Source organism: Phodopus roborovskii, unplaced genomic scaffold (genome assembly GCF_943737965.1).
Source record: "Phodopus roborovskii unplaced genomic scaffold, PHOROB, whole genome shotgun sequence".
In the NCBI taxonomy this organism is placed as follows: domain Eukaryota; kingdom Metazoa; phylum Chordata; class Mammalia; order Rodentia; family Cricetidae; genus Phodopus; species Phodopus roborovskii.
This window is the reverse complement of record NW_026126418.1, coordinates 6,158,764-6,302,942: the sequence shown is the minus strand read 5'-3', so window position 1 is coordinate 6,302,942 and position 144,179 is coordinate 6,158,764. Positions and strand designations below refer to the sequence as shown.

The following is a 144,179-nucleotide window of genomic DNA, read 5'->3' as shown; positions in this document are numbered from 1 at the left end:
AGCATGTACTGTATTACCTGACTGAGGTAAGGTTGAACAGGGAGGTCACTAGAGTGGCCCTAGTCCAATATGACCAGTGTTTTTATGATAAGAAGTGAGGACACTGATGTGTCCACAGGGAGGAAAAGATAGCTATCTACAAGTTGAGGTGAGACCCTTCAGAAGAAACCAACCTTGCTGACACCTCCATCACTAAGTTTTAACCTCAGAACTGTGAAGGAAGAATTGTACGTTGTTTAAGGCCCTCCATATTCATCATGGTAGCCCTGGGAAATGAATGATCTGCATCAGCAGAACATTTGGAGGCAGGAAGGGATTGGGTGGAGAAAACCCCTACCATTCTCTCCCACTTTTGTACAGCTGTGGAGACACCACTGGCTGAACCCAGCCAGAAACCCATCTAGAAGTTCACCTCCCAGGGCACAGAACAAGGCCCAAACTACAGAGAATGGCTGTAAGGGCAGAAAGAAGAGAGGCCAGGATAACACAGGAAGAGGGAGAATGACAGCTGCAATGACTCTCCATCACATGGCACCAACATCTCTCTGGGCTCTTACTCTTGTGCCCATCTGCCTCCTCCTCAATTACTTTTGGTAAAGAAAATCACAGACATAATAAAATGTCACCAAGAAATGTTCTGTAGGTATCTCTAACGGATAAAAACCTTAAAAGGAACATGACTACAATGCCTTTATCACACCCAAGGAAATAAACGAAAATGCTTAATTACACCTCATCCTATCCCTGCTCGAAGTTGTCTGTTGCCTCAAAAGGGTGTAACAGCTAGGTCTTTCTTACTGGGCCTGAAGGCCATGCATCATATTTATTCATTAAAAACCCTTTATTTGTCCTCTTTAAAATGTCTTGCTCATCACACTCCTGGGTGGGCTTGTTCCTCTATTCCCAGAATGTCCTGTAAAGGTAGATTTAAAGTCTTATTAAGTTCAAGGGTGGGGCCTTCGATTGCATCATCTTACAGGAATGGAGTTTCTACTTCTCCTACTTACTGTAATGGTGAGGATGGTGGGTTTGGTGGTGTTAGCTGATCTTTCTATTACCAAACTCTGCTAATTGTTGATCTAACAGGATGGCATGTACTGATGATCACTGCCCACTATTATTTCAAACACCCATTTTTTTTTCAATCTGCTTGCAAAATGTTGATTTTTCTTTTTGTTTTGTTTTTCTGAGGCAGGTCTGGCTTCAAACTCCCAGAGATCTTCTCGCCTCTACTTCCCGAGTGTTGGGATTAAAAGTGTGGAGACCACCATTGTCCATCGACTATTCTAATCTATTATTTCCAATATATTTATTCACAGAAGAACTATTCTATGAGGAAGAACTTTCCCTCATCAACTAGTGACCCTGAAATATAATCTTAATAAAAAGGCAAAAGTTACCATCCTTGTTGCTTTCAGAACACTGGGTTGGCAGGATAGATACCAATGGCTTTTTTCTTGGTATTATTAAGAACTCAGAATGTGGGGACTGGGGAGATGGCTTGGTTAGTAATGAACTTGCTGAGCAGATATGAGAACAAAATCAATCACTGACACTCAAGTAAGAAGGCAAGTGTGGCCACTTGTAATCCAATGGTCAAAATCCATATTCATCATCTCAGATGCCTATTTCAGTCCTGCAACATCTGGTTCAATAGAACCTGAAGCATCCGCCCTGGTGAAAACATTTCCACCTAGACTCCAAAACCTTACATTCAATAGAATCTGCTGTGACAGGAAGAGGAAGCGAACCTTCCCTGTGTCTACTGGGGATGCTAGTAAGGCCAGTTATATTTTCACCTGGTCTCTGCACCAGGAATCTTGGCAGCATGCACTGAGTTTGTTCCACATTTGCACTACATTTGGGGTGGTGATCCTGCAAAATAACCTTGGTCTGGCTTTCTAGCTGTGAGTTCCCCAAGTCATCCCACCATTTTCAATTCAGATGATGGTATCTGGGGAATGAGGTACATGGACCTCATTGTGGTTCTGAGCTCCTCTGACATGCCTCATGGGTGGTAAGTGGTGCTCTTTGGTCTGTGACAATGCAATAGAAGATGTCATGAGGACTGGTCAAGCATTCTGTCACCCCTCAGGTGGTGGTTCTGGGATAAGAGGAAACAAACCTATCTCCTGAGTAGCATCTGATGAAGAATTGCTATTTCATGCCAAATTAGAAAGCTTGACATCATCAATGTGCCTGAATGAGGATAACAGATTACCCCCAGACATGGTGCTATGGCTCACAGTCAGTTCCCGTTGCTTTTATGTAGTCATTTAACATCACAGCTAGAGCGGCTTTAATGAACATGAACCTATGTGTTGGAATCATTCCTGTCCTATGGTTACTTTGGTCGCAGACCTATTCTTTAGGTACCACAGAGGCCAAGGAAAAGGGATGGCTAATATCTAGTGGATGTTGTGTACCCAATAACTTAATTTCATTCATTCTCCAGGATTCCTGTCTCCAGGTCTTATTCAGTGTGTCTACCATTGTTTTAGTACATCCTGTGTTGCCGTAATGGAAGACCGGAGACTGAGTTATTTATAACCAACAATTTATTTGGCTAGTGGTTCTGGAAGTTGGGAAGTCCACGAGCATAGCACTGGCACTTGGTGTCAACCACTGTACTGGGTCACCCATAGCAGAGAGTGTTTGCATGCATGTGTGTGAGGAAACACCAAAGTCCCCCCTTCTTAATAACTTCCTCCCTTGATAATAGCCTTGATCCATTCATGAGGATGGTGCTCTCATGATTCAGTCACCTCTGAACGATTTGGTCTGTCAACACTAGTGCGCTGTGGATTAAATGTGTGTAGGCCTGAGGTCAGAGACTTTCCTCCTCAATTCTTCTTTACCTCCCACACATGGATTTGAGAAACACTTTCAAACCATAGCAGCCATGATCCACTAACATTTAAGGACCAAGAAAATGGCTGACAATATAGGGGAATCCTGCCTTATATCCCTCCAATGAAAGAACGTATGGAACTACCAAGCAGCCATGACAGTGAAGATGCAAAGCCACAAGGCTCTTCTGTCACCCAGAGACAAGGAGCTACATAAGAAATGGAGGGACAACTTGGTGAAGCCTCAGCTGAAAGGCCTTCTGTGGTGAATTGCAGCATCAGGACACTGGCATGTGGTTTTTTTTCTTATAGGGCCCTGGCTAATGAGCCAAAGCATTTATGCCTACTAAAGGGTCAGTGTTTCCACACATTAACCCACTGTCATTCAGTAACTCTGCTCACAGGGAAAACCCTCCCCAACCCACCCCATGCAATTCCTACCCCCAGTTCTAAAGCCAGAACCACCTTCTCCTGAGTGAATTCAGAGGCTTCAATTTCAGGTGGGATCCAGAAGGCTCCCTCATTTGTCCATGTTTTAGCTTTCATTCCTGCTACTCAGGATTGTGACCAGGCAGGCCACATGACACTAGAGATACTCATGGAAGGACATTTGAATGCACTGAAATAAGAGATGCAGCAAAAGGCTGGGAATGTAGCCCAATGGTAAAGTCTTACCCAGCATAGGTGAGGATCAATCCCCAGCACCCTTCTCCATCATGCCACCACTAAGGAAGAGGGCAGGAGGAGAAGAATGCATATATTTGTACGTACATAATATACATACACACATGCACACAAACATATACACACATATTTATATTTATATACACATATACATACACATATATACATACATTGAGAGTGAGGGAGACAAAGAGAAAGTGAGAGAGCCATAGAACTCTACAGTAAGGCCATGCTGTGATTCTGGCATGATTTTTAAAGATTTATTTATTTTGATGTGCATTAACGTTTTGCATGCATGTATGTCTATGCAAGGGTTCCAGATCCCCTGGAACTGGAGTTATACACATGTTGCCACGTGGTTTCTGGGATTTGAACATGGGACCTATGGAAGAGCAGCCGGTGCCCTTAACCCCTGTCATCTCTCCAGCCCTCTCTGGTGTGTTCTTAAACAAGAGACTACACACACTGTACCACAGATGTTCCTTGGCATCATAGTATTAGCCTTGTGGACCATAGTAGAAAAGCAGTGACGCACTGTATAATAGAGCACTAGGGATCCAGTCTGGCTAACTACAGCAGGCACTAATGAATGCTGTGAACAGGTGGCATTGGCTCTCATAGCACCCTCCTTTGCCCCACAGTCTTTCAACAAAAGAACAATAGAGGAGAAGTGCTTTTGAGTCCCTTGCTATTATGGACAAAGAAAAGAGTCACCATATCAACAGGCACATGGCCAGTATCAGAGGCACCACAACTGGACTAGCAGCTGTGCTGCAACTGGTTGCCACCTGGCTCTGTTTACAGTAATCCACTACCATCCACCAAAGGCTGAAAAGAGCCCTGGGGAAGATAGTGATGGGAGCTGCCACTCTGCATCCTTTTACATGAGTCAAAGCAGCGCTATAGCCTGGAATACTTCTCACAACAAAGCTTTGCTTCGGGCTTACCACTTCAGCCAGAACAGAGGGTGAGTTTCCCCACAGCCCCTAGCTCAGCCAGGGTACTGATAGGAGGACTCTGTTTTGTGTATTCACCCAACCCATGAATTCCGATGAGAATTTAACCGGCATTCAGAGAAATAAATGAAGGGTGGGTCCCTCAACATCTCTCCCACTGTACATTTACACTAGCAAAGGAAACAGGTTTGTTCTGGACAAAGATAACTTAGGAGTTCATATTGATGATTCCAACTGAAATTACAGTTGTACAGTTGTCCAACTGTACAATTACAGTCTCAACTTGTGTGGGTTTTGCCTCTCTTCTTGTTTCAACTAATTTAAGTTTTCTGTGTGCATATGTTCGTGTGTGTATGTGTATGCACACCGGTAAATATGCCTGTGTGTATGTGGAGGCGGGATAACGTCAGGTGTTTTTTGACACAGGCTTTCTCACTGGCTTAGAACTCACTAAATAGGTTAGATTGGCTGTCTAAAGAGCCCTGAAAAACCATCCATCTCTGTTCTCCAGTGCTGGGGTTGCAAGTGTGACTCCATGCTTGGCTTTTTCATGTGGGTTCTTGGGAACTGAACATGGGTCCCCGTGCTTGCAAAACACTTTCCTGATGGCAACTGTCTCCCTAGCCCTGACTCTTCCTTTTTGTTCTGAAACTCTAGGTTCATTGCATTAACAAAAGTAGTTCTTTGTGTATCCTGCTGTGGCCAGTTTTAAGAGGACAGTAGCAATAGTGTCCTTTCTGTACTAGGCTGTACCATTGCTTGCTCATATTTGCTGCTGATCGCTACAATTATACACCTGCCCTATTTTTTGTACTTGGACCATGTGACTTTCTTGGCCAATAAAATGGGAGAGCAGTAAGAGTGATGCTGGCCATTTCCAGGAAGAAAGCTTAATAGCCTGAGTATCTTTTCCCTTTGCCTCAGTGACTGGCTTTAAAATATCCCAGACATGCTGTTTCCAAAGCTTGGGTCACAGCGGGATGATGGTATGGGTGGGGCTGGAGCCCACATATAATAAAGAGGCAGCCTGAGGCTGTAGAAGGCACAATCATTTAGGTTTATCTGTCACTATAGCATAGCCTCTCACACAGCCTGTCCTGACCTAGATGACATTGAATACAGTTTAAGATTTCTTAATGTTCTTCTTAATCCTTAGGAGATATACATACATCTCCCCTGAAGAACTTACTGTTAAGGTGCCACTTTATGGAGTCTAACTGCTCCTCCTCTTCTTCTACCACTAGCATAGTACAGGTATTGCCATGTTCTTTTTGCTGGGTTATTGCTGAGAAAGATTCATAGATGTGGAGTTGCAGGGCTGGAAGCTAGATGAATTTTGGATTTTGTTCGATGCTCCAAATCTCTCCCTGTTAGGCTGACATCTTTCTGCATCTCTCCCAGCACCTTGTGACAGACTGAGTCTTCAGTCTTATCAACATAGCTTGCTAGCAGGTTTTGGGTATCTGCCAATCTGATAGGGAAGGAAGATTGCTCAGCTGAGCAGCCACCTATAATTCATAGTCTGAGAAACTTGAGCCTCTTACTGTATAATTTAATGGCCATTTGTGTTTCCCCTCATGAGCTATTCATACAGTCTGCCCATTTGGGATGGTTGGCAGCTTTCTTCTTAAATTTCAGAAGCTCTACATCCCCATGGAATATTCACATTTAGTCTATGATATAAACTGCATTTCGGATGGAATGCAAGGAACTATGGGACATCTAGCTTGATTACTGATGCATCCTTTGACCCAGCAACCCCCAGAGGCACTGGACTTGACCTTGCTGAGCTGGTGAACCAGCAGTTTCCTACCATTCTTCTTGTTATACAACAAATAAACAAACAACCCCTTAGCCTTAAGGTCATCAGCTTCTTGTTTTGCTTTTGTTGTTGAAGTATTCTATCTTCAAACCACTGTAAATATGTATTTAAATGCTTTCTCTTTCACAAATCAGGCCAAATATCTAATCTAATCTTTCTCTTGTCTGTCTCTGTCATTTTCTTCTCATTTATTTCTTATAGTTTCTTCCACTCCCCCCTTAACAATGTAAAATGCAGGATCTGATGTCTACTGTGTTTCCCAGTACACAGCAAGAAAGTTCCCTAGTGATATAGTTTAGTTTGAATATGCCCCTAAAGTGCTAGAAACTTAGTCCTCATGGTGGTGTCTAAGAGGCAGGACCTTGAGGAGCAGATTCCTACATGGCCCAGCCATGGATGAATGAACGAATGGATCCATGGGTTACAGGGGAAGTGGCTTTGAGATAAAATTAAGCTCTCACTGGCACACTAGCTGTCTCACCCTGTAATGTCCTGTGTCAGGTGTAGATACCAGGTGTTGGTGTCAGCCTCCAACAATAAGCCTATCCATTTGTGTTCTTCACAATCTACCTGGTCTGTGATGTGCAGCCATAGCAGCAGAAAGCAGAGGAAGACCTTGGGAAGGGGAAGGTGAGTGGTCTGAAGTTTCTGTTCTATTTCTCTGTTCTTTTTTTAGGAGCAAACAGACTGAGATGGAAGGTTAGCCATGCAGCACTGGGGACAGCCTGGCTGCTGACACTATTCCATTTGGGAACAGCCTGGCTGCTGACACTATTGTATAATCCATAGAAACCTCAGAAATGACTTGGGTGTGAACAGATCCTGGGTCCTATCTGTTTCCCTGTCTCTGACCAGAGTTTTGTTATCTTTGGCTTTTATTCACTTGGCCATCTAAACCATGTCTTCCTCCTTTTTGAGACACCTATACAATTAGTTCAGCTTAGGGTTATGCTTAGTATTACAAAGAATCCTAGATTCACCCTGGTCTGTGGACTCTACCCCACAGAAATGAAAGCACTGGTACTTAAGACTTTCTATTCTAAGACAGTTGCAATGTCATCTGCAGTGGTAAGATCTGGTCTTTCTTAGGTTTCTATCATGAAAAACTCCAAAGCAACTTGGGGAAAAAAGTGTTTATTTTGCTTACACTTACACAGCACAGTCCATCATTGAAGTAAGTAAGGGCAGGAACGCAATGCAGGAACTGATGCAGAGGCCATGGAGAAATGCTGCTTTCTGGCTTGCTTTCTTATAGCACCAGGACTACCAGCTGAGGGGCAGCACCACCCACAGTGAGCTGGGCCCTCCCATATCTATCATCAATCAAGAAAATACACCACAGGCTTGCTTGCCCACAGGCCAATAAAGTTGGGGCTTTTCTCAGTGATGTTCTGTCTTCCAAAATGTTTCTAGTTTGTATGAAATCGACATAAAACTAGCCATCACACTACCTTTCTTCTTCTCCTCCTCCTCCTTCTCCTTGTTTTCAAGATAGGATTTCTCTGTATAGCTTTGGAGCCGATCCTGGCACTCGTTCTATAGACCAGGCTGGCCTTGAACTCACAGAGATCCGCCTGCCTCTGCCTCCCAAGTGCTGGAAACAAAGGTGTGCACCACTACCACCCAGCTCAGTTTCTACTTCTAGTAACATGAGTGTGGTAAATCTATGTGAATGTGTGAGCATGTGTGCAGCAGCAGATGTGTGGAGGGCAGGGGGCAGCTTTCTTGAGTGAGTTTTGTCTGCTCTGGGTTCCAGGGATTGGACTCAGGCCATCAGGCTGGAGGTGCAAGCACTTTGGCCCGCTGAACCATCTCACTGGCTTCAGGTTCCACTTCGGAGCCTGCAACTGGAAACAGGAGTGTTTCTCAACAGGTCCAGGAAATGATGGTGCTTCTGGAAAACAGGCATTGTGTTGCTTCTTAAAGATGACCAGCAACTGGATTTATTGGCTGGAAAAGGTGGCAAGATGCACTGCATTTCAAAACTACTCCAGGGAGATGGGCCCTGTGTTCTGTGTGTGTTTGTAAAACTCACAAACAAAACAAAACAAACAAACAAAAATCCCTTTAAGTCTGCAGATTTGCATTTATTTATTTATTATTTATCTTTATGTGTAAATGTGTTTGTCTGCTGTGTGCATGCACCCTTGGAGGCCAGAAGTAGTGTCAGATCCTTGGAGCTGGAGTTACAGAGAATGTCAGCTGCCTGATGTGGGTGCTGGGAATTGAACTCCAGTCCTCTTGGAAATCCAAGCCATCTCTTCAGCTCTTATCTTACCAATACTATTATTATTATAGTAATATGTAACAGCATAATAAATACTATAACAATACTATTGTTATTTTAAGTAAGCATTGAGGAATGCATAGAGAGAGATTATCTTGGACTGTTACTATTGAAGATAGTGTGGTAGAAGAGAAAGATGAAAGAGGAGACAAAATTGCTACTTTCTGCAAAATGGAAATATTATTTATGGTAAAAATTAAAATGGAAATGTGGAAATTAGCATCCTAAGTTATAGCTGTAATATTATAATGAATATGGAAAAGTTATATAGGAGTGTGAAAATTAAAATATTGATTTAATTATGTGAGCAGAGTTTGAGCAATTTTTATCTAAGATTTTGTGGCTATTTCAATGTTGTTTTTCCTAGCAACTATTTCAAATGGGAGCCCAGTATAGCTCCTGGCGCACAGATCCTCAGTAAATGTCAGATGTTGCTGCAGACTCTTTATTTTGAGAGCAGCTTCCCAAGCAGCTTCCTGTTCTTGGACTCCTTCCAAACACCATGGCTCCTCACAGCAGCCTCCATGGCTCCTCTCTGCGCTGCAGCAAGGCTGTGCAATGGTCTTGACTATGGAGCTGTCTGGCTATGACACCAAGCTCACTGCCTGGAGCATGGTGACACTGAGATGAGGAGTGTATTCTGAATTATACAGGTGGCCCCTTGTAAGCACAGAGATCTCTGAGGGGTTAGGTAGGTGCAGATGCCATGCTTATGACTGGAGCAGCATCCATGAGCCAAGTACTGTGGGCAGTGACAGGAGCTGGAGGAAGACAGAACGGTCTTCCCTGAGCTGCAGGAAGACCCCCTCACAACACCTGTATCAGCTACTTTTCTCCTTGCTATAGCAAATTTCCTGCAAAGAAACAATTTAAGGAAGCAATCGAAGGGTTTCTTCTGGCTTATAGTTAGAGGGGATGCATTCTATAGTGGTGAAGAAGTCATAGCGGCAGGAACTAAAGTCTGGCTGGTCACATTGCATCCACAGTCAGGAAGCAGGGAGTTAACAGAAAAGCAAGGGCAACCTCAGCCATGTACTCCCTGCAACAAGGCTCTGCCTCCTAGAGTTCCATAATCTCCACAGAGAGCACTGCCATCTGTGGACCAGGCACAGACACATGCACCTATGAAGGACATTTCACATTGAGCACCTGACCTCACACTCATTTTAGACAGACCATGACAATGGTAAGAGGATCTTTTCTTCCAAACTACAAAATCTTGACCACCTTTTACACCCACAGCGAACTGATCCAGGAAGTTTGGTTAAAAGGTGTGTGTCTTAATGACCTCAGTTTCCTGTTTAATTCCATTTGGCATGACTAGAGCTAAGTACTACACTGCCTTTCTGCTTGAACTCCTGTATGACTAAATCCTAGTCTCAGGCAGATGGATGCCTGGGGGAACCTTTGGACAAGGTGTACGCTTGGGAAGACAACAGCTTACACACAGATTTACATATGTACAAATGACAGAAACAAGAAAACTGGAAGGAAATGAAGCAGAATATTAGCAGTGGTAGAAATATTAACTTGTTTCCTGCCTCCGGCTTTTGAGGATTTCCCCAGATATCTCCAACAAGCAGGCATTACTCTCAGCAGATTAAAAAAAAAAAAAAACAAAACAAAAACAAAACAACAACAAAGAAAAAACAAAACCTAGTTTTAGTTGATTAGAAATGAGACAGTGTAATATTTGCACCATTCTTTCGCACTGCAGGCGTGACCACTAGGGCTAGAGCGGTGGTGCAAAGGTTGGTGAGAGGGCAAGATTCTGAGCAGGGCCTGGAGGGATCTGATTTGTGAGCAGTAGAAGCAGAGGGCATGCCTGAGGGGCTGATGCGAGCTGAGAAAAAGATTGTGCTTTCGTAAAAATGATGGTTTGAATGAGAATAGCCCCATAGGCTCATAATTTGAATACTTGGTCTCCAGCTGGTAGGACTGCTTGGAAAGGATTAGGAGGTGTGGTTTAGCTGGAGGAGGTGGGGTCACTCAGGCAGGGCTTTTGGACAGGGCTTTGAGTTTCAAAAGCTCATGCCATTCCTAAGTAGCTCTGTCTGCCTGTTGTTATGTCCCAAGATGTGAGTTGTCAGCTACCCCAGCACCTGCTCACCTGCCTTCTGGCTGATGGTCATGGATTCCAGCCCTCTGGAACTGTAAACCCCAAATAAACTTTTTTTTTTTTTTTTTTAGAAGTTGCCTTGTCGTGGGTGTCATAACAATAGAGAAGAAAAAAAGATATTAGGTTAATAAATAAACCCAATTAGCTTAAAGGAAGAATTCTCAGAGATTATAAAAATGAGTACAAAGAAAAAGTCAAAATGTTATTACTGTGGATGCTGTATTAATATGCTCCGTACAATACCTAACACTATATTACCATAGTAATATGTTACTTGATCTTCCCAGTCTTTCACAGAAATGTTCTAGAATTATTCTAGATATATAGATACGGTCATAGAAAAATAGATGTTGCCAATAAATAATCGAATCTGGATTTGAATTTCCAAATCATTACAAAAAAGTGTGTTTCAGAAGTGGGTCAGAGATGCAGGCAATTAAAAATGCTTGCAACCTTATCATATCTGGTGTGGTCATTTTCTATTGTGGTGTAACAAATTACCATAGATTTAGCAGCTTAAAACAACACCCATTTATCTCATTGCTGTGTAGTTCTGGAATCCAGGTGGGCTCACCCAGTTTCTCTCCAGGCTCTCACAGTCTACCGTCTAGTTGGTGGACAGACTGGGCTTTTTTCCTGCAGATTGTGGGGAAATCCATTTCCAAACTCTATGGTGCCACTCAAAGCCATCCCTTGTAGGTGTAGGACTCAGAGTCTTGTTTTCTTTCTAGCTGTTGTTAAAGTCTTCCCACGCTTCTAATTGCTAAATCCTTTTGATACTCACTGACTGCATCTGTTTACATTAACCCTACCCCACTCTGAAGTTTCCTGAATGGTTGGAATTTTGATAAAAGGACATACCTTGTGGAGTAGTGGGTTTTGGAGAGATTATTGGGTATGAGTGTCTAGGGGTGACTGAGGTGAGGACAGAGTGAAAGCAAAGAGTCCAAGATGGGGTTTCTGACAGCTGGGTGGGCAGAGCTGAAAGAGGAAGCCAGGTGGGAAAGGCGTTAGTGAGTGAGGTTTGGGGATTCATTCTGCAGGGCTCTTTTGGAGCACTTTCCCTCCAGTATTTCATCAGATCCTCATTACACACCTTGAGACAGGAGGCATGGCTCCCTCCAAATGACAAATGAGGAAACTTGCAGGTCTGGGAATATCTGTGCCTCGAAGGTATACTCTGGACATGTGACCAAGGCCGCTGGATGGGCCCCCTTCTTCCTGGCTCTCAGTACAAGGACACGAAGCAGTGTGGATTGATGGCTGCATTGTCAAGGTTCTCTGGTTCCTGTTATCTATACCTTTGCCTGGCCTGTGAGCAACTAGTTCCATCGTAAGAGAAACAAGTGGGGGAGTCTGGTTGACAGGCATCTATCAGGAGCCAGAAGATGGGAGAAATTCCCCTCACAGATGGACCGTGGCTTTCTGAGAACTTTGGAGAGGAGGGTGAGAGGAGTGGCAAAGAGGGAGGGTGGAGAGATTTTCCTCACCCCTTTAAGGTATGGAGAAGAGGCAAGGGGCGATTTAACAAGGAATGGGAAGGGCAGCACAGACGGAGGGTGTGTGGCTCACAGAGGGAGTGTGGGCACTTGCTGGTTACAGTGAGTTGGAGCTATTGCAGAAGAATGAGGCCCTACAGAGACACAAGATGGAATCCCAGCTGCCCTCATCCCCATACGGCAGAAACAGCCCCTTCTACGATCTTGGGAGTCAAAGTTTCCAGGTTTTACATATGGGTTTGTTTGTCCTAGAATCAGTGCCTACTGCTCCAGGATCTGCTTTTGGTGACTGACAGTACTGATGACAGTTGTGAGGGTGGGCCTTGGGGCCTGTCAGAGCAGCAGCCTCTTCCGATGACCCATGGACAGGCAGCCCGGAAGTCCTGAAGGAGTCCTTTCTTGTCTGGTGAAGCAGCTACAGACCCAGGCGGCCTGGCTTTCAGAAATACTACAAGGGGGGAAAAGAAGCACTCCATTAGGGAATCTAGTCTGGTAATCTCAGGCCTCAAACACTTGCATCTTCTCCAGTCTGTTTGGCTGGGAGAAAGGCAGGAAGGAGAATTTAAAATGGCATGTACTGATTGGCTCAACTCACCAAAAGAAGGCCCTTTACCAGCTCTTCCAATTACAATTTATTCGGCAGTGAAAAGGAAACTAGAGAGACCCTCACTCCAGGGGAAGCCTGGAGCTGCTTCCCCATCCCCATCAATTAATGGCGTTTCATCCTTTGCTTGCATTTCTGAAAGCTGCCTGATGAAGCACCGTTCCTTCCATGTGGGAGCAGATCAGCTGATAAATACCACCGAGACCTGGGAAATTGGATGAGACAGGGAGTAAGTTGAGTTCCTAAGGCTGACTGTCTGTTACTTCAGGAAGGTCATGGCATTTGGAGGGAGCCTCGCCTGGGCTCCAGTCCTGCTACCCCCCTCTCCTTTTTATTTTATTTTATTTTTCTCTCTGAGCACTTCACATCTCCGGTCATTGGTTTCCCTGTCAGTAAAGTGACAGAACTCCTTGTATGTTTCAGATAGATGCTCTTTGGAGTGCTCTTTGGACTGAAGAGAGGGTTAGCGACATCTTTGGGGGCTGTGACCTCATATCCTGCTCTGTGGGTACTGGGATTAGAGTTCCCAATGAATAGTTCTCTAATGTAACAATTGGATTAGACAAGGTTAGTTCCTTTTGCTTTGCACTGCCTTTTCTTGCCTGCAATTTCAGCAGCTGCCACTAGGCTGGAGTCCTTGTCTGGTGAGGGTTCACTTCCTGATGATGCAGGGCCATGTTTTTCTCTCTTCACACCGGGGAAGCTGAGGGAGCTCTCCAAGGTCCCTTCTGCACAAATGCCACTCTTCTCACTTAAGTCACTCACCAAAGACCCCACATCCTCACTCCATCTTTGGGGGCTAGGACAGTGACATGAATTTGGGGGTATATAACATTCATTCCATTACAGTTGCTAATAAATCTATTTTTAGGGTTCCAGAGACTCCCTTTATCTGGCTTTCATTTCTCTCAGCATTTTCAGGAAAAAAAGTAATTTCCTCCTGTGGCAGTGAGTCACTAACAGAATCTTCTCAGGTGAGTGTGTGTGAGTATGTGTGTGTGAGAATGTGTGTATGTGTGAATGTGTTGTGTGTGTGAGTCTGTGAGCGTGTGTGAATGCAGTGTGTGAATGTGATGTGTGAATGTGTGGTGTGAATGTGTGTGTGTGTGAATTGTGGCGTGTATGAATGTGTGGTGTGTGTGTGTGCGCGCGTGTGCACGTGCATGTGCGTATGCATCAGCCCACACTAGGGAATTGGGATGGAGAAACAGGAAGGGATAGTTTGGAGTAGGGGTTGGGCTGAATCCTCTGCCTCATGACTTTGTGATCATCACAAGAACACACCTTCAGAGATGGAGTTAAAAAATAGGAGAGTCATAGAGCTGCATTTTTCTTATACATGTCTTCAAGTGCACATTTGAGACTTGTTTTTACAGGTCAGAAGGCTCCCAATACACAGTTAACCAGGACAACCACATGGGCACTCAAGCGGGATGCTTTTTAAGGTGTTCAAACATGACTCAAATGACTTCCGTATGCAAAAGACCTGCAGGTGAATAAACAGCTGAAATACATGGAGTTTGCAAATCTCTGCACAGTATCAGTTATTAAACTGCAGTACAGCTAGCCAGGAGATGGGAGACATTGACCTATGTGATGTTGGTTATAAGAGGAGAAATGTAATCAGCTTGAAAGACTCCTCCAGATATAAGTTCTGTTGAATGGGTATAATAGACCAACTACTTGGCAAGAACTTAAACAAAGAGGGACTGAGTCATACAAATATAGAGTTGCACAGACCCTAGCTGATGTGGCACTAAGTGGTATAAAACCTAGGGGGTTGGTTTTTTTGTTTTTGTTTTTGTGTGTGTTTCTCTCTCTCTCTCTCTCTCTCTCTCTCTCTCTCTCTCTCTCTCTCTCTCTCCCCCCCCCTCTGTCTCACTTAAAAGTACCCACTTGTTTTCATGATCACACAATGGTCTCCTAGCAATACCTCTTTGCTCTTTGGGCAAAAAGAGCCCAAAGATTTATTCCAGCAGAGACTGTCTCAGTACAGAAGCAAAGTGATGGCTTCCCATGAAGGCCTGAGCTGAAGGTTTAAGCTCCCAGAACTGCAAACCAGGTGGCTAGGGACTGGATTGGCCTCGGGTCTGACCCACACGGTTGACTGCAAACAAAAAAAATATATATATTAATTCCTGCAGTCCTATGTGAACACTTCCAGAGAACACTGGCCAGTCAGCTGGTCTCATGACAGCTTACAAAGATGGGGTCTGTTTAGAACATTCCTGCACATAGTCCTATGGACTATAAAGCCATGAATACACAAGCATTGCTCTCTTGACCTCAGCTGGGTCTTGAGAACCTGGTTGGGAGCCTGGCCCACCACAGGTGCATATTAACTACTTGTGACTGAACAAACACATTTCCCATCCATGTGCTCAGACCTCTGTGCCTTGGGCTCTCAAGCAATGGGGGATGTATTGGATAACTGGATTTTCTGGCAGCTGGTGGGTGAAACTGAGATGCAGATGATCTTAGATGAATTCCAATTACACTGCTCTAGTACTTTCTACACCCGAGGCTGAAGGGTGAAAACCATATGCTACACCTGTGTCAGGTCAGGGTCCCACAGGAAACATAACAATGAGAGCAACCGAGAAGCGCATAATAAAGGGTTGTTTACAAAGGTGGGCAGATGAAGGGAGAACAATATGGGGTGAGGGAGTCCTTTGGGGCTGATAATGGGGGGGGGATGTTTTCATCTCTGGCTGAAAGGATAAAGGAGAGAGTGCATCTCTTTAAAAACAGCTGTGCACACAAGATTCTGTCCCTCCCAAAGCCCAAAGAACAAAATAACCCAAGGGAAGGAAGGAAGGGAGGGAAGGAGAGAAGGAGGGAGGGAGGAGGGGGAAAGAGCCCCAGCTTTTCCTGGGTGTGGAGCTGTATCAAAGCAGAGCTCTGTCACTCTTACAGGGAGCTGAAGGACCAAACATCCCCAGCTCCTTCCTCTCACCTTTGGGTCACCGTCTGGTGTCTCCCTTGTGCTAAGCCCCACTGGAACCTAAAAGGGAGAGGGGTCTGCTGACTGATGTAGTCTGTGGAGGTCAGACTCCGGGGCATAGAGTGGGCTAAGGGGTGTGGTGTTATTTCCAGTATGGAACAGCTTTCGCCATTGTCCCTGTTCTTAGCATGGAATTCCCAAAACTTGTTGGAATTTCTGAAGTTGTCAGTGACATGAAGGTGAGAATAACAGATCCTTCCAACCACCCTTAAGTTTATGTGAATAAACTGAGTTTTAGGAAGCTCCTTGGGGAGCTGATTGCCAGGGAGGTGACCACTTGATCACCTTCCCCTTGGGAGAGGAGAGGGACAAGAGATGAATCCCATTAGCACTAGCCCAGATTTACTCAGACCCATGCAAGGAAGCCTCTAAAAATAAGCATCCATGCAGGTGACCACTGTAGCAGCCAGGAGGGGAGCATACTTGAGGAGGCATCAGAAGCTCTGTGCTACCCTGTGCCACCCCATACTCAGTCATATTGTGGTTGGATTTTTTGGAGGGGTTTCGAGACAGGGTTTCTCTTGTTTTGGAGCCTGTCCTGGAACTCGCTCTGTAGACCAGGCTGGCTTCGAACTCACAGAGATCCACCTGCCTCTGCCTCCCAAGTGCCAGGGTTAAAGGGTGTGCCATCAACACCCGGCCTCATATTGTGTTTGTTTTACTCTTTACTCTTTTGGCTTTTGCTCTTTAGGTCTTTTTGAGGGGCCCACTACCCAGCTCCCAAATAAATTACATGGAGGCTTATTTTTAGTTAGGAGTGCCCAGCCTTAGCTTGGCTTGCTTCTTGCCAGCTTTCCTTAAGTTATCCCACCTATCTTTCCCTCTTGGTTTTTATCTTTCTTCTGTATATCTTTCTTTTCTTCTTACTCTGTGGCTGGCTGAGTGTATGGGTGTCTGGGTAGCTGGGTGTCTGGGTTGCTGGGTAGCTGGGTTGCTGGGTGTCTGGGTGTCTGGGTTTCTGGGTGTCTGGGCCCTCAGTCCTTCTCTCCTTGTTCTCTTCCTTCTCCTCTTCCTCAGTTCTCCTTCTATTTATACTCTCTGCCTGCCAGCCCCACCTATCCTTGGTTTTTGTTAGAACCAAGTGTTTTAGACAGGCACAGTAACACAGAATCACAGAGTTAAACAAATGCAGCATACACAAAAGTCACACACCTTAAAATAACATTCTACCATACTGTCATGTGTTTCTTTGGAGGTTCAAAGAATGATACCCCTAAAACAAGATGACTTTTTTTTTTTTTTTTTCCTTTTTAGTATGTTGAAGAGTTTGATAGAACAGAAATTTGGAAGTCTTTTGAAGAAATGTGAATCCAGATTCCTACCCCTCTGGTGCTCCCAATCCCAGCCCTAACTCCTCTCATCCTGATTGGATTTCCCCTAGACAAGTACTCTGTGGCCTTCAGTCTTCCTACGGAAATGTCACTTGCAGTAGAAAAAGACACTAGGGTGTCAACACTCCTGGACAAATGTCTGCCAGGGTGTTGGCTTGTTTCAGTCTTGTTGTTTGTTTGATGGGATAAGGGTAGGCTGAGGTCATTATGTGTTCTCTAACCCATTGAGCTCCCCCCTCAAAATTATCTACTACTCCCTTGATGTCCCCCAACTTCTCCCTCTCCTACTGAAAAATGGCGTCTGTTGGGCAGGTAAGTTAATCACACCGTGGAATGGCCCCCAACAAAACAAAACATGTTTGCCTTTCCTTCAGTGGACTTGCTTTGTCATTTACCCCATGGACCTTCTGGGGACAGAGGACAATTTTCCTCTGGATGGACACACTTATCTCTTCTGCTTTTTTCTTCCCTTCTTCCTCCTCCTCCTCTTCCTCTTTCCTTTGTCTGTCTGTCTCTTACTTTCTGAATGGTCATGTGTGGCCAGGCCAGACTGGAACTCATGTCACTGTGTAGCCAGCAATGACCTTGAACTTCTGAATCCTCCTCCTTCTACCTCCGGGGTAGCTCCGGGGTTGCTGGGGTTACAGGTATGTGTCATCATGTGCTTTATGGGATGCTGGGAACTGAAACTGAGCCATGTCCCCAGCACTCTTCTCTCTTCCACTTGACTATGTGCTAGTTCTGTCTGCTGTTTGTTTGTGTGTTGAGGCAGGGTCTCTCCACTTAGCCCTGGCTGTCCTGGAGCTCACTTTATAGACCAGGCTGGCTTGGAACTCACAGTTATCCACTTGCCTCCGCCTCCCAACTGCTGAGATTAAAGGTGTGTACCCCTACACCCAGCCTATGTGCTAGTTTTGTATTACTGTAACAAAATCTCATAGATAACCAACCTGAGAAGGCTCATTTATCACAGTTCCAGTCCATGGTTATACAGCCCATGCTTTTTCACATGTAGCGAAGCTATGAATTATGGTGGGGGCAGGGTATAGGAAGCTGCTTCCCTGGTGGCCACTGGGTATTCAGGTCCCAGTGTTCTTTTCTAGGGCCCCCAAATGACCAGAACACTTCTAACTGGGCCCCATCTTTGAAGGGTCCTCCCTCCTGCTACTGCCAATGCTAGGGGCACCTTCAACACGTGGCCTTTCGGGAAAATTCCAGATCTGAACTGTAGCAGGCTGCCTCTGGGCTTTGTCTTTCCATGATAAACTAGTGACTTAATATCCCGTTTTTTTTTTTTTTTTTCTGGGTGTTGGGAGCTGTTCTTACACAGAGTCAAATTTGGGAGAGACTCATGGGCTCTTTCCGTTAGCACCACTCAGTTAGAAGCACAATAACCTGGACTTCTTGTTGGCCTTGGAAGTAGGGGGGTGACTGTGGGACTGAGGCCTTGGGAGTGCTGAAAGCAGGGTAGGGGAGAACTGTTTCTGGAGTGCAGGATTCAAAGTGGAGCACCAGACAGGAGAAGGTCAGGATTGGCAGTAGAGCTGAGTTCGAGGAAGGCTCAGTTTCATTCATTGAGTGACTTCGTTGTGCCAGATTCCGTGTTAAATGCTTTGCATACATCGTCATAAACCTGCCAGGAACCCATAACTTCATTTTCCTGGTCTAAGGGAGGCTCAGACTTTCAGTGACTTCTTCGTTGAGATCACCGGGCTACACAGACGGGATGCTTTCTTTCACTCCAGTGGCTGCTCTGTGGGTGCCGCAGACTGCTTTTGATCCACTAGAACCTTCAGAATTTGTAAAGGACTCTTAAGGCAGAGACTGGCCTCCCCATATGGTGTGTTTACACATAAAACCCTCAATATCTGACACTTGTGGAAAAACTGGATGCGTGGAAATCTTGGGCTCATAAGCAGCTGTTGTCTGAAACTGAGTGATTGCTGCTCCAGTTAGATGGGAGATTTGCTCTCACTTTAGCCACAGACCTCACCACCCTTTCTTGTCCCCAGAACTAAGTCTGGGGATCAGTTGTCATTTCTTATCCTGCCTGGCTGCTGGTTTGTTTGCACTTGATCCACTCTACTCGTCTCTCTCTCTCTCTCTCTCTTTCTCTGGTGTGTGTGTGTGTGTGTGTGTATGTGTACACACGTGCACACGAGCTCACTCGAGTGTGTGTGCACATGCGTGTGTTCCTCAGGAGTAGTTCACCTTAGAGTTTGAAACAGACTGAGACCCAGGGCTCACTGATTAGACTCAGGCATCTGATGCTACCTCAGGCCTCCTCCCATTCCTGCCTTCCAGTTGCTAGCATTCTAAGTAGGTGCTACCACACACAGCACTTTTTACACAGATCCCGAGGATTGATCTCAGGTCTTCAGGCTTGCAAGGAAAGCACTTTATCCACCCATAGCCCCACTTAGTTATGTCATCTTCTTGGTTCCAGCAGGTACTTGGTTGGGTCTCCAGCATACCCACTTCCCCACAGGTACAAGATGATCTATTGGAGTTTGAGCATACCTTGGAACTTCATTCATATGTGTGGCCTTTTTCCTTTTCAAAGTTTACTTTCATGTTTTAGTATACTTGATATTGTGATACAACAGTCATGACTATAATTACAAAGAAGTTATGCAAGTGCCTTGGTCATACATACTCAGAATCATTTCTCCCATAGGAATCCAATATAGGCTTTGAAGGTAGGGGTTTTAGTCTCTATCTTTACTACATCTGCGGATGCTATGACTAGGCCTAGACTACTGGAGATTGATCACCTCATGTACACTAAGCAAGCACTTTACTACTGAGCTGAATCCCAGACCCCTTTGATTCATATTTTTTTTTTTTTTATTTTGAGATGAAGTCTCGCTGAATTGCCTGGGTTGGCCTTGAACTTGAAGTCCTCCTATGCCATCCTTCCAAATTGCTGGGACTGCACATCGGCTCTACCAAGTCTAGATGTAGGGTTTTTCCCACCCTTAATCTTGACGATGGAGGTATTGATATGGTTTACAGAAAGATCACTTCAAAATTCCAAACCGTAGCAAACTGTCAAGTGTCTCTCTGACAGAAGCCAGGGGTATAGCATGTAGTGGCTGGTCTTGGGGGGGGGGGGGGTGACTGGAAGACTCCAGAGGGTGTCGAGTTGTAAAGTCAGGATTGCAGGGCCACAAGCTCACCCCTGCCCCAGCCAGAAACAAGGGTTGATTCTCAGGTTCATTACTGCTGTTGACATGCTCCTGAAGACAGCAGCAGCCTTGCTCTCACTGAACAAAAGCAGCTCTCGATTTCGTTGACCTTCCCTCCGCTCTGCCGCACCTGCTTTCCCCCGGAAGAACACTGACTTCCACCCTGAAGCTCTCCTTGCCCCAGGATTCCTTCCGGGCCCAGGGAGAGCCATGATTTAATGGAGGTAAGTACAGGCGAGGGTGCTATTGGGGTGCAGTTCTAGTTGTGCTCATGACAAGCTTTCCTACACCCCAAAGGGACACCTGAGACCAGGCATTTGGCATCTTCTCAAAGAAGGGCTGGTCTGCCTCATGGTGGGAAGACCCAACTGTGGGTGGGATCTCTGCGGTGGGATGCCCCATGTCTGTCCTGTTCTCATTGTAGTTGCCGAGCTTGATTGTAGAGTTTCTCAAATCCTCAAGGTACAGGGAAATCAGATCAACTAGGATTGAAGCTTGCAAGGGAATAGAATAAAGATGACCAATGCCCTCTGCTTGGAACAAAGGACCTTAGGTGCTAAAGCTGGGACTGTCAGGGCAAGTGACTAGGCAACCTGGATGGTGCTGGGATTCAAACATCAGCAGAAACTGCACTGGGAGTGAGATTTGGGGTCTGTGGAAAGGCAGGGAGCCATGGAGGAGGAATCCAGTGCAGGCAGAGTTCTGTTCTACTTCTGTCTCTTATAGGGCAGGCCCGAACGGGGAGAACACAGGGATGGCGCCAGATTCCAGCAGAAGGGACCACAGCCTGTGCACCTCAGAGGCACCATATCCAGAGTGTCTTTTCATCTGTGACTCCAGTCCATAAGCCTGAAAAGAAGGTGTATGAACAAGGGGGTGAGGGTTTTGGGAGGCTTGATGTCCTCCACATAAAAAGTAGCAGCGTCTGCACTTGGCCTCTACTGTGTTTGCTTCCAGTGCTTGTTCATTTATTTGCTGGCATCATCATTTCCTCTGGCGGACTCTCTTAACGAAGGGACCCTTCCATGTGATTTTTTTCTTCTGTAATTCAGAAGCTGAGCTTTGTTCGTTCAACCCTTTTGAAAACACGATTTTCCACTTTCAGTTGGTTGGGGGTGTGGCTGAAGGTTGGGAGAGGGGGCCAAATATCAGTGTCTTCTATTTCTAACTTATTAACACCAGATCAGGTGAGAAAGTCAGAGCTGTCAGTGTAATCGAGGTGTTTGTGAATTTCAATTATCTTATAGAACTCTCCACTCCCGATCCAGACAGCCTAAGGCTCAGTCTAGTCTAGAATCCAAGAGTGAGGAAGACAACTGAAACCTGTCTCAGCTTCTGTGTGTGGAAAGGTGGGTGATGAGGCTGTCATGGATATGCATAGTCTCACTCACTCATGAAAATTAATAAACTGGTGTGGATGACTCACTTCCCTTGCTGCCGTGACTACATGTTTCGATCAAAGCAACTTCAGGGAGATAGTTCAGGGTACTTTCTCACAGGTAAGACTCACAGTAGAGTAGAGGGTACTGTCCATGATGGAGGAGAAGTCATGATGGCAGGGGCTTGAGGTAGATTGTCACACAGCCCTCACAGGAAGGAAGCATGGAGGGATGGATGAGGCTCAGTGTTCAGCCAACCTTTCCCCCTTTATACAGTTCAGGATCCTGCAGCCCATGAAACAGTGCTACCCACACTTAGAGGGTGTCTTCCCATCTCAGTTAATCCAATCAAGATAATCCTTCACAAGCTTGCTAAGAGGCGATGCCAGACTCTGGCAGGGTGACAGTATTAACTATTGCAATGAGAAAGACTGGTAATGAGGCCAGCTTTTGCTGACTACAGTCTACTACATTGTTAAGCAATTCATTGGAGCTGAAGGAGTTCTTGCAGATAAAGTATATCCATCCATCCATTCAGCCATTCTACGGACAGGTACCAGGTGCCTCTAATGGGCCAGGCACCATGGTGTGTACTGTGACGATATGGAGATGAGAGTCACTACAACCATTCCCTCATGGGGTCCCCAGGTCAGCCAAGCATAAACTACGGATAGATATGAGGAAAGGGAGAGCATTACAAGAAGAGGTCACAACAGCCAGTATTGAATGTGAAAGTGGTGTGTTTGGGACTAAGGAGAAGCTAGTGTGGTTCATAGAGCAAAGGAGGAAACAAAGGAATATGGAAAGAATCTCCAGAAAGGAAGGAAGCATCCTCTGGGGTCCAGGAATAGATCCCTGGAAGACCTAAGAGTTAATGAAAAGTGTTAAATGTTGAGAGTTAAAACTTCCAAGAATGATATAAACTTGGGAGTTGCCGAACCTAGGGCACAGATGACAAGTTCCGCAACTGAATGAAAGGTTTGGTATGTGCTTTAGATGTAGGTGTATTTCCTGGACAGAACTGGGATTCATCTGGAGGTGGGCTTTGGAGAATGGAAGAACTTCAGCAGTTACAGAGATCAGCAGAGATGTTGTGCTAGCTTCCTATGTCTATAACAAATAACCGAGACAGTCATCTCATAAAGAAAAGGTCTATTCTGGCCTGCACTTTTGGAGGCTGTAGTCCATGGTTGGTTGCTTTGGGGCCTGGGGTGAGGCATCTGTCCATTTGTGGGAATGCTCAGCAGAGCAGAACTGCTTATCTCATGGCCAGCAGTGAGCCAGTAAGGGGCTAGGTCACTATCCCATTTCAGGATGCACCTCCAATGACCCAAGACCCTCCCACACAGCCCTGCCTCCTAAAGGTTCCACTGCTTCCTAAGAATGCTACTCTAGGGTGGGGAAGGGAAGCCTTAAACACATGGACCTCTGTAGAACACTTCAAACTGCAGCAGCATTCCAGCAGTGGAACTTGCCTGAGATTAGCAGGGCAGGCGGGAAGCAAGGTCGGCTTTGGGTGAGCGAGTCTACTGTGCTGACCCACGTAACCACAGGGATAAAGAACAGACCTCTGTCCCCAGACAAAGGGGGAGACCAGTATGATGGAGAACAGCAGACAGATGTGGCTCAGTTATGTTTGTTCTAGACATCTACTTTGGTTTCTTCTCCTGCAGCTAGGCCTCAGCCAGACTTCTCTTGCAGAACATCTGTGACTGTTGGAGTGGGCCGCTGTGCAGCCATCCTCACAGCTAACGTTTTGCAGGTAAGGCTTCCTCTTTAGGTGCAAAGCGAAGCACAGGCTGTATTTGGGGAAAGAAGAAAGCTGGGGCTCATCGCAGCTTTTTGGAGGTATGAGAAATTCTCACAGAAGCCTCACAGGTCACGTGCTTACTTCTGAACCACTCATGACACAAGGGCAAGACTTTCCTGGGACCACTCAGGTAAGACTCTACAGCTAGGAAACCTGGCTGGCCAGGCTATCAAGGTCCCTAGCAGGGGTTTGCCTCAACCTGATACATCAAGAAGAGGGCACAGGCACCTGCCAGGCATCCTGAAGTGCCTGTTTCTGAGATGGTTTATGAAATTCTGGCACACACTCCATTCTCAGCCTGCACTGGGGTATTGGCAAATCATCACAACCAGGTCTCATGTGAGTAGCCACAGCCAGCCAGGCTCAAGGTGCCTTTACTTAATCATATCTGGGGCCAATAAACCTCTAAAAAAAGCAGAGGAGTAAACAAAGTGAGATTTCTAAGGCAACAGGAGCAGCTCAGGGTGGCTGGTGTCTACACAGTTCAGTTGAATTCATGTTACATTGGACTTTTTAAAACCATTTCACTTAGTACCCATAACCACCTGGGATCCTAACAGTGAAGGTATGGAGTCCTGACAGCTCCTGCGACAGCTAGGGGTATCTACATTCAGTGACTGTGGCAAGTGGGAACCTGGAGGGCAAATGGAAGAACCTCGGGTGAGCTGGCCTCCATCCCTCCCTGTCTAGAAGCAGCGTCCAGCTCTTCAGGTTGTTGTGATGCTAAAGTTTGGTTCTCCCTGTGAGACAAATCAGAGGGAGAGCTTCTGGATGTGTTGTCACTTTTTGTTGTATCCATGAACAGCAGAATGTAGGGGAGGGTTGTGTGAGAAGGGATGAACAGTTAGCTAACATCAGGCACCCCACAACTTAAAGAGATGACAGCATTGCCATCTAGCATGGCAACAAGATATAAATAGGTGCTAATAAGTAAAATCAGGCTAATTGCTGAAAAAGTACAACTCATAATAAATCTGCCTTACATAAATGTTTGCACATGCTAAAATCATTTAATACCTACGGACTTTGTCTTATCAGCACAGAAAATTGCCACCATTAGTGGTGCGATTTCAGGCAACTCTCTTCTTTTGCCTGGGGCTCAATTTCATTGGCCATAAAATGAGACTAATAATTAACTTCTTATAAAAATGGACCAGATGAGGTAATGTGTAGGAAAAGCCTTTAAAAACTGTATTTAGTAGCACTTATTATGACTAGTAACAGTCCACAGCAAGCATATATTTCAGAGGGTAAAAATGGTTGAGAATTCAGTTTGGAAACCAACCTTAAAGATGATCAGGAAGGGCTGGGGGAATGCTCCAGTCGTTTGGTTGCAGTACAAGTGTGTAGACCTGAGTTTGATCTTCAGCACCCATGAGGAGAAGGAGGAGAAAGAGAAGGAGGCAAAGGAGAAGGAGGAGGAGGAGAAAAGCCAGCGTGGTGGTGTGCACCAGCAATTCCAGCACTGGGGAGGAGACAGGAATGCTCCTGGAACTTGCTGGCCAGCCAGTCCAATTGAACCCTTCTGCCCAAAATTCACTGGGAGACCCTGTCTCAGGAAAATAAGCTTGAGAGGACTGAGGGAAACACTGTCTTACATGTACATGCATAAGCATCCCCCTCACCAAATAATCTAGAAGCACTCTATCCCAAACTTCTGTTTTTCCTTACAGTGGAGTTTATAAATTAGAAGCATCTAATCTCTTTTTGACACACCATCTATGGTCTTTTGGATATCTTCAAAGACCAAATTGTTAACTTGTTTCTCAAAGAAACCTGGGCGGTCCAAGCTCCTAGAATAAGGTAGGTCTCCTTATGAATATATCTTCTGGGTAAATAGAAAAACTAGGTTAAACCAAGCACTTCATTATGGATGAAAAAAAATCAATGTCCTGTGGGCTAGACTGAGCTATTCATAATCGGACAGATATGGATTCATTATTTATATATAGGAGTTCTGCTCTCTCAAGCCATGCCCATTAGCTCCCCATTCAAATTCATTTTTGGCTAAAAGCAACCAATGGCAGACCCCTGCTGGCCTAGACTGGTACTGTATAGGGTAATGCACCTCAAATCCTATTAATGGAGATACTGGCTAGAGAGGAAAGAGCTAAGTTGCCAGATGTTCATCAGCGCTCTCTCTCTCTCTCTCTCTCTCTCTCTCTTTCTCTCTCTCCCTCCCTCCCTCTTCCTTTTCCTGTGGAAAATGTTGGAATCTTCCCCAGTTGTTCTCTAGAGCAAATATTTAATTATTTTATGTGTACCATATGTGGTGTGTATATCATATGTGGTGTGTGTATCACGTGTAATGAGTGTATGTGTATGCATGTGCACTGCATACACAGGAGCCTGTGTTCAGAAGAGAGAGTTGGATCTGTGAAGTTAAATGCAGTTCTGAAGTGCTGGGAACCAAACCTGGGTCCTGCAGTGAGAAAGTAAGTGCTCTTATCATCCATGCCCGAAGCCATTTCTCCAGTCTTCCATCATCTTCTGACACTGAGCTTTTTCACCAAATCTGAAGCTAGCTGCATCAGCTACACTGGCTGGCTTCTTCTGTTTCTCTCCTTCCCCGTGCTGGGGTGACAAGTGGGTGCTAGGGATGCACAGTTAGGTCTGCGGGCTTGAATGACAAGTGCTTTATCCACTGGGCCATCTCTCCACCCCTACCACCATCTAGTCCTAACAGCCAATATTTGCCAAAAGTGCACTAAAGTGGGGACAAGAAGAAAGGCTGCTTTTTTGTACAATGGGGGATGGTTTTTGAAGGGGAATTGTGGATCTCAATCTCCCTTTAGGGTAGTCTGGGCTTGAATCTCTTTCTTCAAAGTTCATGCTGTGTTGCTAACAACAGATTGTAGGGCGCTCATGTTTTCAAAGATGTTCAAATTTGTGGTTTAGTGCATATCCTAACCACATCAAGCAGTGTCAGCTCTCAAATGCAAGGAAGAGGAGTATGGAGGGTCAAGGGCAAAAGGAGTGTTCAAGGACTCATGTAGAGGGATCATAGTAGGATGTGGAGTCTGCCGAATCAGGAATGCCCTGGACTGCAATTCTTTTCCTTCTTATGATGACAATTTCCTTTCATGAAACTGGAATGAACTGAGATCCACTCCTGTGAGGTAAAGAGGAACCAGGGAATGGATGCACAGGGCAGGTGAAGGACAGGGAGACTCCAAGCCCTCTTGCAGAAGAGCACAGGTCTTGGGAGACAGTGATGCTTGAATGCCCCCTGGATGATGGTAGCTGGAGGTGACAGTCATGAGGTTAGACAGTACAAAGAACCTGCTTCTGTGTCCCACCTTGGTCTTGGCTGCATCAGACAGAAAACAAACCCGAAAAGCAGACCAAAGGATGAGGTGAGTGCCAGAAGGAATGGACAATCATTCCACATCTGTCTGAGGTCTCACAGATAACCTTCTTCCCCTCACAGTAGAACAGGCTAAGGAGGCTTGCCAATGACTGGAGGTCAGGTCTTCACCCACTTGGCCCATTCAAACCCATCTGTGACATGAGCCAGGGTATCTTTTACCTAAGCCCCTCCCCCGTCTTCCTCAGCAGGGCTCATATCTCCTCAGTTTGGCCTGAGGGACACAAACCCATTCTTCACAGTAAAACAAAATCATCACTTCATTAGAATCCCAGAGGATGTTCTGTGATTGCAAGGAGAGCTGTGAGTGCCAATCCAGAGGAGGAGGTGATCTTCGGAAGTGTTGTTGGTCTGGTCAGTAGGCAGTGAGGAACTCACTCTTGGTTTTCTGCACTGTTCTTCCATAAGATAAACTCTAAGATTCACAGCCAGATCCCTGTTTGGGCCATTACCACTGTTGGGTTTTTTTTTTTTTTTTGTGACAGGGTTTCTCTGTAGCTTTGGGGCCTGTCCTGGAACTCACTCTGGAGATCAGGCTGGCCTATAAACTCACACATATAGTACTGCCTCTGCCTTCTGAGTGCTGAGATTAAAGGCATGTACCACCACTGCCAGGTTACTATCACATTTTTTTTTTTGTCATTAGAAACAATATTACATAAATATTCCAATACAAAATATCTTGTATGTGTCAAGGTTTTTTATCTTTTAAATACTTGGTTTTTTTAAAATTACTTTTATTATGCTTGTTTCTCTGTGGGGTTACGTATATGGGTCTCCCTCAGAGACCCTCAGTATTGGCCTGGACCTGTCATTACACACTGCTCACAGCTGTCTGCCAGTACAGGGAATAAACTCTACAGGATCAGAAGGTGCTCTTAGTCACTGAGCCGTTACTTCAACCCAGATAAAGAGATTTCCTGAAATACAATTGACTACCTCTGGCTTTCTCTTTCAAATACCTCCTTTGATACCTCACTAATGACTTATTATAATAATGCTACTATCCATAACTATCCAATCTGTAGAGCTCTGCTTGAGTTCTTGTTTTTTCCTTTCAGAACCTTGAGAAATGTCATGAAATGAAACAGTGAGCTCATCCAATTTCAGAGCACACGTGGTGCTGTACATTCCTAAAACCAAATCCCCAAGTGCATCTGCAAATTCATTAATATAAACATAAACACACATTCATACATGGGCACATGTACACACAAATGAAAACCCCAAGTCCTTTGAGAGGTGTGACCCAGCACAGCTGAACATCACACCATCAACAGCTCTCTGCCCACATATGCCTGTCATCCAGAAACTACAATGGGTAAAGTTCCCTTGTCCCTGGAGACAAAGAGGAGGAGGAAGTCGAGGGTAGGGATGAGAGGGAGACAGCAGAATAAAAGACAGCTGTCCCTGAAAGTGGGGCTATTTTTTCCTTACCACTGCTAAATCCTCTGTGACATTCCAGAGGGTTTAACAATCTCCTAAGAAAATACCAACCTTCTGTCTCTTTTTACATGGAAGGACATGACCTCTGTACCAGACAGCCTATGGCTACATGTGGGAGTTGTGATGGGGGGGAGGGGAGGGAGAAGGGGTCACACACACTTCTGTAAGAGGAATGGTGTCTTGACTAAATTATCACACACACACACACACCACACACAGAGACACACATAGGCATGTGATTATTTTCTTGGGATAAGGGAATGGTGGTGTAAAAACTACACTCAAATCAAAACGAGGTTGCAAAAATGACTTCCACGAATGCCTCTCAGGAAAACAATTGTATGAGGTTGCAGGATATACTCTGAAAGCCATTTGGAGGTGGGTGGGGTGGAGACCCCAGGAGGGATAAGCGGGACTAACAACAGATGGTTGCTAAATGGCCTTCTAAAATGTGGTCAGAGCTGTTTCTGAGTGTGGTATGCAGGTGCAGCATAGTGCCAGTGACAAACACCCCCGACTCTTCATGCTGCCTCCATCCCTTCCTCTAAATAAACGTTGATCTAATATTGAAACAACAGAAGTTTGGAGGGGTGCAGAGTAATTTTTCTTCCTGATGTACACATATTTTCCTCTGGCCCTGAGCACCAACTCTCTAGGTCCTCCCCCACACACGCTGCTGCTGCTGCCTGTCACACTGAAGCTGCATCTGAAGGATCTCCCATGGATGGCTTCAAGGATAACTCACTTGGGAAGACATGGGAAGAGCTGATGCCCAACACCGTTAGAAGCCAAACAAGAACAATCTCTCCCCCATCCCTCCTCATGTCTTTTCTTCTTTGTGGTGTTAAGGGAATTTCACAATCTGGGCAAATACTCTATCCCTGAGGTTCGTGCTCAGCCCCAAACTCTCATCTTTGATAACACTTTAGGCTCCTAGTTCAGAAAATGGATGTACACTCAGATTGGGGTAAAGCAGGCCTGCGACCACCCTCGACTTGCTTGGTATATTGGTAAGAACCATTAAACAGGCCAGTGTGGTACTTAGCTGACATAGAACAAGAATCCTAGACTGATGCCCAGGAAAAATTTACTCTGAATTTACAGGTGTGGAGCTGGAAGAGAATGGAAAATGCTCATCCTAGAAGACTCCACTCTTATTTTAGGACTATGGAGAAAGGCACAGCTGCTGGAGACTGTGCAGTCCCTTAGAGTGAGAGTAGGAATGGAGCTAGGTTTCTCAACTCCCTTCCTCGGTCTGCTAGGAAAAACAGGTGTCTGTTGGTGGGACCACCTGATTTAGATGTTCAGCTAAAGGTGTCTTCCAGTTACAGGCATCAGGAGACAGTAGCTGGAGAAGAATGAATTTGAATGTTATCCACAAAATGTCTCCATAGCTTTGTGTGAGGCAATTTTGTTAGCACTGTTGGTGACACCACAGCCAGCAATACAACCTTCACAGAGCGACACAGAATAAACAAACACATGATAATCTGAAGTACTTTACAACGGGTTATAATAGGGACCATGAAAGGGCCTGCAGGATCTCAAGGCTAGACAGACATGCTCCATCCATGTCTATAAGAGGACTCCAGCAATGAGTGACTGTCAGCCCAGTGAGTAGTTCTCAACAGCTACCACTATAGAGGCTCACTGTACTAGGTCAGATACTGTCTACTTGTTTACTCCCTAAGCTGGGAAAAGACTAAGTCAGTACTACAACCAAGACTGTTACTTCTGCAATCCAGGCTCAGGAGCAAGTCACATAGTTCATGCTCCAAAATCAGAAGACACGTTGCTTCTTAGAGATGCCACAGTAGTGTTAAACAGTTCTTTGTGATACAGGCCTCCCCTCCGCCATCCCAAACAATCTAGGTCTTAATGTTGCTTTTCATGTCACTCCATCACTCTCTATTCCACCCTCCAGACGCTCACTGCTTCCCTATGGACACACACAAAATCAATCACGTCACATTACCCAATGCTAGCTGTGCTTATACAATAGAAGAAGTGCATGTTTTTATGAGCAGAGATTTTATTTTCCTATTCTGTTACCTCCCAGGGGAAATAGAAATACCTTCATTGGAGCTAGGCAGTGTGTGGTTTGGGAGCTGAACTGACAAAAGGGTGGGTCCATACCACACCCTATTTATTTTCTCTTCTGTGAAAGGATCTGAGCTATTTTGTTTCTTCCAAACCAAATCCTCTTACTCTTGAACAATGACCCAAGCTGTGAAATTTCCCAAACATCTGAAACCTGAGAAGTTGTGTCTGGGATCCGTGAAGCTCATGGCTTCCAGATGGAGACTGGAAGAAGGAAGGGGCAGAGTGGAAGGAGGTGGGTGCAGGAAAGACGAGGGAAGCCTGAGCTCTGGATCACTCCTGACTTCCTTGGAGTTTGCCATCTGACAGTGTGCCAGGCCTGAGGAGAGACAGCAGTTGTCCCTCTGAGACTGTGCCAGTGATGATTAGGAAGGAAGTCATTGTGAAATTGCCTTTTTACGAGAGCAGTGATGGGGTTCAGTAGCACAATATAAAAGAATGCCTAAGGTTTGACTGTCACAAGGGGCATAAACACTCTAGATGAATTTTGTCATCACTCCACAGGTGGTGTATCTGCAGCCTCAAATGGTAGACCTGAGGGCCTTCATTCTTCTCACATGTCTTGTCCTCTTACCAGAGGTGAGGGAGGGCTTAGCAGCCAACTTTGAGTAAATAACAGGCAAGTATAGTTTCAACAAATGTGGGTTAGGTTATGTTTCAACAGAAATGCTTTTCTTGGATCTATCTTCCAGGGTAAATGGGTTCGAATCTACCTGTTAACAAATAGAACTATTTAAGTCATGGTTCTCTGCTTATTAAACTATACCTTGGTTACAGTACTTAAATGTCTAAATATGATCTCTGAGCAATACAATAAAAGATAGCTTTGAGAATTAAGTAAGGCAATGTGAAAAGCAACTAGGAGAGTCCCTGGCCCAGACAAAAAGTTAACAAAATAAATGCTTTAACACTGAAAATAGCAATATTTAATAAACAGACATTCAGTGCAGCCATCGAATGACTTCTGTCGTGTTTCTCATTTATTTGCTGTAACATCATCCTCACTTATTCAAAGACTGGGGTCTGATTTTCTGTTGAGCATATGTCACTCTGGCACCTTGTGAAGACCAGGAGATATTCTAGACAAGGTACAATTTCACTTTTTTATGAGTCTAAAGGAAATGAGGCTACATGTAAGTGGAATCAAGAAATGATCAATTAAAAAAGCAGCTGTCTAAAGGAAAGATAATAAAATGAAAAGGACTGGGTAAACAGGATGCGGTATTGAGGTACTGGCACCAGGAAGCAGAGACGAAGACCTTCCAATACACTGTGGTTTGAAATGCTGGAGACTACCAAGTGTTACAGTGCCTGGCAAAGCCTCCCACCCAATGTCCAGCAGAGGAGGCGCCCTCAGCAACTGGGGAGGAAATAGGATGTAATGATTGCTTCAGGAGACAGTCAGTCTTCTGTCCTGGGCCTTTAACCCAGCTTGGCTTATTGGGTGACCTTGTGAAGACCAGGAGATATTCCAGACAAGATGCAATTTCACTTTTTTGATGAGTCTAAAGGAAATGAGGCTACATGAAAGTGGAATCAAGAAATGATCAATTAAAAAAACCTTTTCCCAAAGTTCTCATAGTATCACGTAGAGTTAATGAAGACATATTTGATAGATAGAAATTAGAACAGGGTTCACAAACATACTTGCTGGTGGTATTTAGGGTTCTGAAACATTAAGTTTTATGATTTTGGGAAGGTTTGCATTTTCAGATCCATGTAGTTCTAGCATCTCTGATCTTCACATTTGGCTACTTAAGGCCTGAGTACATGATTCCAGGTTTCAAATCAACCTTTGGCCCTATGTTAGAAATCAGACTGAAGTGAGTTTACTTAACTCTCACCAAATCTATTCAAGTAGGTACCTTTAAAGTTCCACAGAGATGGCTTTGCCAGCTTAACTATAATTTACTCAAGGGCACTGGCTAGTTTTTATTTTTAAAGAACATTTGTCAAAAACTAAATTTTGAGCTTCCCTTTAGTCCATCAACGTTGTAAAGCACTGAGTGGTGTCTGACCCTTATAACCTACCCAACCCATGTATGTAATTTAATCTAATCTAGGCATTGTTCACTTGGCTTGGTTCTCTGTCTACCCTTTGCCAGCCTCCAGAGGTCTCCTAAGGCCCTTTAGGAAGTCAGGAGTAAACTAGGTCCCCACATCTAATAACACAAACACCACCATCTCCAGCATTGTCACAGATATATATATATATATAGTCATGAATATTTACACCTAACAGGGGCTTTGTGCACAACTCTGAAAGACAAATGTTATTTCCAGTAATAGTTTATTGATTTCCAAATGCACAGGGGCGCCAAGTCCGAACATCCTGGGATAGCAGTAAATCTCTCTTACAAAATAATTTACAGTATGAAAATGATGTACTGAAACATTAACTCAGATGTGTAATTCCCTTGAAAGACCAAGTGTTCCCTTGTTTAGTGTAAAGGGTAGAAGACTAAGGAGGGAATGTGACTGTGTACACGAAAACAGGCAGAAGACAATGGAGTTGTTGGTTCTACCCACTCATGCGATGTGGCCTGTCACTGTAAAAGACTGGTCAGGTTTAACTTCCATAAAGTATACATCAGTGGTCCCCTCAAAGTCACACCAAGTCCAGCACCGACTCTGGCAGTTTCTCTATCAGCGTACTTCCAAATATCTTCATCTTTTTGACTTTCCTGCTCTGACACTTGTTCTGGTATTTCTGGTGTGTTCTCAGCCTCACATGGTCATGTAAGGCCAAGTGATCCAAATGATCTCCCTGTTTTCAGCTCCTAGGGCTCTTAGAATTCCTTAGGGTGGGGGCCTCAGAAACAATGCTGGGTAAAGGCAGGGTCAGTGAGATCTGCAGTCTCCCTGTGGGCTTGCTCCCTTAGGGCAGGGCTGGACTTGATTTAGATTGGGATTTTTGTCTTTAAAAAATAAACAAAAATTTAGATGTGCTCAACCCCCAGTAAACATGCAACCAATTTACAGAAAAGCTTGTACTGAACACTATAACATGAGAGCAGAATATAAGGAATCAGCAGGACATTTTCTCTGTGGGAGAAATGACTTCCTAGACTTTTGACTACTATAAGGTTATACATTCTGCAGCTGTACACTCAGACTCAAATGGAGTGACCAAAATGATCCAAGTCACCAAAATGACACCGCATCTAAATTCCCCATGAGATTAGACATAGTGGAAGGAGGTTAGGGTGCAATTTCCTTCCTGACTGTCACCTTGGCTTAGTGCTTTAAAAGTTGACACCTACCATTAGGAACTATTCTGGAACCCACACTCCAATTATCTGTTGACATTGTATGGAGTTAGAAGAAACCTTTGTGGTGGTATGTAAGATCACCAGGGTTGTTGTGAATCAACACTTAAATAATTAAACATTAAACACATAGTATGTGCATAAATCTCACTCTCATTCACACACACACACACACACACACACACACACACACACACACACACACACACACCCACCCACCCCAGGGAGTCTAAAGTCAGTGATTTGAATTGGCACCTTCTCACAGAGTACAGAACATGATAGCTGGGTTTACTAAAATATAAAGATTTGTTTTTTCTATAATGATGAAGCAGGAGATATTGAGGCTACTATCACCTTCACTAGGTCTGAAAACTTTACACTCTTCAAGGACAAACACACTTTTTTTTTTTTTTTGTGGGGATGGCACTGAAAAGAAAAGGTCCCCAGCTTCTGGAAGGATACTCAAGTTAACAATGAGTACTTACAATATCTACTAAAGCAGAGGAGTAAGGATATCTTGATGTTTTTGAAAAATAGTTTATAATGTGAATAGGCATACTGTACTGGGGGAACTGAAAGCCTCTTTCTCTCTCTGAATCTGTAGGTGAGTCATGGTACAGGGCAGAGGGCTAACTGTAAGGGAGAGTTATGTTCAAAACTAGTTCCAGTTTCCTGGCAACTACAAGACAAGAGATTTGTCCTTGGGCACACCTACAGAGTGCCTGGCTCCTAGACTGTCCTTTTGCTGATTGTCAGAGCTGAGAAGCCAAACGCTTTTTGGAACTGTCCTGGATATAGTGGTATCAAATCAAAGAACAAATCCCTCTAAGCACTCAGAAACTCAACATTCAGAAGGCTGCTGGGACTTGCCATGGGTACCCAACTCATTTCTGGAGACATTCTTACCTGTGTGTTCCTGATTTATCCCTAGCAATTTGGGTCAACTCTGCTGTCCACAGTCAGTCAGGACACACACAACTCTTAACTCACAATGACCTCAAAGGCAAGAAGCTTCCTGATGATGTGGCCTAAGACAAAGCAGCAGTCCCAGCTATGAGGAAGAAGTCTGCCCATTGAGAAAGCACCCTAGTTTTTACACTGATAAGCGCTGCCACAGGACCTGAGGGATCCGCAGAGCTGCTGTGCTGTGTTTAATGCTTTCCTGGTTAAAGTTTTATCAGGTGCTGGAAACTGCAGGAGCCCATAAAGCAAATCCAAATGCTTTCTAAGCAAAGGGGAAATGCTTTCCTTGAGGATCCCAGACAGATGATAATCTATAGAGACAACTTGGCAAATATTTTTATATTTCTGTTTGTAACCACTACATAAATGCTTGGATTCCCCAAATACTGATATAAAGTAATAGCATGATTAGGTGTGGAAAGCCAATGATCTGTCCATTGGTAATACAAGGTCAACATGTACAATGATTACTGGGGAAAGAACACAAGCTTCCAAATTCTGAAGTCTTTTCAATCTTCTGATTTTCTACATTCTTTCTAGAGTGGTTTTGGGCCTTCTTTTAGAATTTTTTAAAAAACAGAATATCATTGGAGGTTGTTAACTCAGGGTGTATTAAATTCTCCAATCTTTGTAGACAAATGGCAAAGTATCAAAATTGTCTAAGCCATATATCTATTAGCCACCAGTTTGGGAATATATATATCTTAAACTCCTCTCTGCCCTTATATCCTTATTTGTGTAGTGAGCTAGGATAATCCTAACCTAGAGCATCTAGGCTTGGCAGGTTCCTGGCTTCAAAAGAATTATCATTTTATAGCATGCACAGGATTGAACAATGATATAACTAAGTCTCCTACAGTAAGCACGTTGTTTCTGCCTCAGAACTATCCTGTACACACACATTAGCTACCCCTAGAGCTTTGTGCCAAGTACACAGGTTGTAGGCAAGCAGGCAGGCAGGAAAAGGGGGATATCCCCCAAGGCAGACTCCTTGATCTGCCGCAGAGACCCTGGAAATCTAGACCTTGGTCAATAACAACCCCAAGGCTGCTTGGATACAGTTCAGGCAGAATCTCAATGTGAATATGGAAATACCCCACAAGCAGGAGAAGGAATACACGGCCCACTTGCAAACAAGAGTTACCTTCCAAATCTCCTATTTTATCTAACAGTTTAAGGGCAGGAACATTCTCTTTTCTTAACTGCTTGTTCTATTAAATAATAAGATTATCCCCTGACTTCAAATCATTTGGTAAGAAAAACTCAGGTTTCAAGAAGATGTGGTGTACACATGTGAGCTTGTGGTTGGTATATCCCAGTATAGCACTGTGTCCTTGACCCTGAAAAGTGTGGGTGTAAGGAACGTGATCTAGGAATGGGAGAAGGCCAGGAAATCCAGCTCTGGGGCATGCCTGCTCATGCTACACAGGAGGGGAGAGCTGGGTGTGGGAGGGGAAGTGAAAGCCTGCTGCAGGGGCAGGGAGGGTTCCAATTATAGTAAATAGAGGGAATGTTTGCTGGCAGATAGTCCTGAATCCAGCTAGCCAGCGAGTGGCAAGGATTCTCCTCACAGTGTACTGAAGCCACAGTAGGCTAACCTGGGGGTGGAACTGGCAAATTTTACAGTGACTATTCCCACTGGTAATAAACATGCCAGCTTTCTATGTTGTGGCAGGCCTATTAATCCATATAGCTAGCCCAAGAATTTAGGTTTTTTTATCAGATGCGTTAGTGACCATTTTGGAAAATCTGGGCAATCTGAATTCTGAAACACTGATTTCAATTTTTAATCAGATTTCTTTGCTCCTTTCCCCTCACACTCCTTAAAGTCATTCCCTTCCTACCTCTTCAATCACTTTTTCCATTTCCACAGCACTGAATTATGAATCTGAAGTCCTAGATAACCTCACATACTAAAAATATCTTCTTTTCTAGCTCTGGACTCTCTCTTCAAGCCCATTTTCCACCCAGCTGCCCTAATGTCTTTCACAAAGGCAGAACTGGATTACGAGAGACTGTCTAATGAGTCAGTGTGGTCCTGCTTTCAGCTTCAGTACCAACAAAGTGGGTTTTCTGTTTGCAGATAAGGAAAAAAACTGATTTCCTTTCAAGGTATTCTAGAACCTTCCTAAGGAGTGAACTGATACTGTTTGTTGACTTGCACAATATTTCAGGGACTGGCTTTCCTGAGTAAGTCAGTTCAAAGTGGCCTTTGGGAAGTTGCCTGAAGAGCCTCCAAGCTGACCAAAGTAACTCTTCCTGTGACCTACCACACAAGAACAAGAAGCACACAGTCAGTATGCATAAAACTTGTTGTCCCTTGAAGACATGTGTGCCTGCTGTGGACCTGGGGACATATCCAGTGGAAGAAGTTTGTTGCCAGGCAGCTTTCACAGATATCAGAAGCCATTACATACACGCTGTCACATACACACAGGGAAGGGGTGTTTTCCACGAGGGATGGGAAGTCTTCATGTGTCCTCTTCTTCACTGGCACCACTACAAAAGAAAAAGAAAAACAGCTGAGTTCAGACATCAGTCACAGAAGGGAGGCAAAACAATAAATATACAGGTGAACAATCTCATGCTACTAATTGCCACAACTGAGCAGTAGTGCCTGACTTTCTTTGATTTCTGATTTCTACATTTAACTACAGTGATCATGAAAATTAAAAACTTACTATCTTAGGTTGTGAGAGGATCAAATAAGAACACATGCAAAATACACAGTACCCAATATACAGTGAGTAAAGGAGCAAGGGGCATCACCAGATTTAGAATTTTAATTAGCAAAATAAACTGCTAATAGAAATCCAAAGTTTGATTTCCTCCAGGTGTCAGGCCACCTATTATTAGGTCAACGTCAGCAAAACAAGAAGCAGCAATGAATGGTGCTCTGCACTGGGTGGAGCCAAGGTCTCACCCATGCTGCAGTCAGTTTTCAGGAAGTGCTCTGCCTTACAGGACACTGGGTCATTCTCTGTTCCTTCCTTCCTTGCCCTTACCACATTTATAGTTTGGTATTTATTCTCATTCCCCCTTCTACTGAAGCACATAGCACTAATACTATTTTACTAATGATTGCTATCTAGAAGTTGTATAATGAACACACAGAAGTGCTCAACAATGACTTCTAAGAAGAACAGAAAGGGTGGCAGGAATAGACAGGCTTGAAAAGAATAGTCACAGCCAGTACTGATGTAACCTAACCAGAGGACTCCAGTGTCAGTGTTTCAGAGACAAAACACAAATGTCCAGCCCCAAAGGCATGGCTACCACTTCAGATGCTCAGAGTTAAGTACCACTGGTCCTGGGAAAGAAAGGCAGCAGGATGAGCACACATACAGAAGGGCAAAGTCAGCAAACCTGCTTAGGCACTCCTCATTTACTTCTAGATTCAAACACGGACAAGAGCCAACTTGATTTCCTGCTTACTGAACCTGAATACAGAAATTCCATGACCTGGAACTTGGTTGTTCACCCATTCTTTCTATCACTCCTCACTCTAATCCCAGGATATTGGAATTATTATTTTCTGCACTTCCCAGATGAAGAAAGTGAAGCTCTTCAAGTAAGAACTGAGGGTCCTTTGGGATCAAGGTTTGATTAAGGCTGGAAATCTAAGGATTCAAGTTGGTAGAGACAGAAATGGTTTGTAGTGTATTCACTCCCAGCTCTGACCTGTTCATGTTCTCAGAAAGGATTATTTTTGTCTACCCAAATCTGTGCTCTTTGTTTCCATAAGAGGAAACAGTCAATAGAAAGTATTCTAGCAGCAGGGTTCTAGTACTTCCAAGGTACAAACACTTAAGATACAGGCCTATGATTAAGGGGAGTGTACTCCAGAAGCCAGAGGAGCCAATTCAGTAATATGCCACATCAGAATTCTGCCTTACTCTTTTCCTACTGGTTGTCCAGTCATGGAAGAAAGGATGCATGTAGGCAGGGCTGACCAGAGGACTGTCATTAGAGCAGTATTTGGTGGCATCGGTCCCAAAGGGGACAAAGGATCTTTTATAAAAAGATTGTGGCCATAATCAAAGCATAGATAAAATTGGCCCATATTCTCCCCCTTGGTATTATGTTCAGAGCAAGCTCTTTTTGTTTCTGTCAGTCTTACTTCAAATATGGGAGGACTGATGGTGACTATGCCCTTTCATTGAGCTGCAGTTCACTTTTTAGTATTCTTGAGATAAAGCATTCATGAACCTACTGAAATTGTATTCAGAGTTTTGTCTGTGTGTCCCTTTGTCTGAGAAAGGCCATGATTTTCATCATAGTCTTAGAGGTCAATAACCCTAACCCCAAACTGAGAATATCAAATCATGTATGATTTATTTTTTATTTATTTATTTTTTTGGGGTGGTGGGGGGAGAGTTAGTTTGAGAAAGGGTTTCTCTGTGTAGCCCTGACTGTCCTGGAACTCTGTAGACCAGGCTGGCCTTGAACTCAGAGATCTACCTGCCTCTGCCTCCCAAGCACTGGGATTAAAGGCATGTGCTACCAATGCCTGGCTTAGTGTTCAGGCTATAAAACTATATTGAACTTGGAGTCTACCAGGGAAAAGGTCAGAGGTATTGACTGACAAAAATCTATTCTCATTACCCTAAGAGAGATCTGTTCCTGGACCTGAAAGGGAATTATCTCACTGTTTAGAGCATGAGACTCCATGACTCTGACATGTCATTTACTGATTTCATCAACTGCTAAATATTTATTGATTGTCTGGATGTCAGGTCCAGAATAAATAAGAAGGGCATAGTAGTCACCCATATGGACATCACAGCTTTGGTGTGATGGATGGGGGGGTGTGTTAAAGAAAAAGAAAGCATATTTTTGCAGAGCAACCTGTTTCTCATGATAAAAAAGAGGACCTTAAATGTGTAGCCCAGATTACCCCAACTGGTATATGGTCTCTTCTAGTGGGTTACCCATAACTTCCATTTCCTCTCTGTTCTGTTATTACTTATTACATGAGCCAGCACATGTTCATATGATTTTATCTGAAATGCTGTAAAATCTCCATCTTCTCCAAGTGGAACAGCACAGCCTTCCTCTTCAGATACCCATATGCTACCCCAGAAACACCTATTGTTACACAGAAGTCTACAACTGGACTGGGGATTGTAGAAGTTACAGAGATCTTCTAGGTGTCCATTTAATATATCAATTTTTAGTGAATGAGGACATCAGGCAGACAGCCATTCTGTCCATTCTACTGAGATCCTTTAGGGAGGGGCAGCATTATATAATGACTCTGAGGTCATGAGACTGAGTTTAAATTCTTAGTGAATCCTAACTTTCTCATGGTAGTGCTATATATCTTAGTGTTATAGTCAGAGCTTTATAACATAATAAAAGGAACTGGACCCTTCCTTTAAAAAATGAAAAATCAAATTTTGTCTTCTAACCTTCCCTCAATACCTTTTATTTGGCATCTGAAACTATTATATTTTAGATTAAACATGTTACCTCTAAATTTCCTTCAGAGATATGAGATGAAACAGGTTTGTTTGTTTTTTAATGTGTATGTGGGGTGGTGTGTGTGTGTCCCTCTGTGTGTTTCTGTGATATGTGGAGGCTGGAGGTTGATGTTGGTTGTCTACCTCTATAAATCCCCACTTTAGTTTTGAGACAGTCTTACAGTGAACCCAAAGCTTACCATTTCAATTAGAATAAATGTCAGCAAGCCTGTGGCATCTGCCTGTCACCACTCTTCCCGTAGTACAGACATAAAATGCCACTCATGTGAACTCTGAGTTTCCAAATTTAGGTCCTCATGCATTTGCTGGTACCCATGCATTGAACCATCTTCCTAACCATTATCTTTTTTATTGAATAACAACTTCATAGTCAATGTAATACAGGGATTGGACAGAAAGTTTCATGGTTGTGACCATTGTAAGGAGGTTTCTGGAAAACTTTTCCCTTGTTAAGGCTGGTAAGAGAAACTCCAAAACAGATAAAGCTAAGTTCCTCTCCAAATAAAATACTTGTTGAGCTCATTAATTGGCTCTTAATTGCAGAGCTATTCTAGTCCCATGCTCCTCCCCCTTTTTACCTTTTCTATCCATCCTGAAGGCTGGTCAAGTTCTACCATCTGTTTTCCTAGCTGGGCGCAAACACTGGGTTGATCAGGACCAAGAACAGCCTGAAGACAAGCTCTGATCTGAGAAAAAAACTTCATGGTTCCTACTTCTCTTGAGGTTCTTTAAAAAGTAATGCTTTGCTTCAGCCTCACTCACCTTCCTTTTCAAGCCATGGGAAAGAAAAGGAAAAGGTCTTTACTTTCTCTACACTGGTAACTTATATTTTAATTTTCCTTTTCTTTGATAACTACCATGATTTACAAAGGCCTAACTTAATGGTCCATAAGCATAACAATAGCTTCTAGTACTGGTATCTCCATTCTGCAGGTAAAAACTTAGGGGCTGGGGCTGGTAAGATGGCTCAATAGGGAAGAACACTGGCTGCTCCTCCAGAACTCATATTCAACTCCCAACATCCACATGGTAGCTCACAACAGTCTTATAATTCCAGTTCCAAAGGGTTCAACACTCTTCAGGTCTCTGCAGTTACCAGGTAGTACACAGACATACATGCAGGCAAAACATAATACACATAAAATAAAAGCCAATAAATCTTTTAAAAAAGGATTGGTATGCTACTATAGATTCTGGTAGACATAATTTCCATTTTACAAAGGAGAAAACTGAGGTCCAAGGATGTTACACGATTTATTTGTTCAATGTTCACTGCTTGTAAATGATAGATCTAGGTGAAACAATCAACTTCCAGACACCCAAGAAAGAGGTGAATTTTCAATCTTTTAACCCCTCCTCTTTCCAGCCCTATAGCAAGTAGTGGTGATTCAAGATGGTTGAGATTTTTTTTTAACACCTGAAAAACGGGACAGTAATATTCACCATCACGTTTTGTAGTGAATTAATTAAGTGTGCAGTGATTTTTTTTTTTGTAAGATTAAAAACAAAACAGCAACAAAAAGCCAGGTAGGAAAGCCTATAGAAGAAAAAAATACAGATCTGGTTTGTCTTGCAGCCTCACAGCTGCACCTGTGTCTCTCCAATCTATTTAGAGTCTCTGAGTGTAGCTTTTGACCAAGCATCAAGTTTGATCCCTGTGAACCTAGCAGCCATTTTCACGGTGATGCTCCTCACACTCACATACAAGTGTGTGTAAAGCCGTGCTTCTCTGGAAAAGCACAAGTATTTCAGCCAGTGTCCTGCTACAGGGAAGTAAATGAGTGGAAGCAACGGTCAGGCTCCTTAGCCTGCTGATACTACAACTGCTTTAGAACAACCTTTTTGAGGAACAAATCCTTTGTTGCTGCCAGATAAGAACTGAAGTTACTTCAAGAAAGAAAAAAAATCAAAATATAACTTTTTGGATGTCTTATTTATACTAAATGGGTACTACTTCTATGAAAAAAGAAAAAATACTTTCCATAGCACCAGTTTCCTATTCAAGCATCAGTTATGAACATTTTCCTTATCAAGAAATATATTTCTTTAAGATTATGATTCATGATTGAAATGCATATATTTAGAATAGCAAATATTGGATATTTAAAGGATTTCTATCTTTTCACTATTTCCCATATCTTTGTGACATATATCGATGCAGATGAATTATCCTTAATAATTTCCAAAAGAAAATATCAGAAGAGAAACTCCTGGGTCAAAAGATACTATTTGTGTTTTTAAAATAGACTTTAAATTTTAGAAAGACTTTTGATTAATAAAAGAAATTATGCTTCACTTTCCCTATTATCAACATGAAATGTTCAAATCTTGCCATTTTCTGTTGCAGGAAACCACATTTAATGATCTTGATTCCTCGGGCTCCTGGTGACTGTCATAGCTGGTATAGTATGGCTTAGATATTTTGTAAGTCTCCTTCAGTTGGGATCTGCTGAATGTCTTGCTTATGATTACAGGGGTTTGAAAGGAAAATTAAAGTGCAATCAGCATCATGTACTAGCAAAGGTTCAAGTTCAATATAACTTCCCACTGTAAAAGCTGATCATAACCACTGGCTCCAATAGTGATTGTCAAATTTTTCAGGAGGAAATGCCAGGAAAACCTGCTGAGTTATGACACCAATGTTATCATAAAGTGTGAGGGGAACCAACACAAAGAGACAAACATGCCAGGCAGAAAGAGCTTAAGTGAGAAGTTTTAGTAGAAGGGGGAGGGGGAAAAGAAGAGAAAAGAGGTAAAAAGACACAGAGACAGACAGAGAAAACAGAAGAGAAGAGGGAAACAGGAAAAGTCCTGTCTGCCCTACAAGAAAAGCAAGAAAGAGAGTAAGTGGGCTGAGGTCTTTCTTTTAAAGGGGTCCTTTGACCAGAGTACTGCCTGAGTACATTCTGCCCAGTGACAGGGGCAGGCCAGCATAATGCCTGAATCCTTACATTACTTACTATGTAAGAAAGTTACTATGAGTAGCCCAAACTTGTTCCTTCTCTCCTTAAAGAGTATTTACATAAATCATCTGAAATCTTTTTTGAACATAAGATTTGTCTCTTCTTCTTCTACTCACCTATTCAGTCACTTATATCAGTGTAGACTCCTGGGCATTAATTTTATACTTGGGGTTATAATCTAAACCTATTTTGTTATTCAGCTTTGGCCTGTGGAGAGCTTTTAGTTAGTTCTTAGCTTCCCTTGATATTTCTTCTCCAATGTGAACTTTTTTGGCTTGCTTTTCAGCTCCTCCAGGTTTTGTCTATGTTCGTCCCACTTCTTAGAACCAGCTATTTCTCCAACATGTCAAAGACATATGTTTCTAAAGGCTCTTGATACATTACTGTTAAAATGTGTGGCAGAAATCATTGTGTTCTAATTTATAATCATTATTTACACAGAGATGAGAATGACCATTTTCCCAACACCCCTGCCACAAATAGGATGTTTTCAAAGTACATGCAGGAAACTGAAGTAGTGTGGAAATAAGTCTCTGTGTGCAAGTATCTGTGAGAGAAAAACACCAGGAGGGCTGTTAATTTTTCCTTTTTCTGCCACTATATTGGCTGTCTGCAACCTTCCTTCCTTCCCTCAACACTTCCCGACCTCATCCCTACTGATTTCCTGTGGTGAGGATTGAAAAGAACCTTCCATACCCTCTACCAGAGCCCATGTAACTCTATGGGAGAAGAAGAAAATAGCCCAAATGTTTGCCTTTCCTGCTTCCTCTATCTTCAGGAAATCACCTGATCCACTTTCCTCATCTTCTCTTGGCATATGAATGGTATGATGAAAACCAAACCTCTTAAAACACACACACACACACACACACACACACACACACACACACACACACACAGACCTAAAATTTAATAAAATCTGCAGCTTCAAATTTTCTGTTGCCCCAAGCTGCTAGATCTTGTAAGTAACCAAGGGAATGGAGAAAGGATCAATAAATAAATGTGCTTGACACTAAATCTCATCTCTATATGGAAAGTTCTCTCGTTCTCTCTCTCTCTCTCTCTCTCTCTCTCTCTCTCTCTCTCTCTCTCTCTCTCTCTCTCTGTGTGTGTGTACACACGCACACACACACGCATGCTCACATTATTTCAATAGTTTTGAGTCTCATGATGATTGTGGGATAAGGTGTGAAAATCTGTAGACCATTGTAAGTTGGAAGAACTCTTTAAAAAACTAATACTACTTCTCCTATGGCTAAGAATTATGAATGCTGATCTAGCAGTCGCTCCCCATCTTAGACTTAAAAGCCATATTAAAAACAAACTAGGTTTCATTACTATGATTAAATATCTGTTGAAATTTCAAGGATTGGGCTTTAACTACAAATGGTTCTGTATTGCATGTTCCAAGAATGACAATCATGTCTTGGTTAAAAAAAAAAAAAAAAGGTTGTTTATAACCATCTTTCAAACCTACCTTTAGTTCAAAAGGTTATATGACCACCTATGACTACCTTGTTATGCCCACGTTGCAATCATGTCTTTGTTTCAGGAGGTCATTAGGACCAATTGTTAATGCTTATGCTCCTGTAACCCTGCCTATTTTGCCCACTAAATTCTCCATTTGGAACCCCCCTAAGCCTTGTCTTCCTCACATCCAATGCTGAACTCTTAAACTCTGCCTTAGGGAGAGGCAGCCCATGCATATAAATAAAAAGCTTACTTTAATTAATTTGGCTATGATGATTTGGGAAAGCGATCTGTCTCCTCCCATCTTTGTTTGGGGTTAACAAAACATATCTTCTGGTTTTGAGTCATAGCTCTACCATTTAGTAGTAAGGGCTTTTGAATTCTAAGCTTTTACTTGAAAACGTAGGACAAATTAGTAAGTAGCTACTTTAAAGAGTTGCTAAAAGGATTAAACCACACACACACACACACACACACACACACACACATACACACACACACACACACCGAGTTCTATAATATCTGGCACATTTTAGGTACCTGATATTCTTTGAAGTTATAAATGGATATGTAATGGTCAAAATGACTCCATAAAGTATGAATGTTCTGAGACATCTCCTTAGCAGACCATGGGTCACTTGTGATGCTAGAGACACTGCCCAGAAATCTCACATGTTGTTAACAGCTTGTTTCTACAGGTAAACAAAAAGCCCATTTTCTTAATTGTCACTGAAATAATGATGTGTATATAATCATTCCAACACCAAGTGTGAATCAAAATGCTGTATCATAAACATGATTGCTCTTATTAAAAAAAAAAAAATAGCCATGTTGGTAAAGGGCAGGCCTGGTTAATGAATGGACTAGCAAAACTGTTATCACTGAGGACTGTCTTAGATACTTTGCTATTGCTGTGATAAAACAGCATGACCAAAGCAACTTATTGAAGAAAGTTTTGGGGGCTTACAATTTTGGAAGATTAAAGTCTATGACCACAAAGGCAAGGAACATGGCCAGCAGGAGACAGGCAAGCACGGCACTGAAGCAGTATCTGAGGACTTATATTTTGATCTATAAGTACTAGAGCTAACTGGGAATGGCATGTACTTTTGAAACTTCAGAGTTCACCTCCAGTGGCATACCTTCTTCAACAAAGTCATACCCATTAATCCTTCCCAAACAGTTCCATCAACTGGGGACCAAGTATTCAAACATGTGAGCCTATGGGGGCCTCTCTCATTCAAACCCTTACACGGACACAGCAGAGGCAAGCTTATGTCTAACATTCCCAACAAAGAAATCTCAAAAACCAATTTATCTCCATAAAGAAAAGATTTATGCTCATGAAGAAAAGTTCTCATCTTGCTTCCCTATTAACCAGCTACATGTTTGGAATCTTCCAGTGTTCTGTAACTTAGCTGCAAGTTGTTCTCAACACAGACTCAAATTTCAAGACCGACTCATTTACCCCTCAACCTTAATGACCTTTGATGGGAGAGAGGTAGGATGTCCTTAACTCTTCCAGGCCATCATGATGTTTAAAGAGTCTTTAAGCCACTGCTAACTGATGGGAGATGTCATTCTGTAAATATGTTTCTCATACTGGTTAATGAATAAAGCACTGTTGGCCAATAGGAAAGCAAGACAGGCAGAACTAGGGGACAAGGAGGAAAGAGGAAGTAGTAAGGGGGAGTCAGCATGGGGAGACCGGAGAGAACAGAGGTCCTGCCCCACTCTCTGGTAAGATGAGACCATGTGGAAATACTTAGATTAATAGAAATGGGTTAATACTTAAGACAGAGCTAGCTGATAAGAAAGTAGTACCTAGCCAACAGCATTATATCTAATACGGGGTCTCTGTGTGTTATTTGGGGCAGGCATGGCGGTGGGCCCAGGCCTGGGGGACCAGACTGGCTGCAGGAAAAAACTACTCATAACAGCTAACCCTCTCTCATTCTGATGAAATGTCAGCTGAAGCTTGACAGTAGGGGGAGAGCTGCACTGGAACGGTGGTTGTGCTAGTAGTGGAAAAAATGCACGCTAATCTTCAAGACCCCATTCTGGCACACATAAAAGGCCTCTTTTAACAAAGGTTTCCACAGTGGTTAAGAGGATACATGATAAAATTCACTCTAGGAATGGTATGATTATTTGTTAGATACTGAGCCAACATTTTTACACTTGGTTTTACAATGAAGAAAATGAAGAACAGAGTAAGAAAAGTATCATCTCAAGGTCCTAGAGCAAGCACAACTGCAACTACAATCAAGGCCCATCCCTTGTTTTTAACTCTATGGGGGGGGGGCGCGGCGGGGACGGGACGACGACACTGGGGGGGGTGAGGACGGGGACGGACGGATGTACTCAATGATGGCTAGGCAATCTATTATAAATATCTCAGCATCTACCCCACTAGTTTCCACCTGATGCCTCAATGCTAAAGATTTTCCAAAGCCCTGGCTGACTTAAAACTCCACTGTGTTTACAACTGCTAGAAAACTTCCTCATGTCATGGAGAATTCCCAATAGCCTTGTCAAAAGGGGGTGGAAGGGCAGCTAGGTTTTTTCCCTTTTCAGTTTTTACAATTACAGTTTGTCTCAACTTTCCTGTTATAACCATGCTTCCAGCAAACAGCCAAGCAAAAGACCTGCCACCAAGGCACAAGAGCAGAATTACTCAGGACACTTAGAACAGAGTCCCTTTAGGTCAATTTCAGTTCTGTCCATCCAGGTCAGAAGCACTAGACTGCTTTTTATTCACTTCCACAGTAGTGCTTTTAAGCGTTTGGCTCTTTTTCTTTCTTCCCTTCTGGAAAATGGAATCTAAATTAAGCTCAGATGGTGTGCCTTGGTCTATCTCGAGGAACTAGTGAAGGCAGTCTAAAAAGCCTACTTTGTCCTTGCAGCCTTCGTGGGGCTTAAGGGCTCTACATAGCTTAAGTACATTGTAAATGCCAGTCTCTCTCACTTGAGCTTCTTGGAGAATGATTGTAGTCTTCATCCACCCAGTGTTCAGTAGCACTTAGCTCACATGTTCCTGGTAGCATACCCCTCATTTAGCTGCTGAGGTGAAAGGTGGAGAAGGTGGACTTTCAAGCCAGAAACCACATCTAACAGAAAATAAGACCTTCCCCTAGTGTTATTGAGCTGTCTGTTTGGCACACCCTTACGGAAGGTGGTACAAGATGCTAGCATTACCTACATAAGAGTATGACCAAGAACCCTGACCAGGTTTATCTCCTCAATTGAGTGCCCTCAACAAAGCTATTTAATCTCACAATCCATTGTTTTAATGATCTGGGGAATAAAGAGTCATCAAATCATTCACTCTTTCAGTCAAAATATTTATTGAGCATCTGCACTATATTAAGCACTGTAACAGGTGCTTATTTATAGCACCAAGAAAGACAGACAAGGTTTGGCTCTCATAGGGTATAATTTTCATAAGCAAACTAATTGTACTGAGCAGAAAGTACTATGAAGAAAATGAAGCAAGATGATAGGTTAAAAAAAATTATGGGTGCTGTGGCAGGGCCATTCGGGAAAGTGAAAACATGAGGATACCCCTTACAACTGAGTTAAGTATTAAATGAATAACGAATAGAAAGTGCTTAACATACTTTCTAAAAATTAGTACTCAGCCACATCCAAATGTTTTTATATCACTTCTATACTTGTCTTTTTCATCTCACAGTAGCTGAACCCCTACTCAGTGCAAATAAATGACCCAGTGATGGAATACAGTAAGAACATCACAGTGTGCAAAAATGAGGGTAATCTGCACACTATGAGAAGAATAACAAAATTAGGTGACTCACTTCTAACAAACAAGAAATGGTTTTATCACTCATCACTGACAGATGGATTAGTACTTTCCAGGAAGACAACAGGATCAGGAGGAAGGCATGCCAGGTGGAGGGAACAGCTTGAATAAACTTGGGAAGATGTGAAACGGTTTAGCGTGGTCAGAGGGCTGTGACAACTCCAGAATAGCCAGAATAAAGCACGGGAGAGTAGGCTGAAAGTGACTCATCAGCAGCTCCAATGCTTCTTTGTATGGGTCATGCCTGAAGTGTCTGCTAAGAAGATGGGGGCTGTAGATGGGCAATAATAGAAGACGAGAAGGGTGTCAGAGCTCCATATGGCGTCTACCACACTGCCAGCACTTCAAAATGTGAACAAGAACAATGTTTAAAATATTCAGGCTGTGTTCTGTGCAACATTCCCTCAAGACAACACAAACAGATGTTTCAGGTTGGGGGGGGGGAGAAAAATACCCAGTGATAACTCAATATAAAGTCTGTGTGGGGAAGGTAGGCGGGCATCAGGCTGCAGAAATATGACTACACTATCACTACAGGTCTGAGACTCAGCATGGAAGAGTGTCAAGAGCTAATGTACTAATGCTGGGGTCTGAAGTGACACTTGCTTCTAAGCAGAACCTGGGGTTTCCTTTTTGCCAATGCCAAACTAACTTGCCTGTTCTAAGGCCTATGCCAGGGACAGTAAGAAAATTCTCTAAACGTGGAAAGGAGAAATTGTGGAAACATAAGTGTTTTCTGCCAATAAGCCAGAGGTCCCTGTGAAACACCTTGCCCAGGATTCTGAGATGTTTTTATATCAGGGGTCCCTTTTCTACTGCCTGATCTCTACTCACATATCTCCCTTCTTGCAGCAGATATGTTTATTATATGTTTCCCAGGCAATGGAAAAGATGGAATAAAAGTTCTCCCCACCTGTATCCTACTTGAATATTCAAGAAGCAGAGTAGATGACAATGGGCATAGACTCAGCAGGATCTGTCCTACCAGGAGGCAGGTTCCTAAGACAGGTTCCTGTAGTCATCTAGAAAGATGACTATACCATTTATTTTCAGCTACTCTTACCAGAGGCTCTTTCTAGATTGTAGTTCAGTGTTATCAGATGAGAGACAACACTAGTTTGGTCATTACTACAAGACCTCAGAACTCATGACAACATCAAACAGGGGGAGAGGGAGGAGTGAGTAGAGACAATACAGGGAACTAACTGAACACGGTAGACTTCCATCTTCTGCATTTCTTCTAGTTTAAACTGAACAAAGCCTATTGCTCTGATCTCAAAGTGTGCTGTATACTGGAGGCAGTAACAAAGATACTGAACATGAGATCATGTGAGAAACATACAAAGTGTTCATTACATTTAATGAGCCCCAGAGGCCATTAAGTGAAAAATCCCTATAAAAGCTGTTCTTCATTCTGAAGTCCTATACTTAGAACTTTTCTTCTGCTTGAAACTGTAGACTTGAAAGTTGCCCATGGGACTAATAGAACCCAGCTGGGCATAGATGACTTACTGGATTAGCCAGTTATAACCACTGAGATGGTGGGATGAAGGTGGATGGTTAGGGTTTACTGGAAAGAAAATCCTCATCTTTTAAGGGGAATAGGATCAGTGTGTGAGAACAGTGTGCTAAAACATTTAAGTGAGGATCATTAAAGACATATTTGTTCTCCTCTCACTTCTTTCTGAAGCCTGTTCTGTGACATTGAAATATTATAATTCTATCACTTTAGACTCTATGGAGACAGATCTATTTACAAAGCACTTATTCTCTTTTGGCCCTACTAGACAGAAAACAGTGAAAATACCCAAAAGAACACCAGGACAATAATACCCCCAGGAAAGTCTAAGCACCCACCAAGGGTGACCAGTTGACAGTCATCTGTCAATAATCTGAATGATAGGTTTCCCTGCTGTCAAAACTTGCAATCCTGCCTTTCGAACTGAAGAGGACCAGCAACCATGCCTCAGAGAAACAAAGGTCTCAAGTCGATCCTTCCACTTAGTAACTCTCCCTGGCCTCAGTTTTCTTGCTTGTGGTTAGTGAATCCTAGGTTCTTTATGGATGTAAAGCATAAGAAACACTGGTAAATGGCCAATGTTTTCATGAAATGAAGAGGACATTGTCTGCCTACAGTATAGATTTCTACTGTATACTGCTTTGTGCCCTCCATTCTTAAAAAGGATTAGAAGCATTTTGAAGTTCTGACGTTCTGAGCCCCAATCTAACTTGTTTAATATAGAAACAACTATTAACATAGCTACCACTTTCAGATTAATTGTTTTTAAAAACTCTGAGGTTTACAACAACTTTCTCTCATTCAATAATACTATAGTTGAAAAAAAATGAGGTTTTTTTTTTCATAGCTAAAAAACAAACAAGACATAAGAACTGTAGTCAAATCACAGAGGACTGGGTTTAAGAAACGGTCACATTTTCTGTGTGACCAGCTCTCTCCCATTTGGTGCAATCTCTTTAGAGCTGAAGTATGGCTTTGCAGAATCTAGAAACTGTACTATATACATAGATGGGCAGGGGCATTAAACATTTAGAAGGCCAAAGTCCTGTAGGATAAATTGATGCAAAAAAGCTTTGCTCTAGTTTACAGTACCTGAAGGTAGATTTGTTAGGACCTCATTAAAGGTAGATTTGTTAGGACCTCATTAAATGGGCAGCTGAACAGAAGCAGGGTTCAGGCTGCTCTTCAGGCTTGCCCAACAGTTTATTTGAGCAGAAAGCAGTGAGATGAGGGAGAATCAGGCTAGTAACAAACTATCCCTGCTCTTACCTATAATGGGTGAGGTGTGAGCCTAATAGGCACACACAAAACACAAGTTCCCTTTGGAGGAGTTTCAGTGTTCCTAAAATTCTAACACACTTGGTCTGGTGGTAAACTGTCCTTGCCTCCTGAAGAACACAGAATGTTCACAGAAACTAGAAGCAAGTGCTGCAAGCAGCAGCTTCCTCTGCATCTTCATCTTCATTCCCCTTTACAAAGGCTTTGTAGGCTGAAGAAAGACTAACTCCGCCCACTGCAAAAATAAAATGGGCTTCACATCACTGTCCCTGAGGAACTGTGAGCAGTGTGGCAGACTGCCCAGACCCATGTCTCAAATGTTTCTGTCCTCTTGATGTTTCCTCCTACAGATATAACAGGCAGTGCTACTATTTGAACCCATACATGGAATCAGAGATACTATTTAGTGATTTATTTGCATTTTAGCTAGCCCCTTAAAACCAGGCATTTGATTCTACAAAATTTTGTATAAAATCTAAACTTTTAGCACAAGAAAAGTATTAGTAGTTTTCTAGCATGAAGGGGTGGAAAATCTTTAAGGTTACTGCTTGTGTTTCATCTAGGCTTGTAGTTCTGGAATGACAAGCAGGCAAACTAGTTCTTTCTGGTAGTGACAAGAGTCATGTGATACACTGTGTAAGAACAAACCTTGAGAGACCCAGAGAGGAAAAGCACTCCCCATGTAACAAAAAAAAGGATACATTGGAAGTTTCATAATGTATTTTTTGACAGATTTTCAGCTATAAAATTCTGGTGAGATATACTATTACTTAAAGATATAAAGAATATTTTTTACTTTCATTAAGCCAATTTATAGAAAAGGTCTTGGCCTTTTTCTTCTCCTCCCTACCCATTCCCCTTTTGGGGGCATGTGTTGTTGGAGGCAAAAGAACATTTTTTTCTGAACCCTTAACACATATGTCTTCAGTATATACTGATAAACATACATATATACATGAACACATTCTTAGTTTAGTTTATAATCACTATTCTGTCTTGACTTTACTTTGTAGATAGTAAGTCAGTGATCTTAAACTAAATAGCCAAGTTTTATTGGGGGCATTCCAAGATAGTTACAAGATTTAGCTGTTATAATATAAACAAGTACTATTCCCAAGGATACTGTAAGAGTCTGTGAACTAGGAGACCTCTTACACTTTAATTTCTGCAACTTAGGAATGATAACTCACAATACTGGCTTTTGCAAACTTTTTCCAGGTACTCCTTAACTCCCAAGCCTCAGAAACAGTATATATGATAAACTGTACATACATGTGCATCTCACACAATGCATCGCTGTAGACAGGCTGTCTATAGCATCATGGCTGTAGATATACTATGCAAACGAGGGAGGTCACTTCTTGGATAACAGAGGACTATATTCCCCTCTCAACAAAGGACCCAGAGCTTTTTAGTCCATACTCATTCTTTAATGTATGTTCCCATTATTACCATAAAGATCATTTCACATAACTACTCCCAATCCCCACATATTCTGCTTCTAAGTGGGTTTCTGTGTCACTAGCCACCCTCAACACTAAAGGTTATTTCAATATACAGCTGATGGACAGGGTGATGGCAGGTCCTGAACATAACAGCATCCTTTGCTGGCTAAGATCTTGGAGACTCCCTTTTCTTTTTCTGACAAAATCTGAGCAGCTCAAACATGCATTCACAAAGAAATCTGCTTGTATAGGTTTGCCAATATGCACAGCAAATAATCTTCAATGTGCCCTTCCAGGAAAGATCTAGACTTTCACTTCAGGCACACAATTCATTCTGACCAACCATTCTATCTACTGCATGAATGCAAGAACATATGCGCACATACATACAGGGAGCCTCTCATTTCCTCTGCAGTAATGGGAGCCTGGGCAATACTTTAAGCATTCATTTTCTAACGTAAATTAGAATGGAACATCAGAAACACCAGTGACATCTGCATGGAAACAAAATGTAGTCATTAGAGTTGGTGTTATTACAATGAAAGGAAATGCATTCATAATGGTAGAACATTTAAAATAATGTGTTACTAGATTCTATGTTCATAAAAACAATAATGAAGAAACAGGATAGGTCACATAAATTAAAAGGAGTAACAGGGGCACAGAGTGGCTTCAAAGGCTATGGACAATGTCAGCAACATGGCACAATAATAGATAAACAGGGATGAAATTTTGATAGTAAAAGGGCAGAAGAGGCTGGAAGAGCATCAGGCTCACACTGACAGAATCTGAATTCTGCCTCTGCTCCATCCTGTGATACTGGGCAAATTACATCAAAACTTGTCTATATCTCTATTACTCATATATATATGAGCTGAATCCTCTCCCACCAGCCCCAGCATAGTAAACACATTTATAGTTAATTGTATCTTTTGTTCTTGTTATTACTAAATAAGTGTATGACACTGATTTCAGCCAAATAAAGTGAAACTAACAAGTCTTTCCTTTCCAACACACAATTTTATAATAAGCAGCAAATGTCTGTCAGATATTAGATACTAACTGACTTGGTAGCTGTTCCCAGCCCATTCCACTCCAGAATATTTGCATCAATGTCCTATACTGCAGTTAGCATTGGCTGTATAATCTTGCTACAATGTGTACTACAAAATAAATAAAAACAAATAAATAAAAAAATCTGCTTTGATGGTAGGTTTATAAAGTATGATCTTGGTTAAGTGTTTACTTCCCTGATTAACAGAGACATGATCCTTTCATCATGTGTGGACAAGGATATATTACCTTAAACTGCAGCCTCTTTTCAGTCATAAGGAATCCTAGGATCTGCTGATGACTCTGTGAGTAAAAGTGCAAGATGCCAATCATGACCACCTAAGTTTGATCTTCAGGACCCACATGGTGTAAAGAAAGAGACAACTCTTGCAAACTGCCTCTGATAAGACCCAAAGCAGTGTTGACATCATGAGCCACTGAATCAAATTCATTTTCCTTTGTATGTATTCTGTGAAACAAAGAAAACTTTATTTCCTTAAACTACTGACACCTGAGTTTTGTGTTGCTCAAAGCTGAACACAATTGTAACTGATATAATGTGGAAGTACTCAGGGGAATCAAAAGGCATATACTTGAGGACAGCTTTTCTTTGCCAAGGTTTTCCTTCCCTTGGTTCCAAATCACTAACTTTTACACACACACACACACACACACACACACACACACACTCAAAACACATGTGCAAGTCTCAGGTTTTATTCTTCAGCTTTTTTTTTTTTTTTTTTGAGACAGGGTCTCTCACTGGTCTGGAGGTCAGCATGTATAAGATATGCTGGATGGTCCATGAGCTCAAGGGAATCTTCAGGTCTCTACTTCTCCAGAGCTGGGGTTAATAATGCACTGCTGCATCTGGCATTTCTACATGGGGCCTGGACATCAAATTTGGGTCTTCCTGAAGGCAAATATTTTATCAACTGAGTCACCTTACTACCCCTATTTATACTGTATTTAACCTAATTTTTAGAACTCCAATTTAATAATGTTGTGTTACAAAGTCGCCTGAATTTTAAAAACACTAGAAATAGTTTCTTTATCCTGCCTCTGGATTGAAAAAAACATAGGTGAAGGATGTCCTGTTGTTTTTGCGTTATTCCACTTTTCAGGCTTGACTTCATAGCATCCTTTATTCGTGTTTCCTACATTATATTATTCCATATATTTAACCTACTCTTATTTTTTTTTTCCTTTGCTTCTGTGGATTTTCTTTTCTTTTTTTTATTTAATTTTATATAACAAAGTCCAATTAAATGAAAACAAACATTTATACACAATATTTGGGAATTTGGGCGTCGTTCTTTCCAAACTACTTCCTGCTGGTAAGGGGCGCTGTCTTGGGAGATTCGAAGAAGATTCAGATATCCTAGCTGTAGTCTGTAGGGCTGTTTTGTCCAGCTGTTTTGAATGTAGGATCAGCTTGTACTCTGTTTCAGGCTAACCTACTCTTATTTACACAAAACAGTTTTATTTTCTTCTTTGCTATTTAAAGATATTTGTTTTCCTTCTTTCTTGGGAATATCGTATTTGGCACCAAAACAGATGTTCAATCATTAAGCAGTTCCCTTCTGAGATATCCAAGTTCCATATTGGTGACCACAGTTCTGGAGGCTTCCTGTTGCATAGAGTCCTGACCATTCCTGCTTCAGCGCACAGCAATTTAGGCTGTACCTAAAGTATCAAGTTCTCTGCCAGAAAACAATGCAAACTTTCATGCCCTCACTCTCTTATAAACCAGCTCATATCTAAGGACTCATACAGATTGCTTCCTTCTTAAAGAAAGATTATTAGCTTTCCTTCCACACCAAATAATGTAACACAGATTTGCATGCACAATGACACACTGGCCAATGGTGAACCATTATGTATGCAGGTGGCCCCATTATACTGCTTAATGATGACACAGCTGTTTAAAAGTACATTCTATATGTTCACACAATAACAACACATTTCTCAGAATAGCTTTCTGTTGCTGATGTATGCCTGTACTGTAATTCAGATGATAGATCACAAACATGCTCCATAGTTATTAGACATATGGCATCAAAAAAGGAAAGAAAAGAGAGGAAAACAAAGGGTTGGAAAGAAAGGAAGAGGGAGAAAGGAAGAGAAAGGAAAAAAGAAAGAAGAGAGGGAGGGACGAACAGAGGGGGGAGGAAGAAAGGAGGGAGGGAGAGGAAGATAGCTATATGCTACAGGCAGTGAGGTAGGCTTTGGGGGGGGCTTTGTGGTGTTGAGGAAAAAGCAAAAGTTCTGGTCCACAAAATCCATGGAAGCTAGACTAGATCCCTTCATCTCACAGAACTTTAGTTTCACAATTTATATGCAAAATTGATTCAGTGGATGAGTATACAATGATACAAAACAGGGATGGCAGTTAGCCAATTATATTCCCCAAGGCTGTAAAAGAAGGAAGCAGTTCAGGAATCCCAGGAAAGTGGTCTAATATTTTCCCTATTTCAACAGACCCCTGGGCAACTGTCTTGATTCTTTAGCAGTGGTTCTCAACCTTCCTAATACCGCGATACCCAACCATAATATTATTTTGTTGCTACTTCATTAGTGTAAATTTGCTACTGTTGTAAATAATAATGTAAATATATGACATGCAGGATATCTGATATATGACCTCCAAAGGGGTTGAGACCCACAGGTTGAGAACTACTGCTTTAGGGAAATAATCTCAAGTTGCTACATCATGAAGTTGAACCCACACGCCAGTTTGTTTTTTTTTTTGTTTTTTTTTTTTTTAAAGTATTGAGAACATTCTCAAAACACTGCATATGAGTCTACCCTAAAGAACAGGAGATTTATGTCTTGCTTCTCGCCTGACGTTAACTTATTTTAAATGGCTACTGCATCCCAAAGAAATAAGGGCACAATTCCATTTTACAGAACTTTGGGTGTTGATGCTTCCAGAAACACACAAACCCTTAGGTTTTATCAAACTAGTACATTCAAAGCCACAAGGGCTGCCAGAGAGAATACTTGTCACAGTTGTTTGAAAAAAACCAACACCTTATATTCACTTCATTTTGTTGATTCATTTGTTCATCAGTAAGCACTGTGTAAGTACCAAGTCTTTATTTAGTCCTATTGATAAGTGTTACCAAATACTGGGCAGTTATTAAATGATAGTCATTATTACCTAGTCCTGTATGTTATTCATTCTCACTTTATACCATAATCACTATGAATAGCTCCAGTTTACAGACAAGAGATCTGAAGCTGGGTTTACATAAACTTCTTTTTTGCAATGTACTGAATTTTTTATTGCTAGCTGCATGGTTAAAATTTGTAAATATGACAACACTATCTTCTGTCTTCTATTTAACGAGTATTGAGCTAATCTCTGAGTCTTGAAGACTGGCCTCAAATTTGCAATTTTTTGGCCTCTTCTTTCTCAAGTGCTGTACTTATAGGCATGCTCCACCACACGCAACTTAATTACCCCTTTGTAATGCCAAACTCTATACTGTTAATGACCACTTTCTAGCAAGTAGGTTCCAAACATGCACTTGGTACCTATCAGGGCACTAGATATTTTCTTAAAGTAAAAATAATCAAGGCTAGACGATAACATTTCTTAGTGTGGGAGATATATCTTACTTATTATGTTTCCAGTCTCCTACACATGCCAACAGTATTTTTTGAGTTACTTGATGAGAATATGATTCTTGTCCTAAAAGACAGCAGGATAAAAAGAAGACAAGCTTCTATGAATAACGTAACATTTAAAAAAGGACCAAGGCACAAAACTACAGAGGGTCAGTGAGTGCAGAAGGAAGGAGTACAGCCAGAGAAATGGCCATTACTCAGTAGCCAGAGGAGGTTAGAATTAGCCTCAGCATCATACACTCAAAACGATTTCCAGGCATGGCAGGTAGAACAAGTAAATGAACTAACTGGGTGTAGAAAGGCTGTGGTACACTGAAAAGCACACTGGTATATTCGTAACAGCTCAGCTCTAGCTGGCCACTCTCATAGAGAAATACTCACACCTGGATTTTAAATACTGATCCAAAATTTTAAAAGTACTCAAAGCAGACAAAACATTCCTTTATGACAGATTTGACTGATGACTTAACAGTTTGCAGTCTTAAAGTTCAATTACTAGTTCATAATCTTTAAAAGATATTTTAATGTGTATGTGTGTATACAAACAGACATGGTATGTCAGGTGTCCTGGAGCTGGAGGTATTGGTTGTCAGCTGACTAATGTTAAGTGCAGGGGACAGAACTATGATCCTCTGCAAGAGTGGCAAGTACAACTCTTAAGCCCCTACTTCATAATCCTTTCATATTCATGGGCCTTTATTTACCCTCAATGGACTTCAGATTCTGAAATTCTTAGCTTTTGTGTTTTTAGTTTTTTTGTTTGTTTTGGAAGAAGACAAGTTTATTTAGCACACTGCAAAAAAGAGCAATGGGTCCGACAGTAACAAGTTTTAATCTTCTAACAAAAGTATTTCAAGTAGGTCATTGGTTTCCCTAAAAGAATTTAACAGCTGGGTATGGTGGTGCACATCTTTAATCTCAGCACTTGGGAGGCAGAAGCAGTTGGATCTCTGAGTTTCAGGCCAGCATAGTCTACAAAGAGTTCCATAACAGCCAGAGCTACATAGAGAAACCCTGTTTCGAAAAAACCACACCTCCATCCCTACCTGCCCCCACCCCCCCAAAAAAAGAATTGAATACACTAGAAAAAATTATTTACTCTATCCTAAACAAAGTTGGCATTTATATTAACAAGTATAAACTTGTTAAAGATTAATGTTAAGAATTTTCCACTAAAGCTTCATAGATGACTGAAAATTCACAACAGATTTTATTTCTATCTTGGAATGTGAAAATCAGAATTACTGAAATAAGCAAGTGGGCTCCATGATTTGATAGAGGTATAGTAGGAAACATGGTATTTATACTCTATGAGAACAGTTTCAATCGTAGCCTTTACTAACTGGTGACTGTTCTAGTTTGATTCCTATTGCTATGAATAAAAAACATGACCAAAAGTAACATGTGTATGGTTGTGTGTGCTGGGGAGGGCCCCACCTTAGACTTCCAGGTCACAGTCCATCATTGTGGGAAGTCAGTGCAGGAACTCAGGCAGGAGCCAAAGCAGAAATCACTGGTGGTTTCTACTGGCTCACACAGCCTCTGGGTTTGGCTCAGCTAAATTTTTTTTTTTTTTTTTTTTTTTTTTTTTAATATAGTCCAGGCCACCTGCCTAGGAACGTACTACCCACAGTGAGCTAGACCCTCCTGCATTAATTAGCAATCAAGAAAATGCCACACAGATATGCCCACTGGCTAATCTGATGGAGGCAATTATTCAATGGAGGTTCCATTTTCTCAGGTGTGTCAAGTTGACATCCAAGATTAGCCATCACAGTGAATGTCAATGAATTATGCAGTTGCTGAAGTAATTTCACCTATATTACAGGACTTTCCTGCTTAGTAAATGAAATCACGGAGACATGCTACTTCGAAGGGTGCCTGTCACTGAGTCAGGATATTAACTAGTAATATTTCTTTAGTTCTGTTCTGTGCCTACACTCAAAGCTCGAATCCATGGTAATCCTCAGTGCTGCTTTTCTGTGCTGGGGGAGAATTAAGGAAGCAGGTTTGAGGTGGGACCAGTTCTGTCTTTTTTACTTCCCCGTGTTTATATTGTTTCTCAATTGCAAATGAAATCTCTGACTGGGGAGGCAGCCTCTTATGATGACAAGTCTTCTCTTTGCTCCTATCCATATTCAAGTAAATATTATCGTCAGTTAAATCACATTTGTGATCTGTGCTCTTTTCCTCTCATCATAACTGAAAGCAGCACCTTGATAAACTGTTTAATATTATTATCATTAAAATAGTTCTGGCTTGTGAATAAAATGAAGACTCCTCTATGATACAAGAACCATGATGATATGGAACACACACTGCCTTCTGTTACATCTTTAGTCAAAGTAGTCCAAGGGGTGGTGACAGCTTGAGTCAGAGCCGGAGAACTAGAAACTTGGTGTGAGCCTTTCAAAACCATGCTTTATTAGGCCAGCAAATATCAGAGTTATTTCTTAGCAGCTTCTGTTGATAGACCCAAAAAGTCAGAAAACAATGTTTCTCTCTCTAACATAGTTTACTAACAGTTAAATTCTTATACACTGCTTTAGTATTCCCCAAGTCATCTGACTTGATTTATCTTAAATCCCTCTTAAGTCTCACAATACCACTGAGGCATGAATCAGTCCTGTTTTATATATTAGGGGATTTAGAATATATTCGAATATATTAGAAACAGGGACTTTTTCCTGTCATTGAAGGAATAAAAGTATAAACTTATTCCTTTTTCCCCTCATAATTCACTTTTTCCCTCATAAACCTGACCTGTAAGAGGCAACAGTAAACAAGAAAATAAAGAAACCATATGCTACATTAATGGTCATTTCTCTGATTATCTGTGAAATGCTGGGTGTGCCCACCCCCAGGAATTTATTCTGGGATGGACACTGGATTCAGACAATTAGGGGGCTATTCTGTTATTTAGCTTTTGGAAAACAATATGAATTGGAAGAAAATCTAAACTTTCTCTAAACTGTGAACCTCTGACAGGCTCTGTATCACAGCATAGCAGAATATCATGCAATTTGCTACCCTCTCCCAATGCCCCAAACTATCTCAGGAGAGGCTCTAAATGTACACAACCCTCCTCCCCCATTTAATTACAGTGTCCTAAACTGTCTATGGCCGGTTAATACAGGAATAGTTAACTGAAACACAAATGGTTTTGCTGGGCTTCTCCTTTGAAGACAGTGGTAAGACAATGCTGAATCTAGTATCAACGAATTCCTGTGGAGCTGAGGTCAAAGAGATTCCTTGACAACTTGAAATTATAAGGGAAGAGAAGAAATGCAAGGAAACAGAAGGCTGTTCTGTTGGGAGGACAACAGAGTGGGGAGGAGAAGAAAGCAAACAAGGAAACTGAGAAAACTCTCTTGTTCTAACCAGTCTCCACTGTCCCTACCAAACACAAACACTTCTTTGTTGTGGAATATTAGTTTAAGGTGTGTTATACTCTTTTATGCTGCGATTGTTTGACTCTGTAAAACATCTGATTGTTCTAATAAAGAGCTGACTGGCCAATAGTTAAGCAAGAGAAATGATAGGCAGGGCTGGCACTGAGAGAATAAACAGGAGGACAAATATAGGGAGAAAAGTAAGGAGCAAGAAAAGGAGGACACTAGGGGCCAGCCATGGAGTAAAAATGAAAGATACATATATATGTAGTGGGATATTCACTTTGTCTCCTTCTGTGGCACTGACCACGCCCATTGGGGGGTGGAGCCATTGGCGGAAGTGACCTGTGGAAGGAGGTCGGAGGGGGGCCAGAAAAGGCTCTCTCTTTCTGGCGTGACTCGGACAGGAGAGGATCGGGTTGAATTTCCTGGTGTTCATCTGTCTAGGTTGTAAGTTATTTCTCCCTGAATAAACATCTATTCGGCCTATTTGTTTATCCTGATCCTTATTTACCGCAATATATATACATATCACAGATGCAAACTATAGTTAAAGAGAAGCAGGATAATTTAAGTTAGAAAAGCTGGCTAGAAACAAGCCAAGCTAAGGCTAGGCATTCATAAGTAAGATTTAAGTCTCTGAGTATTTACCTGGGAGCTGGGTGGCGGCCCCAAAGAGTGAAAAACAAAAGCAAACAAAAAACCAAACAAACAAACAAAAAACACAACTACACTTCTTTAATTGGACCCTGCCAATTGAGTAACACTTTCCCATATTCCCTACCTCACCCTGTGCTATCTGAACTAGCTTGGGCATGGAGTTCTGTTCCTTATTAAGTGGCTGCTAACATAACGATGAACAGGAGACATTAAAAAAAAAAAAAAAAAAAAAAAAAAAAAAAAACTGAAAGGGTAGATGATTAAAAAAAGAAACTAAGATTTTTATTTATCTCATTTGATCCTACAGGAAGTAGAGAAGAACAGATAACTTCAAGATTGAGCAGACATCTGTCTAAATTATGGCTGCTTAGAATGCACCACACTTATTTAGAGTCAGAAAGACAAACACTGGTGAACCTCTTTCCTTACATGGTAAAGCCTGATGCCAACAAAGGACTTCATATGTGCTTCTTCATTATGGACAATGGTTCCAATTTCCCTTGTAACTACCGTATAAACTATGACGCTTATACTCTACTTCCCATCAATCAATGTATGTTATTCATCAACATCAGTGAAATTTCCAAGATTCCCTTGGATGAACAGTTATTTTCACTGTTTCCTGCTTAACACAACTCTGGGTATGGGATCTGATACTGGTATATTGTACCATTTGGCTCAGTGAACTATGAGTGCCTCAAGAGTGGGGTCCATGTTTTTATTTCTATTACATCTTGCTCTGTCTCATGCTTGTGAAACAAAGAATTACTTTAGCTCTATTGCAGAAGGGAGATTCTGGAAAAGAAAAATTAAGGTTAAATTTCTTTTTCTGTAACAAAATCAACTAGGGTCAAACTACATATCTAAATGTCATTAACTATGTCAACTCTTTTAGGTTGTCATTATTAAAAAAAAAAGAAGTATCAATATGTTTCTATGGGGATTGATTTATTAAACCTTGCCTGAGGATTCAGAAAGCAAAGTCAGTTACAAGCCATAGAAGCCAGGCACATATCTCTAGCCAGAAGCTAGGAGGTGGTAGTACTAACCTTTAATCCTAGGACTCAGGATTAAGAGACAGATGGATCTCTGTGAGTCTAAGGTCACCCAGATCTATACAAGAGTGAATCAGTCTAAACGAGAATTATAGCTCACACCTTTAATCCCAGCACTAGAGGAGTATAGAAGACAGGAGCAAGTATTCAGCATGAGGTATTCGTTCTTTAGTCACACTCAGGAGAGGCATCAGTTTGAGAATTGATGAAGAGCTTGCACATGGATCATCCTTTCAGCCTGAGCTAGTGACCTGACCAGCTGCTTTGCTTTTCTGATATTCATCTTGAAGTTTGAATTCCAATATCAGTCTCTGGGTCTTTTAATTTTCGTGTTACGTTTCAGTATCGTGACAGGATTTAGGACCTGCCAGTTAAAACGTTACATTCCCAAATACTGGATAGGATGTGATTTAAAAAAAGAAAACAAAGAAAATGAACAAAGTAGTAAGATTGCTCTGTGGGTAAAGACACTGAGCTTGATCACATGATTTCATACCTGGGATCTACATAGTAGGAAGAAAGAACAGACTCCTACAAGTTGTCCTCTAACCTCCACACATGTGTGTGCCCAACCTCACCACATTAAGTAAATGTAATTAAAAAAACAAGCTAACAATACTACTACTCTCCTTCTAGGGAGCTCATAGTACATGGTAAATTTAATTTTGAAAAGTCAAAGTATTCATATGGCTGAAAAAGTACCAAACTCAGCATTTTAACTAAAATGGTCAGAATATGGTAATACAAAGATGGATTGAGTTCTTGGAAACACAATTCATAGGCCAAACAAACTCTAGGAGGTAACAACTGAGCTACGAAATTTACTTCCTATTATGTCAGGTTAAAACAAAGAAAAAAACCCAGTCTTCCTTTCTGGTAATTGCACTGTCCTACTGACTGCTGAGAAAGTTAAGAGGAAACCATTAAAAAGTGTGGTATAATGCTAAAAGACCTTACTTATTCACTATATTTTCCAATTCAAACAGGAAGGGGTGAAGCTTAAGGAGCTAAATGTAATCAAGGTACAGTCAACGGCAACCCAGTTAATAAAATACAATGACTACTCAGATAGTCTAGTATCTGAAGCTACAGTAGACACTTTTTGTCACCTCTCCCACTAGATAAAAGTCATCCCTAAATAACACGTGTGAAGTACTGATTCATTACTGAGAAGCTAAAACAAAATCTTACCTGGGTCTAACAGATACAATTTCTGCCTAATCTTTTTTACTGCAGTAGAAACAACAGCAAGGGAGGCAAACTTTGCTTGACTTATATGACTGCAAAACCAAAGATGCTATTCTATCTGTTTAATGCTGGGATTGTCAACAAACAGACCCTATACAATGAGGAAGGTCATCGCTGACCTCTCACTAATCAGAAGATGCTTCTTTTCTTGAGAAGCACCAAATAAAGGAGAAAGGAAAGACAGAAGCATGCCCTTCAGAAGGAGAAGGCTTGGCAGAAGCTTCTGACTCTGTAGAGATGTGGCAGTAGGGAAAAATAAGGTTTGTCTACAGACTTCCAGGATGACATTTGTGAAGATGTTATGATACTGTAAAGATACTGGTGGGAGCAAATAATGAGCCCAGGATAGCAAAAGACGCTGGAGAAATGTTGCATAGAAAACTACATTAATTCATATTTCCAAAGATCTGACCTTGGAAATGAACAAGTATTCTGTCTCCTTTTTAGCCCAGGAGAAAGTGAGGGAGAAAGCTGAGCAAAGTTGAAAAGGGAAGCCAAACACCAGTGTACTCAAACAAATGCAAAATGCAGCTGTCAATAACATCTTTTGTTTCCAAGCTAACCTTCCTTCCTAGTAGTACCACTCCTATTATAATGTCTATGATCTTCAGAATAAGGGAGGGGGGCAGAGGGAGGGAGGGAGGGAGGGAGGGAGGAAGGGAGGAAGCAGGGGAGAGGAAGGGAGATACAGACAGAGCAATGTTTAGGCTTACATCAAATTCGGGATTCTTATTTTCTAAATGTTTACACTTAGGCCTGAAGAATTTCAAGGACTTTCTTGAATTTACTTAACTGAATAATGCCAGCCAGGCTTATTCCTCAGGCCCATGCTCTTCAGTTAACTCCATCCTTCTTCTAACTGTTGCTGTAATGAGCAAGGTCACCATTTTCTAGGAAACAGTCATGGACTCCAGGGCCATGTGCCAAGAAGTGCTCCCTCATGGTAAACAGATCTACTACACACTGCAGAAAGAAAAGCAAAGGGCTCTAGTACTCCAGTACTCAAGAGCTTACATATTATACAGAGGGTGTGACACTTGCATAACACACATAGGGTGTGACACACCAGATAAGAAAAGAATAGAGATGAAAATGGGAAGCCAAAAAAATGAACTAAGAGGCAACAAAGTCCACCCTGAAGGAAAGATATGGAATGTGTGGGTAAAATGAATGATAGCAGAGCTCCAGAGTGAGAATCAGGCATCATGGTCATGGGCCACTGAGGAGTACTAGATCCACAATGATCTTTTTTGAGTCCGATAAGGAAACCAAGACTACTCTTTTCCCCTTTACATACAATGATTCCCCTTTATTTAAAAATAATATTATCATGCTTTTCTTTGAAACAACCACCAAAAATTAGTAAAACCCAATAAAAAGAAAAAGATTATCTCTAATACAAAGTCTTCACGGGTAAACTTCTTGGCACTCACTAGACACTCAGTAGATATCCAATGATTAAATTCTGTTGTAATTTTACTTAATACTACTATCAAAGTGATCTAATATTCTATTTCACTACTCACTACTTTGATAAAGAATTAATGCCTGTAATTAGACTCAGGTCAGGAAAAAAAGTTAAAATTCACTACATATTTATGAAATAATTTTTAACTTTCACAAACATTTATTACCATAAAATTTTGTGAGAAAATGGAACAATACAAAATTTGAATAGTTCACATGTATAAAAGGATAATGGTAGACACCAACTTATTAAAGTATTATGGTCTTACACTCCACTATATATAACTTTAACATGGCTTAAAAGCAGTATTATAGATTATCAGAATGTATGGTAGTGAAAATTTTTCAACTAAGTTAATTTTTTACTTAATTATTTACAATCTTAGAAATAAGTAAAAACATCACACATCAAGATGAAGCAAACTATACAACTCAATGAACTAATACACAATTAAAATTGGCATATGAAACAGAAGCTGTGGAAGACATTAAATTTTATACTTCAGTAATGAATTCATTGTATGTATTTATCCTACATGTCTTTCTAGTTCTAATTCTGTCATGGATCTTTACTTGTTTGGAAAAAAAGGGGGGGGGGAACCCTACAGGATGAAGATACAGACATGCAGGCATAACACTTAGGCTTCAGAGCCACCATCTCCTTACTGAACCTCTTCTGCTACAATTGCACTACTGTTTCATTATCAGGCTATCTTCAGAAGCAGGTACCAACTCTCCCCCAATGTCTGTCTATTCAGTAACCCAAGAGGAGAGGTAGCAGAGGGTAAGGCTCTTCAAACAGTCCAGTCCTTCCACTTTAGAAAGAAACCAACCCTTTGTCCTCGTTTAGTGTAAACAACAGCACATTTATGATGGGGTCTTACTTGGGGAGAGAACTTCATTGCTGCAAAATCTATTCTGTCAATATCACACCACCTACTGAAGCCAGAACTTGCACCACATTATCATCAGTTTCTACTGAGAAAGAATGTTTCTGAACAAGTACCCACATCAGTCAAAGAATAAGCAGGTGGCTTCTTAGATAAGGTATGAGGAAAGGGGAGACTGAATCCATTCATGCCACCACAGAAGATGGTAAAGGGCTTCAGTGTCTGAAGTAAGTTCTGGTAACATGGGGGCACATAGAGCTTACAACAGGAGGGGCAGTTTCTTCAAGTTAGTTTGGTAGCTACATGAGCTCATAGCTTTCTTTCCAAAGGGCAACAGGACAGTTCTGATTTGAATAATGGTAGTGTTATTTGTTTATGTAAGCACAATTTAGAATTTTCCTGAGCAAAACAAAGAACATACTTTCCTATCATCATTGGCAGTCCTGCCTAAATGAACTCTAGATGCTTTAATATACTTGGATTTTAGCAATAATTATGATGCATAAAGCATTTCTGCCAACCATTTGGATACCAACCATATGGTAGAGGCAGTTGTTCTTGAGGCCTGACTCTAAGGATGAATGTAGACGCGGAGCTTTGATTCTCACACTTGTCTGGGCAGAACCTCTTGCTGTTTCTGGGAGTACTGAGCAGAAGACACAGAAGAAATAGATTTGGGCGATTTTCCCTCACATTGCTTTCTAAAGGGAGTACAGGCTGAGTCACATCAAGTTTTTGTTGTTCCATGTCTAGAACATCTTACTATTTCCTTAAACCATTTAACTTCCTACCTCTGCTAGTACCTTGCTACCCAGTTTGTAGACAAAGAAAATCAAACTCAGTAATAACGGCTGAGGGGATATATTCTACATATGGTGACAGATTATAAACAAGTGACACATGGTAACAGAATAGAATCTTCCTATTCCAAACTTGCAAAGGTGCTTTTCATTCAAAACTTTAAAGAGTGGCTATTATGTTCTTTAGCACACTGGTGAAAAATCCAATTAAAAACAACAACAAAAACCAACCACAACTTTATGTCAAGTCCTTCCTGGCCAAGAAAGAAAACAATGAGTCAAATACAGAACACATTTGCATGTGGCAACAGGTCTTTCTATTGAAGAAGAGTAAGAAATGAATGTGAATTAAATTGTTCAGTGAGATAAGTGGCCAACATGAGGGTGAAGTGGTGGGCAGAGTGTCAGTTTGTGACTTTACAGCCCATTTCCCCTGGGTAATACCAAAGCAAAGCTGGGCATGCTATAACAATAATTAAAGAGATGCAAGCTAGTCTTAGCATCTGAAAAGTTTTCTCTACCTTGTATGTCAAGAATGGGATGAGAAATGGAGATGGAAGGGAGGGTGAGTAACAGTGACAACAGCAACAGAATTCTTAGAGAGAAACTATGTAGCCCAGACCAGGATGGAAACCTGGAGGTGGTTGAGGAGTCTTTGCATTTGATACATAATTGAATAAATCTGCCAGGGTTTGTCATTTAGGTAGATATGAGATGCAAATAAAACAGAGATGATGAGGACAACTTCTACCCTGAGTCAGGATGTTACTATTCTCTAAGAAAACAGAGTCAAGGATAAAAGCATTTGAGAAAGAGAGAAAAAAACAGAGTCACATTTTGAACAAACCCAGTTCCAAGAACAAAAGACATGCAATACAGAACAAGAAGTCTTCTCAACACTTGTAGCTCCAGCTGAGCAACCTTGGATAAGCCATTTTCATTCAATGTAACCACCTACCTAATACCCAGACAGCAAAACCACCTCTCAGGACTCACAGAACAAGAAAATGAGATGTTGTGGAGTATTAATTTAAAATGTGTTATATTTGTTTATGCTGTGGAGTACTTGTTTAATGATGCAAATGTGTGTTGCATTCTTTTATGTTGTATTTGTTTAACTCTAAAGCTGTTTTTCTTTGCCTGCCTAAAACACCTGACTGGTCTAATAAAGAGCTGAATAGCCAATAGTAAGGCAGGAGAGGGATAGATGGGGCTGCCAAGTACAGAGAATAAATAGAAGCAATATAGGCTCGGGAGAGAGGGAGGACTGACAAAAGGAGAGGGGACACTAGGGACCAGCCACACAGTCAGCCATGAGGAAGAAGGAAAGAAAGATATATAGAATAAAGAAAGGTAAAGAGAAGCCAGATAATTTAAGTTAGAAAAGGTGGCTAGAAATAAGTCAAGCTAAGGCTGGGCGCTCACCGGTAACAATAAGTCTCTGTGTATTTATTTGGGTGGTGGGTCCTCAAAGTGTAAAAATAAAACCAACTAAAAGATATAAATTGTATAGGTGATGTATCAAGGTTAGTTCCCTTGCTAATTCTAGTGCTTGTTTAAATGACTTATCTTTAAATCTGAGGTTGTCAATATAATTACGTCTTCACAAATACCATGTCAAAAAGACTTAACCTGTCATCTATCTTATTTCACTTGTTTAGCACTTTACATTTTTAAATTTATTTTTAAATTATTATTATTTTTTATTTTACATATTGATCCTGGTTCCCTCCCCTTTCCTCCCTCCCATCCCATCTCCCCCCACACACACACACACTTCAGAGGGAGGGTGATGCCCTCCAGGAGGGATCAACAAAATCTGTCAAGTCATTTGGAGTACCGACTAGGCCCACCCTCCTGCCTCTAGGTTAAGGGAGTATCCCTCCATGGGGAAATGTGTTCCCAAAGTCCTTTCCTGCACTAGAGATACATCCTGGTTCCAACGTCAGAGGTCCCTTAGACTGTTCAGGCCTTCTAACTGAGACCCACGTTCAGGAGGTCAGAGTCAGTCCAATGCTAGTTCCCTAGCTATCAGTCTGGGAGTCCATTAGCTCCCCTTGTTCAGGTCAGCTGTCTCTGTGGGCTTTTATAGCCTAGTCTTGCCCCCATTTTCTTATCATTCCACCCTCTCAGCAACTGGATTCCAGAGTACTTTACATTTTTAAATAGTATAGTATATTGTTTCTGATGGTTTTTTTTTTTTTTTTTATACACAAACTTTCACATGTATTCTCTTAATCCTTGAAGAGTGACTACTAATGAGTCTATATATGGCAAATGAAAAACTGAAAGGTAGACAAATTCTACTGCAGGCCTTTCTGGTCTCACTGTTCTATCTGTTGGTCTTTAAGTCAGAAAACTGAGATCTTGGTGTAAAATATATTTGTCATTAAGGCCTAGTCATTTTAGAGAGATACACTGAATGGTGAGCATTTCCATGATGTTTAGTGAAAAACAAAGCAACCCTATGATTATTCATCAGACGCAGTATTTGATAGTTTGCAAAACATTTTTCTCGACTCCTGTCAATGTGAGATACCCTTGATATCTTCTAGATGTACAAGGGCACTATCATGAGACCAAATATGCCTATTTTAAAAACTGACTTTAAACTGAAGAAAATACCATAGCTGAACATTTCTTTATATTTAGTAATTTGTTTTGCCACTCTCATGCATTTATTCATTTAACCACAATCTGAACTCCTTTGTGTAGCCAACATGCTACAAGTTTGGGACTGAGTAGCACCACAGCACTGCTCCTGTCAAAAACAGAGAGGAGACAAAGCAGGTTGGATATTCCTAGCACTTGGGAGGCTATGGGAGAAGGATCCTGAGTTTGAGGCCAACTTGGGCTATTACACTGCAATCCTAACTCATAACATTAATAATCAAAACAAATAAACAAATAGAAGAAAAGGGATTAGAGTACTAATTAAAATGAAGACAACACAAATCCTATTATGACATTTTTTGATGAAATTATAGAACTGTTGTCGTCTTTAAAACTTTTTTAAAATGATTTTTAAAAAACTCTCAGTAGTCATTTCTAGGTCTCCTTCCTCCAGGAATGTACAGTATTTCATTATCTATATACTTGATATTTACATTTTCAATTGTGGTGGAAATTATCTTAACAGCAGTGAGATGGTGTAGCAGACCCAGTATTTTGAAGCAAAATGCAGTAAGATTTCAAGGTATGAAGATAAGGGCCATTATGTTTTCTCCCCCTAAGATAGCATCTCTTTGTGAAGCCTTTTTGGCTGTCCTCAAACTAGCTCCTTAAACCAGGCTGGCCTTGAACTCACAGAGATCCATCTGTCTCTGCCTCCCAAGTGCTGGGATTAAAGCTGTGTGCCACCACCACCCAGCTGGGTCATTAAATCTCTTCCTGGATGGCAAATAGCATTAGCAACATGCAGTGGAGAATGAGCAGCATGCCCATAGCTCATCTAGAAGAATACTGCTTACAAAGGGTAGCTTGTGGGAAAGGTACCTTCTGACCAGCAAGTACAGAAATGCTAGGTTAAACCAAGGAAACATGTCTTATTATCACAGGACTATTACAAGAGTTAGGAAAATAGGCATCATTTGCCAAACTTAACACTGGGCCATACAATCAAGTTTAGAAGGTCAAGTTAACCAGTCTCATATGACTGGAAGCCCTGTGTTGGGGGATTTCTACTTATACAAGCTTGTGACATAGGTCTTTTCAGTAGTCTAATGATTTTTTCAGGCTTGCAGAGTTTTGAGCCCACAGAAGGAATGATATACAGAGAAGACCACAGGCTAATTAAAAAACAAAACAAAACAAAACAAAACAAAACAAAACACACACACACAAGGATTGTATGTGGTTTTATTTTCTACCAAGATCCAATACCTCAGTAGCACTATGTGACACTGAGCAGACATTTGATGAAATTTGTTAAACAGCCTTATAAAAATGTGGTAGAAGGCTCATTGAGATGTCACAACTTTCTTCTGGCTTTGATCATTTCAGTTTCCATAACTATACTTTCAGGCAGCACTTAAGTTATTTTTTTGAACAAAGGACTGAGAACTATTCCAATGGCCTTTCAGACCATGGCCCTTACCACATTCAAAAGCAAGGTTTCATTGTTTTTGTTGATGATCAGCATATTCCCTCTCTATTATACAGAAAAAATACATTTTTCAGGATAATTATTGAGTCATCCGAACTCCTGAATTCTGATATTTTTTCACATGCTCAACAATTTACTAGTTTTTGAAAGTTCTGGAAAATTGTGGGTAAGTTCAGAGTTTTCAGTAATGGTTATCACTCCATGCTCCATATTGTCCAGCTAACCAGAAGAATGAGAAAGCATTGTCTTCTATAATAGATATTAAAAGAAGAACAGGCCTCCTAAAAATGCCCTTTAAAAATTACACACCATCTACATTTGTAAGTATTTACAATTCCAGAATATAAGGACTTAAATGCTACCATTCTTTTCTCTATTTCTGTCTCCCTTCCCATACATCTCTTTTCCTTTGTTCCTTCCTCCCTTGCCTCCTCTTATTCTTTCTAACACTAGGTCCCATGTAGTCCATGCTGCCCTGTAAGTATCTGTGGAGTAGAGGCTGAGCTGAACTTGGATTCCTGTTCTTGCTGTCTCTACTTCCCCAGTGCTGGATCTTGCCCTGTTTCTGTGGTGCTGGAGATAAAACCCAGGGCTTCATATACCTGAAGTTAAGACTGTACTAACTGAGCTGTATCCCTAGCCAGACTTACATATTTGGTTCACAATATATGCCTAGCAATAAAGACAATGTTAGAACAAAATAAACATTCCATAAATATTAATGCTTTTTCTCCTCTTAATACTTTGCTGTTTAAATTAAAATCTGTCACCCCCAATACACAACACTCACACAATACAACACACACACACAGAGGAATATAAAGAAACTTAGCAACTTTCTTATGAAAAATACCTTTACCATGGATGTTTTAAATAAACAGACTGTCAAGAATAGCTTTGGATGAGCATGAGCTACAGAATCGAATTAGATAAAAAAAAAAAAAAAAAAAAAAAAAAAAAAAAAACCTCAACACTTACGTGATCAGGAATAACTGGACTAATCTTGAGTTACAAAGGAGCCACGCTTCAACACAGAATGTTCACCAATATTGTTTAAGTAGTAAATTTTATTTTACAAGTTAAGACATACTATTTCCTAGGCTGGGTAAATGGTTAAGTGGGTAAAATGCTTGTCACGTAAGCATGAAGACCTGAGTTTAGATTCCCGTACTGTTTCAAAAGAGGGACATAGTGTGCATCCATAACTCCAACACACAAAGTTAGTATGACATGGGTAGGTACTACAGGCTTGCTTGCTATCAAGTTTAACTCAAATGGGGAGCTCCAGGTCAGGGAGAGATCAGTTGGGAGAGGAAACTGGGATCGACATGTAAATTAAAAAAAAAAAAAAAAAAAAAAGTTAGAGGGGCCAGAGAGATGGCTCAGTAGGTACCCGAGTTTGAGCTGGAACCCACATAGTAAAAGAAGAGAATCATGTCGTGCAAATTATCTGATTTCTACTTGTACACCAAAGTGCATGTAGACACACAAACTAAGTTAATTAAATTAATATGCTTTTTACCTAAGGACCAGCTCTTACAGTATAGAGAAGGTTCTATGCAAGAAAAAAAAGCAAACAACTGTCCCACTCAGCTGTAAAGCCTGAACCATGACAATCACCAGCCCACAAGATATTCCAAACGGTACAGTAGTGGCACTTTTATTTTGGGGGTAATCAAAAGCTGTCTAATTGGATTTAAAGCTCGGTAGGAAGGCATCCATGTCCGGTGCTCTTCACCTGGCCAACTATCTGTGCCTGAAGAACCTCCAAGAGAACCTACTATTGCCACTTTCCTAAACCAGTACAATTTAATTGTATTGTAAATGCTTATACCCATAAATAAATGTAGCAATGAGCTCTCATCAAAGAAACTTCTTTCTGCACCAGGTACAGACTCTTAACAGATCTACAACTGGTCAAAATGTAGAGAACACATGGCTGTGGCATGCCCAATCACAATTGGTACATTTACAATGCAATCTCTACAGCTAAGTCTCAGGGAGTATTGTGGAAGGGGGAACAGAAAGATTCTATGAACCAGAGGGCCACAATGCTTGTTGTGAACTAGTACCTTTAGATTTGACAGGGAAGTTGCAGCCATGAAATCTCAAAAAACCTGATTGTCTAAACATGACTTTCATAATGACAACGTGGGTGGAAGAAATCCCCAAGGCTCACTCCTTGATAAAGAGCTAAAGGCAATGGTTGCTGATAGAGAATTGGCTTTCTCCAGAGATGAGGCCCCATGACATCCCATCCTAAGCTGTCCTCCCTAAACACATGTACATACATGTATGAGCAAACATTGTGTGTGTGTGTGTGTGTGTGTGTGTGTGTGTGTGAATAATAGCGATTAAGGAAGAGGTCATGAATTTAAGATGAAGCAGATGGAAGGAATTGAATAGTAGGAAGGGTAGAAATGATGTACTCTAATGAAAAGGAACTTACAATTTCTTAAGGAAAGAGTTTCAATGTCAGAATGCCTGAGTCTGAGTGTCTGAATTTTCATGGGGCTAATGTATATTAACTGCAGCACACAATAAACATTATTGCTCTTTTAAAAAATAAGGCAATAAAAAATAGAATTTTGAAAAAAAAAAGGTAGAATGATAGAGGAAGACGCTTGATGCCAACTGCTGGAATCCACACATGTACACACACATGTAAACACACATGTGCGTATACATACACACACACACAGACGAAAATAGTTTTCTTTATTTCTCCCTTGTTTATTGTTTAAGATTAGGACAATGATCTTCCAACAGAATGGTATAATTAAACTTAAGAGTATAAGGACTTACAAGTTCTGTGACTTGCTTTAAGTCCTCAACATTTCTGGATCTCTATAAGGACAATACTACTGTCCTCTTCCTAGGTTGCATGGTTAAACAAGACATATTGGTTCATGTGTGTGATGGGGTGCTTTCATTAATACAGCCTCTAAATTAGAGAATTAATAAATCCACCATCAAGTACCTAAGTTGATCCCTTATACAAGTCTTTTACTTTCTAGGAAACCATTTCTCCTTCCCAACCAGAGGTTGAGACTCCTAGCATGTTTTGTGGGTCCCATCCTTCAGAGTTTAACAGTACTTCTGAATTGCTTTTGGCTGGGTCAGGTCACTGAGGTACTCATTCATATGCTCCTCTGAGTTTCTTTTCATAGCCAATGTAACAATCTTCTTTCCTCATGTCCCTTAAAAAGACCCAGTTGGCTGGGGAACTCGGCCCTTCATTTTAGTATATCAAAATTCCCAAGCAGAGGGGATGAACGCTGAATGTTAGGGGCATGCTGGGTTGGAGCATCTGTGCCTGGCCTTTGCATATATTCAGCTTGCCAATAACTGCTAAGTTTTCTCTCTGACAACAATTATCAACCCAATTTGTTCCCCACCCCCACTCCAACCCCCTAGTTAATTATCAGTTCTGGAATTAATCTGCTTGCTTCTCCTGCAGTTGTCATGGCAACAGTTGGCCTGCACCTGCCACTGGGTGAACACAGGCTCTTTCAGAAGAGGCAATGGCAGTTGCGGGCTCCACAAAAGCCAGGGGGTAAACTAATGTTTACCTGTCTGGGAACCAAAGTTCCTGTTTATTCTCCTTCAACTCCCCTTCTCCCCCCAAACTGCCTGTTTATATTTGACAAAGAAATGGAAAATTCTGATAAGGTGCTGAATCCCTGTTTACTTTTATAATCCTACCCATCAGCTTTACTTATTCCCAGCTAACAAGTCATAAGATCTAGATCTTCTGCCTCCTGACAAAGGCACTGCAGTATACACGTTGAACATAGAAAATTTTAAGCTTGTAGATCTGGATTCTAATCCCAGCAATATTAAAACATTACTAATCCCAGCTAACTGTATTCCTCATAGAATCGATTCCATCCTGTACTTAAGGGGGCTGAGTATAACTGTAAGAGCTGCTTTAAAAGTTCTGAGATTACACAGATCTAGCTTCCACTACAGTTTTCTGTTCACTGTATCAGGAAGTCGCACTGTTGTTGCTGATTAACTACCAATCCTGAACACTACTTAAAGACAGGACAAAGCTGCCAGCTTGGTCACTTTATACTTGTCTGAGTGACACTACCTCACATCAGATAAAATGCCACATTGCCCCACAGCACCTAGATCAAGATGCATGTAACAGCCAGAGCAGAGAAATACTGAGAAGTGCTGCTTTCCCTGCCTAGCTTCCTTGAAATTTTGTCAGCTCCTCCCTCTCTGTACTGTTTTTCTCACTTTCCTTTAAATAGATCTGATGGAACCAGAGTGTAAAGAGACATGAAGTCACCAAGGAAACAAAATGCTTTCCATTTTACAACCACATTCAACCTACAACGAACTGGTAGCAGTATTGAGGACTTGGGGGAGTGGGATGTTTATGTAAGAAAGTGGTTTTTCTTCTTTGAAACCCCTGCTTATGGATTGGAAAGCATTTCTTTCTAAACCTGTAACCACTCATGCTTAGGGTATCTAAAGAAGTACATTTTGGTCCATGGTAACACCTCACCATTTGCTACCACACTATTATATCAGTTTTGTCTTTCTTAAAACTTTGAAATCACTTCCTTATAGTTCTAATGTTAAGGAAACTTTTACTTAGTGACTCTATATATAGCTCATACCAACTCAAAAAAGAATAGAATAATGAAAAGACAACCTGGGCTATGGTGTCACACACCTTTAATCTCAGCACTCAGAAGTCAGAGGCAGGTAGATCTTTGAGTTCAAGGCCAGCCTGGTCTAAAAGTGAGTTCCAGGACAGCCACAGCTGTCTTGATTTAAAAAAAAAAAAAAAAAAGGAAGAAAACAAACAACCCCATTAGTATGTGTTCCCAGCATGTGATATAGATGTCTATTGAAAGTTTCCATTGCCCCCACCTCCAAAATAGAAAGAACCCTTAGATGGTGTGAAAATATGTTATCTCTTGCCCACCTCTCACTGGGAGGAAGTAAGAAGGCACTTGGAACTAGCTAGTAGGTTACCTGCAAAATAAAAAAGATACAATGAACAATTTTGCAATGTCTGTCCACACAAGAGGGGGACATAACAAGGCTATAAAATATAGTTATTCTTAAAAAAAAAAAAAATGCTAGATTTCTTACTTCCTAAAACTTACTCTGCCAAAGACCAAGCCAAATGGCTAGGAAGACAAACAAGGAAGAAAGTGAGGCCACAGACAAACTCCTTAGCATCAATTCCAACTGAGTATCAACACGGCATCCTTTCAGACCAATTTCTTTCACTAGTTTTTAAGTAAAAGATATATGCCCTCCACTTAGAAAATGTAGGTTCATTAACATTGCCTTTCTCCATTTATTTGAAAAGAATTAGATAACTATTTCCCAAACTTGGTTTTAAATTAGAGTAAGGTCTCTTGTAATTTCCCTTCCCAAGGTGATCCATGTATACCTCTTAGGGTCCTCCTTGTTATTTGGCTTCTCTGGAGAAAAATAAAGATAATATTAAAAACCAGTTATTAGGGATATTATGAGCAAAAATGATTTAATATATCTAAATATTTAAAATGTATCCTCACATAATTCATTCAATAATGCTCCTTTAAATATCTTAATGATTATTATACTGTAGTTAAATATGATAATGAATTGTTTATTTAGCTCTCTCAAACTAGACTTTAAGACCTTTATAAATACAAGAACAAAAGTCTTGGTCTTTATATGCTCAAGAACTATCACAGGCCTGAGTACAATTTAGGCAATCTAAGATGTTTGCTGGATAAATTAATGAAAGAATTCCTCTGCAAGCTCTTTTGTTTGAGACATTATGGAACAGAACTTACAATGGAGAGCCTCGTTTTGATAAGCCTTGAAGTCTAGTATATAAACACACTCAGCACCATAACTACCATGTTGGATAGCAGGTAGAAGCTGATCAGGGAAGAGCTGTGGCAGGAAAGTGACAACCCAAATCTGTTCTTACCCATCCTTTTCTTTAGCATTATGAAATCCTGAAAAGTAGGCAGACGTATAAGAGAACATATGCTATAACTACACAGCATTTCCATTTGGAGACAGATTCATGTCAGGCATTTTAACTGAAATTTCCAGCTGCAAATGGATTCTCTGGTTAATACACATGCACAAAATAAAGTTGTGACTCTCAGGCAAGTTTCTGAAAACCAATTACTTTAGCAAGGAAGCTAAATGCAGCACAATGCACAGCTCAGCTTCACTGTTCACCTGGCTAGAGGTGGAGATAAACAACCCAACTCAGCATGGGAAACCAAAATTAAGTTCATACTCTCTATAACATGGAAATGCCAGGTAAGAGACTCCCAGGCTGCCACCAACTTAAATGTTGGAACCTTACTTTGCATAATAAGCAGCCCAGAAATTTCTAAACTATGCACAAATATCAGAGCCCCTTTCTTCAGCTTTAAGACAAGCCTCCTAGGATAAAGAGAATGCAGCAACCATACCATTAATTTGCAATCTCACAACAAAAGAAATATGTGTATCAGTGGCTTAGTTCATTTATTTCAATAAGCTCTGAGAAGTCAGAAAAATATATGATTATTCATTTTGGGGAGGTGAAATATGTAGCATGCACCTTCAGGGTAATTTTTATATTTAATTAAAATATAACTACGTTATGTTCTGTCTCCTACCACTATCATAACTGCCCCATACCCCAACAAATACAAGGTTTCTTCTTACTTAATCATTGTTGTTACTAAAGAAACAAAACTGTGACTTACAATTTTAAAAATTACTAATTAAAACACAAACAGCTAAAGTGAGTAAACATTCTCCAAAGACTACATGTACATAGAGGCTTGGCTGCCCTCTCTGGCACTACTGGGCAGTAGTGTACCCTTAGAAAGAGGTCTGCTGAAGAAACAGGTTATAGGAGTGTACCTCAAAGAGCTATCGAGATTCTGGCTCTCCTTTATTTTTGTCTCCCAGACACCAAGAGGAAGTTTCCTTTATTATCTACTACCTACCATGACATAGGTCGAAGGACAAAACAGAACATGACCATGGATTAAAGCCTCTGAAACTGTGTATGAGGAAAAAGTAACTTTATTCCCTCTATTTTGTTGCAGCAATGGAAAAACGACTTAACACAAACCCCAAACTTGATAAAGGTGAGACAGGGAGATGAGTATTTACACAGAAATGACAGTATACAAGGTTAAGTGACTTGACCAAGGTCATGCCATCAGTCACAGGCACAGACAAGACGACAAGGGAGATAAGTTAATGACTTTTGCTCTTACTCCTTCCAAACATACTTCCTATGTGATCACATAATCAACATGGTCACATTCACAATGATCTCAGCAGGTGCTTTCTGCCTGAATAACAGCCAGCTTTGAAGAGTAAAATTCTACACAAATTCCCTGGATAGATGATACTATTAAAAGGTCATTTTCCTCTTAGTTTAAAAAGACAAATCACAAAAAACCTCAACAGCAAACCAAAAATTTAATCCTGGATCTTGCTCCTTTTCCTCTGAATACAAGAGTTTAAGGGTCTTTCTCTCTTGCCTCTGACTGCCTCCCACAAAACAATTGCTTTCACACCAGCCAATCATACTGCCACCCCCCTCTCCTCAAATACATATTACTTCTCAGCAGGCTTCAGCAGGGGTAGAGAAGAAGCCAATCTGTGAAGCAGTGAACACAAGATCTCCCATAATAGTACAGAGAAGACAGAAAATTGCAGCCAAAAGTGTAAATTGCTTTTTTCTTGAAGAAAAAAAAAAATCATTCTGCGCTTCAAAGACATCTTCTTACAAGATGACTCCACAGTAGTTAATATCCATGTTCTACTTATTAAATTTTTTTCTCTACTATACCCTCTGAGGATCCATGCCAGCCATATGACTGTGTATCATGATCTGAGGGAAGCTAATACACAGCGAGCAATAGTCAACTATCCTGTGATGTCAATCAAAGGCTTGCTGGACTCTCTAGAGCATCCTCTTGTTGTTGGTGCTCAGGAGACATTGTGGGGATTAAATAGATATCCCTGGATAAGCACAGTAGCTAAGAGAAAAAGAAATCACTTTCAGAAAATAGGCCATAGTAATTATACGTCAGTGAGTCGTGATCCCCAGGTTAGAGGAAGTAGACTGAAGTGATCCTCTGAGGACTGTGTGTGGATTCTCTTGGCTTCCACATAGGGTCACAAAGAGCCTTGTGCTTGCCTTCTGCCAACGGTCCAAATGAGCCCCGAAAATAGATCAGACTTGCTTCCTAGTTCTGCTACTTACTCTCTCTGAGAATTTATTAATATGTCGTCATTCAACAAATAGGATAATTACATCACAAGATTTGCATCAAGTTAAGTGAAAATATATAGTAAGCTCTTTGGACATAATATAAACCATCAGTATAGGATAGCTACAGTTATTGCTTTTAATTTGCTAGAGAACTGTACAGTAAAACTTAGCAAAGAACAGGCATAAACAAAATCACAGTATTTGGCTATATCTTATCAAACAGCCTGGAAAGGCAAAACTCAAGAGAAAAGAAGGCAAGAAGACTCAAGCTGGTGGAAAGAAAGAAAATCTATTCCACAGGATATACAACATATTTGCTGTTGTTTCTTCCTCAGTAGAGGATGACTGAATATGGGACCTAGTCTCCATATTCATTCCTTATCCAGTCTTAGGCAGGGAGACCTGCATTTCCTTCCTTCTTCCTTTATGCATCAAACTCATTTAATCTCACAGCAACACAGAGAACTACGGGAAAAATTCTCTTTGGCTTGTTGAAATGGTAAAGTGTATATCATAAATGAAAGAATTTTAGATCAAAGGCAATTTGCCCTAAAATGCTAATTGGAATAGATTGAGACAAATGGTAGTTCAACACAAATAAGCTGAATGGAACCAACAAGCATGAATTTAAAGGTTAAGAAGAAAATATGTATCCTCTTTCCTTTTTGCCAATTGAGAACATGCTCTCAAGTGCACATAATACTGAAAAAGAATTTGTCAAGTCCCAGTTCAAGAGAATCCTACTTACATTCATAGCAGTCTGGCTTGCAAGGAGACAGCTTGACATCTTACTTAGTAGAAAAGAAATTCTATACCTTGTCAAAACGACACTAAGGTATCTGCAGTTAAACTTGAAAGATAGTCTCTTACACTTCTCTGCAAGTATCCTTATACTCTTATAATCAATGCAAATTTGGAATGTGGCCATGACAAAATGGAAATGTTCAGCCTAATTAAGCTCCATCAGGATAGAAAAGCTATTTGCTATCCCATGAAACCTTCCTACTACTTCTGCTAAGCTCGTCTCACAGTATGGTCTTGCTTGAACTCTTTTTTGGGGAAAGAAAGTCTAGAGCTGTGTCTGTCCTAGATTTCAAGAAGCTAGAGAATTAAGTGGTGAACCATGGAGAATTTGGTGTTCAAACTAAATGAAAATGTGGTTAATAATTAGAGAAAAGAGATTCAAGATCATATCATTACAGGTCTAATGCTAGAGCTTAGACATAATCTGTCCTTGAGAGGTTCACAAACTGCACATATTGTGACCAGTGTGGCCATATCCAGAGGTGACACCTAGTAGAATGTGACTTGTCCACTGGGACATTACCCTGGGAAGGAATTAATTTAGGCTTATGTAGTTGGATTAGTTCTAAGAAAATGAAAGCCTGAAACCTCCCACAAGCCTTTCTTCTGCACATATTTAAGATACCATAATGACATGCACAATGATGCCCTCACCACAGCCAATCAGATAGTGGTACCATGGCCCCTAGACCCTTCAGAACTACAAAGCTGATCAATGTCCTTATGTAGAATCTACCCTCATGGATTTTGTTGCAGAACACAAAACAGAAACACCTCATTTAGTCAATTTACCAAGATTTATGATTGCCTCCAATTCATTTTTCACACTGAAGACAACAGAGACATCTAAAACACAAACCTGCTCAGGCTAATTTTTGTTGAAAGTGCTGTTTTTGCTCATTTTGAGAACTCTCACATAGCTCAGCTAACAAGGCCAGTCTCAAACCCTTGGATCTTTCTGCCTCCACTTCCAGAATGCTGGAATTACAGGCCTTTAATTTAAAATTCTTTAATGGCTTTCTACTGACTCCAGGATAGTGCAAATATCCCAAGAAGACTTCTAAGGCCAGTGCATTTTATCTTCTACACTCTCTTGTCTAAGGCTTTTACATAAGACTTTTTATTTAATTTATTCATTCTCTCTCTCTTCTTTCCTTCTTTTGCCTCCCCCTTTATTTTCCTTCCTCCCTCCTTTCTTCCTTTTTTATGGTGGGGGGATAGACAATAGTTTAACCCTCTCCTCAAACAGCCCAGACTTCCCTTATCATAGCATTCCCTTCATACTGCTGCTTTACAAGCTCACCTCTTCTGTCTAAACTCTAAATGAACAAAGTAGATGCCATGTCTGCCTTAGTCACCATCATGTGTGTAACAGTGTATAGTAAAGTGTCTGTGCTATATCAGGGTCATAAACATGCATTTTTTAATGTTTATTTGTTTATGTTTATATGTAAGTGATTGCATGAATTTATGTGTATTCCATGTGAACAGGATCCTACAAAGGCTGTAAGAGGGCATTAGATCCTCTAGAATTAGAGTTACAGATGGTTGTGAGTTGCCATGCAGAAGCAATTCTCTTAACTGATGAGCCATTTCTTCAGTTCCCACAAACTCATTTTAAAGGAACAGAAAAAACAGGAAGGAGCTAGGGAGGGAAGAAACCATAATACAGAACAAGCCTGTTCCCGAAAATGTTTTAAGGTAGACTCTGAAGGGATTCTCTGAGGCTCTTTAGGTTTAAAGCATGATGCTTCTAGATTGAACCATACCAAACCAGAGCTGGTTATTTCCGTAGCTCTAAAGTGGAAACTGAGAAATAAACTTCTTAAGAGAAGGACGTACCAAAAATTCAGATACAGGACATCATTTGGAACATCTTAAGAAAGGGGTTCAACAGTGGCAGGTATAGGTTACTTCCTGTTGATCAGTGGAGTTCCACAGACTTCTCCCAAAACATTACAAGCTATTGCCATTGTTCTTGGTTACTTTCCAGAATTTGAAGGTAAGACTCTATTTTTTTGATACTATATATGTCAGTCAGTAGACAAGGAAAATTTGAGCTGGCTTCATCTAGAAGCTTCATCCCTAGGCTAGCTTTCACAGTAGTGGGAGATACCATACAGGTGATGGGGATGGGGGTGGGGATTGAGGGCAATGTACTCAATAATCTAACTCAGTTGTAAACCTTGCAAGATATGCCCATGGGGAAGAGTGGGACCAATGTTCGGGGGGGGGGGGGGTAACTGAGCACATTTCTCAGTTCTCCACAAAGTGGGACACATGCCTGCTACTGGACCAAGAATCCATAGGTGGGTAGGCCATAAGTCCCAGGAGAATCTATTATTCTGCTTAACAAAAATCATTTTAAATTGTTCCCTAAATATTTATCTTTATAGCCATAAATTAGTACATTTTCAACCCTCATCAAAGAAGTTTCTTTGTGCAGTAAATGATAATTAACACAGAAATTTACACTTGAACAATACGCAGAATAAGATACCACAGACTGCTCAACTCTAAATGGGACATCTGTATCACACACTCTCCTCTGCAAAATCCTCAGGGGATCACTAGAGAAGAGGGTGGAAAGATTGTAAGAGCCAGATTTAGTGGAAGGTTACTGCAAAACAGTGTTTCAGGACATGACGAGTCACTACACACATGAACTCACAGTGCCTCTGACTGCATGCACAAGGCCTGCAAGAAATCAAGCTAGCCAAAATCCCAGAATGGATGAGGGAGAGGCTCACAAAATCCTACCCTTAGGTGAGGACCTATTGGCAATTGATGGCTGTTGGGGGAAGAAAATCATCAATTTCCTTCAGGGTTGTGACTTTTGCCCACATTCCATTGTTTGCCCTACACCCATGCACATACTGGCAGCACTAAGTGAACTCAGTGGGTTTAAAAGGAACATATGGAAGGTAAAAGTAATTGTAGAAATATGAAAAAAGTTGGAGAGCAGGAAGTAAAGGTAGATTTATCAAGACATATTATATTCATGTATGATATTCTCAAACAATTCATTCAAAGTGGGGGAGGATTCAAAAGGTGGTAATCAGCGATAACTGTCAACTTGACAGGATCTAAATTTACTTATGAGAGAATCCTCCACATACACTTGGGAGGGATCATCTAGGTTAGACTGGCTTCTGAGCATGGCTGTAGGGGAATTATCTTGATTAGGTTAAGTACAGTGGGAAAGCATTCCCACTGAGTGGTACCATTCCCTAGGTGAGATCTTAGACAATATAAAAATGAAAGATGGGGTGAGCACAAACATTTGCTGATTTTTTCTTCTGCTGCAGATGCAATATAACCAGCTGCTGCAAGGTCCTTCTTCACTTCCCCACCATAATCAATTGTGCCTTGAACCTTGAGCCAAATAAACGCTTTCTCTCTTAAATTGCTTGTGTCAAGGTATATTTCATCACAGTGATACAAAAACAAAAAACAAACAAAAACAAAAAACAAAAACAAAAAAAATAAAAAATAAAACCTGAGACAGGAGGAAAAAGAAACTATATTTATTGGTCAGAAATAAAACCTAAGTCAAAAACTGACTCCATAGGGAATCTTGGGTAGTTTATTTTGGTTCCTTTAAGAAGGAACTGAGTCACATTACTGAATCTCACACTGAGTTCTGAGGAACTCTGGTCTCTGTGGAAGCTGCTCAGGCTCTGCTGGGATGAAGACAATGGTTCATCAGGGAACACAGCCTTAACTCCACATAATAAAAATGCTTTATACTCATTGAGGTTCTACTTACAATGCCTTAGAAAAGCAGTACTGAGGTTAAAATAAAGTTCAAATAGCAGAGAACCAGACGCCCTTACTGGTATCTCTGTATCTTAAGTCCTTTAGTCTCCATGACAGATGGGGTCTGTCTGGACATTACAGTTTGTTTGATGGCACAGCTGCAGCATTTCCTACAGTATTTTCTCACTGCTCAAGCAGATGGAGAGGAAAGAGAGTCCAAGTTTACCATCAGACTGAGAGAATAATAAATGCTCTGTTAAATTTCATCTAACTGTTGATATAGAAAAGTACAAAGGCCTCTCCCTTCACCTTAAATAATGTTTTTTTATATTTATGACCTAGTATTCAGTTTGACATTCATTGTGACAGAAACAATACAGTCTAGGGCACATTCACAAAATCTAATTTATATCAAAAAAGGACACTGAAGTTTAGTATATCCACCTGATAGTCTAATTATCATTCAAATATAGAGCCTGCTCTTCTGAACAAGGGACTCTGAATGTGCTTAAAAAAAAAAAAAAGCCAAGTCTCTGTCACGATATACTTTCAAGTCTACCTTTATCTGAAGTTTACAGGCAGAAAATGACACAGATGGGGAAGGAGATGGTTGTCCTACAGACTAAAGGCCTCACAGCCCTGGATTAAGACAGATGCACCTTTTCCCTGCTGTCCCTTGCTTATCTATATTTCAGGAAGCATTAGAAGGTCACAAATGTCTTTCCACTCTGAGAACACATAAGCAGCAAAAATATAATCTTACCTTGGTCCTTCTTCATCACCCTGGAAAACAAAGAAGAAACAGCATTAAAAATCATTGTTGGTAATTTCCCTATCCATGCTCAAACCAAAAGCAAGGCTGAGTGTTTATTTTAACAAAGACAAACCAAAAGATGTCTAAGAGCTAAGACAAGGAATAATATATCCCTATGTTCAAACTGCCCAGCAAAGATGGACTAATAATTTTCCCTTGCAAGCATGGAATATGAATGCACAGACCTAGGAGGTCTAAATAACAGCCTTCCTTTTTTATTTCCAAAGCTAGCAGTATTTAGTTCTGAGCAAACCAAGAACCCCAAAATCGCAAGTCTTGGGCAAAGCTAACCAGCATCAAAAGCATCAGGTTGTATTCTTCAAAAAAGTATTTCCGTCTTGGTCTAGCACTTTTTCTCAAAATATGAACATAGCAGTTCTAATATACAGCATATTGAGATGGGAAGATTTCTAAATTAGGAATCAGGAAGATTCTCGCCAAAGTCCTGAGACGTAGGAGAATGTGCCACCAGGACATGCTAATTGGTTAAACTGACCCTTGGATCCCCTCTGTAAATGGGTAGTCTGAGCACTGGTAATCTACCTCATTCATTACCCAAACAACACCTTTCCTCTTTTTCTCATTCATTCTGCACAAATGTGCATTATTTTTCTCAGTGTTTCATTTTCTTGGCCCAACTTTCTCAATAACCATCACAGTAGCTTATCTGGCATCTCCCTCTGTAACAAAATGAGAGCTTTCAAATGACTTTGAAGCCTTTCCCATGGCATTTCACTTATCTTTCTGGTGACAAAGTACCTTTCACACTCCCCTCTTCAGTCATTTAGGGTTGACTTCAGTAGAGAACATACCTTCTGGCTGTACTCCCCAAAGAACCAATGAATAAATGATTCCAACATGTATAAGTTGGAATCAGACACACTGGGTTCAAATCTTGGCTCTATCACTTACTTGCTGTGTTACTTTAGCCAAGTTATTCTGCCCCTTTTCAGCTTTTACTTCCTAGTTTATAAAGTGAGGTAATAACTGTCTCTGTATCAATAGGATCAATATGAGGATTAAATAATGCTCATAATTGCTTGTGCCTTAGAGGACAGTTAATAAAGGTTACTGTTTAATATCATCAGTAATAATTCAGTATGGATCATTAAAACAGTGTGTAAGTGCTAAGGATAATGATCTAAGCTTCTGAGTTCTCAACAAGGAGCTCACACACAGAAAATAAACTAAAGTGTGTTAAGGGCTCTATCAAAGGCATAAACAGAATGACCTCAGAGACAAGGAAGAGAAGGTGACAATATACATTGATACTTGGTATAAGCAGGATTCTCCCCAGACTAACAATAGTAAAAAGTGGGAAGAAGACTTGGCTAACAAGAGAAAATACATAACAGTTTAATTAATATAGACACAACAGATAGACAGACAGACAGACAGATTATCTATCTATAGACATGATAAGATAGATGTAAGGAGGGAGACAGAGAATTTGGGGTCTGTGGAACTAGAAAATGAGAATGTGCCTACGTATTTTGGGCAGTGTGGGAGTGGGGCTAAGGGCAAGTGGGTTAAGAGTGCAAGTGGGATAAAGACAGATTACCAGAGATTAGGCCTATAAAGGAAGCTGCAGCCATGAAAGTGATTTAACCATTCTATGTGCTAGAGATTGAAAAGAAGGGCATTTTAGTAGATTACAGAGGGTTTGAATAGTGTAAGGGCACTAATCATTTGTATTTCAGTAAGAGAGAAGGGGGCTATGTGGTAAAAGGATGATAGAGGGTAGTAGGGGATTTCTTTGCATTTAGATCAACTTACACATCTCAGTACAGTACAGTAATACAGCAAGAAAAATCATATAATTTAAATTTCATGAATTATATAACCATCAATGATGCAATTAAACTTCAAGACAATTTTTCAATTATCTTTGGCTATTTAAATGTAACTACCTAAGAGAACCTTGTAGGAACATCTAAACGTACATCTAAACGTTCTCCCATGACTAAAGCAAGTTTTCTTCACAGTCACACACATTTTGGTACAATGGCTATGAAACGGGATTTGTGTATGGTTTCCATGAACACCCCTCTGTTCTAGCACTTGTGAGGCTGAGGAAGAAGTGTGGTGAATTAGAATCCAGCCTACATTGGAAGGCTTGTATGAGACTGAGTAGGATTTCTGAGTCATAAATCAATCTCACATTAACACCAACATTAAGAAGTTTGGTAATTAACTTTTGCAGATTCAGTTTTATAAACAAGTTTGTGATACAAACTTGTGATATAAACTTGTGATATAAACAAGTTTGTGATACCATTACCAAGCTTCTCCTGAATTTTTAACTGATTTGTTGATCAGGGAACAGGTGAGCAAAGAAAAGGCAGTTTTATTATATTTCTATCTTTTTCAAAACAACCGGCCCTACTACAAAGTTTCACTGCTGCAGGAATATACAAATGGATGAAACAAGAAGCACATTTATAAAGTATAAGTCTATTTAGACAACTTCACCAGATGACTATAACTTGCTGGTAAAAAAATGTGCATATGCTGGTCCTGCTACCCCAAATGTTCACCTCCATCCTGAAAGCCTTCTTAATTTTAGGCACTCCTTTAAGATCAGGCCTGACTCAGAAACTCCCTCACTGAGAGCATGGGAAAATCACGCTATTTTCTAATCTCTGTGTCTGTGGAGTTCATTCTTCTCAACTAGCAGCTAAAGAAAACTGATGGTGACAGCACCACACGGTGTCTCCCTCACTAAATTTCAACTATTTGAAAAAGAAACTGTTTTGGTCATATCTAAGGTGCATAAGTATATAGTAAATAATTACTTAGAAGTTCAAGCAAAGACATAGCAGGATTTAAGATTAATTAAGTTAATTCTGGTTATAGATATTAGAAGTGCCTTGTTAGATTAAGCAATATTCCCAAATCCCTCCTTCTAACACCATGAGTGCTTTTAGATGGCACAATACACTGTAATGTGACCTTTCCTTTCTATTTCCACTAGTGGAGATGAAGTTCACCAAGATTTCAGTTGAATCCCAAATCTGCTTATTCAGGTAAATTTGCAGCTATCATGACAAGTTAAATATCAAAAATGAGTATAAGAGAGACAACCACTGTCCCCAAGAATTGTTGTTTCTTGCGAATTTAAATGCTTCACAGCATTCATTAAAGATGATAAATTATTAAAATTTTGAATATAGGTAGAACATGCAAAATACTACAAAAATTAAATTACAACAATGTCTAAGATTCTACATTTGCTTTGAATCATATCTCCTTCACTATGAATTAACACTAGACAGTTTAGACAAGTTGTTTATTGTTGATCTCTCAGGGTGCTAGGAAGAAAACCCAGAACCTTAACATGCTATGTAAACGCTTCCATTGAGCTATGTCCTAGTCTCAACTGGGCATTTAAAATGGTAGTGGATGTAGTCCATACTGAAAATATGACATTCAATTTCAATTAGCAAACTCACATTTTTCTAAAAACATCTGAACTTCAAGTAAAAACTAGTAGATTTTAAAATTAAAAATAAATGCTTAAGATATATGTGCATTATACTTTTAATATTTTCTCCACAGAAACAAACTTTACTAGGATTATTGCATTACAATTCAGAACTCTTCTTTCAAAAATTGGATAGAAAGTTTGGGGGATATATACAGTTGACAGTGCATCTAGCATGCACAGGACTGTAGATTTTAGACACTGCACTATTTAAATTGAGCAAGGTGGAACATGTCTGAAACCTTATTAGCACTTGGGAAACAGAGGCAGGGGATAAAACATATAACTCTATGCTGTGTCCTCCTGTTTGGTGAAGTTCTTACTGAAATGAAAGGACACTGAGTAGCAGAGGTAAAGGTCAGAATGCAGACTGCAAGAAGATGCAGGGAGTGCCTAGACATTCATTACTTCTTAAGCATATTATTCTGAATAAAAAAAATGGATAAAATATTTTTAATATGTAACTTTGATAAAGAGTAGAAACTCAGAAAACAGAGACAGGAATACTTCTCAGTTTGAATTATGAGGCAATGTATACCTAATGCCCAAAACTGACAAAAATATGGATATAAAAACTATAGATCAATATCCCTCATGAAAAGTCATAAAAACTTTTAAATTAGCAAACTGTACCCAGATAATAAATAATACATCATGACTGAGTGAAAGTTTATTTCAAGAATGTACAGTCAACTTAATATTGTGAAATTAGTCAATGTAATTATCCATTACAATAAAATACAGACAATACATATAACCATCTTGATAGATGAAGACAAAATTCAATATAATTTATGACTAAGAAAACTTCAATTTGATGAAGAACATTTAAAAACACCATCACACACCTGTAAGGCAGCTATCATCATGCAGACACTGCACTAATAGTCCTTACAGTTGCACTTCAGCAAAAAAGGGAAAATAACTAGCATAGAGCTTAGAGGGAGAAGCAAGACTGTCATAGACAACATGACTGCTGATGCATAAAACCAAAGAATCTATTAAGCTATAACTAATATGGGAATTTGGCAAGGTCACAAATACAAGGTGAAAGTTCATTTGTTGCTGGGGACAGTAGAACATATCTGAAGTTACAACTACTTAGAAGTCTAAGGCAGAAGGACTGCTTGAGTCAGAAATCTAAGGTCAATTTGGGTAAAACAGTGAAACCTGTCTCAAAGAAAAAGTTGTATTTTATGTATCACATAAAATACTGAAGAACAAAAATTAAAACAATTCTTTTAATAATATTGATAATATAAAGGATGCAGAAATATATTTGATGGGAGATGTCATTCTGTAAATATGTTTCTTGTACTGGTTAATGAATAAAGCACTGTTGACCAATAGAAAGCAAGATAGGCAGGACTAGGAGACAAGGAGGAGAAATAAAGTAGTAGGGAGAAGATCCAGGATGGAAGACGGAGAGAGCAGAACGCCAGCCCCTCTCTCGGGGAAGATAAGACTACGTGGAAGTACTTAGATTAATAGAAATGGGTTAACAATAATAAGAAACTAGTAACTGGCCAACAGCTTTATATCTAATACAGAGTCTCAGTGTGTTATTTGGGGCTGGCGTGGCAGTGGGACCTGACCAGGTGGCAGAGAAAAACATACTCCTAACAATATTTAACAAAAGCAATTTAAATTAACAGAAAATTTTAAACCATTTTTGAGAACATATATAAGATAAAAACTGTTAAGAGAGACGTATGTTCTATCAAAGTGTTCTCTTCTATAATTTCTCTTCAGGAGCTCTGTATTCAGAGCATCTTCCCTTCTCACTATTTTTCAGAAGTCTAATTTGGTATGTCCTAATTCTTAAGATTTCTTAAGCGTTTTTATTATTTTGGTTTGCTCTGCTCCTTAAATTTAAAGTTTTACATTTCCAACTGAATGTTGGGTACCACTATTATTTTTCAGATTTTTTTGGCTTAACATTTCTTTCTTGTCCCTTTATTATATAAGCATCAGGTCCTTTGCTATTGTCGATGGGCCCCTGAAGCTTTGTTTAATTATTTTTAAATCTTTTGATAGCAATGGATCACTATCAAATTGTCTTCAAACTTACCAATTATTTTCTGATGTCTCCAAGTTGCAAAAAAGCCCATCCAATGATTTCCTTGTCATGTCTGTGTGTGTCTGTCTGTGTGACACTGGACATGGAACCCAGGGTCTGTCTAACACATGCCAGGTAAGGGCTCTACCACTAAGCTTTGTCCATTTTCATATTTGTAAATTTTTTAATGCTCATTTGGTCTTTTTTTGCATCGCTTGTTTCCCAGGTGTTTGTAAATATCCATCTTTTATGATAGCTGTCTTTATCTGATGATTCCAATATCTGTATCATATTGGTGCTGGCATGTGCTTTTTTTCCCCTTACAGTTGGGATTTTATCAGTATAATGAGTAATTTTGGTCTCTATGCTGAAAAGATGAAGTTGTATTAGAGTTGTATTAAAACCTTCTATCTTAGCAGGTCACTAACCTATTAAATTCAGAATAAGTATGTCCTGGATTACTTTGGTGAACTCTGCTTTAAATGACCACTTAGTGTATATGCCTCTGCTTGGCACAGATCACAGGACTCCACTCTGGTTTCCACAGAGTTAGCTATGGCAAGGGAGAGGTGCCTGCTCATTACTACAGGGCAGAGTATAATATAAGTTTCCATCTACTGATCAGGGAGTGGCTTGTTAACACGGGGTAAGAGGAAATAGTTCAGAGCTCTAGAAACAGTCTCCACAGGGAAGGCTATTAGTACTTCCGTATTGATAAAGCTGTCAGGAGCACCTACAGGTGAATGTCAAATGATCCTTAATACTGAGAGGAGAAAGGACAAAAGCAGAAAGTAAGGTTTAGCCTAAAAGTTCCATGGAGAAATAAAGATAACTTATGGGGGCTAAAGAGATGGCTCTGTGGTTAAGAGGGCTGGCTGCTCTTCTGGTGGATCTGGTTTCAATTTCCAACAACCACATAGCAACTCACAACTGTATGTAACTCCAGTTCCAAGGGATCTGGAACCCTCACATAGACATACATCAGGCAAAATGCCAATACACATAAAAGTAAATAAATGGTATTAAAAAGAAAAGATGAGTTGTTACTGTAGGGGAACATAGATAACAGATATTCAGCCCACTAGCTCCACTGCAATAGTGCCAACTGGGGCTGATGAGAAGTAAGCTCTTTATGAGTTTACTCTAGAATAGGCAGGTATGGTCAAAAGATTTCTCTGTAACTGCGTAACACTTTCACAAACTCTTTGGTTACAGACATTTAGCTAGGTAATTCTCTGCATTGTAGATCTTTTAAGTCCAAAGTTCTTAGGTAGTACTGAATCTTTTCCCCCCGATAAGTGACTTTCATTCAGAGATTAGAAAACAGTAAAATGAAACATGATCATGAGTCCAATGCAAAACTAGAAATTCTGCTCTGTTTCTTTGCTTTCTTTTGTTAGACTGGTCTCAAACTCCTTATGTAGCCAAAAATGATCTCAAGCTTCTGATCCTGTCTCCACCTCCTGAATACTGTGTGTGCCCTAAAACATCAGTTTTATATGGTGCTAGGATCAAACCCAAGGGCTTCATGAATGCCAGGAAAGTGTTTTACCAAATGACATCTCTAGATCTACCATTTTGTTTTCAGCATTAAAAATAAAATGGATTGGAAAGATGACTAGAAATATAGATAAGCAACAAGAGAAATGTCAATGAATTAGAATTTAATTTTAGGTTATAAGGGTGTAATCCAGAAAATCCTTCCAATTTTGTAGTATGTTTGTTTGAACATACTCATAAAAAATGATGAAAAAGAAATCTTTGACTGAATTAAAAAATACAGGTGGCTTTTCTTCTAATTCTGTATTATACAAAAGAAACAAAAGAATTCCTCTGTGAAGTGAGAGGTATTGGACATTTGCTCTAACTAATAAATTACCCAATTAATTGGCATGAGATGTTATTAATGACAAAAGCTCTTTGAAAATGCTCTACCTAACAGAATGCTGGGACTTCTTAACAGCTTCATTATGCCTACACCTAGTTAGTCCTTACACTTTGTCAGCTCTTACACCCCAACAGTAATTCTCTAAGTCGAAGTATTTAAAGAAGACTTAATGTTAGGGAGAAACTAAATTCATAACTTAGAATAAAATTAAAACAGAGAGGAAACTAGTCACAAACAAAAGCTTTCTTTCTGAAAGTACAACTTAACACAAGGACTCAATTTGAAGGGAATATTAGATAGTTACTCCTTTTGACCCTTCCAGTCAAAACAACTAACTCACACTAAAATGTCTTAAGTGAATTCTCTTGATTTCTCCCATAGATACAAATAGGATACTTAGCATACAATACATAAAAGAGGGAAAGAAGGCAGTAGAATAAGACAAACTTAATTCTAAATTCTGGTTCCATTTTCTATTTAAGACACTAGGTTAGTGTTTCTGTAGTTCTGTGAATCTCAATATAGCATCTGTAAATGGGAGTGACAGACTTTAAATGATAATTAAAAATATTCTCTTGTATACCTAGAAATTTACTTAGACACACACTTTTCTAATTCTAGGAGGGATAAAATGAAAACTAAGCAGTAATATTGGATGGGTAGAATGATGTCTTCAATGCCTGCTGAACTGACCTGGATAAGACCTGAGTCTGGTATTACATATACCCTGACTTCTTCACTGGCCAGTATATTCTGTGGCCTGAGTAAAATTGCCAGTTAATGCTTAACTCATTAATTCAGCAGCAGTTCTGGAAAGCCCACAGGATTGTCTCACAGTTTCTTATAGAACAAACTATCTCAACCTACCTGGAATGTGTTTGACCAGAAGATTTACTCACTATTATAAAGTCCTATTGAACACTAGTCTCTCTCTGAAATAGATCGTTGCCTAGGCTGACTTACCTAAGTTTTCTTATCTATCTTCCTTCATCCCTTCCTCCCTGCCTGCCTCCCTTTCTTCCTTCCTCCTTCCCTTCCTTTCTCCCTTCCTTCCTTTTGTGTGTATATGTCTGTGCAACATGTACATGCAGGAGCTTACAGGGCAGATGAAACTTTGGATCTTCCGGAACTGGATTTATAGACAGCTGTGGGCCACTAGGTAGATGCTGGCAACCAAACTTGTGTCACCAGCAAGAACAGCAAGTGATCTTAACTGCTGAGCCATCTTCAGGTCTTCCTCCCAAACTTTTTAAACAGGGTATGTATACTTCTGGCTGGCTTAGAATTAGCTGTGTAGGCCAAGGCTGCCCTCAAGCTCGCAGAGCTCTACCTGCTTCTGCCTCCTAAATGCTGGAATTAAATCTAGTTATCACCATTCCTAGCTTCTGCCTTAAGGAAGGTAGGAAGGTAGATAGGTAGGTAGGTGTGTAGGTGTGTGTGTGTAAATACATTGTTTGAAATGTGTGTGTGTGTGTCTAAATATGTTATTTGAAATACTCCAAACACTTTATTCTGTTATGAAATGCATATAGTTGTAATACTGATTCACATTTATCTTGTGTGTTTTGTTCATGTTATTCTTTTCTTTTCACAATATGCTCTACTTTTTGTTTTGTTATTTTCCTAAGAATTTTGGTTTTCTTTTTGAAACAGTATCTCACTATACAAGCTGGAGTCATCATCTTCCCTTCTTATCTTCCCAAGTAGCTGTGCCACAATGCACAGCCTCGTGTGCGGCTTTTAATCCAGCAAATATACCTTCAATTTATATAGATGGATCCTTAAAATACCAAATGGGAAGCACCCCTTTGCTATTCACAAAATATACAGTTGTTCACTCTGAACTGTTTTGGGCTTTACCTGACTCATTCTAATTCAACCCTGTTCTCATGTCTTAAAAAAAAAAAATCATTTCTATGTTCATTTCACATCTTGAGATGGGATGTGTCTGTCATTCTGTCATTTACCCTCTTTTCTAGTTTAGATTTCTAGCTTGTCGTCTTAACTATGATTAGTAGCTGCTCCCTGACTATAGTCCTTTAAATTATGTTGGTTAATACTTTGCCGGCTGAAATGCCAAGTACAGACCCTAGTAGCCAATACTGTGCTCGTGTCCATACTAGTTGAAATCCTCCCCAAGTTTTTAATTTGTTATGTTTAGAGATCACAAGCAGGCATTTTCTTAATTAACAAACATGGTAGTTATATACTTCTCTTGCTAAAAATTACCAGCATTTTCATTTACCTCTGCCTTTGGCTCAGCTGATTCATTAGAGGTATCAAGTTGTTCCTTGGCCTGTGCCATCTGAGTCATCAACCTATCCATGTGAGATTGGATATCCGCCAGTATCTCAGTCACATGAGCTGTGGCCATTGCTTCTTGGATGTCCACTAAATGAAGGGCCTTCTGCTCCTCATCAGCAATCACTTTCTGAACTTTCTTAAATTCTTGTTGTATAAATAACTTCATCTGGTCTCGAGTTACCTGTAGAACACAGATACATAAGAAGTGTAGATTGAACATAACAAAGAATTGCAAAGGGAGAGGTTTTTTAAAATAGTGCTAGGTAGTCCTGCTCAAAAAACAAATTACAGTGGCTATTTCATTTTTAAGTCTCAAAAATATGCTCTCAACAATATTCTTCCAACACCTTTGATAAATTTTCTGGTAACCATTTTTATTGTTTAGGAACAAATTCTTTATCGTGTGTGTGTGTGTACATACATACATACATACATACATACATACATACATACATATGTTCCTTTGGATTTTATTTACATACCAGTAATACATAACTACTTTTTAAAAACTGTAATAGAAGAATACATAAAATGAAAAGTACAATTTCTAGCTAGATATGGTGGTTTATAACTATAATCTCAGCATGCCAGAGACTGAGGCAGAGGAATGTCAAGAATTCAAAGCCAGCACATTAGCAATGAGTTCCAGTACAGTTGGGCTATAAAGAACTCTGTCTCAAAAACAAACAAAAAAGAGGAGGGAAAGTTTGAACCAGGAAATGGTACATGCCTGAAACCTCAGTATCTAGAAAGCAGATGTAGGAGGATCAAGGTTTTGAGGCCATGCTGGTCAATATAGTAAGACTGTCTTGAGAAGTCAAAATACAACGACACAATAGTTCAGTAGTTGTTCTACTTATTCTATATGGTTACTCACGTATACATAAATGTTTCTATAAATGGGTTAGAGTGAACATATGGTTCTACGTCCTGTTTTTCCTCTTAAAATGTTAGTGAATACAGACAGCACCTTCATCTTTTCTATTACTTTTTACCACTTGCAGGATATAAAGAAATATATCCTATTCATTCTTCTCATAAGAGAAACATGCAATTTCTAACTTTTTCCTTTTACAGACAACACAACAATGAATGTCTGAGGAATATCTCTTAATATTTACATTTACATGAGTGTCTTCAGAGATCTCCTAAATCATTAAGCCATTTCATACATATGCTAAAGTTATTGTGAAGCTGCCAAACTACTCTCTGAAAAGGATGGAGCAATTATGCAATACTGTGTGAAAGGAAGGATTTCTCTACAACCTTATCAATACTGGGAAATATCAAACTTTTACATTTTTCAATGTAGTAGGCAAAAATGATACTATCTTATTTTCCTACAACTATAAACCAAACACACACCCCCACACCCACACACTCGAGTGTGTGCACACAAACGCAAGCAGCTGACAGTGTATTTGGCTAAGAAATGAGAAAGGCAAACAAAATAAAAACCTATAAAAATAAGTTATTTTAAGAACTCTGTATTTTCTTATTTTGCTTTACTGTTTTTGTGGTGTTAGGGATCAAACCAAGAGCTTTACACATACAGGGCAAATGCTCTACCACTGAGCTACATCTCCAATTTCATCAGTGTTTTTAAACAACTATCCATATTATGTGTACCTGAGATAAGCAGCAGGGAAAGGACCTGGGAGGTATTTCATTTGTTAAAGTACTTGCTGTGTAAGCATGACAGCCTAGATTTGTATCTCCAGCACTCCTGGAGCAGGAGCTCCTGGGGCAGGAGCAGAGGTGGCACAGGGAAGACAGACAGATCCTGGACCTCACTGGCTAGTTTAAGAGAAAAAATGAGCTCCAGGTACAATGAGAACTCTTGTCTTAAAAATAAGGTAGGGGTGGAGAGATGGCTCAGTGGTTAAAATGCTTGTCCTGCAGGTATGAGGAACAGAGTCCAGATCCCCAGAACCCATGTAAGTGTCAGATAGGCATAGCGTCTTGCCTATAATCAATCATAAAGCTTAGAAGGTAGATACAGAGATTAAATATCTGAAAGCTCTGAGTTTAACTGAGAGATCTTGCCTCAATGAATAAAGGGGTGTGAGACTAAGAAAGATTTCTCATGTCAACTTTGGAACTCCACATGCATACACATAAACATATACACACATGCAAACATGCATATACACACATATATATACAACATATACAATTCTCATGAAAAATCAAAACAGTAAGAGTAATTAAACACTGCACACCAATTTCTGCACATACACACTACACCCATGTGCACATATACATATAACACACACACAATGAAGAAGTAGAACTATAAGTGACAGGAAAAGGGTGTATCAGGAAAGTATGAGGGAAGAAGAGGTAGTTATTGCCTATGAGAACTTCTCTTATAGATAAGGAAACAGACACAGAAATAAACTTGTAGGAGAGGAAGAGACTTCAATCTTTTTGTTCTCAGTCTGGTAAAGTTTTCATACAAGTCTAGCAGGGGAAAAAGACCACACTGGAAAAATGTAAGAAAGAAAACAGAAAGACTGAAAATAGGGGAAGGAGATATTAGCTTATTAGAAACTGAATGAAGATTGATGAGGTCTTAAGCAGCTTTTTAAACAATGCCATAAAGATCCCAAGGTAAAAGAATGCCTGTATGCCAAGTTGCCAGGGACATACCAACTGGCTAAGTGATCTAGGCCCTGCAGAATTCAAATGCTTTTGTAATTATTTTATATTTTTATTTTAATGTATGCATATCAGTGCTGCTGTGATGACCATCAGTACATTTCTACTTATTAAGATACATTAACTGTTTACTGATCTTGGAGCTTCTCTTAAAAACTAAATCTAGAAAGTTTTCACAAAGAGATGAACTTTTCGGAATGCCTGATACTCTCTCTAAATATTTTTAGTGGTTTCATGTGACTGAAAACGACAATTACGATATAAAATGACTGCAATCTATTTGACTAGACCTCACATACACATGTAGCTGAAAAGTTAGGAAGCTAGCATCACAATCAGGAAAACTGGGTCATAGGGGAGGCAAATTAATCCTAACTTTTAATAATTAAATTCCTCATTTCCTGTTGCTTTACATAGTTCTTCAACAAGATACTTTGTCTTATCCAAAGGAAGTGGAAAATAAGAGTGCAGAGCAGAATAATCTATCAAGCCTTTATGCCTTCCTCCTACTTCCATCACCACTAATTAACTGATGGATATTCTTCAACCTAGTTCAAAGAAATAACTTGAGTCCTGACATTCACCTTACTCCAGGGCCTAAGGAAGAGCCAACCTGAGAGGGGGCATGTGGAAGAATGGGTGCTCTGGGCAAGTACTCCTGCCTTCTAAACTTCCTTCCAGTTATTTCACCTTCATCAAACCTCTATCCTAGGGGGGAAAAAATCTCAAAAACAATGAACACTTCATGCTGATTCCTATTATCTGGAAGTCTCCTATCTTCTTCCTGAGTGGGTTTATTGGTACTGCTTCAGCCAGTCCTAAAGTCCCCCATGAATGTCAGTGATAGTCTCACTATATGTGACGTCTATAAAAAGGGAAAACTCTACAAACTCAGTAAGGAAGGTAGATGGACAGAATGGTGAAAATGGAATCTGGAGGCTGCTTTCTATATAGCATCTACTAAACTATCAAGGCTTACTCCAACCAAAATCTTAGTGTGAAATCTTAGAGGATAATAATACAAGGTGGAACTTGTATTATTAAGAGAAAACTATGCCTCTTCCTCTTTGAAGTGCATACTTAATAAGGCACTGAGTATCTTCAGGAAAATGTTACCCAAGGGACTTGGTCCTTAACACAAAAGTTATAAAAGGAGCATTCTCTCTTTGGTCAACTGGTTCCCAATATGCTAAAACCATTAGCACTTCCCTTATGAGCACAATCCTCTATCTGCTTATGGCTGCATTAGTGTGCACTGTCTATAATTTGTAAACAGTGGTTGTTAATTTATGTATGGTCTGAACATGATAGAGAATACCTATAGGTGACCTGATTTTATAGTGACAAAAGGGAGCTCTTGGGAAGAACAGTCATGATGTCAAGTTTTGAAATTCTGCTTTGTTCCAATACCATAAGTTTTCTGCTAAACATATTGCCTTTATGATTGCTCAGGTCCCTCCGAAATTTTTTGGAGAGCTCACAACCCGGCTCCGATAGTATGTACCAGGTGGCCTCAAACTCAAGATATGCCTGCCTTCCAGTACTGGGATTAAGGCATAGACCCCTCCCGGTGGTGCGGAGTTCATTCCGGTCCCCACCAGGATAAATAATTTACATCTTAAAGAGTTAAATCTTATCCCAGAATCTTCCTGTATAAGGGGGGGGACCAGCATTCTCACAACATTCCTACACATAAAACCTTGAATTAAGAAACTTGTACTTAAAACAATATCCACTCAAAGTATCTGACATGGACTAGGAGCTATTAACTCCTTGCTAGCTGAACTACAGGAAATCAGGTTTTATTTCTTTTTATTAATTACAGGTAGCTTTAAAAGAACAAGAAAGACAAGCACTTGGCCTTCAATATACATGATTCAATGCTTTCTCACAAAGCACTATGCCCATAGTCAAAATTCTCTGTCTCTGCCCCCCCATCTCTCACACAGTATGCAATTTAGATCCCCAGCAGCCCAAAAAACAAACAAATACCCCAATCTTCCTTAAACCAGCATTCTCACCTTCCTACATGGCTCCAGAGAAAAGCAGCCATGTGCTCTTCTTCTCTTTTCTCCTTCTTTTCCTTTTTTTCCTCCCAGAGACTATGAGTCAAATTCTCTGTCTCTGCCCCTCCATCTCTCACACAGAGAGACAGAGAGAGAGAGAGAGGGAGGGAGGGAGGGGGAGGGAGAGATGCTGCACTTCTCTAGCTCCCTCATTACCAACTTCATCTTTGCAATGCTATATGCTATTCGCAGGTGACTATGATTGAAAGTTTTCAACCCTGTACCATTGAGACTTGAAGCTAGTAATTCTTGCTGGGGGGGGGGGGGCTAAGTCATTGTTATGATCCTCTCTGCCTCAGCTGTGACAACCAAAAGTGTCTCTGGACATTGCTGCAAGCAATGAGAAACACTAGACTTTGCTTTCATAATTTCATCCCATCTTTGGAATGCAATTATTACTCCCTTGAGAGAAGGCCCTTTATGCCTGGATTTTTTCTCCATGCAACTCATCTCAGTATTCCTCTTGATTCATGAACTTCTCCATCTGGACACATTCCTATTACCTAAGCCATCATCACACTTCAAGCCAATTCACCATCCCACTCCTTACCACCTTTGTTTTTCAGTGTCTCTTGTGTTAGGGACCATCAGAAGCACTCCGTGTGAATGAATTCACTTAGCCCTCACAGAATTCACTTAGCCCTCATAGAGGTAGCTATTATTTATACTTATTTTACAGATGAAGAAACTGAGGTGAGAAAAGAAATCTAACCCTGTCCCAAGTTAAGTGGCAAACTGGAGTTTAAATTTGATGTGCCCTCTTACCTGACGTTCAAAGTAAGGGTATTTAGGCAGTATCCAGGATACCAACTCAGGTCAGTTTTTTATCTCCCTTCCCAGGTCTTGCATATAGCAGTAGGCAACTGGTTCTGAGGGAAGCCACACTACCTCTGACTTTCTATAGCACTTTCTATAGTATAGCTGAAGGTTCCACCCATCTATGAAAATCCCCTTCTTTCCTTCCTTAGCATTCCCCTGCCACTGATCTTCATTAACCACCCAGACCCATACTTTAGCTCTCCATTTCAGCTCTCCCTTGCCCATTCTATTGAGGCCCTTTAATCTAGTTGTAGTCTCCCCACCACCAACTTTCTACAACAAAATTAAAGTGACAAGGCATTTGATTTGAACCTCTGATTAGAATTCTGCTACTATTTTCAACTATTATCTTGGATAGTTTTTGTTCCCTTCTCATCTCTCTTTGACCCTGAATTCTTACTTTTTTGACCTTGATTCAAACATCACCTTTGTTGCTTTCAGTGTTAATGACTATATGTATTCCTCGTTCTCACCATATAACAAGATAGCTTTGATGGTTTTTGACCTGCTTATACCTCCAACTTTCCAAACCACATTCTTTTGAACAATAACCCAAAATTTCAAATAAAATACTCTACCCTTCCTCTCTCTTCCTCTGGTATTTCTTCGCTAAGCTATGAATTCTGGTTTTGAGCTGTAAGTTATAGAACTCGCTACATATGATTATGCTTCTTCCTCTCTTTCCCACAGTTCGCCTCCCTCAACACAAACATGCATGCCTAAGCATACATATCAGAGGATAGTGTGTCTTGGAGGTGTTTGTTGTGGAGTATTAGTTTAAAATGTGTTACATTCATTTATACTATGGAATACTTGTTTAATAATGCAAAGATGTGTTTCATTCTTTCATATTGCATTTGTTTAACTCTGTAAAGCTGTGTTACTTTGCTAGTCTAAAATACCTGATTGGTCTAATAAAGAGCTGAACAGCCAGTAGCAAGGCAGAAGGGAGAGGATAGGGAGGGCAGGCAAGCATAGAGAATAAATATGAGAAGGAAGCAGAGGATCGAGAAAAGGAGAAAGGATGTCAGGACCTAACAACATAACCAGCCACAGAGTTAGAAGAAAAGGTATATACATTAGAGAAACGTAAAAGCACAGAGACAAAAGGTAGATGGGATAATTTAACTTAAGAAAAGCTGGCTAGGAATAAGCCAAGCTAAGGCCGGCTGTTCATAAGAATAAGTCTCCATGTATTTATTTGGGAGCTTGATGGCAAGCCCCTAAAGAATTTCAAAAACAGCAACAACAACCACAAAAACCAATTACAGGTTCTGGTACTTGAAAGGGCCCGATAAGCACATGAATTGAATCTGCTCATCAAATTAAGAACTGAACAGCAACTGCACACCCCAGGCACCCAAGAGAGACACGGTCACTTTGTCAAAGGATGAGCAGCCCTTAGTGAGATACATGAGCATCTAACCACTATGGATGCAGCTCTGCTGCCAAACATCTCCTCCTGGGACTGTTTTTCCTGTTGTCAGCTGCTGTGACTTTATTTTCTTGACAATTTGATGTGTAACTCAGTGACATGCACTGAAATGGATGAGGCCCAAAGCAGGTCACTGGGGATGCTGTGTTCATATTGACTTGACATTACTGCTTGCTCTTAAGATGCTACTCTCTTTGCCTGACTGACCTCAGAGTAGTAACAAAGACCACACTTACAAACTTCTAGTATCACTTCTGAGAACAGAAAAAAAGAATTCTGGATGACCTGCACTCCAGGACTATAAAGTAGAAGGAGTCTTCAGAGACATCCTGAACCTATAAAAACTGAGACGAGTGCTTCTAGTCTGTCTTGTTTTCCCTGGACCTGGCATAATCTAGAAAGATAGCTACTGGTAATAAAGTGGGAGGTATAAAAAGACACTAAAAGGCTGTGGGGGTAACCATACACAATTTATAATATTTTTGAGCCCATCACATTTGTATATACAGAGAAGACCTATTCTATCTGTTGAAGACTAAACCAATTTTAAAAGGACTCACCTCTTAACTCAGGTCCAGAAAGAAGAACACCAAGTGTTCTCCATCATATGTGGATCCTAGCTTTGAATTTTTAGATTTGTATGTATAACTTAAAGATCTATGAGCTCAGGAAACTAAACAGATTCAATGAGATGGAGAAGGGGAGGTGAATGAGCAGAGAATAGAGCACACATATGAAAGTACATGTTGAAATACCAGAAATTAAAGGTTTAAACAGGGGGAGAGGGTGGGAAACAGGGGACAGGATGGAGTGGTGATTTGGTTAACTCAAACTAAGGATATAAGAAAAACACCTAAGGAAACCCACTACTTTGTAACCTAATTAAATATTAGAAAAAAGAAGGAAAAGAGGAGAGAGGAGGAGGAGAAGTCCATGCAAATACTGAGGAAAACCAAAAAATTATTAGGTTATACTTTAAAGACCTCTACTCCATAAAATTGGAAAATCTAAAAGAAATAATTTTCTCAACTGATACCATTTACCAAAATTAAATCGAGATCAGATAAACAATTTAAATAGACCTATAATCCCCAAGGAAATGGAAGCAGTACTTAAATGTCTCCCAACCAAACAAAGCAACAAAACAAAATCCCAGGGGCAGTCTGTTTTAAGGCAGAACTCTGCCAAACTTTCAAAGAAGAGCTAGCTAAAGCCAATGCTCCTCAAATTATTCTGCAAAATAAAAACAGAAGGGACACTGACCAAATCATTTTATGATGTCAGTCACTTTGATACCCAACAAAGAAAGAGAATTAGACCAATTTCCCTCATGAATGTTGATGCAAAAAATAATATAATGCTTGCATACCAAATCCAAGAACACATTAAAAAGATCATCCACTATGACCAAGCAGGAGGCTGTAACATGAATTAATAAAAGACTCAGAGACAGATATTGGGGTTCAAACTCAAGATCAGGGAAGCAAAGCAGTCGGCCACTAGCTCTCAACTCTAGCTCAGGCTGGAAGGGCTGATCCACAAGCTCTTCACCAAACCTCAAACTGCTGCCTCTCCTCAGAATGCCTGGAGAATGAATGATCTTATCTTCAGTGTGGCTGGAGAATAAATGTTTTCTACTGATTCCTAATACTGACTTATATACCTCATGAGTCCTGGGATTAAAGGTGTGAGCTATAATTTTCTTTTAGACTGATTCAATCTTGTGTAGATATGGGCGGCTTTGGACTCAGAGATCCTCTACCTCTTAATCCCAAATCCTAGGATTAAAGGTGTGTACCACCACCTGCTAGCTTCTGACCGCTGGGATTAAAGGTGTGTGCCTGGCTTCTATAGCTTGTGGCTGACTTTCTGAATCCTCAGGCCAGCTTTAATAAATCACAAATTATTTATCTTTACAGGAGGCTCCATCCCAGAGATGTAGGGATGGTTCAGAATATGAAAATCAGTCAATGGAATCCACCATATAAACCAACTGAAAGAAAAACAAAAACCCCTCCATGATCATCTCACTGGATGCCAAAAAAGCCTTTGACAAAATACAACACCCCTTCATGATAAAAGTCTTGAAAAAGAGAAGGGATACAAGGAATATACCTCAACTTAGTAAAGGCAATTTACAGCAAGCCAGTACCGACAATGAATTAATTAAATGGAAACTCCACCAAAAAGCAACCCCACCAAAAAGGGGGGGGGGGTTGGAGGCCGCTCACCTCTCAACCTCCGTTCTAGTTGTCTTTTACCCAATTATCTTCCATACAAGGTCAATTACTTGTATATTAGGGACACTCTATCCCCCAAAATAACTGCATACAACCAGGAACCAGAAGGACACTTGATACAGAACTGTCCTTTTCCAGGTCCTCTTTCCTGGACCGGGCTCACAATGATAGAACCCAGGGCTCCTGATGTACTAGAAAAATGTTTTTCAGGACTGGTTCTGCTAGCTACTTCTTGAAGCTTGGCAAATAAAAATTTATCTGTAAAGTAGGATAATAGCACTCTCATAAGATTTTTTTAATGACTTTAGCATAAAATAACACATTGTTTAACAGAGTTGTGTACTCTCCAGGCACACAGGCCAGTGAGAAATCTGCTGCTGAGAGATAGCAGTATCTGAACAGTCACTGTAGGTGTCTGTGTGATACTCATTGGGCTCTCATAAGGAGCTCCTTGTAATTTTCGGAAAGAGAGACTCCACACTTGGGGGCTGAGATTCTAGTTTCCTGAGAACACACAGGAAAATCTTTCTTAGAAGCAGGGACTGCAATATAGAATCTCTTTGACTTAGGAGCCGCAAGTTGTTAGGAAGGAATGCCCACCTTCTCTTTGACCTCACGGAGCATCCTCTCAGACAATCTAGACTACAATAGCAGCAAAGCAGATCATGTAGGAAGGACACCGTCACATTCTGCTCTTCAGCACCTATACAGAATCTGTGGGCACAGCAGTCTTCAATCTCGCAGATTGCCTCTTACGCTATTTCCTTTTCTGTGCAGATGGAAACCCTATTCCTTTCCTATGGGAAATTAGTAGCCTGTGTTGTTTAACACATCTTCATAGACGAACTACCACTATCTTCAAGATTCCAGCAGGACTTGTTCACCAAAGACCATCACAGCTGGGCTTGTTGTCTTTTGATATTCCCTCTTGGAAAGGGGATGGGGAGGATCATGAAAACCTTGCTTGAATAAATTCTCCCAACTAATTGTATGGGTCTGTGGGAAAGGCCTAGAGGTAGGGAATATAGGTGGTGAATGATGCAGAGAAGAGGCTCCATCTATGCAGCTATAGGGCTATTGTAAGTCACCTGCTCTGTAAGGAAGTCTAATATACTTATTGGTTCCCATACTGATTTCCTTGCGTGAAGTTTAGTAGAACTGTAACTTGGTTTGTCACTGAGACCTTAGGAGGAGGTGTAGACATTACTCATGTCTCTTTTTGAGGGAAGGAATTTTAGCAACATCTGAATATCCAAGAACCAAGAGCCACAGTGCTCATTAACTAACATGCTTTTCGGGTCCCCAAACACTATGATACCAAATGCTCACTCATTGTTCCTCATTTCCTCAAGAGTCTCCATTTTGAGGCCTAGGGTTGTAACTCAGTGATATGGTGCTTGCCTGGCATATACAAGGTCCCCAGTTCATCCAGCACCTCAAAATAAAAATTTCCATTTTCAGATTATTAGTTACAACACAACATAATTAACCCCACTACAGAGATAAAACTGAATGAAGGCTCCAGTACACTGATAGGTGACAGGTGCTGTGCTATGTGGACCAGGTCATCTGACTCTTTCACCATAAAAGGAAAGGAAAATATGTCATGTTTGATATAATTGTTTTATCCTAAAAGTATGAATTTAAACTCTACATTGGAATATATTCCTAATCTACTTGTATAGGTAAATTGTCAATACTGTCCTAAGATGCTACATAAAAATCATAGAAAAAACTTACCAGCATCATAAGCTCCCTGACTTTTCATAATTTATTTCCTCAGTTTTTATTTTAACCCTCGATCTAAATGCTGAGAAAATCAGAGAAATTATCCTCAAATTTTATACACACACAGCCTTACAAGCATCTATATTCAGACTACAGGAGACAGAGTTGCACACTGAAGACTTGGTTTTAAGTTATCAAAAAAAGTATCTCTTTGTTGAGTATACTGTAATTTTATTTCTTGAAAGGTTTAACTTATCAGAAAAAGGGGAGGGAAAGTAGTTGAGTTGCTGGCTCTTAAATAAAAGTCTAGCTGGTTTTATCACTGTTATCACAGAAGAGTTTTATATCTAGGTTCCCAGGCTCCTAAATTAAATGTCAAATACAATCCTACACTCAAAACATGAAGCATGGCTGCTATGGAGGAGTATGGACAGCTCCACTCCCCTGTCCCCATTAGCTGTGTAATCAGCCCCTGTAAGCATTCAGCAGAGTAGATTCTCAAGTCTCCCGTCAGTGAAGAAAGGAACAAGGGCAGACATCACAATACATTGGTTTCATTAAGACCTTTAATACTCAGTTCCTTTGTTTTCTAACAATGCTCCAGCTTACCTGGTGACTCAAAAAATCATTGCTACCTTACTTTTAAAAAGCCTTTAGTCTCTCTCCATTCGGTGCCACTCCCCACTTCCTCTGTGCTCTGGGGGACTTGTCCCTTCCCGGTTCTGTGAGGGACTTTATATGAATCTCTTAGAATACACCTTGTGTAGGAGAAAGCGAGGGGGAGGAAAGGAAAACACGTGCCACCAGGAAGATTGAGCCCGGTTAGGAATAGAAGTCGAGAGAGAGAGAGAGAGAACATAAAAGAGGGAGCCAATATTGTTTTGAAGATAAAATTGAACACAAAGAAAGGTCTAGAGAACTACAAGACTGCTGCCAACTAACAATTTGAGCTTCCGTGGAAAGGCTACCATAAAAGCCCTTCCCGGAGAGTGAGATCAACAACTAACTTACCAATGGAGCCCTCAACTAATGTCTGTTGGAAACAGGAGCAAACACCCATACATAAACACTGAGTCGAAGTAGAACCCAAATGCAGATGGAGAGGACAAGACCAGGCGCAGAAACACATAGAGACAGCTTACCTGAACAAGGAGGAGCTAACAGCCCCCAGACTGATAGCTGGGAAGCCAGCATGGGACTGACTCAGGCCCCCCTGAATATGGGTCTCAGCCAGAAGGACTGAGCAGTCTAAGGGACCTCAGACAGTGGAGCCAGGATGTATCCCTGGTGCACAAAAGGACCTTGCGAACACATCCCCCATGGAGGGATAACTGCCTTAATCTAGAGACAGGAGAGAAGCCCTAGTCTCTACTTCACATGGCCTGTCAGATCTACATGACCCCAACTGGATGGCATTCCCCTACATATGGAATTGGGGTGGGGGGAATGGCAGGGGAGGGTGGTTAGAGTGCATGTGAGAGGGCAGTGAGGGTAAAAGGGAGGGAAGGAGAGAAGGAGGGAGAGAGGGAGAGGGAATTGGGATTGACATGTAAAATAATAAATTAAATTAAAAAATGCTTTGACTCCAAAATTTAAGTTGAAGGACAAGTTACTGGGGAAAAGGATTTCTATTTTTGTTTCCACAGAAAATGAAAAGCTGTGGATTCCTTCCAGACTAATGTGGTTTGATCAAGCCAGACCGCCTGAAACAGAGTACCAGGTGATCCTACATTCAAAACAGCTGGACAAAGCAGCCTTACAGACTACAGCCAGGATTTCTGCATCTTCTTGGAATCCCCCATGACAGCGCCCCTTACCAGCAGGAAGTAGTTTGGAAAGAATGATACCCAAATTCCCAAATATTGTCTATGTTTGTTTTCATTTAAATGGACTTGGTAAAAAAAAAAAAAATATATATATATATATATATATATATATATATATATATATATATATATGCCTGAGTCAATGTATGTAGAAGTTCCTTATGATTTTGGAGACCCCCACCAAAAAAAAAAAAGAGTTACAGTCAAAGGGTAAAGCTGCAGGGGAAACAAGAGGGAGTAGGGGGAAAAATGAAGACTCATGGTGGCATTTATTTTAAGGTAGGAGTACACTACCTGGTGTGACTCTTAAATGAAACATCGCTACTTTTTCTTTTGACACCGGGCATTTCTGCTAGAGAATTTGGTCCAGAACAGCACAATAGATGCTATGCAATAGAATCTTACTTCTATCAGGAATACTGATACACAGCTATACACCCAAGGCAGATATATCTGCCTTGACTTGCATGAGCAGAGAGCTATGCTGAACAAGGCCAATTACTTGACTGTCAGACCAGGCCTGCAGAATGAGCCTGCCAGCCACACCAAGAGTTCCCAACAATGAAAATTTAACTGCATATCATTATCACTCAAAGAGTTAGCAATGACCCTTAAAATCTACAATCTATAAGTATTACTAAGCCTGAAAAGTGCTAATTAATCCAAATACAGAATCTAGTTATCTTTAAGTGGGTGGCTCATCTTTTCTCATAAATGACTGAAAGGTCTTCTCAATTTGTGGGGAAGTAGCTGTCCCCAGATCCACTTATCCCCCCCCTTTTTTATATTCAGGTTATTAGTATATCCAGAGTTGTGGAACTATCACCACCATCCATCTCTGAGCCCTTCAATATCCCTCAAAGAAACCCCATGCCCCTCCCCACAGTCCTAGACAACACCAAGACTACTTTCTGTTCCTATAAATTTGTCCAATATGAACTTTTACGTAAGTAGACTCATACATTATCTGGTCATCTGTGAATAACTTTTTTAAAATGTATTTAAGGAATATGTTATTCCCAAATGTCAAGGACATGACACTCTAAAATATGACTGTAGAAGAGTGGAATAGGTTACCCCAAAATATGACTCATTATTAGATCATTTTAAGTTAATTTTGTTGTTATTGTCTAATTTTGTAGACAAGATCTCACTATGAAGCTCTGTGTGATTCCAAATTCACAGGAATCCTCTTGCCTCAGTCTCTTGAGTATGGAAATGACAAGCACAGTTCACCATTCCCAGCATTGACCTGTGATTATTTAGCACAAGAAAAAGTACCTTTTGGTGAGAGAAATTTACAAAGGAAATCTCTAAGTTCGTCCCCTTAGAAAGGGAAGATGCTTCTAAATCACCAGTGTATATGCACCATGCACACCTCTCCATCTTTGTTTACCAATCTATTTTGGGCTTCTTCTTGAACTGGCCTGTATCAATAATATTCACATGTCTATTCAAGCCCATTCACTGGGTTATATATGCAAATAAATTTTCATTTTTTTTTTCTCCTATTGATAAGTTTCTGTTAAAGGAGTTTCTCAATTAAGAACTCTGAACAGTAACTTTATTTTTTTTTTCCCTACATGATATTCCCAAGGGTACTTGATGGTATGGCATATATTACTTCATTTTTGACTGCTAAATAATATTTCACTGTAGACGTGCCACGACTATGGGATTGTTTCCATTTTCCAGACAAAATAACTAATGCTGCTGAGAAGATAAGTGTATATATTTTTATGCTTACCTGCTTTCATCTCTCTTACATATTTTTGCATATATAACAACAGAACTGCTGGATAATATAATTCACGGATTAGCCATAGCGGGACTGAGAGTACTTACCAAAGTGGTTGTACCAATACATACTCCAGTTATAATGCATGACTCATACAGTAAACTGCAGAGATGGGACCCTGAGAGCTGTTAGTCTCCCCTATCTCTGTTATACCTGGCTTGGTAAGTCTTGAATTTCTTGGTTCTGTTTCTTTATGTAAGAAGAGGGAGGACTGGATCAAGTGGTCAGCTTTACAAGGGGGCAGGCACTATTCTGTCACTATAAGTAGGACATATGGACCAGTTAGGACACTGATGCAATGAAGTAGGTGTTATATGACTAGGAACCCAATTCTACATTACATTTTCTCTGTTCCAAAAAACTTTAGACTACAATTGTTATATTTATCAAAATACATACAAAACAAAACACTGCACAGAATCTGTTCATGCCATCAAAAACCTAGGGCCTTATCAACAATAAAGGCGAATTGGCTTTCATGATTCTCGTACCCTAAACTGGGGTTCAAGGATCAATGTTTATTCAAATGATAAAAATGTATGCATTTATAAAGGTTGTTCACTGTAAAGGTCAGAAAACAAAACTACATATATAGTATATATGTGTTTGTTTATATACACACATACAAATATACACATATACACACACAAGCCTGAAAGGCAAACCATTAGTAGTTTCCTGTTTTAGCATCTCTTATTAATGTCACTGACCCTGTACCTTGGACTGGTCTAATCAGATCTTAAAACTACCACTGAACATGAAATGGCTCAGAATCAAGAACTAACATTAACAAAACCCCCAAACTTTATAATCCACGATGGGCAATGGAAGATTATTCTTTATTCTTTTTACTTTTCTGTATTTTTCAAAATGTCTACAGAGAACTCATATTAATTTTTGAATAGAGGGGAAAGCAAGGTCTCTTTTCTCATGGAAAAAGGGTAGGGCATAAGGAAGACGTGAAAGAGACTCATTTTCCCCTTTGTGCTCTCGATATGTCTATAGAGATGAAAGGGGACTATTTCTGAGCGGCTCCTATGCCAGAAGCTAGAGCTGGCCTGGGAAAGCAGGAGTGTGTTTCCTAACTGCTGTCCTTGACCGAAGCTCTGGATGCTATGGCTCTCCAGATGGTCTTTTCAAAAAAGGCCATCTACCAATTCTGGTGTGCGGCACTGTGCTCACTTTGGCCAAAGGATCCCAACAGGAGAAAATACGTTATGAGGGAAAAATAACTGGAGAAGGGCCCTAACAAACAAGGTGAGAGTCTACATGCATGTGTAACCTATATTTGCTTGTTTACAAATTCAACTAAGATAAACTAAAAGTTAAGTCCTTAGCCATGGTACATGCTGTTAGTCTGAGCACTTAACTTGGGAGAAAGAGGCAGGGGGATATCTGCAAGTTTGAAGCCACTCCGGTCTACATAGCTGAGCACCAGGAGAGGCCACAACTACATAGAGAGAACCTGTCTTAACAAAAAGTTAAGTTCTGATCCATCATTTACTAGCAAGCTACTTAATTCCTTTAAGTCTCCAACTTCTCATTCATAAAATGGGACAAATTCTTTATTTCATGATGTTATACTAATTACCCTGTGTCAAGATCCATGCTAGTATACCCTATAAGATTCCTACTTACAGATTTTAAATAAAAAAAAACGTACAGAAAAAGATTTTCAGATTTTCAGAACTCTTTAGTCAAAAGTACATGCTCATATGCAGTATTTGGTAGCTGGTCTATCTTAAGACTTTAATTCATCTAGTGGAATAAACACTGTCCAATAAGTGCTTCTGTCTTGGTGCAAGACAAACAACAGAATGACGTATGGCTTAACTCTTGTGAATAACAGAATATTAGCAAGAATTCAAATTAGGTTTGATTAACCATTACAATTTTTAAATTCAAAACCTATAATTCTGACATTCTAATTAGCACAGAAGGGCAGACTAGGTTCTATTCTATGACAATGATATCAGTTATGAAAACAATGACAGTAAGTTTCTCGTAATTACAAAATATAAAAAAGTCATCCTTAGATCCATCTAACAAACTTCATACCATTAGACACCTTTTTAACTTCATTCTTTACTAGAGTATCTTTAGAGAATTGCAACTAGGAAAAAGAAAGAACTGGCTATGCCTCAGACCTGACTATTGGTACCAGGTCCCACATTTGCTCCCACTTCAGTCAGACAGAAGAATGTAAACCTCTCTGACAGAGTTGCAAGGTGCTTCCATCTTTGAAACTACTTGGAAAAATTAGTATGAGGGCTGGAGAGATGGCTAAATATCTAAAGGCTATTCTTCCAGAAGATGTAAGTTCAATTCCCAGCACCTACCAGGTGGTTCACAACCACCTGTAATTTCAGTCCCAGGGGATCAACACCTTCTTCTGGTCTCTGTGGGCACCAGGTACACAAGGACAAGCATACATATACACAGGCCAAACACACATAAAAATAAATTTAGAAAATTATTATGAAGTAGAGAACCACACTGTTTTTAAACATTTGCTTTACATATACTATTTAAAGAAAACAAAGAAAAGCTTATTCTGAGGGGAAGAAAGTAATCAACACAAAATGGAGAAAGTACCTGTTAGTAACAGCGTAAAGGGTTTAGTTTGAGACTAGTATGTTACCCTTTTGCTTCAGTGCTTTCTCAGAGAAGCTACAAACAGTCCTGTGTTAACAGGAAGCTGTTAATATAAAAGAGCTTAGCTCTAACTCCCTACAAATCCAGAGCTCCCCTATCCTGCCACAGGCATGCCTAAATGACTACATCTTTTTATTTGCTTTATTTTATTCTGCATTTGAAAGAGACTCACTGTGTAGCCCACTAGAACTCATGATGGTCCTGCTTCAGCCTCCTTTAGAACTCATGATGGTCCTGTTTCAGCCTCTTAAGTACTGAGATAACAGCCCCAAGGCATCAATCTCAGATAGACATATATATCTCTTATTTCACTAAAGCTGAGCAAAAATATAAGAAACAAACAAACTAAAAAACAAACAAACCATGCTTCATGTAACGTTTCTCAATGTTTAGCAAGAAAAAAAAATTTGCAATTTGAGTATCAAAGGAATCTGGCCAGTCTATTATTGAAAAGACAGCTTCCCAGTAATCATTTTTTTTTTTTAAACAAAATAAAGGTTGTTATTAAAAGCAATCTTTATCTACAATACAGGAGATGCTAGCTACTTGGAGGCATGTTACCTTTCAAACAAGGTCCACCAAAGCAACACACACATGTATAACTTCCTTCAGTTTTATGTAATTTCTTACCTATCACCTGCTCTGATTCCTGCTCTCAGGTCACTGCTAGTGGCTGGGATTAGACGTTTCCTATGGTTCCTCTAGTTTTAGAATGTAGCCTATTCTTAGAACCACAACACCATCTTTAATTACCCTCCTGTCTTGACTCAACACCTCTGTTCACACACTTTGCTGAAGCCCTTTCCTTCTCCCTTACTTAGCTACTTCTCTGTTAGAAATGAGACTATGAAACTATACCAGTTTCTTTTTAAATCACACTGACTTTGCATCTTCCCTTTCCACCCCCATTTCTTTGTTACTTCTGTACAATTCATTTGTTTCCTAAGCCTATATTTCATTTTCTTTTTCAAATCTGAAAATTACTTAGTCTTATTTTTAGGTGCTCTTCTATTTGAAGAAATCAGAAAAACAAATAAAAAGCAAGGAACCTAGCTCAAAGTTTAGCACAGTAATTCTCACAGCCTGAGGCTCTGTCAGCCCATATCAACTGAATTAAAACTCCAGAGGTGAGTGTGAAACTCTATCTTTTTTGTTTTCTTGTTTTTGGTCTTTGGTTTTTTGAGACAGGGTTTCTCTGTGTAGTTCTGGCTGCCCTGGAGTTCACTATGTAGACTGACTATGTGAACTAGCCTGGAACTCTTAAAGATCCTCCTGCCTCTGCTTCCCAAGTGCTGAGATTAAAGGTGCACTACTGCCTGGCCTAGAACTCTTTTATGCTTTAATAAATTCTGAGTGACTTTTATGAACAACAAAATTTAAACCCAGCTGATCCAGAAGAAAGTATCAGGCATGCTTTCAATAAATTAAGTGTTCTGGTTTCCCTTTCTATTGCTGTAATAGGTTTACATTTGCACATCGTAGTCCATCAGGGAAGCCAGGGCAGGAACTCAAGCAAGGACTTGAAGCCAAGATCATGGAGGACTGCTATTTGCTGGCTCCCTCACAGGTTCATGCTTAGATAGCCTTCTTACACAGGACCACCTGCCTAGGTGAGATTGTACCTGTACGTGGGTTGGGGCCTCTAGCATCAATTACCAATCAAGACAATCCCTCACATACAGGCTTACAGGCCAATTTGATCCTGATAATTCCCTAATGGATGAAGACTTTCCTCCCAGAAGACACCAGGCTATGTCAAGTTGACATTTAAAGCTAACAAAGACCTGAATCTCATCAATAGGAATAACTGACATTCTATTTGTCAACACAGAAGAATATCTAGAATATTTTGCATATTAAAAAAAAAAAAGCAACATAACCAAAGGGAGGTGGTGGCACATACCTTTAATCCCAGCACTTGGAAGGCAGAGGCAAGCAGATCTCTGTGAGTTCAAGGCCAGCTACAGAGCTAGTTCCAGGACAGGCTCCAAAACAATACAGAGAAACTCTGTCTCAAAAAAACAAACAAAAAAGAAAAGAAAAAAAAAAACAAAAAACTAGGCACAATATAATTTTTGCAAAAAAAAGTTACAATCCCAATGGATGTAATTAATTTGAGGGGAATTCACTCTAGCTTTCTTTTATGAATAGAAAACAGAGTTAATATTGATTGGTATCTTCCATCATCCTTTAGCAAAACACACAGTTAAAAAGTTAAAAGTGAACTCAGGGGCTGGAGAGATGGCTCAACTATTAAGAGCACTGGCTGCTCTTCCAAAAGAGTCTGTAACCCCATGTCCTCCATGAGTACAGCATACATGGAGTTCACAGACATACATGCTGACAGATCCCTACATATTATAGACAGACAGACAGACAGACAGTCAGTCTCTCTGTCTTGGGGAGTGAATTGAGTTAGCACTAGACTTCGCTGTCTGGACAATCAATCTTTGGGCTGCCTTAGGGATTCTAGAGGAAGTGAGGCTGAGTTAGTACTCAGTCCCTATGATTCAATCAGTGTCTTGATTAAAGCAACTCTGTCCCAAAATGACAGGTCATAAAACCTGAGCTTGTTTGCCCTTCTTATATAGGTCAACCTAAAAAGGAATGGTCTAGGATTGCAGGATAACAGGACAGACAGAAACTTAAGCTACTTTTGGAAGATTTCTTAGAACACTTTTTACGAAAAGTTTATATTAAAAGTGTCCAGTTTTTCTTTCTTCCTGATTTGGCAGTCACTCCACACTTTCATTCACCCCTTCTCAAGCCAGCTTCATGGACACTCAAAGCAAATTCATGCACTAGATTAAAAGGGGGCTTGAAGGTAAAAGGTTGGACAGTGTGTGCACCCACACCTAAGATCAAGTCAGATTCTTATAACCATCTTTTAGCTTACATTAGGACAGTGATTCTCAACCTTCCTAATGCTGTGACCATTTAATACAGCCCTCATGTCATGGTGATCCCCAACCATAAACTTATTTTCACTGCTCCTTCATAACTGTAATTTTGCTACTGTCATGAATCATAATATAAATATCTGATATGCAGAGTATCTGATATGTAACCTCTGTGAAAGAGTCACTTGACACTCCCCACCCTCCCCCAATCCCTCCCACCCTCCACCCAAAAGGGGTTGACCCACAAGTTAAGAAGTCCTGCATCAGGGAACGCTTTAGCTGGATTTTTTTCTTCTCTGGCAAGTTTCTAAAAGAAGCACTGTCTGTATTCATAAAGGATGCCAAAGCCTGCAACAGCAATCACTTTTCACTGCTTTGCTAATTATAAACATAAAGGTATGGCAGAGACAGAAAATAGTTGGTTTCCTGTCATCCACAAAACCAATGAAACTTGTCAAGGTGTTTAAGTGTTTTCAGTTACCTGTAGTACTTAATTGGTTCAGCTTTATGAATGGAAAAGTTAGAGCAGGAGCCCTCCTATTCTAGGTAGTAGAGTTGTTAAAGTTACACAACCGGGCCAGACAGTGGTGGCACATGCCTTTAACCCCAGCATTGGGAGGCAGAGGCAGGCAGATCTCTGTGAGTTTGAGGCCAGCCTGGTCTACAGAGTGCCAAAGCTGTACAGATAAAGCCTGTCTCAAAAAAAAAAAAACAAAAACAAAAACAAAAAAACAAACAAACAAACAAAAAACAAAAACAAAAAGTTACACCTTTTTTCTTTTTTCTATCTAGATGCTCACTACCACTAGAACCTAGCCTGTTCAAAAAGAGCGGGGATACTCCTAATGTCAGTATTTCCACTGACAAATGAATAAGAAATTACTAATGGCTGCAGTTACCTTTTAAAGAGCCCACTGCTGCCAATGCCTCTGCTTCACTGTGGTGCTTCAGCTTAAAATACATGATTACACAGCACAATGATGAATCCTGAAGCTTGATTTGCAGTGAGAATTAAAAGCAGTAAAGGCACTAGAGTCGCTTGACTCTCATCTCCACAATATACTACATGTGGATCAATAACTCTACTTCCTTATGCTTTACTGTCCCTAAAATAAATTAAATTGGGCTAGGGAACTATTTCACATGGGTTTATAATAATCAAAAATATGGAAAGAGAAGGAGAATGAGGTGCTGTGTTTAATATGGACAGAGTTTTAGTCTTCAACAATGAAAACATACCACGTTGGGCGCCATCTGTAGGGCCACCACTCTTGTGCTGCCACGGCTAGCTCAGTCGGTAGAGCATGAGACTCTTAATCTCAGGGTTATGGGTTCGTGACCCACGTTGGGCGCCATCTGTAAGGAGTATTGTTTTTCCGCCTGCTGCCTGATCTTGTCCTGCCGCTGCGCCAGCCCCAATTAACATACAGAGACTCTGTATTTGATATTATACTGTTGGCCAGTTACTACTTTCTTATCGGCTAGCTCTGTCTTAAGTATTAACCCATTTGTGTTAATCTATGTATTTCCACGTGGTCTTCTTACCCAGAGCCGGCTGCCGCGTACTGCTCTCTCCAGACTCTTCATCTTGCCCCTCCTTACTACTTCCTATTTCCTCCTTGTCTCCTATCCCTCTTATCTTCCTTTCCTATTGGCCAACAGTGCTTTATTCATTAACCAGTATGAGAAACATATATACAGAATGACATCTCCCATCATAAGTGGACAGTGATGATGCATAGCACTCTAAATGAACTCAATGCCACTACAACACACATTTTAAATGGTTAAAATCTTGTTATGTAGTTTATCACAACTATGTAAGATCCCTAGTGCAGGACCTGGCTCCCAGGTACTCCTATTTAATAAAGAGTTTGTTGGGAAAAAAAAAAAGAGAGAGAGAGAGACATAAAAATAGAAGCATGTTTTTTCCCCTCTTAACTGTGAGGGGCTCTGACTTTCCAGCAGAGTTATCTAGTCCCAATACTGGGCAGTACTACAGTAAGTGTCTCAGTTAGAAAGAGAAGGGAATCTGTTAGTCACAATCTCTCCTACGCATTCAGCTCCCAGCCCACCACCTCTACCCCATCCCTACTCTAGTTTGACATCTCCAAGAATATCACTCCTCCAGCTCCCCAAATCTTGCAAAGAAACTCAAATCATTTCCTCAACCAGATCTAGGTAATGAAGACAAAGGCATGCTCAGGGGCAGCTGCCTCCTGTAAGCAGAGATTGAAAAGGCATATTAGCACTATGTACCAACTGGCTAGGTATCCAGGGACCAGAATTATGCTGATCAGTATCTCAGATGCTTTTAGGTAGATCTAAGGGACACAAAGGACAGAAGTCTCAAAGGTCTGGTAAAGAAAGATTAAAAATGCATTTCTCTGCAATTCCAAAAATAATGATTAATGATTATGTGTTATAAGTCATAAAATACAGAAGGGGAAATAAATAACTTTTCTCAAGGCATATGAGAACACTATTTTTGATGGCAAGGCTTAATTGAATCTAAATAGAAAGTAAAGACAGATAAGCATTAACACCCAGTTAATTCTAAAACAATACTTACTTTAGGGTCTGAGCTCTTGAACTTTAACCTCTCCACCAACTCTATCATAGCTGCCTTCAGTCCACCGGAATCTTTGCTCTAGAAGAAAAAAGTCAAGAGTCACTAGGTAGCATATCATTCTTCTCTCAAACAAATTTCAGAGGGCAGAATGGACAGTGAAAACATAAAACAAATTTGTCATCTTATCAGACAAGGTGACTAAACAGCTAAGGAAATTGTGCTGCCCCTTCCTCTTCTCCATCCATGGACAATAAGTTAGTGTTAAAGCAATAGACTAGAATGAAAATTAAGGGCAATCGGGATTGGGTGTGGTAGCATTTCCCTTTAGTCACAGTACTCAGGAGGAAGAGACAGGAGGATCTCTGTGAGTTTGAAAACAGCCTAGTCTACATAGTGAGTTCCAAGCCAGCCAGACAAAAAAAAAAAAGAAAGAAAGAAAGAAAAAGAGGAAGGAAGAAGAGAGGTAGGGGGGAAGAGGGAAGGAAAACTTAATAAACATAATTTGCACAGGATGACTTCACTGCCTCATCTCAGACTCAACTGTGCCCTGCATTCACAACCCTGCAAGAGAATTCTATTTTATGGACTACTGATTTTTATTTTGAAGATTTATGTATCAGATACCCAAGTACACAGATATATATACAAAAATAAAACATCTCAGGTGTAAATTCAAATGGAATTACCATATGCTAGTTAAGAAAACAATTTTGAGTCAGACACATGGTTTTGAAGTTGTTTGGTACCAATTAGATGACAAATTATTGAATTTTTCAAAAGTCATTCTCTTGATTACAAAATGGTGATAATATAAAGAATAATATGAGGCTTAACTAAAATCTTTGCAGAAGTATTAGAGTGTACAGCACACAGGAAATGTTCAAAAATGACACTTACTTGTTATTACTTACAGTAGTACAATCCAACAAAACAAATATAATGAGAGCCCCCCACAAAGGCAAGCCTCTATATTATCTTAAGTTTTAGAGTAGCTATAATAGGAAAGTAAGACCATTTTTTAATACATTTTACTTAATTCAGTATGTCTAAAATATCAGCAACATATAATTTTAATATGAGGTTTTACCTATTAGCCTCTGACCTTTGTCTGCTCTGACCTATTTCTTCTCTTGGGAATCCTTTCTTTCCTAATAAGCTACCTCTTCTACACAAGCACACACTAGGGCCAGGGATGGGGGGGAAGGAGAAGAGGGAGAAGAGAGAGAGAGGGAGGGAGGGAGGGAGGGAGGGAGGGAGGGAGGGAGGGAGGGAGGGAGGGAGAGGAAGGGTGTCTTATGCTTCCCATCCACCCCCCAATTAGGTCTTTGAAACCTAATTCTTATTCACACAGCCCAAATCAACCTGAACTAGGCACATTTCATTATACATGTGGCTAGTGACCACTGTAGAAGTCAACACAGAATATAGACCCTTACTGACTGTTTTCAAGTTCCAACTCAATCACCAGCTGTGTGGCATTAGGCAAGTCAGTCTTACTTCTGCAAATCTATTTCCTTTTCTATAAAATGGAGCTAGCCTTAGCAGTACATAGTGCACACAGCTGAGAAAGTCAGTGTTCCTGTATACCAAGATAGTTAGAAGAAGACCTAGCACTTGATAAAAAGAATCAAACATACATTTAATTATTATTTTTGTCTGTTTCTTCATGATATTTTGAGTTCCTTAAAGGCAAGAACTATCTTTTAATGTATCTCCTACACCCTGCATTAAGAAGATAGTGCTTTTACCACAATAATGGCTCGGCAAGTAAAGGCACTGTAACTCCAATGGTTTTGAGTCGGATGACCTGAGATTCCTAGAACCCACACAAAGGTGGAAAGAGAGAATTAGTTCCACAAATTTGTTCTCTGACTTTCACACATGTATGCCTACAAATATTCTCTCTCTAAAAATTTTAAAACATATAAGGCAGTGTTAACAACAAAAGAATAAAATGTCCACTGAATGAGTAAGTGAACATAAAATTTTAAAAAAACATACTCTTGTTATAATTCATGCATGGAACAATATCTAAAGTCACAAAACTAATTTGTTTCCTTATCTCAGAAACTCTGTAAGATGGGGCAGGACTACTTATTTTACTACTAAGGAAACAAGCATGAAGACAATGATTATTATTTTATGGGAGAAGGTAAACAAATACTGCAAAAAACTACTTACTCAAAATAAGCCTCAAGAGAAATTACAGGACAGTCTCCAAATCTACAAAGCCTTTAATTCTTCCCAAACAGGAAATACTTTGTAAGACTCTTAGTTGGGTTTTCTATTGCTATGAAGAGATACCATGACTATGGCCAATTCTTATAAAGAAAAACATTTTACAAAGGTGACATATTTCAGTTTCAGAGGTTCACCATTATCATCATGGCATGGAGCATAGTCTCTGGTAGTGGTGTGCAGGCAAATGGGCAGATGTTCTGCTGATGAACTCTGCTCCTAGCCCCAGATGTAACTAAGAAACTCTGTCCCCAGAACATATTTTGTGAGAGATCAAGAAGACTAGGTGAGGACCCTGGCCAAATAAATACATCTTGATGAGATGACATAGGAAGTGAACTGAGACACTGAGTGGTATGTTAAGCATAGGAAACCTCAAAACAGACCCCCACAGTAACATACTTCCTCCAAGAAGAGGGCCATACACACTCCAACAAAGCCATGCCTCCTAATAGTGCCACTCTCTATGAATTTATGGAGGCCAGATACATCAAAGTACCACAGACTCCATCCCATAAATTAAAATAAAACAAAGTCTGTCTTCTCACACTAACCTTCCTCCCTTCCTAAGACTACAAGTAAAAGGTATTATATGACCACGTTCAGCATCTGCTTTAGATGTGCTTTCTGAACACAGCTCAGATAACATTTCCATTCTAGCTGTGGTTCTAAAGTTTAGCAATTTCTATTTTTTTTAAGCAATGGCTTATAATTCTCCCAGTTTCTCCAGTCCTTTAAGCCTTTAATCTCAGTGGGCTTGCACCTGACAGTTGGGAAAAGGCATCTAGAAGTCACATACCAGTGAGGGTGAACTTTAAGTACCTAAGAAAGGGTTAAGTTGCCAGACACAATCTTACTTTTTACAAGATGATCAGACAAAAAAGCCTGTCTGGTGATATCATTCCTCTAAATTATTCTCAGTGGCTGAGCAAGCAGGTCACTTGTCCCTGGAAAGCTCTCCCTTACCCCCAACAGCACGCATGCGCGCGCACGCACACACACACACACACACACACACACACACAATCCCTCAGCTGTCAGCACCCATTTTAAACTACTCAGTAAGAGCCCTGATGGATTATGAGTTTCCCCCTGGCTATAGAAAACAGAAGGAATGCACTAAACTATGTCTTAAAAGCCTTCAGAAAACTAAGAATGAAGAAGGAATCCCTATGCAGCAGATGCTTTGCAGGCAGCTGTGCCTTGCTAGTATAAAGAGATGAGGAAACACTTTGCCTTTTCCTAAAAATGTGTTATGCCAGCAGAATCCTTCCTCCTGTTCACAAAGCATCAAAAGCACCACCTACCCAGTGGAGACACAGAGCTGCACCCAAGAGTCTCCCTTCAGGAAATCATACAGTCTACTTCTCCAGCCAATTCAGAGTTATCTTCAAATATTAACTGGACTTCTTATTGAACCTGATCTGTTCATCCTCAAAATGAGTATGATTAAAAGCTTCCCTAATACCACTACCACCATTACCAACAAAAATGAAAGAAGAGAAGTTTCTTTAGGGCAGATCTGTCTCTGAGAAGGTTTTGAATTGGTACATAAGTACAAAAGGAAGATCCTGGTACAAGTTCACCCCTACCCACAAGCTCTGCAATCTCCACACCCTAGTCCTCCCCTACACTCTAAGGAGCCTTATGCATAGGTGTTCAATTGAGTATGCAAGCTCTGCAAACACCTTCTCAAACAGTCTCTATGGTCACACCTTTGACCTAGGAATAAATACATAACATGGTAGAATTCAATGGCCTGATGCATCTTCATACAGACAGGTTCTATAGGCCCTGGTAGCAGCTCAAGACATTCTGTCAGAGTTCTTGGAAAGCAGTGTGGAAGGGGACAGGTATGGTGAAAAGAAGGAACTGTGAGGATAGGAGGTTGTTTGTGTCTAAGGGTGGTATCTGAGTATAAGTGTGTAGCGTTATATCACATTTCTGTTCATTGTTGAAGGCAGTACAGACAATCAGAACTGATTTTTACACATACACATGTGCATACACTGCTATAGGTCCCCCAATGTTTCCTCTGAATCCTTTGTTCTGAGAACTGGATGGAAACACAAAAGCAGGTAATTCTAACCTTACAAGTATCTAGTCCCAAAAATTAACAGATTCTACTATGTCATTCTGGAGCAAGTAACACGGTTGGGGAAGAAGAGGGCTTTTCCTTACATGTTTCCTCCATCCCATAATGCACTTCAGGACACAGGTCAGCATGAGCATACCTTGCTTTATGCATGTCTTTCCTCCACCAGGAGAATACAAAATAAACAAGTGCTGTTCTGTGACACCTATAGCTCAATATCTGATCAAAACTGTTACAAAAGTCATTTCCTAGAGTTAAGTCATAGTAAAACTAAAGAACAAAATGCCTTCCATCTCTCAGGCAAAGCTCCAAAGCACTGTCATACGCTCTGGTATTCCTCAATACCCTTAAAAGTGTTGTATCCTCATGCTGCAGGTAAGAAAAATAGCTGGTGGAAATCGAATGAGGAACCCAAAGGGCTTAAATAGCCCTTTAACTAACATTTCACAGTGAAACAATAACCAGAGATTATGTATTCACACTTTACAGTGGATAAAAATGGTCTTGTGGAAATTAAAGCATGCCTCCCAAATCACAAAACTAATCAATGGCAAAACCAGGAACAGAAAAATGGAAATGAAAAAGATTTATAACATGTACAGCAGAAGAGACTAATTTCAACAATATATGAAAAATGTTTAAAAAATTCCTATCAGTAAGCCCAAAAGAAATGTGAACAAAGGATATGAACAGAAAAGGTGAAACATGACAAATACATCAGAAGACACAAAAGATGCTCAAAGTTATTCATAACTAAGATATTATTCCTTACTCATCAGGCTGAAAAGGATGTGTTAATCTGAAGTGGCCAGTACTAAGGGGCTTTGGGAAAATTCCTTGTGTCATTTGATTTGGAAGCATGGGAGTGGAAATGCTACTCTGAAACCACATGTATACTCCTATCTTCCTCTTGAGGAAGGACATATGTCACAGGGGCATGCACAAAAATATTTGTGATATTTTCAATAGTTAAGAACTACATACCCTACATGTCCAACATTGGATGAATAAGCAAACTATGAAATTAAAGAATTATGGAATATGACATAATAAGGAAAATAAAACAGATCTGTATTTATCTTGATTATGATAGATAAACTGGAATTTCTTTTAAACTTGCAAAATAATTCATGCAGTATATATTTTCTATGGACAATAAATGTATACAAAAGAGAAGAAAAGCAATTATATCTAGGTCTGGTATTGAGCATGGTAGTAAGAACATATACTCGCAGAATATTTAAGATTTAATTTTAAAAAACAACAGCAATAAGACAGAGGGAAAGGGAAGGACAGATGTAAGAAAGGAAATCCCAGGGCTCCTACTTCAAATGCTTTTCCCATTAGTTTGCCTAAACTTAAATACTAGGATCTATTCTTTATGTAGTAAATACATGAACCAGCAGGAATGAGAGAATCTTTACCCAGTGTTCCTGTATAGATTTGAAGTGGCCTAAAATTCTCAAAACCAGGGCATTTCTAAAAGTGAGAGTAGCTTCTCTTAGATAGATAGATAAATAAATAAATAAATAAATAAATAAATAAATAAATAAAGTTTAACTCTCCTAGTAGAACATGCATTGTACAAAGAAAGGAGACCAAGCTTAGGAAAGTAATTTAGTATCAGGGTTTCTATGTTTCTGTCTTTAAATAATGAAGGTGACCAGATCAGATGCTACAAATGTGCAGCTTTAGTCTATAGAGCTGTTTCCTTTTGCTTTTGGCATTGTCCTATATATCACAGTGACATTTAAAATTAGCTACAAATCAGGAAAGAACTACCAGATAAGATGGTGGTCAAGAAGCTATCCCCCTATGATCCTATGAAAGACCAGAATTAGTATAAGAAAAAAAACAAAATACAAAAACAAACCAAAAACCCCACTCCATTTCAGAGAGGAAAAGCCTCAAAAATTCAAACTTGGTGATAGAGCAGCTGGAAAGAGCTGAAAAAGTAAGTGGAGCCAAACACAACCCCAGCCTCAAAATAAAGATCCTTGTGGGAGGAGGGGAAGCAGAAGACTCATTGAAGAGATAAGCCAGCAAGGCTGATAAAATGACACCAGCAGCCCTAAGCCATGGGACAAGCCCACAGCTCTCAGAGTTGCAAGCTCTGGTGAGACAGTGATTTCTCTGGTGGCCAGCCAGCAACAGAGAGCAATCCCATGTAAGTTACACGGGGAGAATATTGCCTAGGTACCATCTAAAGGGGAAAAATACTGTTTTAAACTGAGCTATCCTGGAGGCCTGAGAAAAGGAAACAGATACAAGTCTGGGAGCCTGAACTCCACTGCCAAAGCCAAGGGTGAGAGACTGCCCTGAAAGCAATTGTAGTGAATGAAAGAACAAGACACTAAGAGGCAGAGGCATGCAGGAGCAGGAGTCTCAGCAAAATGAAGTCCACTGGGAAAAGAAGCCCTGCTTTCCAGCAGATCTCATCAACTAAGTAATTCTGAGGCCTGTTATTTCTGAGACCAAGGTTAACAGCAGATCAAAGCTCTAAAGCCACCAATCTGCCAATCACTGTAGAAGCAAGAAATCTGAAGCAACAACAGACTACTTGGCACCTACAGTGGGGCAGCTGATTCTTTCTAGGTTTTGAAAGTACAAAGGTAGGTCTACATGTACAAATCTCAATGCTGTTTTTGCTGCTACTCCCAACACTCTTGGGAGACATGCATCCCCTGAACCTGTTCCAGATAGAACATTTGCCACCCTAGGGGACAGAGTCTGTGAAGTCTCCAGAAGGAAAAAGAACGTGTCAGCCCCACAAAGCTAATTGTGGACAGCAGAAGCCTCTGACACACAATAGGAAGCTATGAAAGGTAAGACAGACTCAACTCTTATCCTGTTCAGGCTCAGCACCAGCACAAATCATCTAACAAACGCTTCCACTTACCTTCCCTACCCAGGCAGAGAATGGTAGTCTCCAATTTTGAAGACCAAGAAAAAGGCTGCTCTAACACCTCATCCTTTTAGTGTCCTATTTTTTTATACCTTTATGCTTTGCCTTTTGAAGCCAGTATCATCCTGATATTAAAAACTAAGGATATAACAACAAGTATGAAAGACTAGAGATACAAAAGTTCTCAACAAAATACTTAGAACCAAATTCAAGAACACACTAAGAAGATCATGTATCATCATGAAGTTGGTTTCATCCCAGGGATGCAAGGTTGATTCAAAATGGCCGGGGGGGGGGGCACCCATCTGCAGAAGAATGATATTAAATATGTATTTCTTTTCCTACACCAAAATCAACTGGCAATACATCAAAGACCTTAATATAAAACCTGAAATGCTGAATGAAGCTCCTAGACTCTAAGAGCTTTCCTGTAGGACCTAGAGGAAAAGACAGCAAACACAATTTAAGATAAAGATACTAGAGGCAAGTGTGGTGGTACAAACCTTTAATCCCAGCACTCAGGAGGCAGAGGCAGCCTGGTCCAAGTTTGAGGCCAGCCTGGTCTACAGAGCAAGTTCCAGGACAGCCAGGACTACACAGAGAAACCCTGTCTTGGGGAGCGGGGAGATATAAGCATAGACATAAATGTTTAATGCAACAACATTCACAACAGATAATTTATGGTATAGGTATTCAACAACAGAAGAATGGAAAAAAAATATGGCATATATGCATACACACAATGATAACATTTTCAGACAAAAAGAATAAAGTTATGGCCTTTGCAGGAAAATGGCAGCAATTAGAGATAATCATCTTAAGCCAATTAAGTTAATGGCAAAATGCTAAATAGCATGTTTTCTATTGTTGTTCTTGGGGGGGGTGCACGCACGTGCGTGCACACCTGTGTATGATTTGAAAGTAAAAGAAAAGCTAAGAGGACAAAAGGGACCAATAAGAGGAGGAAGGTAGAGAAAAGGAAGGGTTATAAGGGGAAATATGCTCAACATACTATAATGCACAAAAGTTTAAACATAAAAACAGGACTTAGTGGGTAGATAAGCACACTCCCAGAAACCACAGTTAGTAAATAAAAATTCCAGTTGTGGGGATGGGCCATTTTCTTGAATTATTGGCCAGGGAAGCCCTAGAAACCCTCAAAACAATATAGGCTACTTGGTCATGGCTGTTGGTTTCTCCCCACAACTACATGACAAGACCATATTAGTGAAGATAACAAATACTTTGGTTTCAGGATATAGAGAAATCAAATGTGAACTGAGCTGAAAGTTTCTTCCATGCTAACTAGCTTACCTAGTGCCAGGAAGTTCCATGTAGGCTGCAATAGGTAAAATGTCATTAACAGTCTTACTCAGCTATGGATCCTATGAAGTTCCAGGTAGTTGTGTGTACACAGGTGCAACAGTGGCATGATTTTTATAGGGTAACTAACTTCATCTACAGGGTGAAGGGAGGTCATGAGCCCAAATAGGGAAGGTACAGTACCAGCCTACCAACTTGCTTTATAAATACTTATGCTTTTCCTTATAGGTTAGTGCTACTGCCAGCTTTGGTCTGAGTAGCTTCTTTTTTCAGGGGGCAACAGTTACTACAGAGATGCACAACTGGTCAAAGTCCTAAGAATAAATGACTGCTGAATGCTCAGCTGTCAATGAGACATCTCTATCATCCCTCAAGGTCCACAGAAAGTTGTGTAAGAGAAGACTAAAAGACTCTAAGACTAGAGGAACTGATGAAGTATTGTGAAATGCTCTCTTGCAGGCATGACACAATTAAAACTCTTAGTAGTTGTGATTATCTACACAAGACTGGCCCATCAACATTCCACTGTGGAGAGGGAAAGGGTTTACTAGACCTCACCCCCCCAAACACATTCCCAGGACCAACAGTAGTAAATGGTGACAATAAGTTTTTTCAGTGGAGTGGCCTCTGAAGTTGCCCAAATGCCTATAGATAACTATCCATGTTTCTGTACATAAAATGTGGTACATATACCAAGGGAATTTTATTCATCCAGTGAAAAATGAAATCATAATATTTGCAGGAAAATGAATGGCACTAGAAATTATTATAATAATTACAACCTAGGACCAGAAAGAAAATGCATGTTTTCTTACATGTGGATCCTAGAATTTAATTTTTTTCCTTTTAGTTTTGCCAGACAGAGTTTCTGTGTGTAACCATCATAGCTGTCCTGGAACTCACTTTGTAGACCAGACTGACCTTGACCTCATGGAGATCCATCTGCCTCTGCCTCCCAAGTGCTGGAATTAAAGATATACACCACCACCACCCAGTTAGAATTTAATTTTTATGTAAGTTTATATAGGAGATGTATTATAGGTCATGAAACTAGAACCATGAGTGGAAAGGGAGAAGGGACAGAATACATGTGACATGAAAATGGAATGGAGGTTACTGGGAGACCAACATGAGGAAGGAAAGGTGATAAGAAGTGGAAGTGAGGGGGAAAAAAAAATCAACAAAAACAAAGTATATGGGAAAATACCATAATAAAACCCATTACTCTACATGTTATTTTAAAAATAAACATTTCATTAAAAAGAAATAAAAAATTACTATCACCATCCTATAAGTAAAAACCTTTGTCATCTTCTGCATTGTATTTAATTTCCCAGACTTAAAATTATTCTTGGATCTGAAATTCATTACCATGTAGTTTTTATCGCTACTATTGTTTTTAAGGATTTTATTTTTAATTTATGTGTCTCTGTGTATGTGTCTATGTATGCCACATGCAGGCAGGTGCCACAGAGGCCAGAAGGGGGTGTTGGATCCCCTAGAGCTGGAGTTTTAGATGGGTGTGAGCCAGTTAACACTAGGAACTGAAGTCTAGTCCTCTTGAAGAGCAATAAGCATGCTTAACAGCAGAGCTGTCTCTCTAGTCCCCCCAGCTGTTTTAAACCTAACTCTGTCTGTTAAGTCTTTATGTTCTTCCTCATCTTCTACCCAGCAAGTAGCAACAATATTCTCACCTTTGCTACCCTATATCTGTTCTCAATACAAAAATACAGGCAAGTTTTGTTTTCTTTTGTTAGGTTTTTTGCATGTTTGTTTTGCTCTTGTTTTTGAGACAGGGCCTCACCATGTTAGAACTTGCCTGCCATCCTCCTGCCTCAACCTCCCGTGTATAGTTAAGGTCATGCAAGCTGAGTAAAGTCTTAAGAACATCACTTATTCTCTTGCTTAAAAAGAACAAGGCCATTCAGAAGGAAATCCAAAATCTTTATAATGGCATACTTGGTAACTTGACCTTTTACTCCTGACCACCTCCCCAAGCCTGCCATTCTTTTAACTGCCTCAGCAAGTATGTTTAATCTATGGCCCTTACACCCATTCTCTCAACCTGAACTGCTGCTATGTATACCCCTATATTCTCCCATGACTGGCTCTAGCTATAACTGAGTTGTTAGAGTAGTATTAGAGCTACCCATTCCCAACACACCAATTAAAGAGACAAGTGAAATGAAAAGCAGAGAAAGAGATTTATTCAATGTACCCACATTGGGAAGAGGAACAAAACTAAGAGTTTATTGGTCCCAAAACTGTCTTCAGAGTATTAACATGAATTTTAGATTTAATTAAGCAATCCCAGGTAACATGTGGTCCTGCCTATTATTAATTTCTTTAGCTCAGGTCCTACAAGTAGTCTGGTAAGTTGTTAAACCAGTTATCTGTTAATAGCTGACGGTATAGACATAAACACTGGTCTTCATCTGCAAGATGGTTCTGCTCTTCTCAAAAGTCAAGCTGACTTAAGAAGAAAAGGTTATCTCCTGCAACCACAGCACAGAATAAAGGCAGATGCTAGGCTTTCCTTTGCTTTTGGATGCCAGTGGGCCCAAGTGAGGACTCAGAACTGTTTAGCAAAAGTAGTTTCTATGTACCTGTTTCAAGATCACTATTCCAGGTTCTCTTCAGATCCTTCAATTGCCTTCCTGTCCTCTCATCTGACCTATTCTCTATCCCCCTTTCTAATGTGTTTGTTCATAAAACTAAGCATTATTTAAAATATTACCTGTTACTTAACTTTACTTTTTATGTTTTGTTCATAGAATTTAAGTTCAGTGACATGAGGGACTTAGAATTACTTATTATTAAGTTCGCTACAGCTAAAAATACTACATACGGAAATTTTTTTCTAGGTTTTTTTAAAAAGTTACCATTCAATACATTTATTTCTATCAGTTGTCTGCTTTTCAAACATTATTTTGAAATTTATTCACAGTTCTAGTTTATTCATTTTCATGGTAATTTATGGTATTTCATTATGACTATCTCATAGTTTCCTTGAGCTACCGTCTGTCAAAGGGCATTTTAGTTTCAATGACTCTTAGGAAGTAAACCATGCACAGTGACTATCCAACCTGCTCATGTGCATGAGAGGCTCTCGAGGGCTGATGGCTTTAAACTTTTAAACTTTTCGGTATTTCCTAAAGAATTTTGGAAAACTGTGCTTCCTCCTACATTTTTAAATTAACAGCTAAACTGGGCATGCATGGTAGCATACACCTATAATCTCAGCACTTGGAAGCCTGAGAAGTTTGAGGTCCAGTCTGTGCTACATATGGAGTACCAGGCCAGCAAGGACTGTATAAAAAGACCCTGTTCTATAAAGTCAAAAATAAAGAAATGAAGAAATAAACAACGAAAATATTTCAGCATAAATTTTCCACCTGGAAAATTAAGGGATTTCAATAAATATGTGTTGAATGAATGAAGAAATCAAAAGAAAACACATAGGGCCATTAAATTCAATAACACAATAGCTTAATAATTTACCTCATAAAATTGTGGGAAGAATTAAATGACAAGTGTGTATAAAGTTTACAGTACAGATGATAGCACACAGGAAGTTCTCCACATATTCTGTTGCCATTGTGATTGTTACTAATTGAATACACTTTGACAACTCAGGATCAGAGAATAAACTAAGAACTGCTGAATAGAAAGAAAATTAAGAAAGCCACTTGCTACTACAAACTATTCTGCAGAATAGGAAATCTTTCAGGAAGTGGAGGAAAGTAGTTTGAAAGTATTTACTTATGCATGAAGTACATCCCTGCAGACAGCAGTCAACAGGGAGAATCATTCTGTGAAATCTAAAAAGTGTAAATGAGAGGAAGAATAACAGAATACACACAGAACAAAAGGAATAGGAAGTTCTGGTGTCAGAACTAAATTCAAATCTTTCTTTTTACTTACTACTATGAACTGAAGCTCCCAGAAACAAACAAAAATAAGTACCCAATAACAGCAATAAAAAGCACCCAACTGTTAAATACTCTACAAGGTTGATGGACTCATTAGAACTCCTGTGATTGTGGAGAGCTGGAATGTTGCTACTTTGAAGCCAAATCATTTTGTGCTTTCTTTAACCCTGTAAATAGCTACTTATTGCCCATCCCTGTATTTGAACCAGCATCCTTGTGACTATCAGACAAAATCTTTTTTGGAACATACAAACTTTAATTTCTACAAATCCAAAGGCTAAGAATATTATCAAATAGCATCTGAGGTCTGTAGCAGAAACTTCTTAACTTTGCTATAACCTATGGACCAGATGCTCCCACCAATGGATTTTTAAGACAATTTTATTGACTTTGTTCTGTTACTCCATGACCATCTTGGAGTAAGGTGTTCAGAGCAAGTTGAATCTGTGTTCCTGGGCAATGGTCACTCTTACTTGGCTCTGGAATAAACTTTTATTCTCCTTGTGGTAAAAAAATGTGATTGTGCATTGACACTGTGTGGCCTGGCAAATTCAACCTCTTTAAGTATCCTTCCCACTTCTGTAAAATGGGAATCATGGCAACACAGCTTGCTAGAGTGAGGATCAAGTGTAAAAACATGAAATGTATCCATATTCAAATTTCCAAATAAATGGCAGCTATTACTTTCTTTTCCTTTATCTCCAGAAGAGTTTCAAAATTCAACAAATTTTAATCTCTTCTTTAATTTTACATCTCCATACAAATGTTAGCATTTTTACTTTCTACAATTCTTGAGTAAGAATCTGCAATTCAACCCAACTTATACCCTGACAAAGTTCATAAAGACCCAAAGTCCTAGAAGAATAGGGTACCTGTAGAAACTTCTCTCCATCACTATCTACTAGAGTAACCAAGGCTTTTCTCTACCTAGAAAGTAAAGAATAAATTGTTCCCATCACCCCTTGACTTCTGGGGGAAAAAAAAAAAAAAAAACACTTCCCTCAGTTACAGTATAAAACAGAATCTAAAGAGAACAACAGCTAAACCTTCAAACCTAAAATAGACCTGGCAGCTATGTTTTGGGTAGCCAATGTATAAGGTGCCAGCAGGACACTGACATATACAGGAACCTCTTCTCTGAAGACAAGTTTATCAACTCAGCAGAGTAGAGCAGGGAGAAAGAACAGAAGGAGAGGGGGCTGAACAGTTTCCACCAAAGAAAGCTTAATGTCCAGAACATCTACTGCTGCCAGACTAATTTGCCCGGAACTGAACTCAGAATTAGCTTTCTACAATAATAAGAGCTTATCAGTTTCTGAGAGCTTATAAGATCATGCATACTGTTCTAGGCTGTATGTATGAGCTTATTTCTATTTTACCATAGTCCCCTCTCCCTGCAAGGGTGGGGAGGGGAACATGAATTATGCTCATGTTAAGAAACCAAGACTGAATTACACAACATGACACAGCTAGGGCTGTAAGGGTAATCAGGACAAAAACTTCAATATTCACTCTACCATTCTTCCTTGGTAACAAAATGTCACCTTTTAGTTTGTCATACTAGCTTGGAGAAATGATTGAGTTCTGCTCCATGAAATCTAAATGGGAATAAATGCTTCTAGAGAGATGCCTTAAAAAAAGAGGGGTGTGTCTTCCACTGCTATGTCTGTTATCTTAGACATCAGAAGTGCTGGTTAAACCAGGCAGTGATGGTACAAAAGGAAGAGGCAGGTGGATCTCTGTGAGTTCTAGCCCAGCCTGGTCCACAAAATGAGTTCCAGACCAGCCTGTTACACAGAGAAACCCTGTCTCAAAACAAAAAACAAAACAAAACAAAAAACAAAAACATGCTGGCTAGACTTCACCGGCCATCTCAGTTTGTAACAAAGATAGCAGAGAGGAGCTATCAAGACCTAAGATAAACCTTCATGTTTCCTCCAATCTTAAACTGCCTACATTCAGACATTATTAACATGAGGGAGAAATAATCATCCATCCTGTATGGACTGCTGCCAGTTTAGGATTGCAAGTTATTCCGTTACTTTATGTAGTTGAACTTAGTCCCAACATAAATACTGATATTCTATAATACAATCTCCTTATCACTCCTTCAGCCTGGTTATTAGATAAAATTAATACACTTCATATCATACATTTATCAAGTATTTTGTGTGTCAATTATCCAATAGGCCCTGTGCTAGGTGCTGGAACACAGTGAAGACTAACATACTACTAGACTTATTAAGAGTTTATAACACAGAGAAAACAGACCTAACACTGACATAGTAACAAATATTTTGGGTTACAATAAATGCATAGTGATTGTTGCTATGGCAGCATAGAGATGTATCTAACATCATACCATCCTATTCGATCCTTCCCATCTTTCAAAGTATGCCTCAAATACCACTTTCTCCAATAAACCATTCCTGGTGTCATGCCGCTAGCTAGCTAAAACCACTTTCTTTCTCTAAACTCACAACATGTCATACTGTTTGTAATTCTCCTCTACACTTGATGTTATCCAAAAGGCCAAGAAGCAACTGATCACAGTTCTCCTTTAAATACTCAAACCCACATGAAAGCAAAACTATACATTTTTAAAAAACAGCTTTATTTTCCCCTAATATATTGTCTTGTACTCTATTATAATGAGTCAGTATCTACATATGTATGTATGTATCTATCTATCTATCTACCTACCTACCTATATATCTCTGAGGACCTGCTTCTTCTGGGCCAGGCTTCTATATTTCTCACCTCTACTTCACATACCAGAACTAAAGCCTTGTTCTTTGACTACACTCGGCCTTCCATTCAGAGAGGTCCCTGAGTGCCTGTGCTCATTGCTGCCACCCAAAAGTTCAGCCCCAGATTTTGATATTAAAGTAGCCAAGAGCAAGAAGTACACAAAAGGAAGCTGCCTGCCGTCACAGACTGAAGAAGGTAATTCTCAAGGTGAGACTGAAGTGGAACCAAGCCATTCTCTTTACCTTCAGCTTTCTCATCTTCTGATAAATACTTGCAGATCTACTGTGTATGCAGTGCTTCACACTATTATTACTATATTAGAAAAGGAAAAGAAAACCTATGAGACAGAAGGTATCTGAAAGAATAGAAACAAAGAAACAATACATGGCCAGGCAGTGTTGGTGCATGCCTTTAATCCCAGCACTTGGAGGCAGAGGCAGGCAGATCTCTGTGAGTTTGAGACCAGCCTGGTCTACAAGAGCTAATTCCAGGACAGCCTCCAACACCACAGAAAAACCCTGTCTCGAAAAACAAAACAAACAAACCAACAAAAAAGAAACAATACATATACACACATGTATATGTGTATACATACACATAAGTTACTGAGAAAAAAGATAGGTAACCTAACACTGCATGCTCTTTTGAGCTGATGGTACACCACAAAAGAGGAAATACAAAAGATACTCAGAAACCAAAGGAACGCAATTAAAACCACAATATGACACCATTTGTTACATAATCATCAGACTGGGAAAAATTTTAAATACTATTAATATCAAGTGTTGGTGAAGACTCCGGGCAACAGGAAACAGCTTCATAATTACGCAAACTAGAACCATCACTTGGGAAACAGGTGGTGACAATGGGTACTGTTTCCACTTAAATATAGGAAAATGGGTATCAGGAGGCATGACTGAGAATGCTTGCACCTACACTGTCTTTTGAGGGGATGTGTCATTTTATTTTTGTCCAAACTCACTATGGGCTTCAGATTGACACTGAACTCTGATCCTCTTGCATCCACCTCTGGAATGCTGGGATTACAGACATGCACCACCAAGTTACACTTAGCTGTAACAGCAAGAAATTCCAGAACCTGGAAACAAGTCAAATGTTCATGAATATAGTAACTTGTGGCATATCCATAAAATGGAATTCAATACACCAATAAAAAATAAATTGCAGCCAGTCAATGGATGAATCTCACACATATCTTTAAAAAAGTGAATGAAACTCAAAATACTGCATCACAATAATGTAAAAATTATAATGTCAAGTTCATCTTTAGAAATATGCACAAATGCTATAACACATAAACAAAAATGTATTATCTCAAAGTCATGAAAATGATTACCAAAAGAAGACACAAGAAAGAGGTACGCATAGTGTCAATTATCAGTAATAATGTTCTATTTCTAATCTGAGTGTCTCACATGTATTTGCTTTGTAGTTATTTGTTAGACTGCATATCTTGTACACTTTTGAATGTGTATTTTACAATAAAAACAGGAGTAAGGAAATATTAATATGCAGTATTTTCATTACCAAAATATCAGTTATACTGAGACCAGTGGTTGTAAAGCTCCTTAGGGAAACAAAAGCCATGACATTTACCAACTCTCACTACTTAATGAATACAGCACACAGAAAAACTGTTCTCTTATTGACACAGCCATCCACTGTATACATAAAAGGCAACCCAAATGCAGTCAATAAATATTTACTAAATGTCTACTGCTGACCAAAAAACAAAACAAAAACAAAAACAAAACAGGTCCAAGAGACAGTCTAGACAGTAGACATGAAAACCTCCATCCACGCCATCAATTTAGCCTTCCCGTATACAACTTCCTAAAGGGCAACTCAGGGCACACACCAAGTTATTGTCTATATCACCACTTGGTTTTGTAAAAAAATCATGGTTTCTCACACTTTCAGGTGGGCAGGCAGGGTTTCCATGGCAAGATCCTTAAGTCAAAACACTGATCCTAACAATGGTGATGATGTGAAAATTGGCCTAATTGGTGTCAAAATTCTCAAGAAATGCTCTATCTGGGATTCCAGGGAGAAGTGATTTGCAAATTCTCTGAAATTATACCCAAGATTTTCTGTGTACTTGTATTTTCTCAGGTGAGAATCGACAATTTGGCAATCTCAACCAAAATGGTAAAATAGGTGACTTTTTTTCACATTCATGAAAATGAATGTGGTCACAGCTACCCTGAGTTGGCACGGGGGGGGGGGGGGAGGGGGAGGAATTCCTGGTACCCTCAGACTTATGTTCTGAATGCCCAATACTCACTCTCAGTTCTTCGAAGGCCTCATCTAGCGTGGCGAGCTGGTGGCCCCGGTGAGCCCCAATGACTGGGCACAGGACACAGATGAGCTGCCTGTCTTCCTGGCAATAGGTGCTCAAATCCAGCCCATGGTCCGGACACTTCCTCTTGGCCACTCTCTCCGCTTCCATCTCTATTTCGGGGTCGAATTCGCTTTCTGCCTCGGTTTCTCCTTCTGCCTCGGATTCTCCTTCTTGGTTGTCTTCCTCCGCCTCGCTTTCCTGCTCGTCCTCCATCTCTTCCTCGCTGTCTTCCTCGCTCTCCTCATCACTCTCATCCTCGCTGTCTTCCTCGGTCTCGCTCTCTTCTTCCGACCCACTGTCTTCCTCCGTCTCGCTCTCTTCTTCGCCCACCTCGCTCTCTACCTCTCCCTCGGGCTCCCCTTTGGCCTCGACGTCTTCGGGGACCACGTCGTCCTCGCGGGCTGGCGGGGTCCAGGCCTGGGCGCCATGGACGTACTCGGCCAGGCGGTGGCTGAGGAACTTCTGGCGGTGCGCGTCGGCGTGGCGGCGGCAGTAGCAGAAGCCGCAATCGCGGCACACCTCCTCCGCCCCGGGCGCCTCGTCGGGCTCGCACTCGTCACACGTGCCGTCGGGAGGCAGCTCCTCGCAGGCCGCGCCCACTCCGGAGGCCATGTGGCTGCAGGGACGCGGCCGAGGCCTAGCGGCTTACGAGCTCTCCGCCTTCACCGCGGGGCCTCCTCACCCAGGCCCGCCTCCCCCAGGGACTGACCGTCCGCCCCGCTGGGCCGCGCCGCGTCCGTCAGGACAGCTGAGGCCTTGGGGCCCGCCAGCCGACAGCACTGGGCCTGGCGCCCACTCGGCCTCTCCGCGCGCTGCGCTGCGCCTCGTCCCTCACGCACCACTTCCGGCTCGGCTGCCCGCGCCCCGTCGGCCCCCGCGCCGCACAGCTCAGCCTCCGTTGCCCGGCAAGATCGCGGCCGCCGCGGGCCCGCGCCGCCCCGGTTCCACTTTCCCCTCGCCGTCAGCGGCCTCCTTTCACTTCCTGAGTCACTTAAAGCGGCAAGCGCCCTTTTCTGCCTTTTCCCGCGGGGCTGAGCATCCCCCCCGGAAGGAGAAGCTCCTACGCAGTCTCTCCCCCACCGAGCAGCAGGCGACGAGCCCCGCCTTCCCCACGCCCTCCCTGGAGGTGTCAACCTGACCGAAAACCACTAGCCTGAGGTCTCTGCGGACTTAGGTCACTCTAGTGTCTTTCTGTCCCCGCCCCATTACAGTCCTAGGATTCTTCAAGGGGCCCAGGCCCAGGGCTCTTTATCAGCCTGAACCTGCCCTCCTGGGATTGCTACAAGGCCCCCAAAAGGCCTGTTGTTTGTTCTACTAGGCTCCCTCAGAGTCAGGCTGAGCGAACAGGCAACATTTTCGATCCAAAGCAATACTAAGCGTTTTGTTGTTTGCAGAGTCTATTTGCATTCCAGCCTCCTAGGGGCTCAGAATCTCTGGGTGGCAGGTGAGAGGGGGTGCAGGAAGACCATATTTATGAAGTGAGGTTCCAGTTACTAAGGGGTCCCTCTAAATTGAGGCTAGGCTGCAAGAGAATGGAAAGAGCCTGTTACTATGCTGGATCTATATGCTATATGTGGTGTTTTCAAAGCATGTTATAGTACTTTATTTACAAAAAAAAAAAAGTCCCTAAATCCTAAGGCCACCACTTAATTTCGTAATCATCGTAATCATGGACAAATTTATTCACCTGTATTTCCACTTTAAAAAGAAACAAACAGAAACTATATAAAGCAGAAATAATGATAATATCCACCTCATAGGAATCCGGGGATTAAATGTAAAGGACTCTACACCGTAGTGATTACTAAACTTTATCGTTTTTAGCATAAATTGTAGTTAATGCTAGCAATGACCCTTTGAAGATTACTCCTTATCTTAAACAGTTAAGACATTTTTGGCGGGCTGCCGGTAATGTAGGCATCCCCATCTCTACCCTCTCTGATTGTCTCTACAGTAACAGGAAAAAAAAAAAAAAAAAAAAAAAGTTTGAGAGAGGAAAAGGGATATTGTGATCTAGTTGGGCAGAGGAGGAGTGGGTTAGAAGAATGGAAGGTAGCTGGGCATGTGATTCATGCTTTTTATCCCAACACTTGGGAATCAAAAACCAGGAGGTCTCTGAGTTTGAAGTTAGCATTGGCTATATAGGGGTTCCAGGACAGGCTACATAGGGGTTCTAGCACAGTCAGGGCTATATAGATCCTATCTTTGAAAGGAGTGAGGTCAGGATGGGAAAGAGAAAGAGAGAGATGGCCTCTGTTTTCTTTAGATAAGAGAACTAGGATTTCCAGATCTCCACAAAAACATCAAGGGGTGTAGGCTAATAAACACTTTAAATAATGTTTGATGTCCCTTGAGATAATGTGTTTAGTCTCTGTGCAGCTGTTGTTAAATATATATTGTTAGAATGTTTTGATATATTGTTTTTGTTTGCTTGTTCTAAACCTCAGAATAATTCTGTAGAATGTTGGAAAATAGATTTGTTTTGTTCCAATTCAATTAAATTCTGTGCATATTTCTAGTCTCCTTCAATTCATTTCTCTGGAAATTTCTTCTATGTCTTCATTCATAACAAAGATAGATACACCGTTCTGGAAAAAGAAATTGACCAATGCCAACTCAAGCTTCAGCATTAGTAGATCTGTGAGTAGTGTTTGTTGCTTATTTCCATTTCCTTCCCCCTGGCTGAAAACAAAGCTGCTTAGGCTTTAGGAACACAATGGCATTGTATTTACAGAATCTTTGAAATGAAAATACATTTTAAAAAGTATTCTTGACTTCATGTTGGCATACACTTTTGGTTCCAGCTACCTGGACTGCTGGGGCAGGAGAATTGCATATTTGAGGCCTACCTGGACAATGAAATAAGACACTGTCTCAAAACAATTAGGAAAAATTGTAGACAGTGTAGCTCAGTGGTAGAATACTTACCTAGCATGCAAGAGGCCCTAGGTTCAATACCTAATACAACACCCCATACCCCCCCCAAAAAAATATTTATGGGTTCCAGAGTCTTTGGCAAGAGGAAGTAACAAGATGTTGTTATCATTATTACTGTTGCATCTTAATTTCAACCTAACAAAACACAATATGATACTTGACAATTCTACTTTGAACCTTCTGTGGAGACAGTCTTAGAGGCAGAAGTAAATGAAGCATTAAAAGAGGCTTTGTAAAGTTCTGGTGACCTGGCTAGTGGGTTCAGTAGATGAGCTTCTCTCCTCTCCAGTGGAAGTAGAACCATCCAGTTCTGTAAGCATAGTAGTCTTTGGGAACATCTTGAGATAGCCTTGTTATACTAATCTATTACTGTGCTGAAAATTACCTTAAAATCTAACCTTGAGATAACAGACATCTGTTGTCTCATTTAATTTCCATGAGTAAGGAATCCATGAGTAGCTTAACTGTGTGTGGCTCAGGCTTAGAAATGTAAGCAAGGACATGGTCAGTACTATAGGCATTTAAAGGCTAACCTTACAAATACCATATTTGCTTGCAAGTGATTTCTCTCTCTCATGACCGTTGAGAGGAGGCCACACTACTTTTTATAGGACAGTTTGACAGTCCTGTTAAGAAAGCTGAATTTCCCCAAAGCAAGAGAGAACATGGTAGAAGACAGAATATCTTTTATGACCTGAGCCATTATTATTTCCAACTTAGATTATTGGTCACAGATATAATATTGTTCTGTCCAATGTGGGAAGAAACTGACCAAGATTATAAATACCTAAAGACTTGAATTTGGGGGAGCTTCTTGGAGGCAATTGTCTTCCTTTTGATCTCTAGAGATCTATGTATCTCTCAAAAGTAAACTTTATCATGTTTTTTTCCACAGTAGACATCCCTTCCCATGACACTTCACTCCAGAATCATATCATCTAAACATCTGACTGCAGATGTGAATAAATCTCCCAGGTTTAGGGTTTTAAATTAAGCTTCTCATAACTCCTATTCATCTTAACACCAGTATTGCCCAGCCCCCACCCCCACCCCAGATACAATGGTGGGATAAGCTAGGTAGAACTGGATTACAGTCTGTCCCAATGCAAGATAGGAATCTGAATGGCTACTGGTCCATCAGGATCCTTAAGCCCAGTTGCATACATGTTGGAATTTCTTTCTACAATTCTTGAGTTCACCTGTTGTATTCTTAATTCCTTTTCCATTTAAAGCAATACATGTTTGAGGGGCTGGAGAGATGGCTCAGAGATTAAGAGCACTGGCTGCTCTCCCAGAGGTCCTTAGTTTAATTCCCAGCAACCACATGGTGACTCACAACCATGGTGTACATGCATATAGAGCACTCATAAATAAAATAAATATTTTTTTAAAAAAGTAATACATGTTTGAAACTGTGTAGTATTGTCACTTTGATTTTGAACAGTAGAATCCAGGAGGTCCAAATTCCACTTTAAGTTTCCTTTCTCCAGCCTTGCTTATAATATTTTTAAAAGTAAGTCTCCTATAAGTATAATTCAGTTACACAAAATTCATACCTACAAATCTTTTCAGGACAACCCCATCTCTACTGAGACTATCCCTCTGCTGAAGCTCTGAGGCGCACACCCTGGGGCAACTTTGAGGCCCTGTTTTTGTCTGAGTGATTCTCTGAATCCCTGCTATGGGCAGTTTTGAGTTCTAAATAAAGGATTGTACAGCATACTCTCACCACATCAGTGATGTTTGCAACATCCTGGAGTTTGTCTTTGTCTGGAAACCACTTATTTATTTTAGCATTATTTGCCACCTTTAGCTGGAGATTTTCTATATATATATATATATTAACTAGAAAGAGTTCTTCCTTCAGATCAGCTCTTTTCTTTTACTTTTGTAAAGATGTCAGGCAGTACCTTCAACACTATACCAGGAAATGACTTCAGCTACAATAGCCAATTGATTTGGCACACTTCCTATTTTCCACATCACTGCAGATGACAGTGTCACTAAGCTTCTGTCTCTATATAACAAACACCACTTCTAGTGTCCAATAACATTTTCTCTCTAAGCCCTCCCCTATAGCTATCTCAAAGAACATTCCGGTCTGACCTGTATTTTCTTAAAGGTTCCAGTTTTTTCACTAGCATGCACCTCAATGTCCTGCTAGCTTCTTCCTTGTGCCCAAGTCCAAAACCATTGCAAGTTTAGAGTTTTATTATGGAAGAGAACCACTGAAATAAAATCTGTACCCATTATCTATTGCTGCATAATAGTTACTTCAAAGCTTTGAGTCATCTTCAGCATGCTCAGCACATTTGACACTGGCATTGTCTTCTCACTGTAGTTAACAACAGCTGTAAAGCATCTATCTCAAGACGCTCTGCAGGCTCATGTGAGGATAGGGCATGTTGCAGCTGTGGCTCTTGTGAATGCATGTGAGAGTCTCAGAAATAAATGATACATTCCTAAGTAGCAAATGTGTGTTATTATGTGGCTATTAGCTCTTAAGCCTTTAAACATTTCATCACTGGGGATCTCTCTCTAATTCCCTATGGCTTTCTGGTCCTGGGCACCTCCATTAAAATAATTCAGAGAAGTCACAGAGTATAGCGTGAAGATAGGTGGAGTTTATTACAGAGAAAACTAGAGCCCTCTCAAGGGGTGAGAGTGGACTGTGGCCAAAGGGACCGTTGCAGAGCAATACACACTCTTAAGGGGTGACTGTTGGGCAACAGCCAAAGAGAACATTATGCTGATCTACATTGTTGGCAATTTTTAGCCTGTTTCTAAAGTCTCTTGAACAGATAGCTTTTCCCATGGTGTGGGTTTCTTATCCAGGTGATTGACAGGTCCACTTGGATTGATTCTTAAAGGAAGGAACAATGGTAACTACCAGAAAGCCTGCTGCTTAACAGGAATTTCAAAGAAATTGGTTATCTATTATTGACCTCCCAGGAAGTTTAGAATAACATGTCTCTAACTAGGGCCAGAGATATGGTTCAGATCTCCTTCTTTTGACCTGTAAAGAGAGTCTTGCAGTTTGGCTTCCTTGTTTTACAAGCTGCTGATTTTGAGGTAGAGGTCCACCCATCTAAACCTGCTAATAACTAACTAGCTACCTAACAATTTGAACTCCACACATATGAGGAACTTAAATTGTGGGAAGAAAACAAAACAAAGGCATAAGCATGCACACGCAAGCATGAGAACAACAGCAACAAAAACTTAATAAAGGTTACATCACCACCACCACCCACCTACCCACCCACACCCCCGCACCCCAGAGGGTAGCTGAGCTGAGATCCTGCCTGCTCCTGGTAGTTTTACCCACCTCCATCCCCACCCCTCAGCTGTGGTGATGATGTGCATCTTTCTCCACTGCTCCAAGTAAGAAGAGTTAAGGTTAGTGTGATTCGTGATGTGGCACAATTAGTTTCAGAAAAGCCTCCAGAAGTTTAAAAAGAGAACAAGATGAACTTCCAGGTTCACTACTGCTGAGAAAGTGGGTGGGCCCCTTTCAGCAGGTCCCATTTTATGTAATTAGATGGTCATCTCAGCTGCTGGTTTCATTTTCTCCAACAAGCCCTTGAGATCACCTAAATCTCATCTCTTCCTGTTATCATATTAGCTACTATCTTATTCTATTATGTCAGGACAGTGAAATATGATACCTCTCAGCTCATCCCAGCCCCACCAAAATATAAAGAATGAAGGCTTTGGGGCTGGGCCTGAAATGGCTCCTCAAATAGCTGTTGGAGATGAATATACAGGAGATGGATATACAGAATAATGAGTTGCTTGGCACAACGTTTTCCTGAACATTTCATTTTGTTCAGTGCTTATACATGAATGGTTGAAGGGTTCGCTGCTGCTTCGTGTAATACTATGAGCACTTTCACCTTAAAAACAAATGTCTGCAAAAATAATCCTAGATAAACCCTGATCAAGATATTTCATGGCATTCATTTAGTATATTATTTGCTAAAGATACCTCATCTTCCCAACCATCATTTCATTCACCTCAGGAACACAAACCATTCTCCTGATGCTTGCTTCATCATTGTTTTCAGATGTGTTCTATAAATTACTTCCTAGTGAATGCCTCCATTTTGCCAGTGTAGAAACTGCAGGCTGGGGGAATTATATGAAAGAACATCCAGTCAATTGTGAGTTAATCTCTGACTTCCTCCCTGGTCTGAAGCCAGCTCCCTAAACCCAGGCTGATGCTAATTCTTTTTGTCAAAATGATGTTTTCAAGCTCCTCTTCTTGGAAATGCTTTCCTGGGGGGTGGTCTCGGCTTTTATCTGCTTGGACTGCAAAGAAGGAAGACAGACACTTAATCATCCGTGAGATAGGCACTCTGGGAATGAGGAGGGGGAAAAACCCTAAATTTGCCTTCTATTTCTTCACTCGGAAAAGCAGTCACCTCTGGACTGGAACTAATTAAAGAGTTTGTATTTCAGAGGTTGGTGCACTGCCCTTGTAAATCAAGAACTATGAGGGCAAATCTCCCTGAGGCGTGTTCTCACTGTTTATTTATTTATTTTGGAACTCGAATGCAGGTAAACCAGTTAGTTATACTACTCAGATCCTAATCTGCCCTCAGTTTGTGCAAGACATCTTTCTTATGTCATTCAACTTTATTTCTTTTTTATCTCCAAACTCTACTTGTCTTCCTCCAAATATTCCCCAAAATTCCCTCACAAAAATTCTCTTCAGTGTGTTTAATGAATGTCATTGTGTATGTATCTTTCAAAAGTGTATTGCTATGTTTAATGTATGTGTTAAATTTACACTAACCTAGAACTAAATAATTCTTTCATTATTTTACACAGTGCTGTGTTGTTAAAAATCTTGTGTGTGTGGTTTGATGAGATAATTCATCTGTTAAGAGCACCTGATGCTCTTTCAGGGGACCCCATTCAGTCCTCAGCACACACACTAGGCAGCTCACAACTGCCTGTAACCAAAATCCAGGATCTGACTCCATGTCTGGCCTCCATGGGGGTTTGTACTCATGGTGCTCCTGCATGCACTCAAACCCACACACATGCACATAAAATTATACATGCATGCATGCATACATACATGCATACACGAGTTGTTGAGACTATGTAGTCCTGGCTGTCCTGGAGCTCACTGGAGACCAGTTCACTGTAGCTGGCTTCTAACTCACAGAGATTCTCCTGCTTCTGACTCCTGAGTTCTGAGATTAAAGGTGTGCACCACTATGCCCAGCTGTGGGGGGGGGGGGCGCTGGAGGGGAAGTATCTCTAATACTGAGCTGGAGAGAAAGTCCATGGTTGAGAGTCCTCGATGCTCTTTTAGAGGACCAGAGTTCTTAGCACCCTAATCAAGTGGATCACTATCACCCGAAACTCCAGCGCCTAGGAATCTGACTCCTTTTTCTGGCATCTGCATGTATCCACACAGGCACACACATACATGTACACATATGTGCATGAATGTAAAATAAATCTTTACTTAAAATCTATTCCTTGACAATATTTGGCGTTATTTATAACTTTGTAATTTTTGTTAATGTCATGAAAACTCATCATGGTACTATTTTTTGTTTTAGTTTTTAAATAAAGATCAGTAACAGTTCTTTGTGTGAATAGATATTCATAACTTTACATTTTTATTTCATTTTTCTGCTATTTTACTACTTTTCTTGGCTGATCTCCTTGTACTTTCTAGACAATAACGGTGGTTAATTTAAACCCTGAAAATATCTTCCAATCTGCCACCTGTCATTAAGATTCCTAATAAGGGTGTCCATTCTGAAAAGAGCTTATGTATTAATACAGTCAAATCCTCTTAAGAAGTCTTTCTTCCAAGATCATAAATATATAGACTGTTGTAGTAAAACACAATTTTTGCCTCAAAACAGTTAAGAGATGGTTCATTCTCAGTAAAACACATGATCCCAGTCATGAAGGTTCAGATTGCCCCACAGAATGTGTTCCAACATGGAACTGGTTACATGGATTTTTACAATCATATGAGTTAAAAGGATCATAAATAAAACATTTTATGACTATACTGGTAGGAACTCCAGGAAGTCCAGTGACATCAAGGTAGGGCCTCTCTGCTCAGCCTAAGATGCTGGCTCCTTAGCTTTGGAGTTAATGGAAGCTAGTGGTCCACTGACTTAATTCATTCGAAATGTTTTATCTGACAGCCAAAAGGATGTTTATTTGAACATACAGATGGGAGTTGAATGGCTTATTAAAGGAATTAAAGATATCCCAAGTTAATCTTGACTCTGATTCTGCAACATTCCAACTCACCATAATATTCAGTAATCAATCAGCCATGTAGATCTTTAGCATAGAGCATGGCTTTTTCTTCCTTCCTTCCTTCCTTGCTTGCTTCCTTCCTTCCTTCCTTTCTTGCTTCCTTCCTTCCTTCCTTCCTTTCTTTTCTTTCCCCCTGGAAACTTACATTCACAGCTCCAATACCTTTCATCTTTTTCCTTTGCTTTCCCAATATAGTTCATCTTCAGGTCACTTTTGTGCATTGTTGCATGACTTAGTGTAGGAATCTGTATTTTCCTTGTAGAATGAGGCAGCTTTCTTAACAGCCTGGTTCAATTTTTAATT

At 40.4% G+C, this 144,179-nt stretch overlaps 1 protein-coding gene across 2 annotated transcripts; it reads right to left on the bottom strand.

Annotated features, from left to right (window-relative positions):
• Nucleotides 1–36,440: 36,440 nt before the first annotated feature.
• On the bottom strand, nucleotides 36,441–135,349 carry Trim44 (tripartite motif containing 44). 2 transcript variants are annotated; one of them, XM_051184088.1, is made up of 5 exons: nucleotides 134,583–135,349; nucleotides 117,034–117,111; nucleotides 94,275–94,514; nucleotides 84,548–84,567; nucleotides 36,441–37,176 (listed from the first exon to the last, which is right to left on the bottom strand). In XM_051184088.1, the coding sequence occupies exons 1-5, from the start codon at nucleotides 135,249–135,251 to the stop codon at nucleotides 37,149–37,151; spliced, it is 1,035 nt and encodes a 344-aa protein (XP_051040045.1). In that variant the 5' UTR covers nucleotides 135,252–135,349; the 3' UTR covers nucleotides 36,441–37,148. The 2 variants fall into 2 exon arrangements, with proteins under 2 accessions (XP_051040045.1, XP_051040046.1); XM_051184089.1 differs by lacking the exons at nucleotides 36,441–37,176; nucleotides 84,548–84,567 and adding an exon at nucleotides 85,237–85,278.
• Between the last annotated feature and the right edge of the window lie 8,830 nt (nucleotides 135,350–144,179).

Bases quoted from the DNA above. Each gene is read 5' to 3' on its own strand.
- Trim44 (XM_051184088.1), bottom strand. From the start codon at position 135,251: ATGGCCTCCGGAGTGGGCGCGGCCTGCGAGGAGCTGCCTCCCGACGGC. The intron at 94,515-117,033 runs GTAAGTATTGTT...TGTGTTCTACAG, and splicing joins TCAAGAGCTCAGACCCTAAA to GTAACTCGAGACCAGATGAA. The intron at 84,568-94,274 runs GTAAATGAAAAT...TTTGTTTTCCAG, and splicing joins CAGCTGAGCCAAAGGCAGAG to GGTGATGAAGAAGGACCAAG.